We start from the raw sequence: 144,179 nt of genomic DNA, 5'->3' as shown, positions 1-144,179 counted from the left end.
TTTCACTTACCCTCTCCTGCCCTGTGTGGTTTTGTTACATACATTTTACTTTTACGTATGTCAAAAATCCAACAGTACTTTGTTAATTTTGTTCAAATAGTTACTTATCTTCTAGATAAATTTAAATAAATAATAAGGAAAAATTTTATACATTTACCTACCTAGTTACCATTGTTGGTGGCCTTCGTTCCTTTGTGTAGATTAATATTTTCATGCATTAATATTTTCTTTCTGCTGAAGTACTTCCTCTAACTTTTTTTTTTTTCCGGTAAAAAGATCTGTTGCTGATGAATTCATCAGCTTTTAAATTTCTGAAAGTCTTTTACTTTTAATTTTGAAAGATATTTTTACTGCATATAGAATTTTTGACAGTTTTCTTTTTTAAATTTCAGCATTTCAAATGTGCTTTTTCTCACCTTTATTGTCTTCAGTGGGAAATTTGTTGTCACCCTTATCACTGGTTTTCTGTATGTACATTACTTTGTTTTCAATACTTTCTCTTTACTACTAGTTTTGAGAAACTTGATTATGATGTTCCTGCTATACTTCTCATGTTTTGAGGGTTTTTTGGAACTTCTTGTATCCATGTGGGTTTATAGTTTTCATCAAGCTTGAAAATTTTTCATCCATTGTTCCCTTAAATTTTTTGTCTGCTCACTCCTTTCTGGGGACTCCAATTAAATGCATATTAGGGAGTGATGTCACCAAAATGACAGAGTAGGAGACCCCAGCCTCTGTTCCTCAACAAAAATCAACAATTAGGCAGCTGTCCATAACAAAAATAACCCTGGAATAGCTCAAGAGTCCACTTAAGAAACTGGGAACACAGTGAAACAAAAAAGTCTAAGAATAGCCACACAAAAAGGGAAGGAAGAGCGGCTTCATTTTGCTTGTGTTCCCCCATCCCCCAGGCCGAAACTGCTCAGTGCTAAGAGGGAACTCCCCAACTCAAAAGAGTTCCCCTTGCCAGGAAAGGAAGAAACGGGTGGCAGGTCAGCTTCCCAAGCCTTTTAGGGGCACTGAATGAAGAACCCACTTTGCATTCACCCTACCCAGAGACCAGCAGAGCTGAGATGAATAGAGACAGCTTGGCACAAGGAAAAGGGCAGTGGCAACAGTACTAGCACATGGTGGGAGGGGCCATGGCTCCCAGCGTCAGACTCTGCAGGGAATCCCAGCAGGTTTTGCGGCCGAAGAAACCAAACGCCAGCACAGCCACTGTGGACTGCCTGTAGACTCCAGCACTGAAGTTTTCTTGCTATAGTTTCATCTGTGCAGATGCCAGCAGCTTGAAAATCTCTCCACTTCCCCTCGCTACACTCCAGCCCCCATGGGAGCCCAGGATCCACACTGGCAGCCATCCGTGACCTCTGCAGCTGCACAGGTGCCAGACACCATCCAGACCATGGCAGCTAACCATCACTGTTGTGTGCATGCTGTGGGCTCACCCTCCACTTCACCTGCATGCCACTGGCCTGACTCCCATCACAGGCCTCCATGCCATCGTGTACCTGTTATGAGACCCTGCAGCCGCAGTAGCACACACTGACAGCCAGGGCCCCTCAGCTGCTTGTGGACCCAGATCCAGTCCTGTCCTTGACACTGGCACGCACTGCTTGGCTTACCTGCAGCTCACCCACCCATCTGTGCACTTGCATGGCCCTGCCCTGCTCCTGTTACTGGTTTACGCTTTGTGGGCTGGCGGTCCACCAGCCCAGCAGCCACGGGAGAACACACTGACAGTGAAGCCCCACAGCTGACCTGGTGCACCTGCCATTGACCATGGCCATTGCTACTGGCCCTGGCCTTCAACAGAATATGTGTCTGCAACCAGTCCTTGTCACTACACAGGCCCCTGCAGCCAACCTGCAGCTGAATATGTGTCTACCACCATTCAAGCTGCCCCTGCTGCCTGCCCTGGTCCCTGGCTGGTGCACCTGGAGATGCTCCTAAGAACCCAACAGCCTTTGAAGCCTCGGAAGTCTCCTGCAGTGCTCACTAAGGACCATGAAACTATTGACGTTATGGACTCCAGCAACCTGAGCAATTGAGACATCACGAACCCCAGGTCCAGAATCACCATGTGCCCTTGCACTTCTTGCCCTGCAGCATTAGACCCAGGGTCCCAGCATGCTGTAGTGAATCCCCCACCCACAGATGAAGGTCTTTCCTTACTGAAGTCAGTCTGTAAAGACTAGAAGAGATGACGGCTTCCTCAAGCGTGCAGACACCTACCCAGGGCTACAGGGATCACAGAGCATCGGGGGAAGTGTGACACTAACACAGAAACACACAAACCTTCGTAACCCAATCCTCCCCCCCAAATAGAGATACATGATTTGCCTGATAAAAAAGATCAAAACAATTGTTCTGAGGTTGCTCAGAGAGCAAAAAGCAAACACAGATAAATAATTTAAGAGGATCAAGAAAACAATACAAGAACAAAATGAGAAGTCCCTTAAGGAGATGGGGAGACAAAAAAGGAACCAAGTAGAAATTTGGGAGCTGAAGAATAAAATGACTGAACCAAAGTATTCAGTAGATGGCTTTGGCACCAGACTGGACCAAGCAGAAGAAAGAACTAGTGAAACCTGAAGACAGATCCTTTGAAATTATCCAGGTGGAAAAAAAGAAAAATAAAAAAGGAAGAAAACCTATGTGACTTACGGGATACCATTAAAAGAAATAATCTACACATTCTTGGATTGGCCCAAAAAGAAGAGTGAGAGAAAGAGGTGGAAAGCTTCTTAAAAGAAACAATGGCTGAGAACTTCCAAAAGTAGGGAGAAATTTGGAATACAAACTCATGAAGCTCATAGGTCCATAGACTAAACTCAAAGAGATCTTCTCTAAGACACATTATGCTAAAACTGTCAAAAATCAAAGACAAAGAATCTTGAAAGCAACAAGGGAAAAGAAGCTTGAATAAACATTCTTCTCAAAAGCATTTCTAGTTGTGCTGGGCTCCCCAAATTCTTGGTTCCATCTCCTCAACACAGGAAGCTTTCGAGGCTCCCCCTGAGATGCTCTTTCCTGACTCATCCGTTGGAGTCTCATTCAAGTAAGGGGCTGAGGCAATCGTAGGGCTTCCTCTGTCTTCAGTCTTTCAGGAATTTCTCTTCTTCGTTGCCTGATGTCCAACACCTTGAAGATCATTGCTTCATCTATTTTGTCTCTTTTTTTTTTTTTTTGTGACTATGAAGAAACCCAGAGCAGGGTAGGGGATAGAAATCACGGTAGAATAGAGTGTAGATTCGGACAGGTTTCTCAGGACCCTCTAGGAGTGATTAGTTTGAAGAAACATCAAAGGAACTGAAGGGTGAGCCATGAGGCTATCTTAAGGAAGAACACTTGAGGCAGAGAGATAAGAAAATTTAAGAACAATGATGGGAACGTGACTGGCTCATCAAAGAACATGTGGAAGTCAGTGTGGCTCCAGCCAGATGATAGGACTGAGAAGGTGAGACTGGAGAGAGAGCCAGGTGCTCAGGTAACAGGAGATTCGTATGAAGGAAGGATTTTGCATTTCATTCTAAGGATGATGAAAACTACTATAGGATTTTTAGTAAAGATGTGTTTAAAATAAGAGACTTGGTATTTTAAAGGATAATACTAGGTGCTCTGTGGAAAACTGATTGTAAAGTGTCAAGAGTGGAATCCAGTTTGGACAAGGGTAGTTACCACTGGAGGTGGAAACAAAGTTCCAGAATATTCTAAAGGAGATGCTAATAAGATTTGACAGATTGAATGTGGGGCATTTGAAAAAGAAGGGGTAAAGATGCATTCTCAACTTTTTGGCCAAAATAGTGGTCTAATTTTCTAACATGGTTAATGATGGAGAGAAAAGGGCTGTTGGGGAGAATCAAATCATGTTAAGTTTGTGATGCACGTGGAAATGTCAAGGGACTTCTCAGCCTCTGTAACTGTGTGAGCCAGTTCCCCCCACCCCCCGTTGGTTGTCTGTCTTTCTCTGGAGAATCCCAGCTACTCCACTAGTTAATCCTAGCTAATCCTAGCTAGCTCCGTTTTGTCCTTGAACATAATCAATCAAATAATGAGGCTAAAACATGGCTGCTCCAATTGAACATTCAAAAACATACTCTGTTATTGGACATCTTGAGTCAAGTAGGGCATTTTATTGAGCACTCCCAAGATGGTTGGTCCTGATCTGGGTATCTGAGTTCTTTAATTGGGAGTGGGGTGGGGTGGAGGGAGGGATAAATTAGGAATGTGAGATTAACAGATATACACCCTATACATAAAATAGACAAACAACAAGGACCTACTGTATAGCATAGGGAACGATATTCAATTTCTTGTATAACATATAATGGAAAAGAACCTGAGAAGAAAACGTACATATGTATGTGTGTGTATAACTGAATCACCTTGCTCTCCACCTGAAACTAACATGGTAAATCAACTACACTTCAAAAAAAAATAAGATAAAAAAATGGGTTTTTTTGTCTGGATAGAGTAGGTTATGCAGTGGGAGCCAACAGCCTCAACATCTCAGAAACTTAGCAGAACCAAGTTGTGTTTCTTGCTCATACTACACAGGTTGGCAGGATTTTTTCTCTCTCTGCCCACTGCAGTCACTCAGAGATCAGCCGTGGTTCTGCCTGGGAAAGGCAGAAACTAAGTGAATCATACATACCCTGGATTTTAACGTCGCCACCCAGAAGTTACACATTACCTGCACTCACACTTTATTGGGCCAAGCAAGTATGATGGTGGAACTTTTCAGGCTTGAGTAGAGAACAACAAAACCACATCGTTAAACCAAATGGTGGTTCTCAAGGTTCATGGCTGGGTTAGCGCACCGTAGTTAGAAACACAGCTGCCAATAACTGGGGCTATAAGAGCTACAGGTTAAATGATCCAAAGCCAGGAACACGGGTCAGGAAAGCATTCTAAAGAGGGAGAACCCAAAGGGAGATACTTGGCTGGGATAGGGCAAACTTCTGAGCTGTAACAACACAGATTAAGCTGGCAGATCGCAGGACCTCTTGGAGCACCTGGCCTGGACACCTAGAAGTTTTCCTCTTCCATCTGATATTGATTCACATGTTTATTCCCCTGGACACAGAATGTCTAGTTCTCTATAGCCCCCTTATTTTTGGGCTCAATTCCTGAACTCAAAGAACTTCAAACCAAGTAGATTCTTGTTTCAAATTATTTCACCATATAATAAAAATGAACACTTTACTGGACTCTATACTTTATTTCCACCAGATATTACATATGAAAACAGTTCTAGCTAAGCGTTTATTAATGGTCTCATCATAAATTAGCCATGGTTATTGCTCTAGAGGTGAAGTGTTGGATATTTATTAAGAATATGCTCTCTGCTAGACATTCGATATGCATTATATCATCTGATTCTCATAGGAAGCCTGTGGATTCATCATAAGGAATCTGATGCTCAGAGACTTTACCACTTGCTTACCACATCCCAAGCCTGTGCACTGTGTAGTGTACATGGACTATCTCATTCAGTGCTCACAACTTTAGGTAACCACAGAAAGGTCAGGCAGCTTTGCCAATAGTCACAAAGCTAAAACAGAGAGGAGTGGATTTGGGGATTAAGTTTGTCTGCTTGGCAAACCCAAATCCATGACACTAAGTTCCTTTGTTTACTGAAAAGAGATTCTAAGTGAAGAATAACTGAAAAAAAAATCTAGTTTATCCCATCACACACTATCAATTAAAGTTTCTGTTATGTTGGACCCATACAACACTATGCATGGCTTACCTGCTCTCCATTTATGTTTTTTTTTTTTTGTTTTTTTTTTACTGAAACTGTCACTTGGATGTACCACCTATCAGCAAGGATTAATTTATAACAGAACACCCTACTAACTGTCGTTTCAAGTATGAAGATATTTGTTGCTTTCTTAACAAGAAGTCTGGAGTTGATTTCTCAAATTTTGGGGTTGGTATTTTGTAACTCTGCAGGACTTGTTAATGCCACTACCCAGATATGACACCTCACATCCACTCGCATTCTGTCCATCCAAGCAAGGAGAACAGCAGAGCAACAGCTTGAGGAGAGACAGCTAAACACGTCGCTAGCCCAGACGGTTCCCAGCACCCACATCAGAGGGCTTGGGGAGAAAGCAAAGGGGCATTTAAGGAAGAGGGAGGGAAAGAAGAGGGAGGGAGCGCGAGCTCCTCTCACCCTCTGACTCTCTCCTATCAGGTAAGAAGCACCCTTTCTGGAAGCCCGTGTGGCAGAAGCATGTTTCCACTCGCCTCTTGTTGGAAATTACAAGTCCACCTTGCAACCCTGGTCTACAAGGAGGGGCTGAAAAAAGGAAGCATCTGATTGTTTCAAAATTGGTCGTGGGTGGTATTTTTCCAAAGTTGGTTGAGGGGGTGGGTGAAAAGGGAGAGGAGTTAGGGAACCACCATTAGAGAGGCCTCCTAGCCGCTGTGAAATGATTCAAAACCAGTTTATTTTTGTTCAGCCTTGGAATTCACCCTATTACCCAGTTGCAGTATCAAAACTCTCCTTTAATTCAAAAATTTATGTCACCCAATTTACCAACAAGTCCTTCTAGTTTGACGTTTTCTTTTGGTGCCTGTATTACAGTACCTAGAAATGGACTTCTGGGTTTAGTGCAAAGAGCCTTCCAATTTTGAGCCTGTCAGCTTTCACCTCTCACCCCACCTCATCCTCGCCACCATATTGGAAACGGAGACGTCATGTCCTGTCAATCCTCCATCAAAACTATATTTGCAGCCTGTCCATTTCCCTCAGCCTCAGTCTTCCTGTCCTCATTTCCAGCCATCATTTCCCATGTTACCATGGCAACAGCATCCAGCTCGATTCCCTCACTTCCATTCTGGATTCTCTGTGACACACTATCTGCAGAGCAGTTAAAGGAGATTAGAAAATTGTAAATCGGATGATGTCGCTCTTTGCTTAGAGCCGTGAGACAGAACAGCATCGACTGACAAGCCACGTTAGTACTGAGATAATGTATATGAAAACAATGTATCTAACTAATAGGCTATTTCCAATTATATGGTTTTACAGAATCTTCCTACTTGAAGCATCAGTATTTTGTCTGAAAGTATTAGTAGTTGGACCCACCATTTTACCATCTGAAAATGATGCTTCAAAACTACTCTTTGAGCATTCAACCACATAATGCTAAAAAAATAACTAGAGGCAGGGAGCCTCTGCTGTGGAATACACATCTAGCTTGTGAAGCAGTTTAATCCAAGCGTAAACACGTGTCTGCTCTCCACCTGTAGTCCAAAAATTTAACAACAACGTTTTTCTGTATCAGTTTCCATTTATTCTTACCTGATTATTAATGCAAATTGTAGTCAGAAGCAATTCATGCAGTTTTCTTGCTCCCAGCCCTTCGGGTGAGTTTCTTCTTTTGACACCTCTCTCCACATCCCTTGTGACGTACTCTGGTCCAGATCCCAAGCTAAGTCAAAAGCATTCACATGGATGGCACTCTGCCTCAGGACTGACACCCTAATTAGAGATGAGCCCTTGTCCCTCCACACTTACTCCAAAGACAGTCGGTTAAAGCACCGTGTGTTCATGAGCCTTGAACTCCGCTGTCAAGGGTCGGCTGTTTCTGTCCACGTTTGGCACCCCACAGGCAATAGAGTCCCTCCATTACAGGGGCCAGTTACACGATGCCTGGACGCAAGCTTGCTCTCCTCTCAGAATCTGCACAGTATGCGAGGTTTTCCAGAGACAAACATTTACTTCTGACGCTGCTCTGAAGAACCTTTCCAGTGCTACTCAGAAACCCCTGTCTGACTTTGCTTCGCCCACCACGTGTTAAAATTCATATTCTCTACCCACCCTGCTCCAGATAACAGTAACAATAATTTAAAACTATCTGCTTGTTGTTCACTGGGATCTTACTATTTCACTTAAAAAAGTAAAAATGCTCCATTGTGTATTAACTAAAGTGTCCTCTACACAGCATTGTAAACTGACTATATACTTCAATAAAAAAAAAGAATGCCAGGAAAAGGTGTCCTCTGAAGTGCAAAACTATCAATGTAAAAATATCATTTTATTTTCGAATTGAAGGATAGAGGATTTACAATGTTGTGTTAGTTTCTGCTGTACAGCGTAGTGATTCAGTTATACGTACATATGCTCCTTTTCCTATTCTTTTTCATTCTAGCTGACTACAAGGTATTGACTAAAGTCCCCTGTGCTCTACAGTAGGTCCTGGTTGCTCATCTATTTTATATACAGTGGTTAGTATCTGCAAATCCCAAATATCACTGCATTTTTAAGTATAACTGTTTCCTTTGATTTTTTTATTTGTCCATTTTTGTGATGATTCTACTTGTGACATATTAACCCCTCTGCTTTCTGCCGTGGTGCTTCTTATGGGTTACAGCAAATGGCCCTTATTTAAACTGTATGTGTCAAAGATAATGCTTATAAAGTGCAATAAGTAGGCTCTATTTTAGATCCTTACTTGAATTAAATCAGAAAGTATTCATTTGTACTGAATACAAATGAGTTTGTTTTGGTTTTTGTTTTGTTTTGATTTTTCTTTTTTTTGAATGGAGGTACTAAGGATTGAACCCAGGACCCCGTGCACGCTAAGCACACGCTCTACCACTGTCCCCCTACAGGTTTTATAAAATCAAAATGCACTTAGTTAAAAATCCTTTTTTTTTTTTTTTTTTTTTAAGATATCAAGTGCTTTAAGGGCAAGGTTTTCAAAGAATTAAAATCCCACTTGCTTCGCTTAGACATGGTGTCGCTTACCGACCGCTCTCCTTGAGCTCACTGCGGCGCGACGCCGTATGGAAAACACTGCTTCAAATGAACCCGAGGTACTAGTGGTATAAAGAACGCACTAACCGGTTGAATTCTGAGGAGTCCTACGTGGTCTAATTTGTCGGTTATTGGCGGTATTTCCTTACTAAAATCCTAAGGCACTTGGTTCCCTATTACTCAGTCACGAATGAACGACTGACAGCCTCATCTCACAGCCCGGCTTTCGCCTGGACACGCAGCGACGCAGAGGTTGCGGACCTGGTCGGGAAACACGCGAGGATCACGCGCGAGGGGCTGTAGCTGCCAGAGAGAACTGGCGTGCTCCTCGCGACTTTGAAAGACATCCACTTGTCGCTTAAACCACTCACGAAAAATTAAACACCACTGCTTCCTGCGGAGTGAGTTCCTCTCCATTTCTTCTCCATCAAGACATTTGGCCAAACTGAAAAATTAAGTCTCCAAGAGTTTCCCTTTCCTTGGGAAAATAAAATCAGTGACCCTGGCCTTTGAAATATGGATAATCAATGAAATCTAAATCTGAAAATTAAAAGGAGGGGGTTTCTTTTGGGGAAAAGAGAAGCCATCCGATTTTTGAGGCCACCGTTGTTTCCAGTGGTAAATGTACAGCAACCCTACAGCTGCAGCGCACAACGAAGTGACAGACACTTGCCCGTGCGACGCTAAGCCAGCGGTTCTAGCCAGAGGCAGTGTCACCCAGGGGACACGTGGCAGCGTCTGGGGACAGTCTCGGCTGTCACCCTGGGGCGGGGGTCGCCGCTGGGCCTGGAGGGTGCGGGCCGGGCGCTGCCCCGCACGCCCCCCGCCCAGGGAAGGCCCCACCGCAGCGAGGCAGCGGCCGGAACGGTGAACGGCGGGAGAACCCGGTCAGCGCGAGCGACGTTTGCCTGCAAGGCCTCAGCACCGTGAAGCTTCTGGGGGAAGGGCTAATTCCCGGAGTGCTTTTTCCTTTTTCAGGGGTAGCTAAATCTCCGCTGTCAAAACCCAGGAGGAAAGCGAGCGGCTCGGAGGGCCCGGCCCTGCGGCGCAGGAGGCCGCCTGCTGCGGGGCGGGGGGGGGGGGGGGCAGCTGCGGGGACCTGGGCTCCGCCCGCAAGCGCAGAGCAGCCCCCGGAGCGGCCCTTCGGAGGGAAGGCCTGTCTCTCAGGCACAGGCTGTGCCTCCCGCTCACTACTTCTCCGACAGGCCTGGGCTCTCGGCGGGAGACGCCTCCTCCGGGGCTGCGGGCGGGGGCCCAGGGAGCAGAGGCGCGGGAGGCGTGAGGGTGCGAGGAGCTCAGGTCTGCGAGGGACTAAATTACAAACATGCCATGAGGCTAATAAACTCACGGCCGCAGGCCAGCAGCCCCGCAGGAGCGCCCCTGCCCGGTGCCCGCGCTGGGGGGCGTCTTCCCGGGGGAGCCGCGCGGGGCGCAGCCGGCCCAAGCAGCCCCCGCGCCGGGCTCCCGCAGCCCGCAGAGCAGCAGGGACCCATGTAAATGCCCTGCCTCACTGAGAGTCACTTCAGAGGACACAAAGCCTATTCTTTCTCCCTTGAAAAGCTAGCAATTTCTGCTTTCATGTGCGTCAGAGATGGAGATTTTCCATGGACCCGAGAGCAGTCCAGGGACAATTCGTGTGCCTGTTTTCTGCACACGTGTGCAGCCCTCCATCCGCTCTGCCCTGGTGACGCAGCATCCTTCCCCACCTCCCTCAGGACTGTGCTTCAGAGCTGCAGAAGCAGAAGGGGAAGACTGCCATCAAGACCTACGTGATAGCTGGGTCATATGGTAAGTCTGCTTTTAGTTTTTTGAGGAATCTCCATGCTGTTTTCCATAATGGCTGCACCAAACTGCATTCCTACCAGCAGTGTAGGAGGGCTCCCTTTTCTCCACATGCTGGGGCATATATCCAGAGGGAACTCTAATTCAAAAAGATACGTGCACCCCAATGTTCATAGTGGCCAGTAGCCAAGACATGGAAGCAACCTAAGTGTCCATCGACAGATGTCTGGATAAAGAAGCTGCTGTGTATTTATACAATGGAATACTACTCAGCCACAACAAAGAATGAAATAATGCCATTTACAGTGACATGGATGAACCTAGAGATCATCATTCTAAGTGAAGTAAACCAGAAAGAGAAAGAAAAATACTATATGATATCACTCATATGTGGAATCTAAAAAAAAAAGAAAAAGAAAAATTGAGGACACTAATGAACTCATCTACAAAACAAATAGACTGGCTGTCATAGTAAACAATCTTATGGTTACTGGTGAAAGGGCATGGGAAGGGATAAATCTGGGAGTTTGAGATTCACAAATGTTAGTCACTATATATAAAAATAGATTAAAAAATTTCTTCTATATAGCACAGGAAACTATAGTCAATATCTTGTAATAACCTTTAATGAAAAAGAATATGAAAACAAATATGTGTATGTATATGCATGCCTGACACTTTGTAACTGAGTGTACTCCAATTAAAAAAAAAAAAAAAAGTCCTACATGAACTGAAAGCGGCTCGGAACCAGTGCTAGGTGGCAGTGAGTGCTCTGCACTACTGTGTCTTGTTTACTTTTTTAAATTCCTAATGCCCTATACAGGGCTATCAACTGGGGGCAAATTTACCCTCCCACCCCTACCCTCCCCCCAGGACATCTGACACTCCCTGGAGACACTCATGGTTGTTACAACAGGGAAGTCTTCGTGGCTTCTAGTGGGAAGAAGCCGGGAACGCTGTTGAACATGGACCCATGCTTAGGACTGGCCCTCACAACAGTTATCCAAGCGCGATGCTGATGGTGCAAACCTGAGAAATCCTGGCCCGATCCGGTGTCGAGGACATAAGTGCACCCAACGCTTGTCTTTTATTGAACTATGAATATGTCAAGTACATAGTCCATCTACTTAGGGAAACTCCACAATAATTCGGAGAGTCAAAAGCTTTTGCTTCAAACTTTCTGGACCTTTTGAAGATAATTGTTACAGATCTCGAGTATGAAATTAGTCAAACTCACACCTACTCACTCAGTCATACTGCCTGAAGAGTACCTCTTTGTCCAAAAGGGAAAGTTAGTTTAATTATAATAAAGTTAGGAGTAATAAACAAAAGAATATCAATCTCAAAATACAGAGCAATCACCGGAGCTCATCAATGAACGAGTTATCTTGTGTAAACCAGACACGGCCGCTTTAACTATAATGTCAGCAGCAGCGCTTTTTAAACCCCTTTATGTCATAAATGCTGTATTAGATGGAAAAGTGTTAAATGCTTCAAATGAACCAGGACTATTACAACTTCAGGACACCTAGTTCAAACCTCAGAACCTCATTTATTAACCCTCACTTACAAATAGAAGTGAGTATCTCATAAGTTTGTTTTTGCTGTTTTCTAGTTGTTGTTTTTTTTTAAACTACCTGCTTGCATTTTCATATTGCAAGTCTGAGTATAAAAAAGCCAAAGTCTTGAAATTGAGATTATTTAGGAAAATACATATTCCAAATCATTTTGTGTTAAGTTTTGTGAACCGTTTTTGTTTGTTCGTTTGTTTGTTTTGGCTAAACTGAGGGTCTGATCCCATGAAATTTAAACTCAACCTCCCAGGCTGGAGTCAACATGGGTCATTATGTAAGGGCCCTATTTTGCTCTCTCTTAGGTGGTCAGCATTGTGCACGACACAAGGTTCAAAATGTACTTTATGTACATCAGGCTTTGGACATTTTCTTAAAGTATTTATATTTTCTTTTATATTTGGAAGTGCTAAAATAAATGATCCCCCCCCCCCCCCAAATTTAGCAAGTTCCCAAATAACAGTTTCTTTTTTCACTGCAGAAAAATTGTCTTTGTGCCGGGGTGAGATGCACCTCACCGCTCTCAGGTTAGTGCAGGGGAAGCACAGTGCTGAACACAAGACCTCCCCGCTCCATGTCCTTCGCCTGCCTCTTGTCCTCAGAAAAACTTGAGTCCCCTAGGCTTCCAAAGAATACATCTAATCAGAAGGGAGACAATGCAGAGAGAAGGAAAACAGTGAAGCAAGACAAAACAATGATAGTTTAGCCATCAAACTAAGTCCAGGGCCTTTAGAGCCTCCTCAGGGCTGTAGGTAGGATTCTGAGCCACGTCCTTTGAGCTGTTTCGCAGATACGAGAACCCGCATGGGGTGGAAGGAGTTAACCTCATGCTGCCCACCAGCGCAGAGACCCCAGACCGGTTGGAACCAGAAGGTTGATGGTGTTGCCTCCTGGTGACCTCCCCACCCACCCGTCAGTAGAACGGCCAGGAGCTGGTCACAGGCCCCGCAGCCCCTCCCTCACCCTGTCTTTGAGATCCTTCCCCTGAAAGCCTCTGGGGAGTTTGGGTCTTGTGAGTACTGTCTCACTCCTCCCAGGACAATCCACATCCAGCCAGTGATCCTCTTAACTTGTTGGAAACAGATGTTGAAAGAGTCTAGGCTGGCAGGGAGGTTCTGTGTCTTGGAATACGCTCTCAAGTCTTAGATGGTTGAGTTTTAGATTCAACCCTGATATGCATCTGGCAAATATAAATCAAAACAAAACTATCTTCAGACCCAGAAACCCTCTCCACAAAGGTAGCAGAGAGAGGAAACACTTCTAATATTGAATAAGCATTATTGAATAAGAATGTGATGTGTGTCACAGATCATCTGCCAAGAAATTGCGAGACAAAGAAGCCTCATCTCCTGATACAGCCAGACAGACACAACCCACCACGGGCTTGTCTTCCAGATTCAAAGAAAGGCAGAGCTAGTCCTCAAGTCTGCGCACCTGGCAGTCACACAGAGTTCACTGTGAGTTTACCATGATAATGGAGTCACCATCTAGGTTGGCTGATTGACTTTCTCCAGAGGAAAACACATGTCTACTCTCTTTATGGCAGGAGGTAGCTTTAGTGTTTTTAATGGAGGTGCTGGGGATTGAACCCTGGACCTCATGCATGCTAAGCATGCGCTCTACCACCAAGCTACATCCACTCCCCAAAAAGAGGTAGTTTTGAATCTGGAGCAAGGTATTCACTGCAGTTGGGTTTCTACCCTCCCACGGAAACTGGGAGATAGGGGAGCTGTCTACCTTGATGTTACCTGTCAAAGATAAAGTGCCTGAGAGAGAGTCCTGCTCATGAAACCGACAGAAGATCTATCTTGTTTTCAAAAGAATATGTAGACATGTTCCAAAGAGAGGAGAATGCACTTAACATGAAAAATTTTCCAAGGTAAATGCTTTAAGAAGAAGGAGGGGAGGGAAGTCTTTTCCCTTACTTTCAACAGGGAGCAGTAAACTCTTATGTTTAATTTGTATTTGCCCCTAAAATGTCATAGATGAAAAGCCCAGGTCACTGAGGGGATTTTGTCACAACTGTCTTATGAATCATCTTTGTGTGACGACTTGTCCTATTGAAGTTTGTCTTGTCTGGATAAGATGTGGCTTATCTTAGACTTTTTTTATACAGATTCTTTCCAGGTACTCTTTTGATGTTGGAAACCAGATTAATGAGCTTAAGTTTTCACTGTTTGTTATGATCTTTCTTGATCGACCCTGTCCTACACCTGTGGCTCTCGAGCTGTGAAAAAGAGGACCCAGGAAACCCAGTGTGGCTCTCAGGCTGACGAGGCCTATGCTTCTGACCCCTGCTGTGACTTTTCTTAACTGGGCAATGCTGTGCAAGATGTGTTTCTGCACGGAGTTCTCCATCCACCTGATAAAGACATAAAACCCATTTAATTTAAAAATGGTTGTAATTTGGCTCCTGTGTTCAGCAATACAATGATTACTTGATTTTAAAAAGTGCATTGCCCATTTGTACACTGTATTTTTTTTAACTGTTCTGTAACATTTAATATTATTGATCATTGTTTCCTCTTTGAGACTCTGCTGTTAGAATGGAAAGGAGACTGAGGAATGGCGAGTCCTTGCTTCCTGTGTTACAGATGAGGACATAGTGGCCGCAGAGGCGGAAAGACTCCTCGGAGGTCACAGACTTAGGATGTGCCTACATGCAGCTCCTCTGGCTCCCCTCACCTCCTGTCTCCTCCAGAAGCTGCTTTGTGTTTCGCAGGAAGGATGCCTCGAACACTGTTCCTTTCTTTTATCTCTGCTTCCCTGTGATCTCTTTCTTCTATCTAATGGATTATAGAATCAACTCTATATGAGAAGGAAGACAATGGACTTGGGAGTAAGACAGGATGGATTTGAATCTTTGCTCTTTTACCTCCTATTAACTTATAAATGTGTCACACTGATCTTAGACAAATTAAGGGCCATTTAAAGGATTTGTAAAGCCAAGTGCTGTTAGAGATGAAGAAGGTAATATAAATGAGTAACGCTGGTGGTGTTAAACAATCTTGGATGCTGAAAACCGAAGATCTAAGCTTCCATCCCAAGAAACTAGAAACGAAATAGTGAATCAAGCCAAAGTACCATACTAGAAAGGAAGTAATATATGTAGAAGCAAAACAACAGATCAATTACATAGAAAATAAATATGGGTGAGAAAATTAACAAAACTCTCAAAATTGGATGCTGGAGGTCCACCCTAGTGCAGTAAGTCAAGACAAGAAATAAAAGACATAAGGCTATGTCTTATGAAAGAAAAATGGTCAAGTATATAGAAAATCTAAATGAATCTACAAATTGTAAAATTTACGAGTGACTTTATCAACACTGAAATTACGGTTGCTGAATATGAGGTCATTATACAAAAACCAACCTCATTTCTAAGTATCAGGAGCAAGCAAATAGAAAGTGAAAGTAAAAACACAATGCAACTTACAGTAGTATCAAATCACATTAAATATTTAGAAATGCATCTAATAAAATTGTGCAAGACAACGACAGTTAAAACAACAGACCATCCCTGAGAAAAACTGACTATCTAAATAAATGGAGTTACATACTATATTCATGATTTGGGAGACAAATAATTTAAAGATATAAATTATCTTAAAATTGATCTATCTAATGAAATCTCAATCAAAATCTCAGAAGATATTTTCAGAAAGTTGCCAAACTCTTCTTAAAACGTATGTGGAAATACAAAGGACCAGCATTAGTCAAGATAATCTTGTGGAGCAACACTGAATGTCTTACATTTTTGTGTATCATTGTTTTTTCCTAAAAGGACAGAAATTAAGCCAGTGTAGTATTGGTATAAGAATAAACTGCCCAAAGAGCTGAATAGAGTCCAGAAAAAGACCCAAACATTAACTGTGTAACAATTTATGACAAAGGTATCACTGTAGTTTTAGGAATTGTTTTTTCAATAAATGGGGCTGGGTCAGTTGTATACCCATGTAGAATACAATATTCTGACCCATACTTGAACACCATGGACAAAGAGCAATTTCACAGGGATTATAGATCTGAATATCAAGAGTTAAATAATAACTATTCGAGAACTTCATGAACTTCAGATAGGCAACACTTTTGTAAACAGGACCCAAAAATTCATAGAAGGAAAAGTACAAAATGAATAAAATAGATGAATGAATCAATAAATGAATGAAATAAAAAATGAGAAAAAATGGAAAATTGGATGACATTAAGAAGGAAACATTTTGCTCACTAAAAAAACACCGTTGAGGGATAAAAAGTCAAGCCACGTGGTGAGAGAAAATAATTGGCAGTACATACATCTGACAAAGTCTTACGTCTGCAACACTGAAAGGGTTTCTGCAAATCAACCAGGAAGGGAAGAACAACTCGAAAAAGTGGATAAAAGGCTGACATGCACTTTACAAAAGAGAATAGTAAATGGTCCACAGACTTACAAAAAGTGTTCAATTTCATCCATCATCAGGGAAACACAGATTAAAAAGCAAGATGTGATACTATTACACTCCCACTGGAATAACTGAAAAAGAAAGGAAATGAGGGGGGAGCAGAAGAGGGAAGGCGAGAACTGGGAGCGGTTAGAACACTCATATACTTCTGATAGGGGTGTAAATTGGTACAATCACTTTGGAAGTATTTTTGACAACAATTAAGCTGAACATAGGCATACCGTATGCCCCAGCAATTCTACTCCTAGGCTAATTCTTGTAAGAAAATGCATGTATGCTCACCAAAAGATACGCACCAGAGTATTACAGCAGCATTATTTGCAATAGCCAAAAACTCGAAAGAAGCTAGGTGTCTATCAACAGCTGAAGGAATAAACAAAATCAATATATCTGGGAGTGAGATTCTATACCACAAGCAGAATGAACAAGCTAAAAATAGCACAGTGCAACATGAATGAATCTCAAAAATACAGCGAGGAGTGATAGAAGCCCCACACAGAAAATAAGTTGTATATCATTTACGTAAAATTCAAAAACAGGAGAAAAATAACCTATGTGCTAGAGTCAAGGTAGCGAAGACCTTGGAGGGGAAATACCTGGAAGCGAGCACAGGCGGGGTTGGACGTGTTGCTGATGCTCTGTTTCATGACTTGGGTATGTCTTACCTTTGTGAAAATTAACTTCCTATTAACTTTGTGAAAATTCATCAAGATGAACTTGAATTGTTTGCCTTTGACTAAAATATATGTTAGCGGACAGTTGATGTCTTGTTTAGAGAAGGCATCCATTATGCACTTTTAGCATGTTATTGTTTTGTAAAAATATAGGCCCTAAGGGAGCACACAGTCTTCTAGTCTTTCGAGAGAAATTAAAATGAAAGAAGTTAGTTCAGAAGGATGAATGAAACCAACCAGAAGGAAAGGCACCAGGAACTGTGTCGTTTCGCTCTATGTTGCATGCGCTACCCTGAGTACATTGGCTTGAATGGCGCTGAGCAGGTTCTAATCCACAAAGGAAGAAGGTAAGGAAGTCATCACTGTCCTCTCCAGGCAACAGCTCTTACCATGTTCTGCTCATCGCAAATTACTCATTTTTAAAAAAATTTAAATGAACCACTTTGTAGGTGGGGTCCAAGTCTAGCCACAGCAAACATCTAATAAACATGGCTGTAGACGTTAACAATTAAGAATAAGTTTCATCACCGTAATGAGCCTGATGAGGGAAAGTGTACGCTTCACAATGATGTGATTTTGAGTTAACTCTATTGCGTAATTACGTCCATCAAATGAAAACGATGTTTGGGCAACTTACACACCGTGAAGTGGGAGTCAAAGTCAACGGGTAGGTCTGTGGAAATGCACGAACTTGCCTTGCTGGTCATACTTTAAATGAGTAGAAAGGGTTTTCATTGAAAATGTAACAGCCTGTTTGATTTCTCTTATGGTTTAGCTTGCCAACAGGAGATGAATAATTCTTTCCTTAGGTACAGAGGAACATACAGTGTTGGAGAACATTGTTTATTACAATTTCAAACTCTCTGAAATAAAAACCACACACTCAGGTACCATCCTAACTGGAAAAGGAAAAGAAATATGATTGTAAGTACAACCTAAAAATAGCTCGGTGCCTCTGCATTTTTCCTGCAGAACTCAGTACCATGCCTGTACACTCTGTGCACAGAATATGTTTCTAGTTAACAGGTCCATGTATTTCTTAAATAGGACATGATTAAAGTCCATGCGTTCTTTTGCTTTCTTAGTCTTTTGTGTTTTAAAATGATAAAACACTCATTACAAAAAACCAAGCGAGACAAACACATATAAGGAAGAGAATGACCTCGCCGACAGCCCAGCACTCAGAGGTGATCACTGCTTGCTTCTTGGCAAACGTACTTCTGGTCATTTCTATGAACACATTCTTGTTCACACACCCGCAGTCACACACACACACACACAGAGTTTTATACCAACAAACTCTTACAAAATGTGCTCTACAGAACCTTTCTTTACATCCATCAATAAACATAGTCATTTTATAGGATGATGGAGAAGTTTGCCTGTGAACGTGTATTTGGGAGTGACCTTTTTCACTGAGCTTCAGTGGCACATGTTTTTAACATAGTAGCAAAGTGGATGCTACTGAATAAGGTAACACTGAGTGGTAATATTTGAGATGGTGAATATCAAATAGCTCTAGTAAGATATTATTAATTGGAAGCAAGCCTGAGAGCTGAATTTGCATGTTGGTTACCTACATTCTTTTAAAAAAATTGTATTATGAAATTTTAAACACAAATAAAAAGAAAAGAATTGTATGCTGATCACCCATATCCCTCACCTGCATTCACCAATTTTTAGCATTTTGCTGTATTTTCTTTGTCTGTCTGCCTATCCAGCAATCTCTTGGTTTAATCTCTTCCACTTCTTTTCTGAGCATTATAAAAACATCATTTGACAGTTTGCTCCTGAAGACTTCAGCCAGCGTGTACAAAAATTATGAATGTTGTTCTACATCCACTTTCACATCATCATCATATTATTACCACATACCTAACAAAATTACAATGTAATCCCTAATATCATTTAATACAGAGAATTGCCTTTTTCTAAAAGTCAACTTTCTAAAGCTAGAAAAGAATTTCTCTTTAATTACAGTTGGACACACAACCGTGTGCAGTTTTGCACATAATCTTCTTTACACTTTGTTTGTGGTAAAAGTCTGCTGTCTCCAGTGTGCTAACGTTTGTACGCTTCAAGCCAAAGCAGCTGTTTCTACCACTGGCATGGAAGCTCCTCCTGTTTGTGGGACTCACTTCTTTGTTCAGAAACCCTAGAATCGTTTACATCCTTTAAAACCACCACCCCGGACCACTGGGCAGAGTATCACTGTCTTCAAACACAGTAAACCATGGACCTGGTTCTTGTATTTCAAAGAAACAAAGATTATAATAGACAAAAAAAAAAAAAAAAAAAAAGAAAAGAAAAGAAAAAGAAAGAAAAAAGCTAGCTTGCTGGGATTTTATTGGTTGGCTCTGCTGAGATCACAAGGATGACTCCAGCAGGAGGAACTGAGTTCCTTCGGTTGTCTTTAATCAGTGACTAGGATTAAAATACATACTTTTCTTCGCCATACACTTGAGACAAGTCAGTTTTGCCATTGATAGTGTCCTATTCAACGCCCCTCCCCGTTTTCCTTTGCAGTCATCACGTCACCATTAAACGGACCACGGCGTCATGGTAACCGGGGTGCCCTCTCTCCTCACTCGTCTGTTTCTGGGCTTAATAGATACTTCAACCCAGTCGAAGTGTCCTCAGATCGTACCTTCTTATTTAAATGGAGAAGGACCCCATCCAGAGGAAGGAGGTGCATGTTGGTTGAGGGCAGAGATGGGGGTGAGCCCTGTCTGTGTCGGGGGCGGGGATGCTGTCCACACTGCGCCTGGACACATAATGAGCCTTGATCTGTTGTCACTTCTGCTAACCTGCCTCCGCCAGGACCTGGGGGGTTCTGCCTGGCGTTGAACTCGGCTCCCCGGCTGGGAGCTTGGCGCTGGCATCATCTGGGGGGAAGCTGTGCTGGGAGCCCGGCCTCTGCTTCCTGATCCCAGCACCGCTCCACCAGCTGCTGGAGATCGGTCCACAGGAGGGCAGGGTCGAGACAGAGCCAGCTGCCCTGGCCCCTCCGAGAGGCTTCTCAGGCAGTCAGAGAGGCCAGGCTGCGTGAGCAGGTGTTGCGAAAACGGGAGCCAACGGCTGACTTCCTGTGAGTTGGCAACTCAGCCGGGCTCTCAGCAGAGTGGGGGCGGTCAGTGCATCACAGAGGAAGAGCTCTCAGCTCCCTGTAGGCGCTGCTCCCAGAGCAGGCGCTGTGGGCGGGGAGGGCATCCTACGGGGAGACAGGACCCCCTTCCTATGGTTCTCCGCTGGCTCCTGACTTAGCCCCACAAGTCACGGCTCTGTGGCTCCCAAGGGTCACAGCACACGCTTTGCAGCTGCACCGCCTGGCGCGGGGGTAGGGCTGGGGGAGCAGCAGAGCACTGTAGGCTGAGCTCATTTCCGCCCACATCAGAAGCAGCCGGGGCGCTTGTGGGGAGCGACACTTGAGCCCCCCGTTAGCTGTTTTACATCTTAGAGACCGAGGTGCCACTTCCTATACCGTGTGTTGGGTGGAGGGTGACACACGGACACAGTGCAGAGGGGCCTGGCCTTGAAAGGGCGGGGGTTTAAGGACCTTCTCCTCCAGGAGCCTTCCTGGCTTCCCCTGCGGCGCGGCCGCACACAGTAACTGCACTCCCGCAGTCCCGGACACTCTGAGCTCCGCGAGCGAGAAACAAAGAAGCAAAGACAAAGGAAGGAAGGAAGAGAGCGAGGGGGGGGGGGGCAGGAAGGGGGGCCGGGGACAGAGAGCAAGTGCAACCAAGGGTCTATTAGAAGGCCCATGACATAACGAAGATGAATTTTTTTAAAAAGGAAGTTATCAAATTGTACATTCTTGAGGGAAAATGGAAAGTGGGTGGCAGAGAGGAAGAAAAAAACTTCAAAATTATACAAAACAGGAGCTGTTAGAACTGAGTCAGAACGGGCAGCTTCTCCTTACATCCGCGCCTCCCAAACCACCTCACAGGCCTGACTCGCATGCGTTCATGGGGATGGGCCATCTGAGCGTCTTCACTCACCCCCTCCTACGGACGGTCCCAAATGTACTAAAGAGACACCTTCAGCTTTGGCTTCTGGTTTCTACCATCAGCCTCATGGCCTTTCCTTGGTCCTGGCCCCCATTGGGGTGACATCACCTAAGCTATTGACAGACTGAGTTACTGAAAGTAGATGTTAGCATCTCCTGCCCCTGCTTGGAAGGCGTTGGTGACCCTTCAGTGCCACCAGGCTGAGGTCCAAACTGCTGGTGTCACACCCAAGGCCTTTCCTGACCTGAAAAGGGCCCGTTTCTCCAAATTCCTCCCCCTGCACACTCTGATGCTTTGAAATGGAAACGTGTGCAGTTCTTCAAACAGGAGTTTTGCTGGGAAGCCCCGGGCGGCACGGGTCACCTGCTGCCCCTCCCCCGCCAGCTCGCGTCTCCACACCTTCTGCTGTCACTCAGGCATAGTGGATAACTTCCTCCTTCAGGCCGCAGTGTGTGGCACTTTTATCACAGTGCATTTGAATTATTTGTTTGTCCGTCTGTTTCCACCGCTGGGCAGGGAGCTCTGGTGGCTGTGGACTTTGCCCCTACGTATTTTTGTGCTTGTGTGTCCTGTCCCCAGTGCCTGGAATATGCTAGATGTAATTCTAAAAGTATCAGTGGAAGAGGAAATGCAGGAACAGTCCTCTGCAAGGAAGCCTTTTCCCCCGCGGTGACTCAGGATGCTTTCTGTCGCAGCTGTCACAAGACTTGACTCAAATCTGATTTCAGCAAAGAGGTAATTTTGGAGCGAACGTGAGGGCGAATAAACACTTAGGGGTGTCGCTGGGTTAGACGTCCGAAGACGGGGCAGACCAACGTATCGTGGTTTGCCACATCTCTGCGTTCCCATCCCCACGCTTGCATTTCAGCTGTTTTGACTTAGGTTTAGAATCGTAAATGGTAGCAGGAGAAAGGTGCAAACTCCAGCCTTTTTTATTTTTTCAAATTTCAGCCCAGAAAAAAAAAAAAGAGTGAGAGTTCTTTCTCAGAAACACCAAAGTTTTGCCTGAGCCAAATTGACTCTGACGGGGCTCTGCGGCCAGGAGGACGCGCCCTCTCCTCGATGGCCTCTGGCCGGAGTCATGTAGCTGGGCCGGGCTGTCAGCTTCCCCAGTGCCCCAGGGCTGAGGGCGGGGAGGGGGGCACACCCTGCGGGGTCCCAGAAGGAAGAGAACTGCAACTGGACGATACAAACTCCCAGGTCTGTTAGTGGAGGGTATGAAAGAAACGCTTTGTTCCTTTAAACCCAGATTTGGGAAGTGGAGAACTTCATTCATTGCTTAAGTGCTCATGGCAAAATCAGAACACTTACTTCAGTCTGATTCAAACGCAACTCAGACCTTCCAAGGTGACTTTTAAATGAAAACTTTGTTCATTTTGAAAATGGAGTTGTACCTATGGCACCAAGGAAACTACTTACTTTGATGAACACAATCAAACTTGTTGATTCGGGTGGTCCAAGGGAAGAGGGCATTTGTAAGTGTTAAGACTAGTGTGATAGGTGCTGAGTTTTCAAAAATATTAAAGGTAGATTTTTTTTATTGCCGTTTTGTTATAAGTGTTATTTCATCATCTATGGTTGCTTAACAAACTGTCCCCCAAATTAGGGCTTAAACAACTTATTACTATCATGTCTCATCCTTCTAGGGACCAGGAACTTGGATAGGGCCCAGCTCGGAAGACTCACCTGGCCTCATACCTGGGGCCTCAGCCAGGATAGCAGACGTGTGAGGACAGGAGCAAGTGAGGACGGGCTGGACGTCTCTCTCTCTCTGTGAAGGAGTGAAATATTGCCATTTGCAGCAATGGGAATGGGCCTAGAGATCGTCATATTAAGCGAAAGAAGTAGGTCAGGCAGAGAAAGACAAATATTATATGGTATCACTTATATGAGGAATCTCAAAGAATGGACACAAACTTATTTTAAAACAGAGACAAGAAGACAAACTTACAGTTACAAAGGGGAAAAGGGAGGGGGGATAAGTTAAGAATTTGCGATTTGCAGGTATGAACTACTATCTATAAAATAGATAAACAAGGCCCTACTGTAGAGCACAGGGAACTATGTTCAATAGCTTGTAATAACCTATAATGAAAAATACATGAAAAAAAATATAGCATAACTGAATCACTATGCTGTACTCCAGAAACTGATGCAATATTGTAAATCGACTACACGTCTGTTAAAAAATTGCAAATGCAGTCTGAAGCCTGTTGTTTTACAACCTTTGAGCTAAAGGAGGTTCTGCCATTTACTAACCGGACTACATGTGAGAACCAGGCTGGGGCTGGACCTTACACTGCTTTGTGGGCTCACATATGGGGTTTGGACTTTATTTGAATAGTAAACAGAACCTTTAAGCAGATTTGATGTGAGGATGTAACACAGGCTTATTTACATTTGAGAAGACTCTCTTGCTCTGTTGTGGAGACCGGTGAGAGGCTGTCCTGGCTCTCCAGGACAGAAGGGATGGCATACAGACGTGGTGGCAGGGGGTGTGCAGAGGAGACCCCACTGACACACATCTTAGACGCAGAGTGGAGGAAACTTGCTCCTGGACTGGGCTTGGCAGCTTGAGACCAATGGGAATGAGGATGACTTCCAGGTACCTGGCTGGAGTAACTGGGCGGGTGGTGTTGCTGGCGGCAGGAGGTCAGGCTTGGGGGACCCCCAAACATGGAGTTCAGGGTCCACCTGGTTGTCTGTGGCCCTCCCAGGGCCCAGCCATTGTAGGCCGTGGGGAACAGGGCCACAGAGGCAAGGTCTGGGCTGAGGATAAATATGGATGAATATTCGGATCTGTGGAGATCTATGGTGTTTTAATTCGTGGGAGTGAATGAGATAATGTTGGGAGAAAGTGTGGAGGAATTACGGAGCCTTGAGCTGCAAAATTCAGAAGTCAGATAGAAGAGACTGGCCCCCAAAGCCCTGACACATCGCTTTTTATGCTAAATGTGCTTGCGCTGCTGGTCACTTCTGAGAGGCAGGAAAGTCCGTTCGACGGAAAACGGTTCTTGATCTTGTGTCATCTCTGTTTCCATTTGAGTTACGTAGAATTCCACTTATTTGCAGGTGGAAACTCCTCAGTGTAGAATGTAGGGGGCTGGGTGGGGCTCAGGGTCTAAAAGTCAGGACTTGGGTCCACATGGAAGTTCTGTCTCTTATAGAAGAAATGAAATACCAACCCAGTCCTGTTTGCTCACCGGAAAGCGTGATGGCATCATGCTGCCTGACTCCTACTGGCGCCGTGAGAAAATTCACGTTCACGGGAGCACAGTGCGGGGCCCGTCGTGAGTGACGGGTACACGATGGCTACTAACGGTGCTGCGGCCACCACTGGCGCCGCCTCCACCGCCCCCGCTGCTACCACTGTTACTGCTGCCGCCGCCACCACCACCACCACCACCACCATAACTCCCACCGCCACCATCGCTACTGCCACTGTTACTGCTGCTGCCACCACCACCACCACCACCACCATGACTCCCACCGCCACCACTACTACTGCTACTCCCACCACCAGCACTACCACCGTTATCACTGCTGTGTATCACCCCCACCACTACCACTACCACCACCATTACTAGCATGACGACTACTACTTTACTAGTGTTTGAGACGACATAACTGATTAAAACCGAAGCTTCCCTGCTGGTACTTTCAATGCAATCTTGAACCGTGCAGGTGCGTGATTTTTTTCCATTTTCACTCCACTCCACTTGCGACTCTGGTGCCTTTGTTGTATTGTTTAGTTTACCGTGATCTTTGTTTACCATGAAAATTTACCCCCTTACATATTAAACGTGTCAGCAATCCATAAAAAACTAAAATGTCAATCTTATTGGACAGGTGCTAAGGTGTCACAAATGCTGTGCCCTACTCTTCTCATGTAAAGATTAAAACCCAAGGCTTGACAATGGTCTGAAAGAAAATGAAGATAATCCTTAAGATCTAGGCATATCTTGAAGGCTTGAAAAAAATCTCATAGTCATCAAAAAACTGATGAACACACACACATCCATTATGTCTTTATGACGCACCATCTTACCCTGTAGTCAGCGGGGCGTCTGTCCTTGCCCTCCCTGGCCTGCACTCCAGGTGGCGTGGGTAATGCCCTCCTAATTTTCACATGCACTGTACCTACACATAGCAAAATGTCCCTCCCCTCTCATATTTCTACTTCCAAGTTCTCCTGGACATTTTGTTTCCTTACCCAAACCCACATTTCGGCAAAAGTGTCTAGCTGTCCTCCCAAACGCCTATGCATTTTCCTTTTCCATAGTATAGAGTTGTCCTGGCAAGTAAACGTCCGACCAGAGAGGACATTTTCCTGTCACCCCCCCCAACCATGTCTAGATCTGACGACGTGACGCGTCACTGTCGACAGAATGGGTGGCAAACGGATGCGTGTCACTTCCAGGCCAAGGCTTGAAAGAACTGTGTGCGCCTCAGCCATGCTTCCTTTTTCTTCTGCTGCTAAATTGAGACAGCAGCAAGGCCAGGGAGTTTGAAGTCTCCAGATGGAAACCTGGTCCCTGAATCACCACATGGAGAAGAGTAACTTAAGTCAAAAGTGCATTTAATACATCTGGCCTACAGAACATCATAGCTTAGCCTTGCCTACCTTTACTGCGCCCAGACACCTGCATTAGCCCACAGCTCGGCAGGGTCAGGCAACACAAAGCCTATTTTATAGTAAAGTGTGAAGCGTCTCATGGAGCTGATTGAGTGCCTTGTGAGAGTGAAAGACAGAATGGTGGTCTGGGTGCAGAATGATTGTGAATGTGGCAGCCGTCGCTCTCGTGGCCTCGTGGCTGCCTTGGTGCCGCAGCTCGCTGCAGCTGCCTGCCATCGGGAGACAGCATTGCAGAGTGTGCAGCTAGCCTGGGAAGAGATCAAACCTCCAGATTTGAAGGGTGGTGTCTACTGAGTGTGTATCATTCCCACACCATCGTAAAGTCAGAAAGTCCTAAGTTGAACCATCGTTAAGTTGTAGAGAAGATATGATCTTTGTGACCCTAACTGAAGTGTCCCCAAAATTGTCACATTGTTGATTTTCTGTATTTCAAATGAAATCTAGCTTTCTGCCCATTTGATATGAGGAAGGGAGGGAAGCTTAACCCACCTCTCAGGGCTAGCGTTTTGAACAGCCCAGAAACACCAGGAAGGATGCTGTGGTTGTTCATTCATCTAACAACTAACTAGAGGTCACCTCTGCCTAGGGGCTGGCCTAACAGCCTTCATGGAGCATGCGGTTTGGTGGGAGAAGGAAAGTAATCAAATGATCACCCAAACAATGTGGCTGTGGGGATAAAATACCCTGGGAGAGCGATGGGAGGTCATTTGGTCTAATCAGAAAAATAAAGGAGGACTTTCTAGAGACAGGGACGATTGGTCCTACCTGTAGGACTGAAAGAATATTGCCAGATGTGGGAGAGTTTTTAAAGTAGAGAGGACATTATATGGACAATCTACAGGATGGGGATTGGGTGCCCAAGATACAGTTTCACTGAGAAAAGATGTCTCTGAATAAAGGGTGGAAAGTGAGCTGGTGAGTGAGAAGTAATGTTGGAGCAGATACAGGCAGAGCTGCTAGGAGGTCATTCTGATTGTTTGTTCAAGAGATGTTAGTGACTTGGACTGCGATGGTGGTGGTGTAGATGGAGAGAAACTGACAATTTTAAGATAGGCTGAGGGAGTAACATGGGGAGAAGTTAATAATGGATGGAAGGAAGTGAGTTTCGAGAATGACACTGAGGTTTCTATTTTCACAACAGGATGGCTGGTGATGCCACAAACTGAGGTAGGAAACTCTAGAACGAAATCTATTTGATTTTCACCTTCTGTTTCCCATGGGTCATCCCCAGTGTGTCCACTGGGTCCCTTTCCAAGACCGTGAGGTCCCTTGAATCTAGCTATGCTGCCAGAGTTCTAATTCTTTTGCTGGATGCCCTCAATGACAGCTTGAAATACAGCCTATTGTAATGACATCGGAGAGGGGAAAACGCACAGAAGTCAGAGTAAGAGATGAACCAGAGACCCACCCGGGGGGAAAGCTGAGTGTGGGCCCCTTGCACACATGGCTCACCAAGTCACAGACCCACGTGCTCCCCGCAGAAAGCTGGCTTCTCAGAAATCACACGTGCACTGAGAGGTTCTTTGTGCAACTCCGCAGTCCAAATGGCAGGTTTTCTCACACCTTCTTCTTCTCGGAAGTGGTAGCTCTGATGTTTTGAGTTGGGCGGAGTCTTGCAGCTCTTAAAGCTCTCTGTTCACCGGTTTGTAAGAAACAGGTGGAACGTAGACATCCAGCGTTGCCCCAGGTCCTCCCGGACAATCTACCCCAGGGGACTTCGGCATGAATCACCCTCTGGGCACAGGCGTTCCATGACCGCCCTCCTGCCAGAAGAGGGGCCGCGCAGGGGGGTTGGGCGGCAAAGATCCCTTGGGCGAGGCGGCCTCAGGTCTCCCCGTGCGTGGGCCTTATTCACACAAATAAAATGCTTTATGAGAAATAATGTTTTCCATTTTTTAAAAAGTAATACAGGATTCTAACCCCTTCCAAATAGTTTGGTATATCTCTATTGTCAACCAAAAGATGTCCTTAAGATCTTGCCTAACTGAAACCAGCAACCTGGAGCTCACATGCTAAAAACTGTAAACATACCAGACTAGAGAATGAGTCTCTTTATTTTTTAAAAAATTTTTATTGAGTTACAGTCAGTTTACAATGTTGTGTCAAGAGAATGAGTCTTTTTAAATTAATTTTTTAACTGAACTATAGTTGATTTACAGTATTGTGTTAGTTTCCGGTGTACAGAAAAATGATTTCAGTTACATATATAGAGTTATGTACAAATATAGACTCTTTTCCAGATTCTTTTCCATTATAACTTATTACTTAAAAGACATTGAATATCGTTGCCTGTGCTCCACAGTAGGTCCTTACTGTTCATCTATTTTATAAATAGTTGATAGTGTCTGCAAACCTCCAACTCCCAATTTAAATTGCTTTTTATTTCAGGTAAACTTCCTTGGCTTCATGACTTAATTGAATACCTTATTAGATACTTCAGTCATAACATCAAGTGTTTCCTGTGTGCTGAACTTGCCACGGTGATTAGCTAGTTAATCACTGTGTCTTCCACTAACATATATTCCACAGGGCAGGGAGCATGTCTTTATTTCACTCACCACTGTTTTCCTAATACCAGTAAAACTGACTGCCTTGTCTTAGGAGATGGCCGTGTTTGTTGAATGAATGGATGGATGACACCTTCTTCTGCAGTTAATCCCATGTAATCTGTTTCTATCCTTGTGTAACCTTTATGATACGTAACTAAAAATCTGGGAAAGAGGATGAGTTGAAATAAATGTTATTTACAATTTAAAAATATCACAGCTTAAAAGAAAATCTATTATAAGTCAGTCAGCTGTGGTTACTTTGAAAATTACTGATGAAACTTGGAGATGGTTTTGGATCCATACCATTTCCTCCACTCAAGAAGGACCATGCTCCTTACTCCATGGAGACTCTGACATCACATCCTGGTCCTTTCCCAGTCTCTGCTGTCCTTACAAAATGCCCGTCCCTGTCTCAGAGTCAACGAGGGGGGGGCACACCAGTGTCACAAATGCTCCTTCTGTTTCTAGTAGGGTTTTCTGCAGCTGCTTGGGGTCAAGTAGAGGAGATTGCCTTGGCCACCTCTCGTCGGACCCTTGCCTCCATGTCCAGTTTAATGCCATCCACTGCCAAAGGGGGGGCTGCGCTCTGTCCCCCAACGGGCTGCTTCTTTCCTTCCTCCCTCCTGACACTTTGCTCTCAGGGGTCTTGAACCTCTGGCTCCCCACTGCCTCTCTGCTGAGAGCCCCGAATCCTGTCTGAGTTCATCCAGCGCCGTCTCTCTACACCAGGCTGCAGAGCATCCATCAGACACTTTGTTACCCCCGGCTCTACTCTTCCTTGTAGACACGATGCTCAGTTTTAACACATGAAGTAAAACATATAATCTGATTCATTTGTTCCTAAAGAATCTCAGGATTCCTTGGGCAGAATTTCTTCCCACCTGTGTGAAATGGAATTGAATCTCTCAATTTCTTACTCTTCCTTCAAAGCTGTGATCTGCAAAGCCCTTTTGAAAATGTCTCTTTAAGGCTCCCAACCCCTCTCCTTAGCTTGTTTAAGAGTACATTTGATTGACTTCACTTCCTTCTGAAAGACTATACGTCACGCACTTCCCTCCTGGCCTCTAGTTTTACCAAATATCCCACCATGATCACAAACTAACAGAGCACAAGTATTTGCTTAAAGATACCCAAAGCTCACCCCCAAATAGATTTCCATGGCAAATGCCTTTTAAGAAGAAAGCTGAGTTCTTAAATTCATGACCTCTGACACCTGCTTTTCCTTGGGCCTCCCTGCCCAAGAGCAGTGCTGGCATTCACACTACTTTACTTGCAAATACATTTGCAAATAGAGAACAAGATCATTTTTATGCTATCAGTGTTCTTTTTTGCTTGTTTGCTTGTTTTTCTTTCTTTTTTTTTTTTGAGGGAGAGGTCATTTGGTGTGTTTATTTATTTATTTATTTTTAATGGAGGGACTGGGGATTGAACCCAGGACTTCAAGCATACGAAGCACGTGCTCTACCACTGAGCTCTACCCTCCCTCACAACATCCTATCTTTTAAAGATTAAAAATTACACAAGTACATGGTAAAAAGACTGGGGAAAGAGATGAGAAAAATAAAAGAAAATAGGAGGGTAAATGAGGAAGGCAAGATGAAACTTGGGGGCGGGGTTCAAACTGTAGTTTTTCTGCTTCCTAGAGGGGAGACTGTGGGCAAATCTCCGGACCCCCCTGGACGTCACAGGTAAAATGAGGAATTCTCTCTCTCTCTAGCGCAAGGGCTGTTGGACAGATTGGATTATGCAATTCAAGTGCTAAGCATATCTCTGGACGTGGTAAGAGTTCAGTTACCTACTGCAGTAATGACCCTGTAAGACGGCAACCATAACAGAAATCTTAGTGTCACCGTACTGTTCAGACTTTAAGATGTGCGGTTATCTTCATTGTACCAAGCGGTGGGGGGAGGGGCGCAGATAGAACTCTAGTTCCTCGCAGTCAAAGTAAGAGCAAAGCAAATACGTTTGTAAACAGATTTATATTCTTAAATACAAGAACCCTGCACGATTTCTCCCTGATTTGTTTGGTTGTTTTTTGTTTTTATTGTTTTTTTTTTTTTTTAATGGAGGTACTGGGGATTGAACCCAGGACCTCGTGCCTGCCAAGCATGCGCCGTACCACTGAGCTATTCCTACCCCCACCTAGATATTTTTAGGGGCTGCAAGGACTCTGTCCATCTCCAAGGCCCACAAGCATTATCTATAGTTCAAATAATGAAGCCTTCTGCACGCGCCCACTCTGGTTTTCAAATGCATAGAGATATTGTGACAATGACACCAGCTCACTTCCCTGGGCTGCTGACTTCACAGAGGCTTTCTGCCAGCAGGCTTTTTCATAATTAATGGACTAAGAACACCATCAGAATCCTGAAGAACGTTGTGTGTTTATCTGTTGTCTTTTAATCAGAAAGATTGGGAGACCATTGCTGAGGGAAAAACAAAAGTTAACTTTGGTCAAAGAGAGCTCTTGGTTTAATGACCCTCACGCCCTCATCAGCACCAAGAATGCCCCCAGCCACAGAGCGGTCTTTGCTTTGAAGCAGGATTTGCTGTAGTGGAGGTGACTTTCCGATTCTGCTCCTGGCCCCAAAAGGAGAGCTGGGAAAGATGTGGGGCAAAGCCGTTAAGTTCTCTGAGGACGCTTTGGCCCGGGAAATGGTTTAACTGCTAAACCCGCCATCTGGCTGGTGAAAGCACCCTGGTCACCAAAAATAACCCGGCAGGTAGCTGTTGACTCACTCTTTTGGCCACTTTAAAACAAAGACAGGCATCTTCTACCACTTCAGTGAGCATTTCATCTCACTAGCCTCCATTTTGTCAGGGCCATGCTGACTCTGTTTTATCATCTTTAAGTAAGAATATTGTGGATTTTTTGGGGAAGAGTAGGTGTTACTTTTAAAAAGTTACGATGACCACCTCATGGGAGTGTTAGCTGTATACTTAAGGCACATCTTCCTTGAAGGGAAAACGTTTTAAAAGGCCTACTAACTCAGTCTAGTTGCTTGAATTGAGGAAGTAAGATGCCTTTGCAGTGACTTTGAACAACCTTCTCCACTTCCTGCCAAGAGGCCCCGTTGCAGCGCTTTTGGAGAACTTGGTGAAACCGAATCTGCCGCAGTCCCTCGCAGCCCATGCCGCTGGCGGGCGGTGAGCTCTGAGGGCGACAGCGGACGGAATCGCTCCCCGTCTGATAAGACACCAGAGCAGCGTACGCGTTTCTTTCTTTCATTTTTTGATTCGGTTCCACAGAGAAAACCTTCTACGGAGATAACCATTATTTTGCCTTTCAGACGGACGCATGCTGGTTCCCGGGAACACGGCTGATCTCCAGATATGACCATGTATTTGTGGCTTCAACTCTTGGCATTTGGCGTTGCCTTGCTGGACTCCGCAGCACTGGTTACAGGTGAGTACGAGGCAGCTCACGCTTGCTTACTGATTAACATTATTATCTTTTTTTTTTTTTTTTTTTGGCGGAAGGACATTGGTTTGAAATAGAAAAATCAGTTGCGTGTTGGTGACTGGAGGTGAGGGAGCCGCTGGATATAGGTCAACGTTATTTTAGCTCAGAGAGAGGTGGCTTGTTAATGTGAAGAACACATTGTTTCTGTTTAAAAAGGCCGAGAACTCGCAATTTAAAAGGCAAACATTGTTTGTCTGTATCTTGGTTTACAAACTCTTCAAGGATATCCCCAAAGCAACACTGTTACCTTATCCTGAAATGACACAAACGTAAGTTTGAGCAAGAAGTAGATGCTAATGACAAAGGAAGTATATTTTTGTTTTTTTTTCTTTTTTAACAAACAATGCATTTTCCAAAAAGCCGTAATACGGCTTTGCTTGCACGTAAGCCCTCCTCCTTTCTGACCAGGAGTTTGCTTCCTCAAATTTTGATTGTGACTGAAAAACTTTATTGAGTACTTCACTATATGGTAATTTAAAATAATACACTTAGGTATTTTAATTAAATATTCACTTTTTGTGAATTCTTATCACTGAATGTATCTGAAATCAAGGTTTTTGGTTCCTTATGATTGTTGCAATGATTATTTGCTTTGAAAATTCTTATGGGGCCACCGCCCTTCCTGGGTGATGGGTAAATATTACAGCCTTGACGAGATAAAAATACTTAAACTCTTAAGAATCATGCAAATGCTGTATTCTATAGGAAAATGTACTAAGTGGACTTCCGCTACCTGTTAAATTTGAGATCTTTGTACAGTTATGGTCTATTTAATGGACATTTCTTGAATGGTTTCAGTTTGGGTCGATGAGTGTATTTTGGTTGATATTTAATATTATTCCTTATGGTGTAGTATCTAAAAGTTATTTTTTATTATTGAAAGGATATTTAAAATGGTAGTTTTGTAGATTTCTAAGTAAGTTTAAAAAACAGGAAAAATTATTTTAAAAAATATCTTGCTTCTTGTAATTCACTTTGAAATCTCTTTTTGACTTTCCATCGCTCCCTGTCCACTCAAAGGTCCAGGACAGTAGCTGTCTTCTGAGTGTGCTACATTGTTGATTTACATTTTATGTAACCAAGGACAGTAGAAAGCAGTGTGGATCGTGTTTTTTTGTTTTTTCCTTTTCTGTAACTGAAGAGACAGATTAAAAATTTTTACATAGGTACAGCATTTTGTCTCAGGACAGAAAATGTTTATCAAGTTGTCATTCTGATAAAGTTGGTTATCATAACAAAAAATGATAAAGAGTAATCATTTTAATAGGGTGATAATCTGTGTATTATCACAAATCAGAATAAATTTCCACTAAAAATTCCCACTCAGGAACTGTTGCAAAACATTTCTAAATGAACATAAAGAAAAACTAAAATATTTTGTTGGCCACAGAGCAAACCATCATAGAAATTTCAACTCAGTCTACCAAGAATGTTTACCATAAGAAATATTTTTGAATTTATAATGAAAATAAGAGAGTAAAATGACCTAGAAGCCATTAAACCAATTTTGCTGAATAATTTATACTATAAATAAGTGGGTAAATATACATAGATTCATTATGAAAGACAGAGTTTAACTGCAGTTGCTCATATAAATACTGAGAGCAAACATTTTTCTAAAAGGCATCGATAGTCTTCCTGATACACACTTATTTTTGAAAAAATATATATAGACATAATTATCTGAGTGTGCAAATCTTGTTTATCATGCTTTTAAGTTCTGAGAGCTATTTTGTGATTCAATATGTAATTTTGAAAGTTATTAATTCTTTAAATTATATATTTTTATTAGCAATGTATGAGTTGGAATATGTTTACTCTAATGTGTCAAAATTGAGTTCATTGTGTATAGGAAATCCTGGACATCAAATTTATATTGTGTGTTCTAAAGGCATAAAGAAATAGGGGCAAAGGTAGAGAGACATCAAGGGATAAATTGATGCGTGACTCAGATGTGTTATTTAATCTCTAAAATCCAAATCCGGTCAAGACCCAAGTTCAGCTTTGCCAGGGCAGGAACAACGGTGGGTTGATTTTTACATAAAAGTTGGTCGTCTCTTTGCTTTGTGCTTCTTTGCGGTGATAACTGGAAACCAACACTTTGTTTAATGTTTCCCAATAATTCTAGGGGACAGTGATGGTTTTGAGAGTGCAGGCAGGGACAAGTGATCTCTGCCTCCAGCAAAGGTGCCAGGCCAGGCAAATCTGCCACTTCATAACATGACAGCCATGAGTACACGAGTGCTGTGAATTATGAGTCATAACGGTTAAGAGCCGTTTCCTGGACCTGGGTTTGCATTTTTTCATCTACACAGAAAAGAAACAGCTCGTGTTACAAACATGTACCTTGCCTTGCGTACCACAGGCGTCCAGTTCTAACTGTGAATTGAATTTGGTGAGCAATGCTGTTAAAGTTCTGGATTCTCTACAATGTAGAGACTCGGGGGTGTGAATATGGTTACTTACTGATTTTTTTAAAAGTGTATTCCTGATACAAAGCTGCCTGGGATCCTCATCGTCGCTAGAGTTTCAAGTGCGCTTTGTTTCAGGAAGGATAAGGGGACCCCAGGGTTCTGCCGCCCTTTCCTCCCTGGTTCCCTGTGACTGAGCCCAGGGTCAGAGCGCTCGGCTGCAGCCGCATCTTCCCTCTGTGCTGGGCCGCTTGGTGTCCTCTCGCCGGGGACAGCTAACTAGTGTGACAGGGTAGACGTTTCCACCCTGTTCGTACACACACACACACACACACACGTGTATAGACATACTAGTTACATGTGTGTGAGTTACAGATCCTGTGTACTACGTGTGTGTTACATCACACACACACAGGTACATGTATGTGTATGTATTGGTCTGTCTGTCCTCGATCTGCTGGTTCTCCCTATTGTCTACTTTTTTTTAATTGAAGCACAGTCAGTTACAATGTGTCAGTTTCTGGTGTGCAGCACGGTGTCCCAGTCATGCGTGTACATACACATATTCATTTTCATACTCTTTTTCATTAAAGGCTGTTACAAGATATTGAATAGATTTCCCTGTGCTATACAGAAGAAATTTGTCTTTTATCTGTTTTTATATGTATAATGGCTAACATTTGCAGATCTCAAACTCCCAAACTTATCCCTTCCCACCCCATACTGTCTACTTTTAAATATTGGGATTCTGTGGGCGTCAGTCCTTGGCCAGTTTTAGCTTGTTTCTTGCATTCAGAGTTCCTCATCATCACCTAGTGCATATTAATGGTCCTGGTCCTCTGTCTCCAGAGTGTCACCCCTCAGGGGGTGGAGCCTACTCTCTTTCCTAAACTGAATCTTGTTTTGTTGTGTTGTGTTTTTGCAAAAAGAAAAAAAGAAAAAGAAAGAGAGAGAGAATCTGAGATATATATTTAAATGCTCCCTGAGGACTATCACTTTATTTTTTAGTAACCTCTAAAATCTTTCTCCCTTTTTCATCCCCACTGCTGTCGCTTTAATTCATGCCTTCATCACTTTTCACTGGCAGAATTGTAATAGTTTCCTAATCTGTCCAAAGTCACATGTATTTCTTTTCACACCCACAGCTTTAAAATTAAGTAAAAGAGGAAAAGGCCCCTCTAATATCTTCTTATTTTCTGGTGTACACGCTAAACTCATTGCCGCTGAGTCCAGCAATGCGCAGGGCCAGGAGCTGGGCGGGATCTTTTTTTTTAATTTTTTTTTCTTCTTTCTTTCTTTCTTTCTTTCTTTCTTTCTTTCTTTCTTTCTTTCTTTCTTTCTTTCTTTCTTTCTTTCTTTCTTTCCTTCTTTCTTTCTTTCCTTCTTTCTTTCTTTCCTTCTTTCTTTCCTTCTTTCTTTCCTTCTTTCTTTCTTTCTTTCTTTCTTTCTTTCCTTCTTTCTTTCTTTCTTTCCTTCTTTCTTTCTTTCCTTCTTTCTTTCTTTCCTTCTTTCCTTCTTTCCTTTCTTTCTTTCTTTCTTTCTTTCTTTCTTTCTTTCTTTCTTTCTTTCTTTCTTTCTTTCTTTCTTTCTTTCTTTCTTTCTTTCTTTCTTTCTTTCTTTCTTTCTTTCTTTCTTTCTTTCTTTCTTTCTTTCTTTCTTTCTTTCTTTCTTTCTTTCTTTCTTTCTTTTTTATGATTGACCAAAATAGAACAAGTAGGAGGTAGTTTCAACCCCCGGCTGCTTCTCAGCACTTCCTCAAGACTTCTGAGGCTCTGTGCAAATCCTATTTCCCCTTGAAAATTCTCTTTCATCACTTTTGCCATGAAACATCTCCACTGAAATTGTATACTCTTTATCGCCTTTCCTGGTCACTTTTCACATACTGTTTCAACTTGTTGTTGTTGGCATCATTTACCAATCAGGGCATTACTGCCATTGGGACCTTCGTGGAGGCAGAAACTGTCTTGTGCTTTTGTGTATCGTCTGTACTTGATTTCTTACCAGGCCCTGAAGAAGTAATGGGCATTTTGGGACAGAACTGCAGATTCTAGTCATGGGGGAGAAGGAGGAGGACGAGAACATTTTCAGGAAGAAAAGGACAGAAAAGGGATAAACATGAGATAAAAAAAAAAATCAGCCAGAGACAAAGTGGGAAGATGGAGCAGTTAGACAATTTCATCAAGATTAAATACAATAATTTTGGGTCTAGATCTTTATAGGTTTTGCCTTTTTTTGGTTCCTATTTCCTTCTTGTATCTCCTGACTTTATCTCTTATCCGGAAAAAGCCTCTTGATTTCTTAAAAAGCCATCATTCAAGAATGTGGTTCCTAAATTGTCTGTGACCTACTCCGTGGACATACCTGCAGGTGGCATTTCATTTGGTGGGTCAGCTTTGTTCTTCAGATCCAGACTCCACAGGAAGAAGGGGAGGGGATGCTCATGAAGCCAGGGGACAAGAACCCAGGGTCAGGGCCAGTCTTACAAGTGCTGGCGTGGGCAATGCTCGCTGTGGTGCCCTGGGATGGTTTCCAAGGGCAGAGAAAGAGTGGTGCCCCTGCAAGGTGCACTGTATGCTCACAGAAAGTCTCCAGGAATCTGGGCATCATTTCTTACTAGATAATGTGGTAACACATTTCAGTCTGAGTAGGGAGAGAGCAGAGATTTGCTGTCAGGAAGATTAGCTTTGTTGATGAAAGCATACCTTTAATATAGACAAGGTTTTGTTTTCAGACCATGTGGCTGTAAGTTACTGGTACAGAGATAGGACTTATTCATTACCACAGAACTTTGATCTTCCTCAATCTTGCAAGTTTATGGGAATATTTAGACAGGAGAAAAGACCATGGAAATGTAATTTAATCTCAGTTTAAACTTCCTTTCAATCTTATTTAAATCGTTCTGCCAGTATAGACACCCAAGCACATACTAGTTACCTGTCACCAAAAGATGAGTGTTATGACTTTGGCATGCATGATGATCATAGTCTTATGGAAGGATAAAGAAAAAGTAAAATATTGCAATATACATAAAACACTAAAAAAGTCTAAAAAGAAAAAAATATTGCAGGCTATTCATTTAGCAATACCATATGATATCTATTTCTATGTGATTCTGAAATATACAGAAATAAAAATTATCATGATCATGAGATTTTGTGTACATGGCCCTAGCCAATATTTAGACTAGAAAACATCTAATTATCATCTAAAATCTTTAATATGTATTTCTTTTATATATCAAAATGTTACTTTAATTTCAGTCTGTCAAGAGTCTGGGGAATGGCTATTGTAAACAGAGTATTATGTGCTCAGGACTAACAACAAAAACAAGAAAGAAAAAAAAAACAAAAACAGAGAAATGAAAACCTTTTTCCTCTTTTTAGCCAGGACAAGTGTAAGGACACAACCAGTCAGTGCTGGTGAAAGACTTGAGACTCTTTCATTCCATGTATAGTGTCTTCAGTTAATTCACTTCTGAAAAGATAATCAGCAAGATTATCAATGCTTTTGTTAGATTATTTACTGAAGACTCAAACTCAAACAGACTTTAACAGCTTTTACGGTGCATAGGTATACAGTGTTTAAAGATCAAACACTTGGTGGAAGGTTCTAGCTCAGTGGTATAGCACCTGCTTAGCATGCATGAGTTCAATCCCCAGAACCTCCATTTGAAAAAAAAAAAAAGAGATTAAAAAAACCCCACTCATTTCCTGTTAAAAATGAGACCCAAGTATCTGCAATAAAAAAAAGTTACTTTACTAAAACTTCAATTTCTCCTGTAAATAATTGCAAGTCTGATAAAGTCATAACTACATGCAACAATATTCAAGCGATGATTGCCATTCGTGTATTACAAATTTACTGCCACTAGAGACACCTACGTAAATAAATGTGGTCGTCATATTTTAAATACCTCCTCTTAAAACAACAATGATTTATTTACTGATAAAAGAAATATTAAACATCACAGCAAATGAGGCAGGAGCCATTCCAAGTTGGAGAAGACCATGGTAGCTGCAGTGGAGAAGTATTTCGGAAATCAAATTCTATGAATTTTTTATCTTGATCCAAATCATTTTTCCATCTCTAATGTACAGTTTCCTCATCTATAAAGTGTTGTAAGCATTAAAAGGTATACTGTTTGCAAAAGTACTTTAAAAACTGCGAAATGCTTGGCAAAGTTGTAAATCTTACTTGTGTAATCCCGTGAAATCACAACACACAGGTCCTTACCATTGAAACATGATTCCACATCTCATCTCTTCCTTTGAGAGAGTCTGAGAAGACAGTTTAAGGCTGTGTGAGAGAGGAATAAACCCTTCTAGATCTTTGAAATCTTTTAACTTTGTTTCTCCTACTTAGGGATTTTCCAATTAATCTGGATCCTACTTCTTAAATAGTTTATAGATCCACCCACATCACAGCTCCTGGCTAGAGTCGTACTGTTTCTTACTGTAACGAGAGCCTGTAATCTCGTCTCCCTTCAGTCCCTACTAGGATAATCTTCATAAAATGCACACTCACCTTTGCACACGCCTCCTTCCTCGGCTCCCTGTGGGATAGAGAGCATCCTGTCCTGGGATTTTGATCTCAAGAGTGTTTTGACTCAACATTTATGAAAATAAACATTTAACTAGAATATCTCAACATTCATGAATTTTCCTTGAAAATAGATTTCACACAAAAACCTCCATTATACCAGTTTAATTCCATGAGTATTTTAATGTATCCTGATTAAATTATTACCAATTTTTCTATCTTTATTTTACTGAATTAAAAGTTCAACAGCATCAATTTTCATTTAATTTTTACAATTGCTATTAAATTTATGAATCAATTGACAGCTCAGTGGTACAGCTGTGTGCTTAGCGTGCACGAGGTCCTGGGTTCAATCCTCAGTGCCTCCACTAAAAAAAAAAAAAATATATATATATATATATATATATATATATATATATATTCATAAATATAAATTTATGAATCAGTTTTTACCCACATCACATTTTATTGATTATAGTTTATGCCTGTGAGACTTTTCCTTTATGGTTATTATCTTTTAAAATGTGATTTTCCCTGCGAAACAATACACATCTAAATTCCCCAAGAAGGTTTAAATGTTTCTGTTTAGCCAGAAACAACATTTCCTGTGTGCAGTTTTAGCCACTGTTGCCTTCTTTCTTTCTTTCTTTTTTGCATTTCAATGTTACATAAAATGTAATTTATGCAATACAATTTTTCACTTCGGTCAAATTTCAGATGGGGCAGCGCTGACCGTTCTTACTTCTGTTTTGTGTTGGCACTTCTGTTGGTAACATCCACTTTGTGGTTGCGAGTTCTTTCAGCAAGATTTCCTTTGAGATTTTGAGAGTCCGGGTTACTTCTCAGGGAGCCGAGGGACACCTGAGAAATGATTATAGGACTGTGTATAGTCTAGCATTGTTAGGTTTTAATTCTCATTCATTTGCATGACATTCTTCTAATTAACTTACATACCTTGTGCCAACTTCTTACTAACTGGTGGAACAAAAAGTGAATAGAAAGATGAACACAGATTTGAATGTTCTCAGTGTACAAGGGCAGGTGAGGTCACAATTAGTTGTCAGACCATCCTCCTTCGGTCTCTGCATTTAGGGAAAATGAAAGCAGTTACACGGCACACAGGGTTCTAACTGAATCCCTCGAGATCTCTCCGGCTGTGTTCCGGGGTCACTTTGTGGCAAGTACTCCATACTCCTCTTGTAAATTTCATTTTCCCAAAAATATGTTTTTCTGCTTCTAAACTGTTGACCACACTGTGCTTTCTTCCCTCCAGAATTTTTTAACTGGGCAAATTATGATTGCTTCAGTTCCACATATGAATATGCATATGTATATATATTCCACATTGAGTTCAGAGGTCACCTCCTCTGGGCAGCCCTCCTGCACGCCTTCTGGTCCTCCACCCCTTTCGCACCTGGACGGCTGCTCTTGTGAGTTGATGGTCCTGTGGCTGGCCCGCTGGTGACCCCCTCACCGGGCTGTCTCTCGCAGTGGCTGGTGAGCTGCTGTCGGTTTTCACTGGGCCTCTGCTGACACCGCAGTGAGCTGATCGAATGCGCGGCCTGTCAGTGCGGCCCGATCCTGCATGCAGAAACCGCTTGATAACTCGCCGAGAACGACTTTAGTGGTCCTCCTGCTGTTGCTGTGCTTTAGGTGAATTTTTTATGGTAAAATTTCTACATGATAGAAAACTCCAGGGAATAGAAGAAAGAAAAAAATGCGTGCCATCTTTGCTAACATTTTATTTTATTTTTTGTCCCCTCTCTTTCTTTCTTTGGATCACGCATTGTGTATCAAATTGCATGTCCCATTATTTTTTCCTAAGTAAACCGGGATTATTTCAGGCAACTTGAGAAATACAGGAATAAGTACGTAGGAGAATAAAAATCTCACAGATTACCAGTACCCGTCACCTAGAAACTTCCTGAGTACTTTATTTTACCGGGTTAGCTTAATCTGTTTTATTCACTTACTCATTCCATGAGCAGATGTTTTACGGGCGCTCTCCTGGCCCCATGAGTTGGGAACACCGTACCCCATGTCCTCCCTCGTGAAGCGTATAATCTCAGCATGGCAGGGGCTGCTGAGGGAGGGAGCGCGGTGAAGTCTTTCAAATTCTCCATAAGCTTCATCCTCAGAATAATAATATACCTTGCAACAGATAACTATTTGTGCTCACAATCCTGTACAAATTATAAATTATTCCTCTAAAATCTACATATAACCCACTACTCTATTCTGGCCAGACTCCACCCAGGGCCCCGCGCCAGCCAGACCACTCTGGCAGGCTTCCGGTCATAGGAATTCTGGAGTTGCCACCACTGAGCTCTGTACATGATTCTTGGACACTGAGTAAATGAAAGTGGTAGATGGGCTGAGGAACTAGCCAACAGTCCCGCTTGTGTTGGTTGCTTGTGTTGGTTAGCTTTTTCTTTTATTATTTCAACTGCAAAGAAAAGATTTACTTGGAGAGAATTTTACACAGACACAAGTACACACCGCACAAACAAATTCCTGTTTTTAGTGATCTTTCACAGTAATTTTCCAAGGTCCCCAGTTCATGAGGAGTGAGAGTTGGGGGGTGAGGGCTGAGAGTCCGTGCTGAGTCTCTCTGATTCTGGCTCTATTGTTTCCCAGCCTTCCTAGTGGGCAGCTTAATAACCAGGTAACTGAGGCCAGGACGCCATGATGGTGGGCAGATCGCACCAAGACTGATGGGCAGCTGGTGGTTTCGTAGAGGTCACTTGTGTGAAACATGCATTAATCCTCAACCACTTGATTTAGCTGCATGAGTGAACCATTGTTCCCTGAGCCATTTCCGTATCTTTAGCAAGGCCTGAGACCATGTGTCTCTTTTAAAGAGCAAAAAGACATCTCTGATTAAGTTGTCTTCACTGTGAACGCTGATGCCATGTTAACAATGCAAAAGTGATGTGTTGCCATAACCTTGGGGAAGAGGTTGACAAAGCCCAGGGCCGAGTCTGCCTCGAGGTGAGTGATAAGATGAAAATCATGGATTTTCCCTGACCTAATTTGTTTTTGATATTACATAAAGTGAAAACCATTGAATAATTTACCAAAGTATCTCAATTTTTTTTTGTTTTGTTTTTGAAACACAAGGGAAGTAACTTGACCTTTGTTAAAGGCTTTGATCATGGAAAATATATGAGGTTCTCATCTTATTCCAGGAAGTGTAGACACCAGATCATCTTTTCATAGTCATCCAGAAGGCATAGTAAATGAATCAGGTAGACCGTTTTCTACTCCAGGAATAAGATGGATATAACTTAAGGGAAAGTAAAGGAACAATGTTGATTGTTCGCTTACTATAAAAAACACGGGTTGCCAGTCAGATAATTCAGGCCACGTGTTCCACACAGACTTCTTAGACTTGGGTTTCCAAGCCTGCTTTTGTTTCTAAACTAAGATTTTAGCTTATGCCTAATACACACTGTCTTCCTACTTTTTAGCGATTCATTTAAAACATGTTTTGAGCTGCCTTATTGATACTTCAGGCATGGGCAAGGTGTCCAGTGGCTAAGAAAAAATCAATAAAGCAGAGACCCCAGGGCAGAGTTCTGACTCTGAGAGGAAGTGATGATACGAGGGAGGGAGGTGAGGAGAAGAAAAGGGTCAGGGGATGGATGAAAGTGATGTCAAGAGACGACGCCAGGAACGCTGGACACAGACGAGCTCTGCTTTGAAAGCGCTTGAGAAATTAGTCTTTGGAATCTTGCCCAGACTCCCTTCCGAGCTTTCCAATTAGGGAACATTCGGAAAATGACCTTTTGAATCCCTGGCGTCGTCATCTGTGCAATGGGAGTAACAGTGGTCGTGTTAAATGAGCAGATTTACTCATTGCTCCCCCTGTTCCTCGAGCCCCTGCTCTTCTAAGTGCTGACACAGTGGCACAGACACCAGGAGAGATACCGGCCTCCATGCAGCTTCCCTCCTAGCGGGAGAGAGAGAAGAAACCCAGATCAGTAACTGAGGGAGTTCCAGACGTCGGCAAGTGCTGTGAAATGAAACAGTGTGGTTGGACAGAGACCAGCCAGGCTGGGCGAGGGCTGCTTAGACACAGTGGTCAGGGAAGACCTCTCTGGAGAAGGGTCATTAAGCGACCGGTTGGCTGACAGGAGTGTGAAGTTTCATGTGAGCTTCTTCGCTGGCAGGTGCAGAGGTCCTTAGGAAAAAGCAAAAAAATTGGCGGGTTCAAGGCACAGAGAGGAGGAACGGTGCTTGCAACATGGCGGGTGGAGGCTGAGTGGCGAGCGGGGAAGCGGGGACACAGCCAGAAAAGGCAGGTCCCGCAGGGCCTGCTGGGGGTGGGGAGAGCTTGGAGTCCCCCTGAGTGGGAGAGGACGAAGCCGCTTGGCATTTTTAAGCACAGGAGGACCTACTCTCTTCTCTGCATGAAGAGACTGCTCTGGCTGGTGTGAGGAGGGCAGACGGGGAGAGAGACAAAGCTTGGGGACCAGTTAGAAGCCAGCTGAGTTGGTGGAAGGGAGAAGGCGGTGGTAATCTGGACCAAGTGTTGACAGTAAAAGAAAGGGCAGACTCACAGGAGCTGGAGAAGTGGCTGTGGGGAGGAGAAGCAGGAAGTTGTACAGAGCGACTTAGACAGTCAAGGGTCTGTTTTGTGCATGTTAATGCTTGAATTCTCATTAGACCTCCACCTAGAAGTGTCTAGAACTCAGCTGGAGTTGAGTTTGGGGCTCACTAGGTCTTGACTGGAGCCATGACTTTGGAAGCCACTATGTACAGAGGGGTTTAAAGCCAAGGGATAAATGTGACCGAATTGGAAGAATGTTCAGATGAAGACGTACCGAGAGCCCACTCCTGAGCCCTGGGACATTTCCTATTTGAAGGGGCTGGAAGGAGGGCGTAGGAAAAGACAGAGAGAGGGCATAGCCAGTGAGGAAAAGGAGAATGTGTCTGTGTTGTGGTGTTTTGCTTAAGCTGAAAAAGGGGCACATCGAATGTTTTGGCAGTTTGCTGTAATCTCAATAATGAAATTGTGCCGAAAAGGCTCAGCAGGGGGGAAGGTTGTGCAGCTCGCTTTCTCTCCTGGCCCTGCTGCATTTTCACACAGAGATAAAGCCGAGTGTAAGCACACCTGGTACATCCCACGTGTGTGCAAGGTGGTGGGGCGGGTAGAGCGGCGGAGGGAGGGGGAGCAGGAGGACCAGCTTATTACAAGCAGTATCTTAGCCTGTGGGAGACGGATAATCGTGTGTGTGGCTCTGTCCTCAGTGAATCAGAAAGCAGAGCTGCTGTCATGCAGAAAAGCTATCTGGTTGTAAGTTGGAGGGAGAGAAAAAAAATCCATTTTCAGATGCGTCAGCTCAATTACAAAGCAAATATCCCTTTATTTGCCATTGTTCCAAGGATAAATGTTAGCATGAAGGAGATGACTTTCCATCAAAGTAAGAGGACCCGCATCCTCTCCACGTGATGAGCTGCGATGCCCGCTTGCTCCCTGGTAACTTGAGAACCGATGGGACCCACAAGTCCATCTGCAGGGTCAAGAGAGAGAGGTTCACTCAGAGGAAGATCATTCTCAGGGTGACCCACAGCTTAAAATCGCCAAAGCCTTTGAAATACAAGACTACCCCTGTTCTAGGATTAGAAGGTGGTGCTGTGCCGAGGGCGGCTGGCAGGCAGGGCCGGGGGGCTGCGGGGTGTGGCTGGTGAGAGACCAGAGGCCAGGACCTCAGTCTGCTGGGGAGCAAATCAGATACAACCAAGGAGAACTTCAAAGATGGGCAAATACCAATAAAAATGCCTCTAGCTGTCAAACGTGGAAACGGTGCCAGTTTTCTCACGTTCTGTTTTTCAGGAGCATTGTAAAGCTAAAGATATTTTCTGTTATCATCAATTTAACTATACACATTTCCCCCATCTATCTTAATTAGGCAATTTTCAAAGCAACAACAGTAAAAATACATTATGCTTGAGGAGTCCAGGATGACCTTTCCGTTATCCTTAATAGAACGCCTTCTCTTAAACTAAATTTTAATATTTACGTTTCCAAGGACGGGGCGATTACAGAAAATGAGTAGGAAAGCACTTCACAAAGTGTAATGGAATGCAGCCAGATCAGGGATCCTTCACGCAAGCATTTGGAAAACCACAAAGGAGTCCCAGCTCTGCTGTCGCTGTTACCGCTAGCTTCTCCTTGAAGAACTGGAATAAAAGTTGAAATCTTGATTTAAAAAGCAAGACAGGGTGTGCATATTAATCTTTAAATCAAAATATACAAATAAGGACTGTTCAGCCACTGCCAACGTGGACTCCTATTTTGTAATTAAACTATTCTAGAAACATCTGTATTTGCTAAAAAGCAATGGGCTAAAGAAAAGAAAAAAAAATCAGTGCAGCCCACTAAGCTGTGGTTTTGTGGAGTCTTTGCTCTGGTATCTGTTTTATCAGTTTATGAAAAGAAAATGCTTGTCATAGACCTATTTTTTTGCTAAAAGAGTAGAGATTTACATTTTAAATCCAAGGATTTGCATAATGTTGTCTCTGAAAAAAATTCATGTGCCTTTTATTTTAATTCACCCTTTATTCCATTCCTTATTTAATGTAGAAAATAGTGCTACGAGTCTTCTAAATCAAATGTAAGATGGAATTCATTTAAAAATCTATGCTGGCTTTCCTCGCCCAGGAACTTTCTCAGAAGTAGCACTTCTGAAGGATATCAGACACCGTAACTCGCCTTTCACTCCAGGCTTCCATTTCACGGGCTGAACATCTGGATCTGATGGGCAAGAAAACACTTCCTTCCGCTGACTTTCCTAATCGTCCTTTCTTGCAGATACACATGCTTCACGTTTGCTGATAAAGTTGACATGGTTTTCGTATCTACTGTTTTAACACACAGTGCATTATAGAATTTTCAATGGCTCTCTTTTTTTATTAAATACATTTTAAGTTCCTTATGAAAACAATAGTAAGAGCCACTCTGAAAGGGATTAGGGCCACAGATGTTTCCCTGGGGAGTGTTAATGGATTTAAGATCCATCAAAATGTTAAAAAGTCCAGAGGTTAACGATAATGATGGCACATGGGCGAGATTAAAATTCTTTTTCTGCCAAAAAAAAAAAAAAAAAAAGCTAGCTTAGTTTCTTCTGATTAAAAAAATTAGCTTGTGGAATGAAACAACCATCTGACCTCTAAAATTTCTCATGCTGGTTTTATAATGAAAGAGGATTTAAGATTAGAACTTAGGGGTTACATGGTACCCCCTCCCCCAAATTTATATACATTTTCTCTTTTCACCTATTGCTCTGTTTTACAATGGTAGCCTTTAATCTACTGAACTTTTTATTCTTCAAGATACAGCACATAACCAGTAACTTCGGTCCCTCTCTCGTGCTAAATGTATGAGTGTGGAGATGAAAATCAGTCAAACACTGGTTAACTTTTCTTATCTATAATATTAAAATTACCAAGAACAAATTATAGACCCACGAATGCTTTGGAGAACTTTTCATCTCAGGAAATACATCAATGGGCTGCATCTGTCAAACAAATTCAATTAATTCAGTAACAACACCTTGCTGCTTATGTCATTCATTTTCTTTTGTGTTTATTTTCCTTATGTTGCATGTATGTAGTCAAAATAAGTTACTATGTCAGGATATAAAAGGACCAGGAGAACTTGTCTTCCTATTAAAATCATGGACAAGGAGGATGCCTTCTATTCCTGTCACTTTGTTTTGAGATGGTGCCTTTGAATTTTATTATGCTCTTTGCTATTTCCTGAGAGTCAAATATTGGTCAAGACACTGTTCTGTGTTGAACTGGCAGCAATATTTCCTGCTCCTTTTCGGGCTGGGATTCCTAGAGGAGCTTAAGCAGAAAGAGAAAGGGAGTTTGGGAATTTGGAGGCTATTGTAAGTGTAAGGCATTGTTATTTACACACTGATAAAATTTTAAAGGAATGATAAGACTTTCCAAATCATCTGTGTTAACTCCTCTATTTCACATGGGAAAAAACTGAAACTCAAGAACGTTTAGTGATTTGTCCTATGTTTTACCAAAAATGAGGGGTCTTGGTCCAGAGTTCCTCCTGGACCACATCACGAGGTCCTTAGCCATTTGCCTGACAGAACGGAATGAGTATCAGATTAGATGTTCCAGGACAAGTTTTGAATCTTGACTTGATCACCAGTTCCTTTGCCCTAGACTGAGACTCTGAGGTGTGGTGTTGGATAAGTCACTTGATTTCTTCAAGCGTCAGTTCCCTCTTCAGTGAAATGAACTGCCCATTTACTTCCTCAGCCTGGGCATGATTGAGGTTTGGCGCGGGAGAACTGGGTGGTCTTGTGCCCTGCACAATGTTTAGCAGCACCCTTGGCGTTCACAAACCAGACGCAGTCATGCCCCTTCCCCACCCCTCCTCCCTGGCCAGTTCATGACAACTTAAAATGCCTTTCGGCATTGCCAAATGTCCCTTGAGGGCAAAATTGCCAGTTCTCACCACCTTCCTTGAGAAGTTGCGGTTTAGTTGAAATCATTTCTTTGGGACTCACCCAGCACTGATGTTGTGCAATTCTGGACACGTGCCTAATTCTTGGATGCTGCTTCACCAGGAAAGACTCACAGAGTGTTATTCACCAGGAAGTTTGTTGGGTACAGTTTACAGTGACCAAAAGGGACATATATTTTTTAGCAACTTAAAATATTCAGAAATACTCACAGGTGAGAATCTTATCATAGCAATGAGATCTTAAATATTGGAAAGGTTTAAGAAGGCTTAATGAACAATGCAAAAGTTTCTTCAGCAGAAGTGGCATAATGTTCTTTTCAAGTAAAAATTATCTGTGCTTTTACCAGGTGTCCAAAGGGCACAACAAGTCAGTCATTATTTCATAGATTAATAGGGACCCACGTTCAGTCATAGATGTCCACCAGCCAGGTTCCTTTCTAAGATCACTTAGACCACGAAGGGCAGTTGTTTCTGGTAAGATCTGTGAGAACAAACATTAAGTGTCTCACAGGGAAAAGGGTCACAGACGGAGTTTCATCTTTTGTGCAGGGAAGAAAGAGACACCTCTTATCCTCAGGTTTTTAATGGAAGGATATGGTTGCTTCCCTTTCTTTGCCTCCTCCATCCTCATCCCACCCCCCGCCCCCAAATCCAGATACCTGCCAGTACAACATGAGCATCTGATTCAGAGCAGCGCGTGTGCAGTCGCTACTAAGGGGCATCGGACCCTTGTTCAGCACCGGATGCTCTTCTGAGGGGCCCCCCACCCCACCGCTGCACTCCCCGGGGTCACTTTGTTGGCCATTCATTGCTGCCAGGCCCCGAGGAAGTTTCCTGACTTATACCTGACTTATGACCGACTGTTTTGCAAGAAATGCGCATCGTGGCGGTGGGGAGGGGGGCAGGGGCACAGGGAAAGTTTAGGTGCTGTGAAGTAGGAGCTGAGAGCTCGGATGGATTGGTGATGCTGTGCCAGATGGAGATAAAAATTGAGGCAGCCACATCCTGTGACTAAAAATTGTTTAAGTAGGCAGACTTCTGTCGAGAAGGAACAGCAAAATGCACAAGACAAGGAGATGCAATTAGAGGGGGAAAACCAATTTTGTTTAAATTGTGTCTTCTGTTTATAGAGCATTTTAAATGCAGCCTATGTTGGCATTGAGATCATTTTGCACCTACTGTATACAGCTATATGAATATCCAGAATCAAGATTTTGATCTCTCTTTTTCCAGGGAAGCAAAGTTTGGGCTGATAACCAAAATATTTGGTTATTAGAACAGAGAAAAATTACGTGGATTGTATTCCTCATCATAGTGTTGACAATCAGTTTTCCAGAAAATTAAGTTTTTCCAAGTCTACTAATGGAGGAAAAAACTTTTCCTGATACTGAATATTCTCACCAGCCTGCCAGTTCCTCAGTTGTCTCTCTTTTTTTTTTTCATTAAAGAAATTCAACTTTGATAAGTTGTACTATTTTCTGTTTAGATTGGAGTCAAACAAGTGAGATTTTATTTCTCCCCAGGTTAAAATTTAAAAAATTAAAATAAAAAAAATAAAAATAGATTCATTATAGATATTTACCCCCAATCCCAAACATATCTGAATGACGTATACCCAGTTTTGTGGGTTAATAAAATCAATTGTCATTTAAGAAAAATAAGCAATGTTTTCATTTTCAACTGTCTTGCTACTTCCGGGTTCTGACTGAATCCAGAAGCAGAAGTTGCAAAACATTGTGAGAAAACTTTTGCTCTGTGTTTTTTTTTTTTTTTCCAATCTCCAGTCAAATGGAAATACCAGAAGTCTGAGAGGAAAGTCCGTTCTTGCTACATGCCCGTTTCAGCTCTGCCTGTCCGCGGCAGGGCCTTGGTTACCCTCCACCCCTTCAGCATTGTACGCTGTCACCTCCCTGCCCTCATCCGGAACGCCTTCTTGTCGGTCTCTTGTTGCCTGGCTCCCTCTGTGCTCCATAAAAATAAGCACTGGTAGCGTCTCTTCCACAATTATCCAGAAATAGTCTTATTATGTTTAGATACTTGATGAATGCGTTACACTAAACTGTATCCAGGTAACCAGCCTGTGGGGTAGCCCAGTTTTCTCACTTTTAGGGAAGAGGTTGATAAGCATGTAGATTTCAGCCACCCCACGTGCCGGGGGCCGTCCTTCTGACCCCTGTCTCACTTCAGTGCCTCTCCTCACCTACTTTTTACCTTCTCCCTTCAATACTGTAGGTCCCCTAAGGAGGGACTTCTCCTTGCCTGTATCCTCAGTGCCCAGCATTAGAGAACCGCTTTCAAACATACATTTGTCAAAATCGCAGCAAATGAATGAACTCATGAACCCTTACAACTCTTCGAGGTAACTTGTTATCATGGGAATATTTTATTTTCTTTCTATTTTTTTCTTTTCTGGCAAGATAGTTAGGTTTATCTATTTATTACTTAATGGAGGTGCTGGGGATTGAACCCAGGACCTTGTGCATGCTGAGCACATGCTCTGCCACTGACCTGGACCCTCCCCTGTGAATATTTCACACTGTTTTGTGTAGAGACACTGACACCGAGGACTGATGTCCTGATAGGAACACGGTGACTACTGAGCTTGTGTATTATCTTATTCTGTTATTTTCTTATATCAGGAGGGGATGAAATAAGGCAGTGTGCACTTTGAATAACTGTACCCATGAAAAAAACCACAATACGTGGACGCCTTACATCCCCGAGACAGAATGACGTGCAGACCCCGGAATGTTTACCGTGACTGACCAATCCCCAGTATATGAGAAAAATATTCCTTCCACATGAAGTGGTCCATGTCCTTTTGCTTTATCTCTTACAGATTAAAGTAGCAAGTTTTCTGTGCTTCTTCCACCCTTTCCTGTCCCTCTCACCACCCTCCACCGGCCCCCCCCCCCAAAAAAAAACAATGCTTTAACACTTTGGTATCTGTTACCTGGGGATGCTAAATAAAACATATCCATCTGAAACACACACAAGCACACACACACACACACACACACACACACACACACACATACACGGCCAGACTGTGGGATTGCCCTTCTGCCCTGATGCAAGCTTCTAGAAAGTTGTGATAATTCAGGCCCCCTACAGAGATGTTAGAGACCATGGCATAGTTGTCTGGAAGTTTTTCATACTAATCAGAAAAGAAACCCAGCTCTCTCTTCCCTTTGGAGTAAAAGTCTCTCAAAGGAAAAGCTTTTTTTTCACTCTAACCATTTGAGAAGTTCGAGTCAAAGAACCAATGTGGTCCTACCTTACAGGGAAATTTCTGCCCTGGTAGAGAGTGTTCTGCCTTCACAGTGATAAGTGAGAACAATGATATTCTTCCCAGACAAGAGCTGACAACAGAACATTTTTTTACAAGTCTTAATGGTGAACTGAAAATAAAGGACCAAGTTATTTCAAGTAAAATATACACATTTGGAGAGGTGAGATTGTATTTTCTTAAGGTTAGAAACTCAGAGGCAGATTAATATGGACCAGTGCACAACTGACTTCACTTAGTGTGATCATCTCTAAGTCCATCCATGCTGCTGCAAATGGCATTATTTCATTTTTTATGGCTGAGTAGTTTTCCATTGCATAGATATACCACATCTTCTTTATCCAGTCATCTGTCGATGGACATTCAGGTTACTTTCATTTCTTGGCCATTGTAAATAGTGCTGCTATGAACATAACCTGTAATACAGAAGAATATGAAAAATATATATATATACTTATGTGTAGCTGAATCACTATTCTGTACACCAGAAATTAGCACAACATTGTAAACCAAATGCACTTCAATTGGAAAAAAAAGATGGACCAGTACAGACCCCTGGGCCTACGGCTGGTCCACACAAGTCCTCCATCTCTAAGAAGGAAGTACCAGTGTCCTCATACTTTGACATCTGCTTTCTTGTCTTGTCTGTCGTCACGAGATATGTACTATATCAGAGCCATCATTTGCTTACATTTCCTACAAATCCTCAACAAATGTACGTGTCACTCCATGTCAGGGGACAGAAGACACAGCAGTGACGGGAGATGGGTGGCCTCTCCCCACAGAGGCTTCCTGTGTGCTCCACGGCGGAGGCACAGAGGCACCCCACGCTTATTCTGAGACCAGACAGGTGCTGTCTGAGGATGCACACGGGCAGCGGATACCTGATGACCAAGCCCATCTGGTCCTGAAGGGTTTTCTCATTTAATTTTTCCTGTGGAACTAGGTTATTAATTTGCTGTCAAAGGAGAACATTTGGGCAGCTTTTCTTCAGCATGCGCATACTTGTTCAGAAGCCCTTGTCCGTAAGTGCGCGAGCAGTTCTTCGAGACAGAGCTCGCGGCCTGGAGTCCCTGTGCCAAGAGCCAGGGAGGTGCTCGGTCTCTTCAGGCGTGTTAGCGGCTGGCTTTTCAGGCAGTCTCTTCCCCAGGCTCCTCCTGGCAACGTGTGCATGTTCCCTTTCACAGACGTTTGCCAGAGTTTATTTGTGTCATTTTCAAACGTGTTAATTTTATAGGTGCAACTGGTGTTCCTTAAAATGTCTATTTTGCATTGGGTTTGATTTTTATTGTGTTTTTTTTTTATTTGCTTATCATCATTTGCATTTCCTTCCTGGGAACTGCATTCATGTGGTTTGCACATGTGTCTTTGGTGCAGCTGTGTTTAAATTTTGATATAAAGTTGCATGGAAGAGGACAGAAATATACATATATGTATTTTCGCAGCTGATTCAAATGTTAGAACCAGGACCCAGGTCATCAGCTGCGACTTAGTCTAGAGGAGAAACCATATGTGTTTGGATCAATTTTCCTCTTTGAAAAATTCTTAACAAGTAGTTGCTGGAATGTTCAGGGCAGACTTGTGCAGCCATCAGGGAAACCAGCCTCCATCCACGCAGGAACAGGTCCCTTAGGGAACACAGGTGACTTTGGCAGTGAGCCCAGAGGCTCACGAGACCCTTCTCAGGGAACCTACCGCACAGCGATCCAAAGTGCATCGGCCAAAATCAAACAAACAAGCAAAAAAACACCGTCCCTGGCGCTGGGGCGGTTCATTTGGCTTCACCTTCACACTCCCACCCATAGCCGCGTGCTATCTGCTGGCTCGTCCAGCAGCTTCATGACAGCCGTGTTCCCCATAGCCTCCCTTTTCATTTTCTCTCGCCAGGGCACTGCAGCATCTGAGCTGAGGGACATCTCAGAGGCCACTAAGGGCAGCGCCCTTGCCCCTCTGGCCAGCACCCTCCCTGACTGAATATTTTCTAAGACTACTGTTTTAAAAGGAAAGCCTTGTCGAGTGGTGAACAGCCCCAATTATTTAAAGCTGTGGTTTCCAAGTCTTGTCACACCTTTTAGTCTCAGTCCTCCCTCTTAAACATTCCTTAAAATTAACTCCCTTCTTCCTCATCATGGACCCTAAAGAGCTGTTCTTTCTGTGGGTTAAGATCTCAATTTACCATAATGAAAATAAAGAGTGAGACTTTGCGGTTTTTATTTATTATTAATTTAATAATAAGAATAAACCCAATCTATATCAATATAAATGGCATTTTTCATGAAAAATGACCACATATGATAAAAGAAAGGTTTAGTAAGAATGGTGGCACTGTTTGCCGTTTTTACAAGTGTCTGTGATGTCCATCTTAGTGAAGACAGCTCTATCCTTATATGTGCTTTTCCATTTCTACTGTTGTGGTAGTGGATACAGTATAGCATCTGGGATACCCGTCTTCTACTAACGAAAGAGAAGAGAGTCAAAAAATACCTCGGTATTGTGAAAATAGTTTTGACCTCAAAGACACTGTTTTAAATTATGAAGTGCAGTTGGTTTACTGTGCCATGCTAATTTCTGGCGTACATATGTGTGTGTGTGTGTATATATATATTTCTTTTCATATTCTTTTTCATTATAGGCTATTACAAAGTATTAAACTTAGCTCCCTGTGCTATTGAAGACATTTCGGAAGGCTCTTGGGACTCCCTTGGGCCTCCAGGACACACTTTAAGGACCACTGGCTTAAGTCAACTGGGTACAATTCTTTCCTTCACATCAGCATAAAATACCTTCTTCCACAGAATGGTATTTCAACTATTTGAATGCATTTCTTGTATCCCCACCTACACTATTTAATCTTAGGGAACAATGTCCTGCATTTTCTTAAGTTCCTATGCTTGGCGTACTGTCTTACACCCTCCCCACCCCTCTGCCCTCGAGTTCGTCTTTTCTGGACACTCCTGGATTTCAGTTCTGTTCTTAACGTGTGTTATTTATCCTGGGCTGGACCCAGCTCCTCAGGGACCTCGTACTTTGACTCAGCAAACATACATCTTCCAAAGGACGGCTACCGAGAAACCACCACATCCAACCTCGCAGGCCAGCTGCTCATGCGCAGCCCCGGGGACCTCAGAGCCCACCCAGCCACGCGCAGGTGGCCTTTCTTCCCTGCAGCACTGGTTATTTTAATAGTAACATCCATCAGAATAATCACAAAAACTGCTGACGCTATTCAGCACTTGAAATGTGCCGGATGCTGTATTTCATGTGTATTTGCATCCACTCACTAATTCTTACAATAATCCTATGAGGTACCCACATTTATTAACCCCATTTTATAGATAAGAGTGGGAGGCATAGAGAAGTTAGGGAAGTTGTTTGAGGTTACAGAGCCAACAGGAGGCAGAGCCAAGATCCGATCCCACACCAGAGTCATTCTGACTTGGGGTTTTCTGGGAGCTGTGTGTTTAGATAAACATATAAAAATGCAAATGTAAGCCTGTATTTGAATCAACACACATATCAATGTATGTTTTAGACTGGAATGTCGTGGTAGGAATGGTTGACTTGGAAGCGACGGGAGGCACAGAAGAGGGTGGGAAGAGAGGGAGAAGAAAGGGAAGAGTAATTATGAAGACTGAAAATTCTGAAATTCATCCTCTCCTTATTCGGGAGACCCCTGCTTTTTGTCAGCTGTAAATCCGCCCAGTGACTTCCCACACCCCGACCATGTCACTCTCTCCTTTTTCTAGGACAGCCTTGCAGACACTGCAGGTGTTCTAAGCTGCCTGGCAGTTATGTGTCTGTTGTTTTAGCACGCCTGCCTCTGTTTTCGTAGCAATTAGGAAAGTTATGGGTCCTCCTTTAGCTCCTAGGACTTCATTTCAAGCCCTTGCTCCAGACTCGCCATTCCCTTTGTGCAGTTGCTGTGCAGATGTGGGGGGAGGGGCTGAACTGCCACGGTCCCCAGCCAGGGCACGGGCCATGGGGGAAATGGAGCATCCGTGTCCTGCCCCCCTGGTCCCTGTGCCTAGGAGATGCCCCGCACTCCTGAGTCTGTGATCACGCTGCCACAGAACGGACACACCCGCCCGGCACAATGGCTCAGCAGGCAGGGCTGGACTGGTCACCACTTCCTCTGTGTACTTCTGAATTCCTTAGACCTGAGCCCTGCTGGGTACCCCTGCTCCCCTCAAGCCCTTGCTGCATTTCATTCTTCTCAGTCCTTTAATGGAACCAAACCAAGCTGGTAGTGGTAACAATTTGAATAATAGTGGTCTTCAACTTTTTCTTGAAAAAATAGCATTCTGAGGAGCACCTTAAGCTGTAAGGTTCCTTTATCAAATGAAATAAGCTGAAACTTCTTGTGAAGTGTAAAGGGGCAGAGGCAGGTTTGTGGAAGTAGAAGGAAAAAGTCCTGGGTCTGAGGAAGTGGGGACACTGCAAGCTTCCGGCAACAGTTGAAAGAGACTTCAGTCAGAAGTTGGTCCAGATACACACTACTATATGCAGAAGAGATGGACAACAGGGTCCTGCTGTACAGCGGGGGGAACTGTATTCAATATCTTATAATAACCCATAGTGAAAAAGAATATGGAAATGAATATATGTATGTATAGTTGAGCCTCTGTGCTGTCCACCAGAAGTTAACACAACATTGTAAATCCACTATACTTCAATTTGAAAAATGACAGAAGTTGATCCGATGACTGACGCCCTGACCAGGCTACTGGAGGTACGTAGCCTCCCTCCGAATCCAGGGCTGACCTGGGGGCCTTGCGGGGTCGCATCGGCCACAGAGTAGTTTTGTGGTTGGCTAGATGTGGACTTTAATACCTAGACTTCCTCAATTTAAATCGCAGCTCCGCCCGGTCCTGTATCTTTTAGGAGAGTTGCTTCACCTCTGTGTGCCTCAGTTTCCTCATCTGTGAACGGCCTCCTTCACAGGTACTCAGGAAGAGATGGCTGGCACAGAGAGAGTATTGAATACACGTTAGTAATTATTATCATCGTTGCTAGGCTTGTACCCTTTTAATAAGCATTCCTTTATGCCTGACATCAGGTTACCTGTCTGTCGACAGAGCAGAACACAAACAGAAGAGTTCATCACAGCAATAAATGCTTCTGAAGCTTCAGGCTATGCGCCTCCCCCCCGCCCCCACGCCTTTGGTCTTCTAAGGAGCAGAACATCAAATAGCAAGAACACGTGGGGCTGAGCAGGAAGGGTCGTGATGCAATTTAAGGCAGTACGACTCTAGGTTTTACATGTATATCCATGGAAGTTTAGCTGCTCTAAGAAGATGGGACTGTGGATAATTGAGGCGGGAGCGTGGGTTTTCGTTCTGTTTTCCCCAGTGTCTGCAGCTGGCTATGAGAAATGCGGAACAACTCATCTTCCCACATTTGAAAGGGAACTGCACACCAACGGGGAACGATTGGTTCAAAATGGCTGTGTATTCTGCTGCAGTTGTGAAGCGTTTTAACAGCAAAGTAGATTATTTGGTTGGCAAGAAAACAATGCAAAGATGCCATGTGTACAGAAAAGCCCAGGCCCCACCTGTCCGAGAACAGGGGTCCGAGGACACGCTATTTTCCTGTGCCCTTAGAACTATCTCATCGGGGCCCAGTGTAGAAACTGTTTCCCTGTAGAGAACCATGGTGGTCTTTTCTTTCTTTCTTTTTTTTAAATCAACTAATAATTTTTAATAGTCATGTTACTTGGAAACAAAGTCAAGTAGAGTGACCCTTAGTGAGACTGAGTGAACGAATGCAGTTTGGAAACCTGGAAAATGCCAGCTTAGATACATGCCAAGAGCGGCTTCCATCTCGGCCTCCGAGGGCGACTCCCGCCCCTGTGTGAAGCCCTGGTGCTGCCGGGAAAGGAGGCTGCATCTCCCATCGGGGGCTGCTTACGGCCCCAGGGGTCGCCAGGTGGCCAGTTGAGGACTTGTCTTCCCACTGCCCTGGGCCCCTCCCTCTGGCCCCTGCGAATTCCAACACCAGGAGAAGGGCTGGCAGGGAGCTTTCCTTTTGGCTTCGTGATAGACTCGTATCCACGCAGCTGAGAAGAGGAAGAAAAACGCTCTCTTGTCCTGTTAAGGCCTGAAAAAAATCCAGGTCTTCCAATTTGGAGAGTTAGCTTGAATCTGAATGGGTTTGGAGCCAGTACGGGGGTAGGGGGGCAGCTTTGGATCATTCCTGCTGCCTTTTATAACAGTTTAATAACCATTTGAATATCATATTCTGTAGGGGACTATGTTTTGCTGTTTATTATAATTTTGATGGACATGTGTTGACATCAAAATATGCCAAAGAAGTCGAGTTCGGTGCAAGGGTGGGGGAGCCAGGAGGAAGCCGAGTCAGCGAAGCTGCGGGAGGGCCGGCCCTGCAGGGCCCGCGCACAGGAGCGCGCGCTGATTTTACAAGATGGTGTAAGAACAGCCTTTGACTGTGCGGAGGCTGTGACAGAGAGGATGCGGACAGAGTTTAGCTAGACCAGACACAAGGGTCAAGGGCATAAAATATTCCAAGAGCAAAGTCATCGTAACATAACAGTATTTTCAAGGTAGATTATGAATACGCCCACCATCAATATACATTATAAAAGAGGAGATTCGTTTTCCTTTGTCTTGAGAAGTTAACTATGATCTCGCTTGAATACAGATATCTGCAAAGAGCTCAATAATGGTCCTGCAGGTTATTGTATCAGTCAGCTTTGTATCGAGCTAGCAAACAAAAGATACCAGTGGTTCAAATATATACAACTAGAGATCTGGAGGATTTAATCCACAGACAGCACAGAGGCATAGGGATGGCTTAAGCAACTAACCTCTTTCCTTGGGTCTCCTCTACCATTCTGTGTGATAGGCTTTTGTCCTTATGCTTGCCATCTCATGTCTCTTGGTGGCTGCTATGCATCCATACTTTTCATCTGCATTCCAGGCAAGAAGAAAAGGAAGGGCAAAGTGGGAGGAGATTTTTCCTAGTGAGCTTTTGCTTTTTGTTTCAGAGATGGAAAACTTCCCCAGAGACTTTGTTTACATGAATTGGCCAGAAATAAATCCTGGGGTACCCACTGCCAAAAGAAGTGGGAAGGAGGCTTGAAGAAATAAACTATTTTAGCTTTCCAGCCTCTCTTGTGGACTAGACCAGGGAGAACGGGGTTGGGCATAGCTTTTGAGTACTGATCGCGTCTGCTCGCCGCCATAGCTGGGAGTCACTTCACGTGATTGAATCTATTAGGACATTTTATCTGACAAGCTTCCTGATGCGCAAAGATCAAAGGAAAATGGTGAGCTTGCCTCACATGGGAATAATTCTGTTAGTGGTAGAAGAGGCCAACTTCTTTGGCCAGATGAGTCTGGGAAGCCAAGATTTTGGCTTGGCTGCTTTACTGACAGGCATTCATCCAGTCTCTGGGTCATGGTAGCGGTGGTGTTGAATCCTTACTAGCTGCAAAGCACTGGGCTCCACACCAGGGAGAGCATGACTGAAAAAAAAAGAGTCATGGTCTCTGCTTTAAAAACACATCACCTCTATCTGTGGGCCACAGCACGCACACATACATGCAAACTGGTAATTCACAACGAGCCACAGAAATATGGAAAACATACCGGTGAAAGCTAGAAGGTTCAGAGATATTCAAGTGGTTGATAGATTTTAAATCCTAAGGCTTGGATACGTAGTTGCTGCATCCCAGGCATTGTAGGCAGTGCCTAGCATAAGCAAATATGTTCATAAAAATAAACACAGGGGACTGGCACCATGTTTGTCTGCAGAGAGAGCGAGGGAATGTTACAGTTACTCAAGGGTTTAGCTCATAGCCAACCCCAAAAGCAGAAGTCGGAGTTAAAATGTGCTCTCATAAATGTGGAATATTGACTGTTAGAGGGATCAGGGCAGCCTCACAGACAGAGACCTTGGACAGAGAGCAGAAATGGTGAGAGTTGACCAGATGTCTCTCTGGGGGAATGCATCCCCAGTACTCAGATCAAGGATGAAAACACAGTGTGATAAGTTTCATGTGAACATACACACAGAGCGACACAGTAGCAAAAAGTAAAGCCAGCTGACTTGGGGTTTTAAAGCCCCTGTAGGAGTCAGCTGGACGCAGAAGAGGGGAAGGTGCAGCACCCAGGAGAAACAGAGGCATTGAGACATCTGAGGTGTGGGCTGCAAGCACACCAAGTGCTTTAATTTTGCCAGACGCCTGCCATACAGCTACTCAGAATAGACAGTATTTAAAAGAAGGAAGGAAGGGGGCTGAGGCATTTGGCAAGTAAATACCAAATAAGTGGCATCATTCCAACTGCATGGTTTGGAGGGAAGACAAATGATCGAGGCTGAGGTGCGAGTGGATGGTAAGGTATTAGGTGGGTGCTGTGTCGGCAAAGGTGATTTAAAAGGGAAGCGAGGAATATGGCGGCAGCTAAAACGTATTCCAGGAGGAAAATGAAAGATTTTGTTACATGAGGTGAGAAAGGTCTGTGGGAACCAAAGGGAAGGATCCGAGAAGGCTAAGACTGAGGGTCCTAGAGGTGCAGGCAAACACTTAGGGGTTGCAGAGCTTTCAGACTCCAAAAGGCCAAGGTCGGTGTTTTCACCTTTCAGAACTGGGGAGGCCATCTCTCCCGATGAAAGCATTAGAGCCCTTTGGTGAACAGCGATATATTTAAGGGTGATGAAGTGAGGTTAGCAAAAGCCACCCATCCATGTAGCAAGCAGCAACAAGACCACCAAGGGTATCTTCGTATGTCCAGTAGGTGACACGTGGTCTGTAGTCTGAGCCATAGAGTTGACGATCGTGGGTCCTGGTTGGTCTACAGAAGACACCATTTTATATGATTCAGCCTAATGGCAGTGGTTTCAAAGGAGTGACTTCTGTGCAAATAACATGGTTGAACTGGTACCCACAGCTAGCACTTTGGGTCAGAATTACAAAGAAGGAGCTAAATGGCTGCATAGTAAACCACAAAAAATGAACACTTATTTTCAGAACTCAAATCATGGTAGATCTGAGAATAGGTGTGGAAATGAGTAACTCTTAGTGTTGTCGCCTCGGTCGCCAAAATCCTGTGCAAGGTTCTGCCTCTCTGAGGGGTGGTACTCACACTGGACGTCCGCCAGCTTTTCCCACGTTCACAACCACCCACCTGCACCCAGGGTCCCTTCAAGCCTCTGGCCCTCCTGCTCCCACTGTGGGGGCCTCCCTCCTTCACCTGCTGTGTGCTCACAAAATGAGATTTGTTTTTAAACCTTGACAATCCTCATTCTTCACCTTCCCCAGTCTTCAAGATGACATTTAGACAATCATTAATGAATCACTGTGTTTAGCAGATGACGACTGTGTTTGCTTGTGGGTGTGTGGGTGTGTTTCTGGAGAAGAGGCTAGCGCATTTTTTCTGACACTAACTAGAAGCTATTAGGCAATTAGGGAAAAAATGTTAACTCCTTTGATTTGCGAGGAAGTCATTTGATGACTTAGAAAGTCTATTGATAGGTTTCCTTTGGGTAGGAGGTTGGAAGAAAATTGAATTGTCTGATCAAGATTTTTTTCAAAGTATGAAGTCTGAGATAAGAGTTGACTTACTTCTTTGGAAAGAGATGATAGAATTAGATTTAAAAGTTAAGTACTTCTTTTAAAATATGCTCCTTCATTTTCAAGTTTTTATTCTGGAGCCATTTATTTATTTGGTTATTTAGGGGGATAATTAGGCTTATTTCCTTCTTTATTTAATGGAGGGACTGGGGACTGAACCCAGGGCCGCCTGCGTGTAAGCACACACTCTACCACTGAGCTCTACCCTCCCCGATTCATTTTTCAAATTTTTACATTGTTTTCACACCATGTTTTACCTTTGCTAAGCCTCCCCTTGCTGAATCCTACAGATACGGACCCTTGACTTGTCTGTTCTTTCAGAAGCAGAGCCAGGGTCAAATCCAGGACTTCCTATAGTCACTCCAAGACCCCTTTTCTCCCCCATCAGCAGATGAAAAATCTGTTTCTTGTACAAAGATACTACTGGGAAATTTTTTGAAAACAAGTTTTATTTTAACTGAATTCATAAGCAAGTCTCTGAGCTGTAACGTCCAGTAAACAATGGAGTCATTTTTCCCCAAACTACACCCTCTTCTTCTCCACATCTGCTCACACTCCCATCGTCCTGAAAAGTGCACTTGGAAAAGGATGGATTTGATCAGATACTTCTCTGGCAACACTCCAAGGACCTTATGAAAGAAAAGCTAATATATGTTCCCCTTTTATTTTTTTTTTTTCTGTTGTGAACATCTTATTTCACAACTATGAGAACAAATGCTGGGTTTTTTTGTTTTTTTTTGTTTGTTTGTTTGTTTGTTTGACATTAAGTGAAATCTAAAAGTATTTCCTAGCTTCTGCTTTGAATTCATTTTTATACTTATCTCAGGAGTTTTGGTAGTGATCTAGACATTTTGCAAGTGCGGTCACACAAGTGCACCTCTGGCACAGCTTGGGGGGGGCCCACATGACAGACCCAGCTTAAATACTGAATATGAATGTTCCTATTTTTGCCTTTCATCAGCATTTTTAAGGAAAGACATTGAAACCCAAATTCATGATAACATATTTATAATATCTGATTAATAATGTTCTACAATCCCATTAGGTATAAAAATTATATTCACCTTCCTAATGTGAAACCTGATCAGTCTGGGGTTTAAAGGTTGGTAATAAAAGAAAATTCTATTGAAGAAATACATTGAAAAGTGAAACATAAGACAGCTTTGGACACAATGACTACTTAAAATTAAAAACAAAGGCTGAAAAATAAAGGCTGAAATAATTTCCTAATGAATTTACTACATAATATGTTTCAGAAATGTTTACATTACAATTTTTAAATCTAGGGATCTTTTTCCCCCGTAAGCTCCAAAACAATTTATAAGTAATATCATCAAAACACAATTTAGGAGAAGTCACTGTAAGGGCAGTATAACTAACAAATTAAAACCCTCTTCCCGCTCTGTGTCTCTCAGTTACTCTTGAGCTCTGCCTTTCCCTTCTCAGGCCTTTTCCAGCCTCGTCGGCTGCACCCCTCGCTTCCCGTCCACCCACCTGCTTACTACTTTCTGGCCGCTTCTCCTCATCCGCCCCCGAAACTACTGGCTTTCACACCCAAGCATCGCCCCCCGGCCTCCTGGCTTCTGAAACGTTAGATCCCCGGACCAGGCGTGAGCCTCGCTTTCCTCCGCCGCTCCTGGAGCGCGGACGTCATCGCCTGCTTTCTTCCTGTTGAGACGCGCTCTCCTCTCCTAGTTTTCACAGAGCACGAGCCCAGCCCCTCTGGGCGTCCTTGCTCGCCTCAGCCCTCGGGCGGGCTCCCCCTTCCTGCTGGCTCCGTCGGCGCCGCCGGGGCGGCGTCTCCCCGGGGGCCGTCGCTCGGCCCCGCCGCTGCTCTGCCTTCTGGAAGGGGCTGGCTGCCACGTCTGTATCCCCAGCTTTGCTTGCTCTTCTGCCTTAAAGACCCACTTGCGCAGCTGCGCAGCGGACACTGCGACTGGAACGCCACCGGCATCTCGGACGCCGCACGCCCCGAGCCGGACGCAGCGTCTTCCTCCACTGGCCCACTGGCCCTCGCACTCCCCGGCCCAGTGAATGCTGTCGGCCTTCGCACAGCTAGGCTCCAAAGCAGAAACTTAGGATGTGCGCTGAATCGCTCCGTTTCCCGCAGCTCAGCATTTAGTCATAAAATATCCCCAAGTCCGTAGCCTTTAAAGCTCCTGAAATCCCCCCCCCCCCCCGCGCCCGCGGCCGCCGCCGCTCACCGCTTGGCTTCCTCCAGCGGGACGGCCTGAGCTCGCCGCCCCCCGCACCTCTGTGTTTTTCTGGCTCATGAAAACTTCCTTTTTAAAAAAAGAAATTCACTTTGTGTTTATTTAATTATTTAGCTATTCATGCCTTTCCGAGTGATTTAAAGTTTAGTTAGATCTTGCTGTTTCCATGTGACCTACACTTAGGCCCTGGTTGGTCAAAGTGAATCACGGTGACCATTTTCCCCTTGACAGTGATACGATTTAGACCAATGAGACATTAAGAGGTTTAGGGGAAGCTGCGTCCTGGGTCTTAAAAAGAAACAAAAGGACGGCGAGGCCCCTTTCCTGTCTCTGGTTGCTGTTTTGTGAGAATGCGACACCTCGTCACTTTGAGACCTTGAGGGCACTGAGGTTGATGCCTGTGAATGTCAGAGAAAATACAGGAGGACCCTGGGCTCTGACGCTGTTGCTGAGCCACTGAATTGGCCCTTTTTTGGTGAAATAATCAGTCCCTTAGTGTTTTTTCTGTTTGAGTTGGGTTTGTTTTGTTGTTGTTAGTTGCAACTGAAAGTATTCGAGCAGCCAGCCTTCTGGAAGCTTCTTGCAGCCTCCTCTCCCCTCCCTGAGCTCCACTCGGCACAGCCAGGGGGGCCCACTCGCCGGCTCAGGGCTCTGCCGTGGCTCCTGCTGCCTGAGGATAACGCTCAGACTCCTGAGGCTGTAACAGGAGGCCCTTCGCCAGCGGCTGTGCGCTTCGCTTCCAGAAACGTTGCTAGCCTTCCGGCCGACCGTGCTGCTGGCTTTCCAGCCACGAAGAACAGCTTTCACTTTCTGAGCTGTGCTGGGTTCTCCACTCTGGGCCACGCTCCTCTCTTGCTCTGAAAGACTTGTCTTCCCTTCCTGCCCGACACCCACGGGTCCCCCTCTACTTAGACATTGCTTTTTTGGGGGGTATCACCCACGATCACCCGAGGCCGGGTTAGGCACTCTTTCTCCTTCCCCAGCACGCTGCACCTGGCTCACTGCAGCACTTGGCAGGTCGCCGGGTGGTGGCAGCCCAGTGATGGGGAGAACGGACTCGGCGCCGTCCTGTCTGGTCTCAGCCCTGCCTGTGCCGCGCACCAGGTGAAGCGCCCTGGACAAGCCGTGTGATGCTGTGTTCTCCTCGGCTCTGAAATCGGGATAACGGTCACACATACCCATGTGACTGCGGTGATGGAGGACGCTCACACACGTGGTCCACACACACAGGGGGTGCGGGCCGTCTTGTGTGGCGCCTGGCACGTACGTGCTGGGTGCGTTAGTGCTGTTATGACTGCATCGCTGTGACTGTGTGTCTCATAGCCTGTAGGTTGCTTGAGGCCAAGGACCGTGTGTCCTTAGCATCAAACATGGACTCATGTACATCAAAGGAACTTGAAAATACTTAGGGTGAGTCAATAAAGAGGGAACTATTTGTTTTCAGTAAACAAACAGACGCTGTTTTGCCTGTTTCCATGACAGAGGCTAAGTCCACGCTCTCACCCTCAGTTTGTTATTCTGAAGAATGGAAGAGTTTGTTCTTCTCACCCCCCAGTGGTATTAAGGAATGCAGTCTTTTATGGAAAAATCAACAAAGTAGTAGGAAAGAATGCAGAAGAATATATTCTCAAAATGAAACAGAATTTCCCCAGAAATAAGCTTCTGTGAGACATAGATTTTTTGAGACGGAAAGGTTTGTGAGACATAGATTTTTTTTTTTTTTTTTTTTTTACTTTGCTGGTATCTTTTAAAAAGCAAACCCAAATTTAAGAATTTTGGAGTCACTAAATATTCACAGATACTTCTCTCCAAAGATTTAATTCACTGATTTTTCACACTGTGGATGAATTACGTGCGCACCTGGGGGCTAAACCCTCAAAGGAAAGGCTCTTTGGCCAGCAGACTTCTGGGTGTTCTCTGGATATACCGTGAAAGAGCAATTACAACTTTTTTGAAAAAAATTGTGTCTACACACTTTCCACTGAATCCAAATTTATCTTCTTAAACCAAAGACCTTTATTTCCCTCATTTCCTTACTCCTCACATGCAGTAAAAAAGGCACTGCCTCTCTGGCCTCAAGACTGTGTCTTCTTTTTATGGGCGTCTGGACCAGTATCTCAAGTTCACCATCACTGCCTTAGGTGAAGGATGCTGTCCACATCTATGAAAAGCTGTGAGCACGTTTAGCTTTTATTCTTTTAAAAAGTCTATGCCATTGTCAACATCTCGTTAACAGTAAGAACCCACTTGATCTGGGCCTCATCGCCCCCCTGATTAGGGTCAACTGGAGTAGATGAGCATAATCAGACAAAGTGATGCAAAAAATGAAAATAAATCTTTTTCCTTTTCATAGATCAGGCATAGAATTATTTTTCTATCTTTGTGAATTTGGTGTAAGTTATAAAAATATGTTAATGAACTGATCATTCAAACCCAAGTGGTCCATTTTCTCTGGAAGGGTTTATCACTACAAAAGGATGACAGCGCCCCTATTCTTTTTCTTAAAAGGTTAATCTTCAACTCGGTCTTTAAACAATATTTTTTTTTATTCTACCTTTTTTTTAATGGAGGCACGGGGATTGAACCCAGGGCCTCATGCATGCTAAGCTTGAGCTCCACCATTGAACTCTCCCCTCCCCCAGGCAATCTTATTCTTAAAGTCCAGCTTTATCTGACCAGCAGCTGCGTGCCTGGATCTGAAATGGGTGGGCTCACTTCTGCTCTCCCTGCTGATGTCCCGTAAGCCTGCCGATGATCAGAATACCATTCCTGCCTCAGAACTGAGGGCTGTGCCTCAAACTCAAGGCTGTGGGTGCTCTGTGAGATTAAAACTGCGCCTTAACGTGAAAAAGGCAGTAAAAGACACGGCTATCGTGGGAAACAGACCCACAAAGAGCAGTTTTACTTGGGCCCCTCCATGTCCTCTCTCCACTATTACTGAGGGGCTTGGGGTTGTTGTTTTGTGCTTTTTAAATAACTTGATTCAGTCAAACCAGCCTCAGTGCAGCACATGGAGCCTGACGGGCTGTGTGGACACCCAGGCTGGCCCTGGCCACCGAGTTCTCAGGCAGAGAGAAGCCATGTTCTGAGGTTCTGAAAGGGCGATGATCTTAGCACCGCTTTAAAAGCCTGCGGTGTTCTTTTGCCTTTGGGGAGTGTCTCCGCCAGTCAGTGAGGAGGGACGGTGAACTGAGTGTGAGGCTGACAAGAGGCTGTGTCTTCCTCCATCCAGCTGTGACAATCGTTTTTTGGTGCGTTTGTCAAACTACACATCCGTGCAGTCAGTGAGGGGTTCTGGGGTAGTTTTCTAGGTGATGGCCTGATGTCTGGGACCCAGACGACATGGCCCTGGTGTCTGAGCACCTTTGGGAGGGGCGGCCTGGGACTCAGAGCCCGTGGGGCCCAGCCGTGTCCACTGCTGCTGCAGAGATAGAATCACGGGTGAGAGGTGATTGGGAAGTCATGTGTGTTTGAGGGCTGGTATCTTTGCTGTCACTCATAAGCCTTGATCTCAATAAGATGTTTTTAAAGCCCTCCACGTGGTGGGGGGAGTGCACAAGGAATGCATAAAACACAGCACTGCCTGTGCTAAGAGCATCCAAGCCAAGGGCACACGGAATACCGCATTCTGCCTGTGAACTCTGGACTCTAAATTTCTTGCCCAGCGCAAGTGGCATTAACCATAGGAAAAATCATGCGGAAATTCAGAATTCAAGACAGTAAGCAGGTACAGATTTTTACCTACCTCATAATTAAAAACAAAATGAGATCTGGCGGGCCAAGTAAATGAATACATGGCTCAGCCCCAAGAGCCTCTTAAAAGAGCTCTAACTACCACTGGGTTCCTGGTGCCCATTGCAAAAGGGTCACCATCGATGGCCACCAAGCGGAAAAGGCAGAGGGATGGATGGTGTTGACTGGAATGAACATTTACTTGACACCACCTGTGTGCCTGCTGTCTGTTTCGAGAAGCCCTGTACCACCACTACATCTCATCGTCCCATTTACTCACACACACACTGGGTGTGTGATTCTGTCTCTGCACAAGGAGAACGAAGCCCGCAGGCATTCTTTAACCTGCACCAGGTCCTGACGGGCTGAGCTAGGATTCAAAGCCAGGCCAGCTGAGCCCAATGCAAAGCCCAGGTCATTCTGGGCATTGTTTTGCATTCTGTTCTCCATCGCAGGCCATAAATATCGATGTATATGAAAATTCAAAAGCACATGAAAATGGCAAGAGGAACCACAATACCGTCTTGTGAAATGAGGAATTACACATCCCATATCTTACAGGGAGTTTCAAAATCACATTGCTCAAAGTTGTGTCACTGAGGGAACGCGTGCGGGGAGCTCGACTAAGACCAAAACCCAAGGTATTTATTATTTACCTTCCGTAAACGAGCCTTTGCTGTGGAAATGCGAGGGGTGCCGGTTTCACCGGCACCTGTAGGAGACACACAGAGAGTTAAGAAGTCCAGTGCCCAGAGGTGGTCGCTGCGATGGTGGTGACAAAAACAGTGATTAGGACCATTTTTGATTTCCTAAGTGAGGAAGTGCTCAGCGCTTACTCAAGGGCTGGGTGCTTAACTAAGAGCTTCACAGCCAGTATCTTATCGAACAGGCATAGAGCCTGACGAGTAGATATTACAGATTAACTGAAGGACTGCTGTTCAGAGAGGGTATGTCACCTTTCCAAGGTCACACTCCCTTGCGCTGTTTTCACAGTCTATGAGCTTAACTGGACCAGTCTACGTAAAAAGATAACTAATTAAAGTCAATTTATGATCAACATCCCCATGAGTGCGACATGATTATTATTCTAGAAGTCAGAAGACCTTAGTGGCCTGGGGAGACCAGGAAATTGCCATGAGGTTGAATTTGAACCAAGTCTGGAGGATGGCTCCAGGGTCGTTAAAAGAAGGAAAGATACTGCAGGCTAGGGTCAGATTAAACTGACAGGGAGGAAGGCGCCAAGTGCTTAAGTCCTGCTGGGTTGCCATAAATTGCATTTGAGCTGAGTTTGAAACGAGTGATTTCAGTTAAGCACATTGATACTGTTATTGGAAAGGCAAGTCAGAGCTGGACTGGGAAAGGTTTTCAGTAATAATAGTAAAGATTTTAGAATCTGCTACTAAAATAATTTAATGAGAACAGCGCATGTCAGCACCTTCTAAGAGTGGACTCGTGGGGCGGCAGAGCGTGGGCTGAGCATGCGTGAGGTCTTGAGTTCAACCCCCAGGACCTCCATTAAAAAAAAAGAAGGTGGACGCGGTGGCTGTATCCGGCATGCGTGTGGGGGGCGGGGCAGTCACAATTCAGAACTGAGTATAAAGGCTGGTGAATGAGGACAGGATGGGTGCTTGGACCAGGGAGAAGGCAGGGGAAGGGAAAGGAGCCCAGAGCCCAGAGAGGAGGTGTTCTCAGACCGTGGACTCAAAGTGCAAGGATCACGTGAAATGAATGTGGAGTCCTCCACTCCCAGAAGGTGGCCTTGTTCAGTTGGTAAAAAACGCAGGTGCTTTGGGGTCTGGCAAACTTGCGACTGAGTTTTGGCAGTTACTCACTCACTCTGTATTGGAGCAATTTATTTCAACGTCAAGTCTCTTTCTTTCCTTATTTATAAAACAAGAGTAACACCGCTGATCATGCAGAGGTAGGCCGAGGGGAGCAGGCATTCAAAAACCTGTTCCTTTTTCACTCAAGACAGAGGAAAACCTTCCTGACAGAAAAAGGCATGAAAAACTCACCCAATATGAACTTTTCTGTAAAAGTCAAATAAAAATGGTCTCCTGACCTTTTCCAGGACAGGTGATTTCTGGATGTTCATACACTAGGTTAGTATTTTCTATGCCCTGAAACTATTATTTTTAGCAATGACCTGGACAGTCAGTAGAAATACTCAGCATGGAAAACTGTTGATTGAAGAGTGTCAGGTGACATGGAAAGGCAGCGAGCCCCTCTGTACGCTTCTGCTTCTCCGGCGTGACCTTTCACGAGACTCCAAGTGTGACACTAAGGAAGTCACCTCACTCCTCCAGCTTGGGACAGTAGGGTTGATGTGGTATGTCGTGGGGGGAGGAACAGCCTTAAGAGATGGTGAAGGGTTCTGCACTTTTCAAAATAGCCTCGCCTCCTCTCTGGCCATTTCATCGTCTTGAGGTGAGAGGAGTGTGCATTCTATTTACAAACCAGGGCAGCTGCCTCACTGGCCTCTAGGCCATCTCTCTTCCACTGCCAATCTCTTTTCTCCAAGTTGCACTAGGTAATTAATGAATCAGATTTCATCACGGGCCCAGGAGGGGGTGACTTTTTATGTTACTGGAGAGAAGATTGGATTGAACTTTTTTTTTTTCACATTAAAATGTCATTGGCAAACGCTTTTCCAAACGAAGTGCTTCCAAGGGAAACGAGTCCTCTTCCTCGTCCTCCAGCGTTTTGGAACCACCTCTTCATTGAAACAAAAGCACAGCAACCTGCATCCAGCTTCGCTGCAGCTCCTGGCCTTATCAGCCGACCCCACCGTCGGCTGGAGACCTGTGGTTTCTCCCCGACGTGGGGCGGAGGATGCCGGCGCCATGGTAACGCGCTGCAGCATTTGCAGAGGCCCGCGCGCCTAACCGCACCAGCTACACCTCTTCCTTTCCTATAAAGGCTCAGAATCAGAAAAACAGAAGTGCAGCAAGGGGGAGAAACCGCAGGCGCAGAAGCGCCGCTGCCGCTGCTCTGGCCGTGCGAGCAGCCGTCCGGGGGCAAGAGCCGCTGAAAACCTCGCCTATCTGAGCGGGGAGCTGCTCCCGTTAGGCCCCGCTCCTTTAATGATTCTGAAAGTCAATCAAGTGTTTCTGTTGGGAGCTTTCAGCACCAGGAAATGAGAAGTTAGTAGTGCGTTTATCAGCCTTTGCTTTTTTTTTTTTTCTTTCTTTTTAATTGGAGTCTAGTCGGTTGGCAATGTTGTGTTAGTTTCTGGTGCACAGCCTGGTGATTCAGGCGTCCATACATATTCCTTTTCGTATTCTTTTTCATTATAAGCTGTTTGATTGCAAGATACTGACTGCAGTTCCCTGTGCTGTGCAGGAGGACCTTGCTGTTTATATGTTTGGTACACAGCAGTAGTGCCTGCAAATCCCCAACTCCCCATTTATCCCTCCGTCACCCCCGTCGTCCCCCACCCCCCGCCCCAGCGTTTGCTTTTACTTCCCTGCACTCCTGGGGCCTCGGCAGACCCTCGGACCCTTCTGTGAGACGGGAAACCAGTTGTTGGGCAGACTCCTCACTGCAGCCTAGTGTTGATCTGCGTTTTCCTTGTTATCTTGTATTTAGGTCACCAAAAAAATGGCGTAATTTTAATTTCACTCCCGGTTCGTTTAAAAAATGTGGACGGTGCCGTAAGTCATTGAACGCATCGCTGGATCCATGCACGCCCCCCCCCCCCCACTTTCTGCACCCCCCCCAGCCCCCTCTTTCCCTCGCCCACTCCTTCTAGGGGCGTAGGTTTGGTCCTGGGCAAGCTCTTGGTTCCGTTGTTTCGTTTTGAAGCATGGGCACAATCAGAGCAAGCCCTTTTCCGGCATGTTCTCTTTTTCCTTCCTTGAAGATTTGGGTGAAAATACTGAAGGCTAAGTTCATAGCTTGATTTTGGGTTTTTTACAGGCCTGTTCACAGCCCCCTCACCCCACCCCCACCCCCGCCTTTCTAAACAGTAAGAACCTACCTCTTTTATAGCCATTGTTCAGCTATTTGCACTTTGTAAAACTTAATTTCAGTGCGTGACTTACTCCGAATCCCACTTTGATGGTTCACACTCGACACATTACTCATCTTGGGTCTCTTTAGTGCAGCTACTGGATTTAGAATTAATCATGTTCCCCTTGTGGGAGTGTCTAGTTGAATAAGCTTGGACCTTTTTGGAGTCAGACGGATCTGCATTCAAAACCAAACTCTCTTCTGAGCTCTCTAGCCTTCATATATTTATTAGTAAATAGATGAATATCTTTATTAGATAGAGCCTTCATCTGTAAAAAGAGGACCATGCTATCTGCTTTGTGGGGTTTCTGATTAGATAAATGCGTGCCCTTGTTTACCATAGCACCGCCTACCCAGTAGTTGGTTAACAAACAGCAAAAACTATTAACAGCACCAAAGACACTGATAAAACAATGTCACCACCTGGGCAAGCGTCCTTTGGTGACTCTTCGTTTCTTTGATTATGCTCGTTCCCCACCCTGGAGGAAGTGAAGAGGTATGAAAACATATGCTTCCTAAAGATTAATATAATATAATACAGCTTTTGCTATCCTGAGTATATTTTATAAATTTGGTATTTATCCCTGGATTTTTATAAAGGAAAATGGACATTTTCTTAAGAAATAAAGACACACTTAATACAAAAATAAACCTATTCTGAGAAATGTTTTTAACGAGGCCACGCATGAGGAAGTGTTTTCACCAATCACCCTTAGCCCTTGCTTCTCACCGCCAGAACCATCAGAGCTGTAAGACGATTCCACTGCCCCAGCCACCTCTCACCTCAGATCCACTCAGTAGAATTTGCAGGGGTGAAGCCCAGGATTTTTAATCTGATTTCATCTCTATGTTTAATATATACATACAGTTGCACATCACAGACGCAAACCAGCATCACAGGCTGGGATCTCAGGACACTGAGGTCCCCTGGTCCTCTTGTCCACGACAGTGTCTACAAAATATCCACGGAAGAAACGGGTTTGTGGCAAATGCTTTGGGGGAGATTCTGGGTTGAGCAGAGCTGCATACATTTCTCTTTGCCTCTACTGCATTAACACACTGTATAAATCTTTCCAAGGGTCACATAGCATGATGCACTTCTGAAAAAGAGTTTGGCTGTGGGCCATTTTAAGACACGCGAATCTGAATCAAGGATCTCAGGTTGGCTGTCATCACACAGGAAGTAACAATCTTGTTTTCCCCCCTGTGATTTATAGATAAGTATTTTAAGATAGAAAGTAAGGCAAAGTGACTAATCTTTTATAGATGGTCATCTTGTGTGTATTAATTTTTTCTTGTTATTTGTTTAGTTAATTGAAATGGCAGAAATTGATAACATGATGCTTTAAGCCAAATATAAAAGACATACAAATGCACGCCTGCTTTCGGGGATGAGTGCACACTTGCATGCACCTACAGACGAGCAGGAATGCTTGTGTTGTTGCACGTGACGGCTGCTGGGAGACAGATGGGTGTGATTGCTGCATTTAAAAAATTATGAATTTAAAATTTTATCTCTCCTCCCAGGGGCCTGTGTATTTGCCCTGTTTATTGTCAGCTCAGCTTTGCAGACTGATACATTTCCTTTTTACTTGTGTTTTTATTCATGTGTGTGTGTGTGAGCTGAATGTTTAAACAGTTCTGTAAGGTCTACAGTAAGTAGGATTGGTCCTTGCCCCCATCCTCCTCCCTCCATCCTCCCCCATCCTCCACCCATCCTCCTCCCCATCCCCCTCCCATCCTCCTCCCCATCCCCCTCCCCATCCTCCTCCCCATCCTCCATCCTCCTCCCCATCCTCCTCTCCATCCTCCCCCATCCTCCCCCCATCGTCTTCCCCATCCCCCTCTCCATCCTCCCCCATCCTCCCCCCATCGTCTTCCCCATCCTCCTCCCCATCCTCCTCCCCACCCTTCTCCCATCCTCCTCCCCACCCTTCTCCCATCCTCCTCCCCATCCTCCTCCCCCATCCTCCCCCATCCCCCTCCCATCCTCCTCCCCATCCCCCTCTCCATCCTCCCCCATCCTCCCCCCATCGTCTTCCCCATCCTCCTCCCCATCCTCCTCCCCACCCTTCTCCCATCCCCCTCCCCATCCTCCCCCATCCCCCTCCCCATCCTCCTCCCCATCCTCCATCCTCCTCCCCATCCCCCTCCCCATCCTCCTCCCCCATCCTCCCCATCCCCCTCCCATCCTCCTCCCCATCCCCCTCCCCATCCTCCTCCCCATCCTCCATCCTCCTCCCCATCCTCCTCCCCCATCCTCCCCCCATCGTCTTCCCCATCCTCCTCCCCATCCTCCATTTTCCCAGAAGCCAAAACAAACACTAGGTGATTTCAGCACCTTTAAATGGTATTTTCTGCTGTCCTGCTGTTTCTTTTTTCTTTTATTCTCAAAAATTGTAGCCAGCATCTATTGACTTCCTTGCTTGATCTTGGAGTATTGTTTTTATCTCCCCTTGTTTTGCCCACAGATGCAATGTTGTCTCATTTCTGAGAAGATGAATTGCAGTTGGTTTCAGGGTCTTGTACTGTCTTGTTTCTCCCGGGTCTCCCTTTTGTTTCTCTTGGTCTCTGTCCTTAAAGGCTTCTGTCTGTGTTTCTTGGATGACTATTGCATTTAAGAGTGAGGCCGCCAAAAAGGTCTGTTGAAATTCTGTGTAATTGGTGGAATGTGTACATTATGGCTGTAACTAAATTGCATGAAGTCAGAAAGGCATTTAAACTCACTGGGCCTTAGTTTCCTTACCTATCAAAGGAGCTACATGTCAATAGATATTAAAATCTTAGGTTTCTATACCCACTGAGATGTCTAAAATTATTTTCTGGTTGGTTTGTGGGATTTTGGGCGCTGATAACAATAGACCCAATGCTTTAGCACAAAGTCTGCATAAATAATAAGAAAACGAGCCGTGGACAGTCTTCTGTCCATCTGCTCCTTCCTGAGTGTGTCTGCGAATGATTTACTAAACTCTTGTAAGTCTCAGTTTCATTTCCTGTGAAATAGGAAAAATAATTGCCAACTCATTAACTTTCTGGGATATTTAAGGGCAAAAATATGCAAAGAGGTCTGCATACTGTCTGATACACACTGTTTCAGTAAACTGTTCCTGCGATTATTGTATTTACTGATGGAAAGAAGGAAGACTGTCCTGTGGTCTCTGAAATCCAGATAATGCCTCGCTTGTCACTTGCACGGAGAGCTTTCTCCAGAGATGCTTATTAATTTGTTGTGACTCCTTGGGTTTGCTGTCTGTGAACTCTATATCAGATTTGCAGAATAAGTAAAAGTGCAATCCTTTCATTTTTATCTTCCTGCTTTACTATTATTATATACTTAGTGAGCAAGGAAAACCGTACATATCTGTTTTCGTGGACCCTTATTTTTGTCCTGATTTGCTTTTTTTCCATTTTTGGGTGGCCTTTGTGTCTATGGAGGTCAGGTTTGCATTCTCAACTTTTAAGACATGCCACCATTAATTTTAGGCTGGACGCTGAAAATAAGCATTTATGTTGTCTCTTCTGTTTCCCCCTTCTGTCCTTGTATTTTTCTCAGATTTACTGAACTAGACAGGTTTAAATCCCTTTGGAAATGGCATTCCATTCTTTTTGCAGAGGTAAGGGAAGGGTGGGGGGAGGGGAGATAGGAATGGCTGGGGTGGGGGGGAGAGGGGTGGTGGTAATGGTTGGTATGTAAAGCCCGAGTACGTCTTTTGAAATGTCATTTTCACTCCATTAATTCCTTAGTTTTTTGCTGAAATCTCTGATGGGGGACTTAGGGGTGTGACTTCAAGGTAACTGATTTGCCATCACTTAAACATTTTGAGTTGTAAAAGAAACATATTGGGAAAGGTAAATTCGGTAGCAATACATGTATTAGAATAACACAGCTTTGAAGATCAAGTGGTCTGTTATCTACATTTTCCTCTGTTTCTTGTACCTCGTCAATTCCATGGGTGATTCACAGGCACAGGTTTAAAGCACAAATGATCTACAGATTTCTGGTGCTATGGTGCCACCTACTGGGATATTTCTAAATATTCCTTTGTCTAAATGATGAAAACAGGCACTTACAAAGGAAAAAGAAGGTGTAGAAAATGTTGCCCCCAGAAGTAAAAGTCAAAGGGTAACACACGGAAGCCGCAGGTGCACGGCGGCACTCTGCTTTATTGTGCTCACCTGGCGAGACGTGGGCGCAGAGCTTAAGGGCACACTCGGCGCAGCTTAGACTTAGAGAAACGCGGTGTTTGATGCTGCTTTTCTTTCATTGTCACACCCTAAGTACGTGCCCTCTTATTTGTTACTGTTTCACATTTTTCTTTCCCCGCGTTCCACACCCTCCCAGCATTATTCACAGATAATGTTTACATACGTTGTAACGTTATTTATATGGACACAGCCTCCTAATGTTAAGCGGGCATTTATTATGCACTGGTTATTGAGTGCTTTAGGCAGATGTTTTATTTGCTTTGGGTTCATGTGACTCCACTAACTGTAAATGGTTGCTTTCAAGTGATGCACGAACTAGGGCTGTCACCCACTCCAGACAGCGGAGGTGACCTGGTTGGCCAGGCAGATCACTCCGTGGCTAAACCCAGCAGCCAAATGGGTAGATCGTGACACAACTAAATGACTCCTACAAGCACTCTTACCAGGTCTTGTTCAGCGCTGGTCCCTCCTGCTGTGATTTTGCTAATGTTCTGATGATGTCCGGTTCACGAAATGCAACAGACACTTGAAATCACTGCTCAGAGAACTGAGGAAGAGTTACAAAATGGGGTGAGATGTTGACACCTTGTGCAGACGGCTGCTGGTGCGGTCCCCTCTGAGGACGCACATCACTTCACCTACCCGCTGCCTTTCCTCATGCGGGGAGCCAGGCTCTGCGGGAGTGCTTGTTGGTGTCCCGCTGATGTTTCTGTAAAAGTCGTTGGATCATTTTTGGGGGGAGGGGGGAAATATGTCCTTTAGATATTACCTGAGTGCTACAGAGACGGTATATCTGCCTATAGGGTTTTGTGACTGTGAAACAAGTCATTTTAGTCGCATCCCAAGTCTCAACTGTGATGCCGAGGGCTCGGAGTTGTCTTTCAAAATGACAGGAGGCTGGTGTCTCTGCGTGTGTCTGCGTGTGTCTGTGTCTGTGTGTGTCTGTGCGTGTCTGCGTGTCTCTGTGTGTCTGCGTGCGTCTGTGTGTGTCTGTGTGTGTAGTCCTCTACAAAGAAGGTGAAATAAAGCATGAGGAATGCTATTGTGTTTTACTATCACTTGGTGGGAGAATTTAGGATCAGATTTTGAGATAGATTGGTAGAAAAAATGCATATTCAACTCGGGGATCCTTTGTGGGAAGCCAGCACGAAGGCAGAAGAAAAAGGAGAGTGATCGGTTTTTAGATATTACGCTGTTTTCCATGGATGCTGGATTTTCTGGTATTGAGGATTAAAAGGTTCGGGGGAAATGTTGGCTGTGGGGGCATGATCAGATCAGGAATACGTAGATGGCGGCACAGATAGGTATGTAGTTACACAGACGAGGTATTTCTCTGTTCCAAGCTCCGGAAGCCACTTCACAGCTAAACAAGAGGTGTGTGGGGAGCTGCAATACTTTGTTGGATGTTACTGTTGTTTGGTTGACTTTCCTGGTGAAATAACATCCTGCAGTAGATGGACACACTGCTGCATTTTCTCTGTCTGTGACATACGCAGAGCATTCACTCAGCACACTGCATTTAATCTGAAAGTCTGTGTTCAGTGTTAAGTTCACTTTAGCAGGTGTAGCACGACTGATCACTTGCTCTGCGGAGCAATCCTGATTAAGATGCTTTTTTGTTTTTACTTAGCTTATGAGCTGTTAACAAACACCAGTCTCTATGGAACCTGTAGCACTGGCTAGAATAATGTCCTTGCTGAAAGGTCGGATGTGAGGAAAAGCTTGCAGGACGAGATGATGGGGAAAGCGGGATGCCTGAAGGTGGAGAGCCGGTCCTGTGGAGTCAGATGGGCTCAGGCCAAGTCCGGGCTCGCACGGACCAGCCCCGAGAACTCAGCCACGGCCCCTGCCGTCTCTAAGCTTCTGGGAGCCACTGTGATGCTTAGGAAAGAAAATGCAAGCAGAGGGCTTAGCGTAGTGCCTGGCACTCAGGAAACAATGAATATTAGCGGTTAGTAACAATAAAATACTGTTAGGATAATATATTCTAGAATAATAATAAAATATTATTAAAATAAAGTATTGTTTCTTGAAACATTCTTAAAAAAGATAAATCTCTACAAACTTTCATCTTCATTTTGGTAACAGTTTGCTCTCCTTTTCAAGACGTAGATTAAAACGCTACACATCATCGCTTTCCTTTAAAAAAATGCATTGCTTTCGAACTGATTGGAATTAAATGAATATCTCCGGAGCTGTTAACATGTATGTGGCCTGATAAATGGGTCAGAAACATTTCTGTCATATTGACTCTAGGATTCATAGCGCTTAAGTGAGAAAAGAAGAAACAGCTTCCTTATCAGCCCCTCATCGTGTTTCTCATGTCCCCAATAAATAGGTGACAAGTTATAACTCCTTTTTATAAAATGCTCCGTGTCCTTTGCACTACGTATTTCAGTGGCCACAGATGGGCGGGTGGGAGCCGTAGACAGTCCGACCTGTGGAGTCAGCGATGGAGCTAGCACAGGCACCGCTAAGGTTCCTCTCTTCTCTGTCATCAGATCTATGTTTCGATTTCTCCTCCATATGAATTGATTCCGTCATGCAGGAAAGAAAGTCCGGCCTCGGGATCAGGTTTCTAACACTCGCTCTTGGCGTTTCTCCCCAGGCCGTTGTCTCCAGGCCTGCCGGGTTTCTCCCTTGCGTTTGCTCATGCTCCGAATCATCCAACAGTGACTTATCCACCACTTATTATGTGCAAGGCTCTTTGTTACGTAACCAAGGCTACTTGGTTCCTCCTCCCCGCCTCCTCGTCTTATTATATGATTCTTGCTGATCTCAGATGGAAGGAATTTTAGCTTTTAGTCATAGTCAGGTGCATGGATAACCTAAGTGTCTCTGCAGACCGCTGGAGGCTACGGCCGTCTCCACCTCTCTCTGTTTATCTATATGTCTTACGGATTATGAGCTTTTCAGGGCAAAGGAAACCTTCACCATGCTTGAAACGAGCCACTAATAGCGTGCCAGCAAAACCATAAATCTGCCTTGGACCTAACTGAATCAAATTAACTCATCTGAAGCTCCAAGGATTTAAGTGTTTCTATTGAGAAGGAGCACATCAAACAGGTTTAGACATTTAAAAGCTTCTCTGTTTCCCAGATAGAGAGGAGACAGGTATTACATGAAGTGTGTTCACACATGCAGACCAACTTGAACATTTTGAATGCGGCGATACGGGAAATTCCTTCCAAGCCGTTACCATGATGGCTCTTCTTCCTTTTGCTTAAAACATGAGCGATGTTAGCTACTGCTACACCGATATCTTATTTCCCTTATTCCTTCTTTTGCAAATCACAACTCTAAGAACCTAATTTAGAAGGAAATAAGAATAAATGAGAGGAGGGGCAGAGAACAGCTCAAGTGGTAGAGCGTGTGCTCAGCACACACGAGGTACTGGGTTCAGCCCCCAGCACCTCCTCTAAAATTAAACAGATCAACCTAATTACCACCCCCCCAAATCAACTGAAAAAGAAAGACTACATAAAATTTTAAAAAATGAGAGGAGAAGGAAGATTATTAATGGGAAGATAAAAATGAAAAGAAAGTTATTTTATATCGGGTAGAAGGGTAAACGCTGAGTAAACAGGGCAAGGATGCAGATGCAAATAATGTAAACTTAAAACAATACTTAAGTATGAATGATTCAGGAAAAGTAGACAATATAGTGAGAGAATAAGAACATGGTCTATGTATTTTAAACTATATCTTGTAATAATTATGCACATTTATATATTGTATATTTCGTATATGTGCGTAAAATAAAAAGAAACATTTTATTTCGTAGAACAAACCAGGGGGGTGTAATTGAAGAATACAGGATCATGCACCTCTGATGGCGCTTCTGGGGGAGAATGTTTTTTCCCATCAGTGTGTCCTCAGAGCATGGAATCCCAAGGCAGGCAGGTGTCTTAAACACGAGAGGGTCCGACCTATCCAGTCAATCAGTAATCGTTATCTCAATAAATGAATGCACTTGGGAAAACCTTTTGAGAAGTCTTTTCAAAGTCTTTTGCAGACAAGAAATTAATTCCAGTAGCTCTCCTTTATTCTATTATGTTTTTAAATTTTACCTGAGATTTCAAAACCTAATAGCATAGTTTTGACACACCTGGGCTTTGTAAACGTGATAGCAATAGGAGGAATATGGTTTCATTGGGGTAAAAGGTACTGAAAGTTGCCACTTTGTAAATGTGAACTAACAGAGGTGTATATACATACACACACACACGCATGTATATGCATGTATATACATAAATCTAACTTACATTTACACATGTGTGTATGAAGTTTGAATCTTTCTAAGAGATGCTTTTTTTTTTTTGCAGGACAAGGTGTGGATACTACAACTAACGGTAGGAATTAATATTTGGATTTTACTTACTTTATTTTTTGTTGCCAATTTTATATACTTAATATTGATAGAATTTTCCATTATCATCTAGTGAAATCGTTTTTAAGGACAAGCTTTATAATCATGAATGGTCCTTGACCTTCTCTTGATCATAATATGCCTGCTTATAAGTTTTGGTAACTACCTGAACATATATATTATTACTTGTAAATGTATTTTGTGTATAAAGTATAGCCTTTCTTATATGGACAGCAAATCACATGGTAGATTTCCAACCTCTTTTTTAATTTTAACATTGTAAATAAATTTATTTATTTTAGTTTGATCACAAAACTTCATAGTGAAGGAGCTATGTGAGAAATTAGAGAGAATTCTAAACATAATTACATACATATAAATTCCTGCAAGAGAAAAGCTTTGACATTATTTAAGATAGTTTGTCATAATCATTTCCAAATTCTATTGTCACAACTGAATTCAGTTTTAACAAGTTGTCCTAATCCTGAGATAAATTTAAGCAATGCAGATGCTGACAATAAATTCATACATATCACGTGCAAAAGAAGAGAGAGAAATTAGATTGCATCTGGTTAAAAGTTAATTACATCGCTAAAGTGTTACTGTTATGAAATTATATTATTTGATTTCCTGATCAGTTATATGGTTGACATTATGCAATGGTAGGTAAAGCCGTTAAGATAACCTGATGTAACCATTATAAGGCACAGTTCTAGTGAGGCACATTCACAGTGTTCTGAGAACTGGATTATTAAAGGAACTATTTCTGTAATTAAAGAAAAATTCATGCCGAACTTCAGAAACAAAGAACTGTAACAAAATGTTCCTGAATATGCGTAAGAAGCGTGCGGTCTTAATTTTAAAAGGCGTAATATTGGGACTTTGTAGTTTTATAGTGCCTCGAGAGGTTCCATCCGTACACGAAAGTCGCTGCCGCTTAGCGGATTGTGATTGGCTTATGCCACCTACTGGGGCGCAGCTGGGCATTCCTCCTTTGCGGGAGGATAAGTTCATCTCAACCACAGAGACCGGTTGCTTCTGCAGGTGGGGTGGGAACGGGGTGGAAAGGGGAGTGAATGTTTGAAACGATAGGTGACCCTCACCTTGCGGAGAGCTTCCACAATCTCTGCATGGACTCTGTTACCGCAAGCCTCCCGGGGATGGAGCCAGGTGAGTTAGAACCGTGATTCCCAGGTGCCAATCCAGGACGGCCCCTGCCAAACACCGCCAGCAGGACGGAGACCAGTGGGAACCAGCGCATCTGCAAAGCGTGCGCGCGGGGACCGCGTGGGATTGGCAACTGGAGCGCGCGTCTCCTAACCCTAAATTAAACTCTTATTTATGAACCCAGGGAGTGTGCACGGAGCTTTAGAATGAGTGCAAGGGTGACGGGACTTCTGGGTGGGAGGGTGGCTCTCAGAACACCGTTTCTTCACACACCAGGGACTAAATGTGCTCCAGACCAGAGTGCCTTAGGGGTGCGGCTCTTCAGAACGGTAGAGCACTGTCCTGTGGGGTGTTTGGGGTGACTCTCCTTCTCTGTAATTCAAATCTGACAAAAGGATGGAGTGGGTGATACAGGGAGAAGGTTGCAACATTTTCCTCAAAGCAAAAGGGATCATCGGAACCCTGCCACTCCCAAGTGAGTTCAACCTAAACATAGCAAACAAATAATGGGTCTAGTCTCTAATGATGAACGTGAATTAATGTTATTGGACAGAACTTCAAGCCCTTCCTTCCCTCTCTTCCATCTTCTCTCCCCCCTCCACCTCCCTGACATGTTTTTTTTAATAAATTTTTTCTTGCGATGAGAACGTTTATTTTTTTTAATTTTTAAATTTTTATTCTTTTTGGAGAGGGCAGTCATTCCCACCTTTTAGTCAACATATATCAATGAGAGAACGAACACAGGTTAGATTTATGATTTTGCACCAAAGACAGGAAGACATTCCTTGCCTGTTACTTAGTTGGATGTGATGGCATGTAATTAAGGGTGAAAATGTATTAGTAAAAATATGTATTTGTGAGTTATTAGGATGTGAAATTTTAGAGGTTGGACATTTTCTTTGGAAAATAACACACAGAACAACCGTGCGACCCTTTGGGGCTCTGTAATCACAGACCGCTCTGCGGTCTTTCCTGGGCGCTGGCGTGGAGGGGAGGAGGGGGGTCTACAGGGCTCAGAGAGGGTTTATGTGTATTTAGCAAACATGGATTTCACGTCACCTGTGACATTCACGAGTGAAGCTGGGTCCTCCCTGTGTCATCTTCCTGTTCCTAGTCAGTGACCCTCCGTTCCTGTTCTCAGTTCTGTCCTGTCTTAGCATTTCTGCCCCTTTTCTAGCCCCCCCAGTTGTCCCCCCTTCCCCTATCTGTGCTGTGCTGTCTCATCCAGCCTTGTTGAGCTGAATGAACAAAACTACTAGTGGCATATAGCTCCATTTTTCACTAATTAGACATTGAAAAACATAAAATGTGCTATTCGTAGAAGTAAATACATGTCAAACAGAGAACATTAGGGAAACACCTCTATAATCCTAATCTTCAGCGATCACAGTGCTGTTTTGCCTTTTTAAAACAACTGGCGAACTCCCCCATTCTCTGAGATAAAGGAGCACTGTTTCCGGGCAAGAGAGCGCGACGCAGAGGCTTCAGCACGCGGTGCCATTGGCCCGCTCTGCTCTCAGGCCAGCTGTGTGAGCACCACCACACCCCGCCTCCTCTCAGCTTTCTTCTTCTGAGGTGCACTGGGGCTGTGGGAGATGGTATATCAGTATCTCAAATTGTGTTTCTTTCGTTGTCATGAAAAAAACCCATTTTTATAGACTTGGGTCATTCGTCTATTTGTTTATGAAATTTGGCTTCCAGTCTTTTACCTGGCCTTCGCTTTGTTTGAATTTGATCAATTAAAAAAAAAAATCAGTGTGTGCCTTTTAGAAGTTTGGTCTTTTATTTTTTTCTCCTGGAACCCTAGCCCTCTGCATAATCACGTCCCAATTTTATCTTTATTCTTTTCTTCATTGATACATCTTTTACAATTTCTCTTTCTTTCCTTCCTCTCTTTCTTCCTTCCTCTCTTTCTTTCTTTCTTTCTTTCTTTCTTTCTTTCCTTCCTTCCTTCCTTCCTTCCTTCCTTCTTTCTTTCTTTACAATTTCTTGGAGTCATCTTTATGCCTTGGATTTTATCCTTCTGAACCTAGTTGCTTTGCACATTGAGAATCTAGCAATTAAGTGGGAAGAGGTCAGAGACTAGTTGCTTTTAGCTCCATTTCCCCATTTTTACCTTTAGCAACTGTTCCATGGCTTTTACTATTTTTATTTATTTATTTTAGACTTTTTTAAAATAGAGGTACTGGGGCTTGAACTCAGGACCTCATGCATGCTAAGCATGTGCTCTGCCACTGAGCTATACCCTTCCCCTAGACATTTTTTCAAAGTATTTTTCTTCCAGTTTTTAAAAATTGAGATATAACTGACATATAGTGCTATATACTTTTGGGGGGTGCAGGGGAGGTAATTAAGTTGTATTTATTTATTTATTTATTTATCTTAGTGGAGGGACTGGGGACTGAACCCGGAATCTCCTGCTTGAGAGGCACACACTCTACTGCTGAGTTTGTTTTCAATCTTAATCTATTATATCTACACCTCTGATGGCATCTACAGCTGTATCTATGCAGGTGCACATACGTGTGTGCACTTTCAAATGCACACGCCTATACACATATACACCGTGACTCACAGCTGTGTGGTGTGTGCATGGGCACACACGTACATGTATGCACATTTAAGTACACATCGTCATGGATGGGAGTCAGTAGGCTCAGATGGGCTGACGTTTCAGGATATGATTCACCTCACCTGTTGATTTTCTCCTCCCTGCATCTCTCATGACTGTGGCAGGACTGAACACAACAGAGGCGTCCACAAGTCTGCCTCCAAGTGACCCCTTTCCTGCTCGCACCACTGCATTCTCACCCGCAAGCATCTCTGAACCAGGCAAGGCCGCCTCAGAGACCGTGCCTCCTCTAAACCCAGGCAGCCCCACCGCGGAAGTCTCCTGGGACCATACGGCTCACAATGGGACTCCTGCTGTCACAGGTTGGCGGACATCCTAACTCAGATGGGGTTAGGGAGACTTGGCTCTCTTTCTGTTTTTTCTTTATTTCTTCTTCTTTTTTTAAATTTTAAAGTCATCAGAACAGTTTTTCTTTAAGTGTTTAGGTTCTTTGTGTGTGATCTTACAAAGTGTGTAAAACACAGAACATCCAGGTGTGAATGAAACGTTGGCTGACTGAAGTGATGCCCTGGGGCTGTCAGGGAGCAGGGGGCGAGGGAAGTCCGCCTGGGCAAAATCCGGGTTGGGGGTGTTTTCGGTGTTCCCTGATCTGTCTCTGCCAACCACATCATTCTCCTGGTCCCGCTCACCTAGGCTTCCTGTCGGCCCGACAGGTCAGAACTCCCTGCTGCGGGTCTGGGTCGGCCCCGCCCTCCCTGGCTCTTACCCTGGAGTAGAATCTTTCTTGGTTCAGTTTCAGATTCTCAATATCAGAAAATTATCAGAGACAGACAGTTCATTTTTTTTTTTAACCACACTGAGGATTAACAATCCAGTTTAGTTATTTGGATTTCTTCTAGCAATAGCTGCATTATTTTTCAAAAATTAATAAATTAGGGTTGTGCATCCTAATGGTAGAATTTAAGGTACTGTGGCCAAGTTCATAGCAAAATATCAGGCTACCGTAGGAGGTGTTTCTGCCCGGCGTAGCCCCGGATGCCCCTGGAATCCGGGGGCACCCCGATCTGCTTGTTGGTCCTTTGTGAAGCAGACAGTTTCTAGACATGCTCTGATCAGAGACTGAGCTCTGTGTTCAGTAAGGTCATCAGTCTTGGCTTGGAGCACAAGCGTGGGGAGCTCCGGCCCGGACTTGCGGCCCAGGGTATGTGCAGAGTTTTGAGCACCATCTTGATGGAGGTTTCTGGCTGCCCTCCCGCCAGGTGAACTGAAATACGGGCAGACTGGCTCTTGAAGAGACGGAGCCATTTCCCACTTTGGTAAACTGTAATACCAGTTTGCTGCTTATAACCTCTCGGTATTTGAAATTTTCACCTGCGCTGGGGAGGTGTTGATGCAATGACCTCACCTTCCGGCCATCGGCGTCCGTCAGCGCGGACGCTGCACCTGTCGGCGCCCGCGGGCCCGCTGGCGCCCTCTGCCGGCCGTGGCGCCCGGACGCCTGCCCCGCAGCGTCAGCCCCGCTCCCGGGCCGCGCCAAGTCCGGGCTGCCGGCCGCCTAGACTCGTGCAGCTACGAAGAGCGCACGGACACCATTTAACGACGCGGGGAGGGAATCCAAGCGCTGGTCCACGGGTCGCATTTGCTGGTTGATGAATTTGGAAATTCATCCTTTCATAGTTACCCTCCCGCCAGGAGACCACGTAACAAAGGTCCTTGTAATGGAGATGAAATACTAAAGAATGAGAATTACGAGTGCACTGGGAAAGCCTGTTCACGGGGTTCTTCAGGGCTTCCTCTGTTTCTGTTTGGGACAAGTGTTACTGCGCAGTGAAAACTTCCTTTCGTTAGAGATGAAGAATGTGTACGCAGATTCTTTACTTCAGGACCTCCTGCCAGTAACAGACGGATGAAAAGCAGGCCGTGCCTCTTATCGATGAAGCGCACTGAGAAATTGTAACCACAAGTACACTGTTTATTAAAAGACTGAAAAAAAATTAGATGCTTACATTCTCCGTTCGAACACCAAGATTCTTTCAGTTAAGCACCTCTGTCTATAAAAGCTGCAGACTATCCCCTCCCTGGTCTTTCCAAAATCACTGTCTAATCAGTTCACGGTGCCCTTTTTTATCCTGGAAAACAAGCATGTTTCTCGGGTTAAAAATGCACACAGACACGTGTAGCCATTAGTGACCTGAGGGCCTGGAAGTGACAGGTGTGAGTGGGGAGCCTGACAGCACAGTGACTTTCCCTTCAGTATGAATCCCACGCGGAAGCAATATATATCAAGTAGAGTAATTATTATTTTGAAGCGTTAAGACACTTCCCTTGGCCTGAAAAATCATGACAGGCAATCCACAGACTTTAAACATCTGGGAAAAGAGCTGCCCTCACCTCCCTGCCTGGTTTCCTGGCTCCCACTACCGTGGGAACCGCAGTAAAAAAAATGTGGCGCTGTTAGCAAATCCATGGATTCCCGGGGTGTGGCCGGGAAGGAGGCATGACCTGGGGGCTGATTGTCACACAGACTACTCTGCTTTGCCCCATCAAGGAATTCTTCCTCTCACAGGGGCGCATTCCACTGGTTAAAAATCGATTAAGATTGATTAACCTAATTAAAATAGTAATTACCACTCCTAAGCCATCCTTGAGATTACCTGCTCAAGGGAAGTGGTTTTCATATGAAAGGGGAGGTGGGCGATTTAGCGAGTGGGGGAGGGCCCCTCAGAACCTCCTGACGACCAAGGACACCTGGGAGGGGCAGAGAGAACACGGGTAAGCGAAAAGAGAAGAAAAGAGTGTGGAGGAAGGCAAGCCTGGCTGATCCCAAAATTTGCAGAAGGCCAGTTCTGTGCCTCCTATTTTTTTTAAAGGATAAAAAAAAAAATGCATTTTCTACTCTTTTCCTTGCTCTGTTGGAACCTTCCTCTGAGAAGCCAGAGCTGAAAAATTGATGTTTCTGTTGTTCATTCTATTCCACGATTGAGTTAAATTTGGAAAGTTTAGTGGTTTTTGAAGATTGAGCTGAGAACCCAAACTCAGAATTTTGGAAGATGCCCGTTCAAGCCTCGTGACGTGTACATGTGTGATTGGAGGCCGCCTGCGTGCTGGCATCGGAGCACGTGCGCCCGTGCGCTGGGCTTGAATACTGAGGATCCGACTGCAAATCCAAGACTAACCTCACACTGTTGAACCAGTGACCCCAGGGATCGTGACGGTGAAATAACCACATGAACTCAAATAGGAGCTGGTCCGAATTTCCTTTGCCTTTGTCGGGACCACTAGCAAGGTGCTGAGCAGGCGGTGGGCACCCAGTGAGCGCCCGTGGCCCGCCTGTGCTGGGAGGAAGGTGCGACCTGCTGTAGGTGCTCTGACCTTGATGATGGAACGTCCTGACCAGACACAGGGTGGGGTCTCGTGGGCGGCCACCCTTGATGGTCTACACTTGCTAGCATGTATGAGGTTGGAGAGGAGGGGATGTTGTCTGTGTAACGTGGAGGCTCGTGGGCTCCAATCCCGTCTGAGTTTTCCTGGTCTCCGTAGAGAAGGTAGAATTAGGACCTTCAGCTGGAAGGAAAAAACCCGAGCTCAGCAGCTGCACGGGCAGCATCCCCTCCAGCTCTGCTTCAGGAAAATTAGGCGAAGCACCTGCACCCAGGGGTCCCTCCCTAGAGAGGCGCGTCCCACCTGAGGTGCTGGGCAGGGCGGGCCGCAGGCCCCCGTGCAGACCTGGCCGCAGCCTCTGGCCCTCAGAGCTCACTTCCAGCCCTGCTGTCTCGGCAGCAGCCAGCGGCTCCCACTCTGCGTGTTCTCAGGGCTCTCTAAAGCAGCCCTCCCACGGGCAGTCCTCCAGGCGGAGATCCCAGACCCTTTCCAAATGTGTGCTGTGCTTGCAAAACTGCGCGGGATCTGAGCCGTCTGTCCGTGAGCTCGTCCCTCCCACAAGCCGTGCTGCTTTGCAGCCCGTTTTGCAGGCACATACGTTGTGGCGTAGCACGAGGGCTGCAGCAGCAGCGGGCATGCGGACGTTGGCTGCGTGGCCCCTGCCCTGGCGCGGGCGGCAGGGGTGCGTGGCGCTGCTGACGACCTGTCTGATTGCAGGTGCTCCCGGAGAGAGGATGACAGCCCGCACCTTGCCCGCAGACACTGCTCCCTCACCAGCAACCACCCTCAGCCCCGCACACAGCAGCCTCGCTGCCTTGCCTCCACGCATCTCCAACTCGACCACCAAAAATACCACCTCAGGTTTGACCGTGATGCTCTAGGTGTTTTAGGTGCTGGATGATGAGATAAAAACTTGAAACTTTCATGCAGCTCTTTCATTTCACACCAAATATTACTTGCAGCTTTCCCATTTTACCAATTTTCACATATTGTTACTAAATTAGGCAAAACACTCCTCCCCAACTTACCAGAAAGCTTTTTCTGGGCCTATTTTATTTTATTATTTATGTTATAAAAGTTTATGGCAAAGAAGAAAGATAACAGATTTTAGTGTCATCTAGCTGAGAGCAAATCCAGCCTCTTAATTTCCTAGCTGACTTTGGGACAAGTGACTCTTAGCTTTCTGTGTGTTGGTTTTCCCTTCTGGAGAAATGGATGTAATGATATTCATTTCACACAATGGATGTGAGCACTGAATCTGTAAAAAGCCTGGTATGAAATGAATAGAACAAAAGTGTAACTGGTGTCCTTGTTAGTAATTAAAATAAGGAGAGTGGTAACTGATCGGGTAAGGACTAGCCTGGGCAGGACTGCACATCAAGGCAGAATTGTACCAAGCAACGAACGGCTTCCTCTCAGCTTACCTGATGCTTAGTTCCAATCCTTTGAACTGTTAGTTATCTTAAAGAGCCTTGTGTAGATTAACCTTTGATTCACTTTCTTGTTTTAAAAAACAAGCGAGTGTCAATTCAAACTAGGAAGAGATTCGGTTAAGTTGGTCTTTGCTGAAGCGTTTCCGCCTCGCCCTGCAACGTGACAGACGCATTAACCGGTGTTCCTCTGTTCATTTCCTTGCAGATTCGCTCTCCACACCCCCTGCACCATCCTCTCTGACCACTGCAGCAAGCACGTACTCTGCAACAGCTCCCACAACCATAGGTGACAGCCTGACCCCCAGTCATGCAGTCACACCACCGCCACGCGCTTGGGACACGCTCACAGAAGGGTCTTCCATTTGCTCCGCCCTGGGCTCTTTCCCGGAGAAGTTCACTTGAGGGTTCTAGTCCCGAGGGCTAGTCAGAACCACTGCTCTGTGTCGGCAGTGCGGCAGCTAAAGCTCAGGGCGTGGTGTTGCGGTGACAACCTACGACGTCACGGTCGCAGCATCCCTCAAGAGTTGTGTGCTTCATGAGACGCACAGAGAAATGACCAGCTAGGCTAGGGCTTCTAAGAGCGGGTTTTGGTATTAGGATGAAAAAGGACAGTTCTATCAGTGGGGATCTCTGTTTCACGAGGTCAGTAGCAGGGGAGTGATCACAGGGCCCCAGCCGTGCGCGCGGGGCGCGGAGACAAAGGCAGGGCGTGAATGGCCATCACTTGGTGGGTGTCCATCAGAGGTCAGCCACGCAGAGCCTGCAAGCGTACCATTCTCCCCCCAATTTCTCCAACTCAACGATCAGATTAGCGGAGAGCTCTCAGCCTCCACAAAGCACATTTCCACTCAGTTCTTCAGTCAAAGACACGCACTCACACAAGATATGTCTCAGGGGCTGGGGAGCACAGTTTGGCGCCCTGGACCCAGTATCTGTGTGAAGCTTACAGAAGTTAAACCAGGGAGTGAAGCAGCCCTTGCTTACTCTCTGACTTTTTTTTAAACAAAGGTGTGAACTGAACTCTCCAGGGGTAGCGATTCTATAAAGGTATTTGAGATTCGTTAAGGGGATGAAGACTTTTTAAATGAACAGTCGGCCGCGTTATTGCCATTCTGTGATCAATGTGTGTCCACCAGGTCTTAATGCGACACAGTCACAGTTGTGCTCATTGAGTCAATTCATGAAAATGTCTTATAGAACTAGCTCCTTGGTTTACAACCTTTGAAGTTTTGAGATCAAGACGTGGGACCAGGCACCGCCACCTCTGCGTTAATCTGCTCCGCCTAGCTCAGTCGCCTCTCCAGTTTATGGAGATGAACCTTTGTGAAGTGCCCTGCCCCAAAATGACAGAGCGGAGATATTCTAAAATGCAGCTTTCATAATTTGAATTCTTTTTTTTTTTTTTTTTTTTTTTTTTGTCTATTACAGCTACTACAACTCGTAAGCCAGCATGTGGTAAGTTTGTTTAATTAAAGGCAACGTCTGTCACTTTAGAAAAGCTCTTAAATTACTTCCTTCTCTATTCCAAGCTTCCAACACTCCCTAGCGAGCTAAACTCCCTGACTCTAGCTCCTTGCCGGTGGTTGTCTCCCGTTCTTAAAAGCCAAGATCCTTCAGGGCAAGAAGCTTCGACGTCATACTTGGACCTGGCTCTGAGGACCCGGGTTGATAGTTACTAGCGAAACAGTTAACTTTAGTTTGGGATTTTATACAGTGATAAGATAACGAGTTTGTCTTGGGCTGGGGGGAGGATTCAGGGTGATGAGAAACATGAAATCTGAATAATACCTCACGGCTAATCAAGAAGAGAACAGTCCTCCTGTCTGTCTGTCTCTGTCTCTCTGTCTTGCCAGGGTTCAGCTCAGAGCAGGTGCTTGAGAACAGCTTGTGCCCGTCCTTTTCCCATTATTCTTCCTGTGTTCTCAGTGGAACCAGGGTCCTTCTTCATGGCCAGGGCTCCTGCCTCCAAGTGTTCCTAGATCTCACCGCTGGGGTCGCTGCCTTCGGTGGCTCTCCGCACATTCAGAGTGAACATCCACCTTCGTGTGTTTGCTTGATTAATATGACCCCGCGTGACCAGGTTTCTCATGTGTTACTGCTTCCTCGCACTGTTCACTAGGTAACATGCCAGCATACGTAGCTTTTCAAGCACACGTTTCTTGCGGGCCCCGTCTTCCCTCCTGCTCTCCTTCCTCTCCCCTTGGAATCCCACGCCATCCTCACCCGGCGCCTCCTCCTCCATCAGTCTGTCCATGCCCTGCTCCCAAGTTAAAATGCAAATGGAGTCACCTCCTCCGGACACCTCTCCTGTGCCTACAGTCCGAACCGACTTCTCTGTCCTTTTACTCCGTATTATTTTGTGCATGATCTTATTTTAGGTGTTTTTCCTGTTTTCTGTGGTTCCTGCTTATGCCTGTGTCCATGTTGGATCCTAGGGTCCCCAAAGCTTAGCGCTTGTATCCCTAGTGCTCGGGACAGCATCTTAAGCTAAATAAGGGCTTCGTAATTTTTGTTGCACTAAAAAAAAATGAGTGAATATATCAATGGGTGTTGAAGAGACATATTCACCAGTCAGTGGCATCTATTTGAATAAAGGGGAGTGTGAGACTACACGCTCATTTTCACACTAAGGAGGCATCGTTATCCATAATCTTACAAAAGCGGAGGAATGATGGCACCTGCGGTCTCCAAGTACGATGTTCCGCATGTCGAGAGAAAGAGGTCATCCCGAACTCCGTTTCAGAAAGCAAGGGGGTGATAAAGCAGGAGAAGGAACGTGCCAGGTGCACTGTGCGTTGCTGCGTAATTCAACAGTCACCGAGGCCCTGCTCATGACAAGTGTGACACAGGGATCTGGATCTGCGGTGATGATCAAAACAGACAGGACTTTGCTCTCATGGGATTTACGGTCCAGTTAGGAAGACAGACAGACATGAATCCAACAATCATATAAATACAAGCTCACAAGCCGGGGTCCTTGCTAGGGTGGTGACAGACGGAATTACGAAAGAGCGACATGGAGGCCCCCGGTGTGTCCTTTTCCTTTTTTATGTTCCTGGGGATATTTTGTTGGTGATTTGCTATTTTTTTAAAGTACGTGTTGAGTTTGTATTACGCAATGTAGGTTTATTCGTTCTGAAAACTAAAGGACAATCTTCGTGGTTTAATTTTCTTTCAGAAAATAAATATGAAGGCATCAGTGTGAATTACTCTTACAACGGTAACGGAACATACAGCGCAAAACTTGCTGCTGGTGATGAAGTGACATGTGAGCCCCTTGAGTGTAGGCAGAACCAGCTGCATGGTCTGGAGACGTGCACAAATCACACTGTTGAGATAAAACATGACTCGTGTGGCGATCCACCTAAATCTCTACAACTCGAAGTTCCACCAGGTACATGTCCACTGATTTCTGTCTGTGTGTTTACAACAGGGCAGGTTTGCGTGTGGCGCCTCCCAGTGGTCACAGGAATCAGCAGGTGGGAGAACAGGCCAGCGGGGTGGACTTCCCACTCTCCTGACCCAGTGACAACAGGACCGCCCACAAGCCTCTGCGTTTGTCCCATTAATCCAACAACCGTGTGAACACCCGCCTCCCTGCACTTCATGAGGGCGGCTCACGTCGATGAGATGTGGCTCCTCCTGAGCGACTGCTCAGCTTTTTCCTCCTCTACCTAATTCAAGTCGTTCGACACGGATGTGCCCACAGCAGCCCTTCTAAATCCAAGCGTGGCTGCAGTATCTTGGAGGGGAAACGGAAAGTCAAAGGTTTGATGTTTGTGGAAGGAGCAAAAGTGCGTTCACCCCACAAAGCTGAGTCACGGGCGCGTCAGAGCGCTCAGGGCGGCTTCCGGGGACGAAGGGGCGACCCCAGGAGTCTGCTCCACAGAGGCCGCCTCAACAACACGCACTTTCCAGAAGGGATCTGCGGACTGCGTGAACTTGCTGAATCTCTCTCCTCTGTGAACAATCCAAGAGCGCTGATGGGCTTGCTAATGTTTGAACAGGTCAAAGTCTGGTGTTTTTGAAAAAATGCCACTTAACTTATTCACTTTTTCTAAAGGTTTCTGAAATACATTACCAATTAAAAATAGAAAATGACTGCTTAAAAAAATAACATTTCCCAAGAGGGAAGACTTCAAGCTCTGTGTAATGATCATTCAATAAAACAATCAAAGTGTAAGTGAAAATTTGAAGATATAAATAAGAAAACAAAATGGAATGAGTGTTTTAAAATGCACACAAAAAAATGCAATTTCATCTGGACGTTTGCTTGAGTACCATTTCTTCAATGTAGCATAAATCCTAAATGAAAAGCTACTAATATGTGTGACGTTCAAAAAGAATAAACTAAACGTTCAAGAAATGCAAAACCCTGAGAGGCCTTAGACTTTTACCAAAGTAACCTAGATTCTTGCCAAATTCTGTGTGGTGAATATAGTTTCAAAGACGATCACGGAGCCTACGGCACAGCACTAAGTACTCATCACCTATTTTTACATCCTCTTCTTGACAGATCCTGGACATTTTAAGCTTGAAGTTTGTGTGGAGCCTGAAAATGCAGCTACGTCTCTTTGTTTAATTTGGAGAAAAAATGGAAGCAGCGCTTGTGATGCAAATAAAATTACGTACAAATTTCAGTGCGGTAAGAGTCTGGCGTTGACCAGAAGAGGTTTTCCTCTACCGTGGGAAGTTTCTCTAGGCGTTACCTAATCCGGCCTCCCTCTCTCCCTCCCTCCCCCTCCCCTCTCTTCCTTCTTACCTTTCTTTCTTCTATTTTTCTTCCTTTTTCCATTCTGTCTGTCTGTCTCTGTCTCTCTCTCTTTCCTTCATAGCCCATGATGTGTTTGGAATCAAATCACTGTATTCTCTATACCCCTCACATTCACAAAATAGACAAATACTCCCCCTGAAAAATGATTTTTGAAATAGTAATATCAATTAATTTATAAGAATTTTCTTGGCAACTGTTATACATGGGCATTGTTGAAAATCAGAGAAAAGAGTTATAAAAAATCGTGACACGCATACTGCTAGAGCGAAAGCCCTGAGACCCATGGGCCAGAGGGCTCGCCCTGCCGGCCCTCCCTCAGCACCACCATGAGCAGCTGCCGGCAGACTTGGATCAGAGAAGAGTAGAAAAAGGGTGCTAAGTGCTTCTAGGAATGGGAATTTGGGTTCATGGGAGGGGGGACAATTGAGATAACATTTCGTTTTAATGATGACTGATTTAATAACTTTTAATTTCCTTTCATTTGTATTTATGGAGATGAAATCTCCCTCCCCTGGCAGAAAGCCATCTGCTACGCCATGGTTGGCAAGATGGACAGACAGACACAAACACACACACTCTCACACAAAGGCTGGAGTATGATGCTGGTTGTAATCGTCATGTTATGGGAAATATGCTCCACTTAGATGCAAGCAATACAAGGCAAACAAGAACAAACTTATGACAGACTGATGAGAAAACACTGATCTAAGACGTAGAAAACAAACTTATGGCTACCAAAAGGGAAGGTGGGGGAGAGATAAATTAGGAGTTTGGGATTAATAGACACACACTACTATACATAAAATAGATAAACAACAAGGAACTATTGTAGAGCACACGAACTATGTTCAATCTCTTGTAATAGCCTATAATGGAAGGGAATCTGAAAAAGAATATATCACTTTGCTGTACACCTGAAACATTGTAAATCAACTGTACTTCAGTTAAAACATGTAAAAAAACCCAACGACCTAGGATATCTACAAGGTAAAGAGGAACTCAAGTGCAATCTCAGTTTCTGAACAGAGAGTAGTGAGCTAAGGCCTCATTCCCTCAGGTAAATGAGAGACACTGTCAAATTTAGTCTTACTGCCTAACATTTTCTTTACAATTGAGTATGGCAAACGCATACACTGTTATAGCAGTTTTCAGAATTTTTACTTGTTGTTTTGGCCTTTTGCATAGGTTTCTAATCCAACAGATAGTAAGTATAGATATAAGTACAAAATAAAATTCAAATGTGATGTGTTACAGTCATGTACTCACATGCAATCCTTACTTCTTTTAGGTGACTACCCTCGACAAAATAGCAGTGAACAAATTAGTAGTAACAAATTGGAATTCAAAGACCTTGAACCTGAAAGTAATTACATTTGTAGTTCACAAGTATACTATAATAACCTGATTATTACTAACCAAACTGAAACTATTAAAACAGATTTTGGAGGTGAGTATATTACTTACTTTTATATGTTAAATTTCTTTTCCTTTTATGTTCTTATGATTCTTTGAGAATCACAGAAAATGCTGTTATGGATTTGGAGAAAGGGTATTAGAATATGGATTTGAATCAATCTTTAAAGTAGAATTTAGAAATAAATGACAGAGGATCCAAACCTCCATCAAGTTTTGTGTGTGTGTGTGCGCGCGTGCGCAAATTAAAGGCTGTGGTGAGGTTGTGGTGGAAACAAAACTGTGAGATGAGTGAAATGCTTGTTCACTCATTTCTCGTTTCATTTCCTCTCTTCCTGTAGCATCCTTCTCTCGTTGGTGTGTCCCACACCCTCTGCCCCTCTAGCAAATCCTGCCTCTGATAGAAGCATAGTGAGCACATAAGCTAATAGAACACCGTGGTAAAGCTAAGGATCGATGGCAAATAATAATTGTTACTAAAATGCCAGCAATATAAACTACTGATAACAACTGGAAAATAAAATTCTGGAAAACAGCAGCAGTTAGAAGGTGAGGGGAGAGAAAAGTGAAAAGTGCTAAGGCTTCAGTCTTACTTAGTAGAATTAGAGAATCTGGTTAAATTTAGAATCTGCTAGGAAAATATGTCATTTGTACATAAGACAATTTATGCATAACTACTATAAAACGTGAGAGAAAGAGGCAAGTAGACAGCATTGCTTATAAACAGTAGAAGAAAGCTACGGCATAAAAAATTCTACATGTTAAAAGAGGAAAAGGAGAAAGAAGAAGAGGAAAGAAAGAGGAGGGAGAGAGAGAGTGTGCTGGAGAGAGAGGGAGAGAGAGAGAAAGGAGACGAAGGGGACAGGAGAGGAAGAAGAAAAAGGTGGCAGGGAGGGAGGAGAGAGAGAACACTAAGTAGGAAACAGAATGTAAGATAGCAGAAACAGGTCACAGTGTATCAAGGTCACTATAAATATAAATGGCTTAAATTCACCTTTTGAAACAAAGATATTCAGGCTTGAGTAAAGACCTATTTGGAGGGAATTTGTAGCTTTAAGGAAGATCAAGTGACATTTTAGGGGAACTTTTTATCGCTTTGCTATTTATTGAATGAAAATCAATGGAGAGTGCTTGGAAAAGAACCAAAAACAAATGCAAAGATAGTAGAAAGGAGAGAATAACAAAGTTTAGAGGATAAATTATTGAAAGAAGGAACAAACAAAAATATCAAGAATTTATTAACACATTTAAAGACTTGTTTATTAAAAGAATAATAAAATAGATCTCTAGCAAAATGACCCCTCCTCCAAGGATGAAAAAAAAAAGAAAATTAAAAATACAGAAAAAATTTTACAGACTATGAAGAAACTTTGCATCCAATCTGAAAAGTTAGATAAAATGGATAACTTTCTAGAACATATGAATTATGGACATTTACCCAGAAAGCATTAGAAAATTGGGGTTAAAATTATAGTTCAGTACCTCTCCACTCCCTTCACACTCCCTGTCTGCTTATATCGCCTGCCCTTTAAAAAAGAAAAACCATAAAAGCAAGTTTGCCAACATTCAAAGAGCAGTTATTTCCTATCTTATCCAAACTACCCCACAGTACAGAAAACATGGAAATCTATCAACTCATTTCGATTACTGTTAGATTTGGGATAGGCCTAAGGTTAGTGCTATGTGGATGCAAAACTTGGGCAACTATAGAGCAGTCTTTTCTCTGAACACAGATACTAAATCTGTGTTTAATGAAGTGGACCCTTCAGTACATTATCAAGTATATAGTTGCCAAAGAAGATACACAGATGTCAAATAAGCATATGAGAAGATGCTCCACGTCATGTGTAATCAGGAAAATTAAAACTAAAATAACGATAAGGGATCACTGCACACCTTTAGTGTGGCCAGAATCCAGAGCACTGACGTCAGCAAATGTTGGAGAGGGTGGGGAACAGCAAGCACTCGCATGCATTGCTGGTGGGAGTGCAAAAGAGTGCGTCGCTTTGGAAGGCATTTTGACAGTTCCTGTTAAACTCAACGTAATCTCACCATGCAATCCAGTCGCCACACTCCTTGGTATTTACCCAAAGGGGCTGAAATCTCACGTCCACATAAAAACCCTCACATGGATGTTTACAGCAGCTTTGTTTGTCATAGGATCTTTTGACAGAACGTACTAAAGTGATTCTGATTTCATGCGGAAGGATGGAGAGCTGGCGATGAAAGGGCTTCCTAAATCCACGTCTCCCAGTCACCCCCAAAAACTCAAAACCACAAGAAAAAAAAATAAAACTACAGAAACATTATGTCCTCAGCATAACTAGAAAAATTGAATGGTTTTTGGACATTAAGTACTAAAATTAGTATAGTCTTTATAAATCACTGTGACAAAGTAGAAATCCCAGAAAAAAAAATCTTTCATTTTTTTAAAAGTACAAACGCAATTCAGTGGAAGAAGGAATTTCTTTTTTAAACAAATGATCCAGTTATCCCTTTAGGGAAAAAAAAAACCAGCCTTTAAATCTCAACAAACACAAAAATAAACTCAAAATGGATTGCAGGCCTAAACACTAAAGCTAAAACTATAAAATGTCTAGACAAAGACATTAGAGAAAATCTTTGCTGTTTTAGTGTAGGCAATGGTTTCTTAGATGGACACAAAAAACAACAATCATAAAAGAAAAAAATTTAGAAATCAGACTTCATCAAAATTAAACATTCTTGCTCTTTGAGTAAACCCATTAAGGACATTAAAAAAAGCAATCCACACATTATTAAAAAATATCCACAATTTTTTCAGCAAAGATAGTTTTGCCAGAATGTATACAGAACTCTCCCCCAAACAAAATAAGACATCAAGTAATACAATTAAAAATGGGCAAGCATTTTGAACTTGTGCTTCACAGAATATACTCAAATGGCCAATAAGCTCATAAAAATAGGCCCCATATCATTAGTCACCCAGGAAATGCAAATTAAAGCAACAGTAAGATGACGACACTGCACACCAACTCAAATGGCTAAAATTAAAAAGAACACAAACAAAACCTGACAATACTGCTGGTGAGAATGCAAAGTAATAAGCCAGCAATTTCACTCCAGATATTTACCAACGAGGAAAGGACATGTCCCTAGAAAGACTTCTACACAGATTCCCATAGTAGACTGACTCACAGTGGCCAAAAACCTGGAAACCACTCAAGTGTCCACCGACAACTGGATGAATACATAACATGTGGTCTGCCCTTACAGCGGAATGCTACTCACAAGTAAAAAGGACTGACCACCAACACGCAACAACATGGATGGCTCTTTGGGCCATCACGTTGAGTGCAACCTGCTAGACGTAGAAAAGCACTCATTGTTTGGTTTCATGTCTATGAAATGGAAGAAACAACTAACTTCATCAGTAGTAACAGAGGGCAGTTCGGAGAGTGTTTGGGTTTGGACAAGGGGCCTGGGTTGACTGGGAAACGGCAGAGAACTTCCTTCCTATGATAGGAATGTTTCATGTCTGATCACGATGGTGGTTATAGAGATGCATGTATTTGTCAAAACTCATCAAACTATACCCCAACAACTATGTTTCAGTGCAAATTACACCTCATAATTTTGACATGAGCATTGATTACATGCTTCATTTCAAGTTCTGATGACTGGCTACTGGGAGTGATGACCAGTGCTACTCCAAATGAGGACTGTTCCATTCATCAACACTACCAGGGACAGATTTTCAGCACGGTGAAATCTGGAAATGACCAGACAGCTGGACAGCAGCAATAATATAACAATGCAGTAGTGATGGGAGGGAGAAGGCGTTTTCAGGTCTCTTCAAGTCGGGGGAACATGTGGGTTCCGCGGTGCCACCCGGAGCGGCATTCACTCTGTTAAATGACCTCTGGTGCAACCCTAATAAGACCAGTTCTCTTTCTTTTAATTTCATTATTAATTCATAATTAAAATCAAAATCTGGCAATTTAATAATGCATGCTAATAATATGAAGGATGTTTTCTCCATGCCTTAGTTTTCATATTTTATATTCTTATTCTTTTAACAGATCCAGGAGTCCCTAAGTCTCTCAATTGTTCTAATGTAAGTGCAACTGATGCACAGCTCTTCTGGGAACCACCTGAGAGGACTTCTCACGGGTTCACTCTTTGTTACTGGAATGCTTCAGGTAACTTGTATGGAATTTAATTCCATCTAGGAAAAGACGAATCAAATGCGGGAAAGTGCAAGACACATGGGTTCAGCCGCAGAGGGCGCCACGGGCCTCCCTGCACAGCAGCTGGGGTGGGCGTCCTCCATGCCTAGATTGCAGAACTGCTTCCCCCGCTGTGGGCTCCCCAGCCTCTGAAATGACTAAAGCTCAGAACTGCCCCAGTACTTGCTTGTCTCTCTTGATTTCCTTAGTTCTCATCCTTACACCCCGCAGCCTAGAGAAAGAAAACCTCTGGAAAGACGACACACATACCTGTCTTCCAAATATTCCTCAAGTGAGCGACACTGGTTTGAACTCACTATTCAGGACCACAAACAGACCACTTCCAACACTCACTTCAACTGATACACATAGGAAATTGAGTGACTAAAATCGAACATGTACCCATTTAGCCACGGAGGCCAGTTTGATGACAGGTAGAATCTTGGGGGCATAGTTCTAGTTAGCGTTAAACTTCTCCAGAAATAAAGGTGGTCCAAAAAATGTGCTATGACTGGTTCAACCAGCAGACTGGTTCCTCCAAATCAGAGGCCAGTTAAGAGACTAAACATCTCCTGGATAATTTATCCAAAATGCTTGTAGAGAACACTGAGCACCAGTGGGCCGTCTCAGAGCAGACTCAGCACCTGGGAGAGCCCCTTGCTAATCGTTTCCCTGCAGCTTAAGGCAGGGCTCATGTTAACATCTCCCTGAAGTCCATCTCTTTGGTGGGTGGGTAGATACCAGACCTAAATTTCAAATTTTGAAAAGTAGAAAACCTTTTATCTTCAGCGTGTTATTTCGTATTTTGATAAAATTTTGTTTTTGCTGGTTTCTTGAATCTTAATAATCGAACAACTAAAGCAAAATTCAACACATGTGTGGTTTTCATATTACCCTAAGAGGACTCAGATGCTGTGGAGGAGAAATCTGTGCAGTGTGTTTACAAAGTTACGTCTATGAGGAAGGACGAATGCAAACTACAGGACGTTAAAACAGCGGGACGATTGGATGTCGTCTGCCTCACTAGGAACCTCTTGTACAAACTCTGATTTCTGTATGAGCACATCCTTTGAATTTCTTTTCTCTTCTCTGAATCTTCTACTCGCGGTCCCATTTGTATCTGGCATACAAAATACTCACATATTATTCTGGCAGTTTTTGTTACTTTTAATTAGGTCTTAAATTCCATTTCATGATTTTATCATTAATCATTTCAGTCACTGAAAGCTGCAAATTAAAAGAGGAGAGAAATGTAGTTGACATTTCTTTCATTTCCTCTATGTTTTTATGACTATTTTAAGGTTTTGTTAAACATTTCAGTAATGACTCTGGGAGGAGAGGTCCGTGTATATGTTCAGAGCTCAGACCACGTGGCTGAGGGTCGCAGGACTTCAGATCAGTGCTTAAGTTCGACAGCTTGAACCGTGCTTTATTTGCTACTGTATGTTCATGTTTTGAGCGCAAGACCCCTTGGGCAACTTCGGTGTCGTGTATGAACTTAACGACGCCAAGGGACAATGAAGGCTTCTCAGTACCGGGGGCGAGACCTCAAGTCATGGTTGCACTCAAAGGACTGTTCTTCAGAAGTCATTGAAACCAACGTGCACCCCTCAGGGTCACAGCGATGTTACTGGAAACGATTTTGTGTAATGCCTTTTTTTAAAGAGTGAAACTACCTCTTTTATTTTTTTTAAGAGCAGCTCAGATTGGGAAGTTGTTCATGGATTTCCTGAGGTGTTTTCTAAAAAGCAAAGAGGTGACAAATGTCCTCAGTCAGTGTCTTTCTAGCCATTTCCAGAGCCGCAGGCATGACTTGAAATGAGGCATGTTCCTATTTCCCTAAAGAAAACAAAATTTCAAGCCCTGAGTCAAGTAAGTCCTTCGCTTGTCCCGCTCAGCCTGTGCTTCTGACTTCAGAGCCCTGAGGACAAGTGTTCCCGCACGTGGAGGAGGCGGAGAGGCTCATATGAAGTATACTGGCCTTTCTACCAAAGCTTGGAACCCTTGGCAATTAGAAATGAACACTGGGAACCAGCTTTCTAAGCACTGTACACTTACATTCCCCAAATGCCAATATCTTTTGAAAAATGTATTGTTCAAAATTCAATCAACAATTTGACTTTTGTCAAGCTGGCTAAAAGCGTCACAGAGCAACATAAATGAACCTTATTTTGATGCTGAATTGTGAGGTTATGAGGTTACACCCACAAACAGACAAAATCGAGTCACTGAATGGAAGCCAGATGGACCTTGAGAATGACTTGTGGGTTGCAGCTGAGCTAGCAGTTCGTCCTTGTCCTTGCAGCCAGACCCCATATCAGGAGCTGGCAGAAGCTAGGAGTCGGCGGACCACCTGTCCCTCTGTAGAACTGCCCCTCTTCCTGTCCCCAGAGAGAACTCTCACTAGGGTCAGGGCAGAACTGAGTGGCAGGTGTAAGTTGATTAAGTCCAGCTTTGAGGATTTCTGAGAAAACAGACACTTACCTGGGCTGAAGCAGGCACTCTGTCCCATCCACCGTTCAGCCTCCCACGGTGAGGTGGAGAGACGCCTGTAGCCTCCATTTTGTGGGTAAGTAACTGAGATGAGACATCAGCACGTGATAGATCTTTTCTCACACTGTTTCTGCAAGTGCCTGGGCACATCCAGCTGGACCAGAGAAGTCAAGTGTCCAAGAGTAAGAAAGAGCTGGCCCCTGTGCAGTCGTTGGTGCCCTTTTCTGTCCCGGGATGCACAGTGAAGCTTTGAGCAGAGCCTCAGTGTCCGGACCTCATCCTGGCTCTGTTCCTCCTTCCCCGTGAGATCATGGGCAGACTGCGAATGTCTCTGAGGCTCAGTTTTCTCATCTGTAAAATCTGATGACATCAAGAGTGCCAGCCTGTAGGGCTGTGGCGATGGCTCACTGATTCACGTAGACCACCTAGAGCCGAGCTCGGCACAGAGCACCGTCTCCGCATTGCTCTTACCGTGGTTGGCGCTGTTAGCGGTGTCATCACTGTAGCTGCTACTCAGTGACACGCTGCCTCTCTCATCTTTCTTTAGACTATCTTTCTTGGTGGCAGTTGGCTACTCGAAAACAGTCAGTGCCTAGTGACTTTTCAACTTAACAAATGCTCAGTCATCTGCCTGAATGTTTAAACGTATTTCAGCAAGGTGTCCTCTCTCCTATCCCCACCCAGGCAGACTCTGCTGTCCTGGTCGGGTTTGTGCCTGAAGTCAAAATGCTCCTTCCTTCCTTAAAGTTTTCTTCTCTCCTTACACCTGCTCAGTCGCACTCATCTTCTAACGAACAGCTCAGATTCTCCTGCCAGCGTGAAGCTTTGCTGCATTGTCTCAGCCCCCATTTGTTACTATTGAGCTTAGGCCGTAGGACAGGGTGGACCAGTCTATTGCCGATCAAGAGAATTCGGCGTCTCAAGTCCACAACAGTAGCTAAAACCAATGCTCAAAGTTTTGAGGTTAAGTATGGAAAAAAAAGATTTCACCAAAGTACCAGAAAAAAAGGCCTTTCACAATATGCACTGTGGGCTGTGTTTTCTCAGAAAGCAAGGAGACCATCTTCTCAGATATGCCTAAAATTATTAAATACGTGGTGCAGCGAATTAACTAAAGGAAACCATAATCGTTGTATATTTGAGTCTATTGCTAGTAATCGCATGTGTTTGATCCATTTGCTAATAATTGTGTGCACTTCCGAGCACCAAGGATGTTTTTATTTCTCCATCATGCAGTTTTGGAGTTGGCTTGGAGTGATTTAACGTAGCGACGAAATTAAGTGTGTGGTCTTCTTGACTTTTGATGACTTAATAAATGTTTTCTTTTTCTTCCCTTGAGATCGAGTATGCCTCAATGAGACTGAACGCACATACACTCTGAGAAATCTGAAACCTTTTACAAGATATGATGTAACAGTACATGCCTTTGTCAATGGAAGGGTGTTTCGTCCCGGAGCTGATGCGGAATGTAAATTTAAAACAGAGACGGCACGTAAGTTATAGGCGTCGGTGCTTTTTCCTGTGAGCGGCAAGGAGGAGCGCGCAGCACGTCCACCTCCGTGCTTCGTTTGGGAAACACACTGATCTGGCACATAGGTTGACATCCAGGGTTTATGATCATTTAAAATACAACCATTTAAAACCCCGCATCCTGGGTTCTCTGTATTCTTCAGAAGTAATCACTGTAAGCATGCAGTACAAAAGTTTATGGAGTGGCACAATTTATAAGATTTCGGGCAGTTAAGTACCTAATCATGTTAGATAAAAATACATTACCTATTTTTATTTCTTTATTGTCTGGAAATATTGACTGCTGTCAGTCAACTTAATAACGTCTCACTCACAAAGCGTCCCCTTGCTAACGTCTGCTCACCTGGCAAAACACCTCATAAATCATAATATGTTGTTGGCACTTTCTGCTCTGTTACAGTGAACTACCTACTGTTTTATTTTATGTCATCTTTTACATTCATTTGGCTCTTGCCACCTGTATGATGGCTCCGTGGATTTTTGGTCCAAAAGTGGATCTGTCTCTGAGGTTGACGTTAATTGCATTGGGTCAGGGAAGAAGAAACGCCCTTGAGTAAGGCAGCAGCTTTCAGCTCCAGGGACCCTAACTGGCACCAGCTCACAAAGAAAAATTGTCCTGTGCAGGGCTGGGCACTGAATGCTCTTAATATCATTTAGGTTCTGGTTTCAAAAGTCTAGGTCCTCTGTCAGTTCATCCACATTGCTGCAAATGGCATTATTTCATTCTTTTTTATGGCTGAGTAGTATTCCATTATATATATTTATATATATATATATATATATATATATATATATATATATATATATATATATATATATACCTACCACATCTTCTTTATCCAGTCATCTGTTGATGGACATTTAGGTTGCTCCTGTGTCTTGGCTATTGTATATAGTGCTAACTATGAGCATTGGGGTCCATGTATCTTTTCAAATTAGAGTTTTCATCTAGAGATTATCATACTAAGTGAGATCGGTCACACAGAGAAAGACAAATATCATTAATCACTTATATGTAAAATCTATAAAAATGATACAAATGCACTTATTTACTAGACAGAAACAGACTCACAGGCATGGAAAACAAACTTATGGTTACCAAAGGAGAAAGGTGGGGAGGGGAAAATTAGGAGTTTCGGATTAACAGATACACACTACTAGATATCAAATCGATAAACAAGGACCTACTGTGTAGCACAGAGAACTATATTCAGTATCTTGTAATAAACCATAATGGAAAATAATCTGAAAAAGACTATCTGTATACATATCTACATGACTGAATCACTTTGCTGTGTACCTGAAACTAACACAACATTGTAAATCAAGTCTACTCCAATAAAAAGATAAATAAAAAGTCCAGGTCTTCAAGCTCTATGCTTTTGTTATGTTCCCGAATTTCTGTGCTATCACAGAAGCAAAGACAATTCATTGCTTCTGCTAAAGAATCCAGCCAGGTAGCTGTTCACCAGGGTCATGTAAGCACTTCCAGAAAGGAGGACCTGGGTGGTCTGCAGGCCTTTGGGGTTTCCCAACCACCCTCTGTCCCCTCCCCACACTCCCCTGTTTTCTCTCTATTCTCTGTTTCCACACACGCCCCTTAAGGGAACTGCAAACACTCTCATGATTTCAAGTACCACTTAGGTGCTAATATTTACTGAATGAATGCGTGATTTAATTTGGACGTTTTGTTACAGCTTTTCCACGTATGCTCTGTCCTAGCTTTCCAACCCATAACCCCCATAGTTTATATTGTACCCAAAGATAGTCAAGTAATTTAAATATGAATTTACCAAATGATGAAAGCAACACATCTTTCTTCCTTTTGGTAGCTCCAAGCCCGGTCAGGGGCTTAGAAGTCCTACGGAAGACAGATAACAGTGCAACTGTGACTTGCAAGGCTCCTGCTTATTTTAATGGTCCTGATACAGAGGACTACCATTTGGAAGTCAAAATTGAAGATAAACCAGTTAGATATTACTCAAGGAAAATGTGCAGCTTTGTGGTAGAAGGTCTTCAGTACTCAACACAATATACATTTGAGGTAAGATTACAATGTCTATAATCAGCGCAGAACTGATACGCATCACAGCCACTCGTGCGCAGCATTTAAATAGTGCTGAGACCAATGCTCATGTAAACTTGAGAAGCTCAAATATCTGAAGGGATCATACTTCTAAAGTTTGAAAAGTTTGCCTGCAAACTTTTCATCTCTAGTACTAAAAGCAGTGGTTTTTAGCAAATATTTTGTTGGGATATTTTTGACCTTCAACGTGATTTACTTATACCTGAATTGTTGCTCCGGTGTCAAGTAACACAGCGTTTTATGCGCTGGATGTCACTTTATCACTTCTTTCTTTCCTCTTGGCTTTTTATCTTTACTAGTACAACTTTTTTAATCACAAAAAAAATCTTTACAGGTACATTGAGATTAGAAAATAGTAGAAATAAATATTAGGAAAGACTGATGAATGTAGAGAAGCATAAAGCACACCTGTAAGCGTGCTGTCTGCCAGCCGTATTTTGCACGTACGCCTAAGATGGAGACACTCAGGCTTCCCTCCTGCTGCAGGGAAGGCCTGCGGTCCTTCTACCCCTTGTGTGTTTCTTCCCCGTAAGTCTCCTTTACTGTTTACCTGGAACACTTCATTTCCAGTCATCAAATGTGTGAGGATTTTTTTCCCCACGTCAAGTATCTGTGACACCGGCTGGGTGTCCCATCATTTAATTCAGTTCTGACACCATCTACCCAGAGGTAGCGTCAGGTCCCACGGGTTAAGGGCTCGGTCTCACAGGACTGGTCCCACCCACTTCAGGTGCCGATCGCGAGAAGCAGGGCCCTTCCAGTTCTGCTCGATTTGGCTACCCAGGGGGGGCTCCCTAGACCCCTTCCTTGGGTTTGTCTGCTCTGGTGAGGCCTGCGGGGGGCGGGCCCGGGAGCAGGGGCCTCTGTCCCTGGGGACTCGAAGTGTGGCGACTTCCTGGTGCGGCTGAGCTCTCCAACCCGGAAGCACGCTGAGCCCTGTCCTTTTGGGATTTTATGGGAGCGTCATCACGTAGGCCTGATCAGCCATTAAATCCATTTTCAGCCCTTCTCCTTTCTCAAGAGGATGAGGAGGAGGAGGGCGCTGAAACTTCCAAGACTCTACCCATGGCCTGGTCTTTCTGGTGACCGGCCCCCATCCAGGAGCCACCCAGGAGCCTGGCAGTCACCTCGGTAGAATAAGACACTCCTGTCACCCAGGAAATTACAAGTTTTTCTGGAGCTCTGTGTCGGGAATCAGGGTCAAAGACCAAATATTAGGACACAAGATGCTTCTAGATCCCTTAGCACTTAGAGAACACAAGAGTTCAGGAGTCCTGCGCCAGGAACCAGAGGTGGGGACCAACATCTATTTTCCATTTTCTCACGACTTCCATAATATGAACTCACAGTTTGAGAAGCTGTGTGTTTCATAAATCACCATGTCATGAACATTTTTCCATGTTAACTATTCTGCTACTGTGCAGTTTTTAAGGGTTGCATAAACTTCTACCTTACAGCTTTATCACATTCTACTAACTATATCTGTTTTGGTCTCTGTTAAAAACAATCATCAGTAAGCATCCTTATTGGGCAAATAACAAAATCTTTGACTATGGCTTTTGTCATTTCTGCTTCAATAAATTCCTGGAAATGAATGTATCAGGTCAAAAGGAATTTCCATTTAATTTAAGAATTTTCATGTTACTTTATTTTTCCTTTCCGCGTTACCAAATTACCCGTCCTGTAGTCATGTGTGAAATGATTGCTTCGGAGTCTCCCTGACTCTGAACACGCCCTTTTTCTTTGGTGTTTAGTGGGTAAATATGATATTGGCATCTCTCTTTGTTTTCATGGGTTTTCTTTATTTACTGTTGAGGAGAAACTTTTTTTTTATTATCATTGTTCTTGTGATAACATGCTCCTTACCTCCTTTGTCCAGTATTCTTTGGGGATGCTTCTTGAATCTTAATAGGATTAAACTCTTTGTCTCATGTGAGTCACAAATTTTGTTTTCAGTGTATAGTTTGCCTTTTTATTTTCTTAATAGCACTTTAAATCATACACAAATGTCCCTTTTATTTTTATTCAGTCAGATTATCTCTTTCATTTCTTGTTTAATGGGAATTTCCATAGTTGACTACTGTTTAATGTGATATTGACAACTAGTCTTCATAGTCTCATTGCTTAAAAAAGTGTGTATGTATATATATTTCTTATTTTTAGCCAGAAAATTAGGTTGGACTTTAATCAATTTTTCAATGGTACCAAATTAGATGACACCATGGTTGTGATGCTGTGTTGTGTCTTGTTTATATGGTAAATTATAGTGATTGATGTTCTAATATTGAACTATTGTCACATTCTAAGAAAAAACTCTGCTCTGTCATTGTGTATTATTTTTCAGAAGTATTTTTGATCTCAATAACTTAATTTCCTAAGTCTTTATGAAGACATTCATAAATGAGGTCTTTCAGTAAGTGTGTAGAGGTGATGTTGGCATGGGGGGGGCACATGTCATCCTTGTTATATTTTTGGTATAAAAGTTCTGTTAACCTGATGAGACCCCTTGGAGACATTTTCCTGTTTTTCTGTGTTTTATAACTTCAAATAATACAGGAATGATTTATTCACTGAAAAAATGTGTTTTAGCCTTTTGCCGCAGAGGGGTTCTTTGAGACCCATTTATGTTTTCTTTCAGTGTCACCGTCCTTTTTGGGTGTTTTAGCCCTTTTGAGTGAGTGTGCCACCTCTGTTTTCCCACAGAACGGTCCGAGTGAAAGAACCCCTGTGCTCTCAGCCACCACCCTGCACCCGCTTCAGCCCCCGCGGCTTCCTCGCGCCCAGGGAGCCCCCCGCTCGCTGGCTTCCTCTCCGTTTCTCAAAACACCCAGGCTTCACTCTCTTTAGGCATTTTACTCAATGCTCTTCCTTCTTTCTAGACTTTTCTTCTCCGATTTGTTAATTATGATAAAGTATTCTGGAAAAATATAGATAAACATCATACTGGAATACAATCTTAGAATTCGAATTCGGAGCCAGTTACTCAGTCACCGGCTGACTTCCCCTCTTCAAGCGCTTCTCTTGTGCTCTTCACCGCAGTTCCCATAACTTGTTTATGTCTTTATTTAAGAAGCCACCGCTGCATTTACACCTTCATGAGGGAGCAGTCGTTTTAGTTTCATTTATCGTTGTGCTCTCTGGTTAATAAATTCATTAAGTTGTTTTGATTAATCTTGATTTGTTACTTTCCTTGATTGTAGGTTTATTTTTCTTTAAAAAATTATTTATTTATTTATTTTGGGGGGAGGTAATTAGGTTTATATTTTTTTAATGAAGGTACTGGGGATTGAATCTAGGACCTCATGCCTGTTAAGCACACGCTGTACCACTGAGCTACACACACTACCCACCCACCATAGGTTTATTTTGATGTTCTGCTAGTTTGGGGATTTAAAGTGATTTTTGATTATTTACTTCTTTCTCTTTTTTTATTAACTAGAAAAATTAAAGCTATGGATTGTCCTTTGGTAAAATTTTGACTCTGTCCCATGTCTGTATTATCTATCACTAATTTCTCAATGACTGACATAAAATTTAATGAGTAGATTTTTAAAGTAGAATATTCTTATTATTGATAATTTCTAAAGAGTATAGAATTGTAATTTGGAAGAGTTTTTAATTTATTTGTTTTTTAAGAGACTTTCTATATTTCTGGTTCTTAAATTTTTTATTGCTGTTAATTATTAGTTTATAAAAGATAATTGGCTTTTACAATTTCTGCCTTCTGGAATTTATAATATTTTCTACAGCTTATGATACATACATTATGATAAATGCTTTGAATATTCTGTGAGTACTGGGTAAATTATATATTCTCCATAGTTTTAAAGCTTAGATGTGTATTTTCCAGATTTATTACATTTGTCATTAATCTCTTTTAATGATATTATTCATATCTATTTTTGCTTACATATATGTGTGTGTATATATATATATTTTTTTTTTCTGAAGATTCTTAATGCTTTCTGGATCCATGCAGTTTCCTCGGTATATCTAAATTGTTTTGCTTTATTTGAATTCAATATTTTGAGATGGAAGTATTTATGCTACTTATGTCTATCCTGTAAATTTTACCCTGTATTACTTTAGAGCATCAGTCTTTATCATTTTAACCCTTGTGAACTAAATATCACTTTAATATAAATATTGCAATTCTTACATTATTTTGTTTCCACTCAGCCTTAAAAATTTTTTTGTACGTTTTATGTGTAACTCTTGTAAAAAAATTACGGCAAAATTTCCTTTTTTAAAAAATGTGGTGATGTTAGCCTATTCATAGGTAATTATTGGTAAATTATTTTTAATAGATATTATTGGTAAATGGGCTATGATGTCTTTATATCTTTTCCATTGTTAAATACCTTCTTTAAAAGAATCTTGCTAGTAAAATATTGACATAATCTTGAAGCTTCAACTTTAAATGAAAGCTAACCAGTATATTTTTTATGAAATTAAACAGCAATGTATGCAAAATATGTATGTGTTATATTGACTTATAAATTCATGTTAAGAAAACAATTTTCTCTTTTATTACTGAAATTCAGGTCTATTATCACAACGGGGAACATCGTGGTAATTCAGAAAGTGTTTCGCATACGACATCTTGTAAGTCATTGCTTGGCTATTATATTATATTTATATTAAATACATATTAGCATTTTTCAAAGCTTTATTATTTTATATTCATATGCATGTTTAATTATTAAATGTTTAAACTATGCATTTTCCATAGAAACTATATTTTCAGTTGTCTGAACAAACACATGTGCAGGAGAACATATTAAAATATAATTCCTTAAATTCAAGTTAGAAGATTCAATTATTAAAAGATTGCTGATTTCATAAAATAATGCATAAAGGAGTTGTCTGCGTAGACTATGATGCATACGGCGCCTCTTCACGTCAGTAACGAGCACGTTCGTCCTGCGCACCATTTTAGAGACGGTTCCCTTATCTTCCCCTGTCCTTCCACGTATGCACGGCAGAAGCAGGCGTTGCCTGCAAACCTGTGGCTCACCCAACTGCAGCCAGGTTAAGCGTTCCCTAATGACAGTGTGGCTATTTACTTTTTTGTCATTAATATTTAAACATACTTTAATCAAAATAAAGATGCATAGAGAAAAAAACTCACTTACATTAAAATGTCACTATAATAGTGACAATAACAGCTGTGTGTTACCACTCCCCCTCCAGGATGACCACTTTTCACCATTTCTTCTTACAGTTTCCTCCTTCTGAATAAATAATAATATCTGCAGCTCTATCCAGAATTATTAATGTTTGATCTGGGCCGTGGAGGAAGGAGACTTAGCCCGCTGCTTGTTAGCTTTATAAAAAAATTAAATGTAAAGCTCCAAGTGCAATATTGCCTGTTTCTAATGTTCTTGCCACTTCTCTGTCTTTGCCTTTTACCCTCATGTGCACAATCACTGATGCTTTATTTCCCCAAGTCTTTTGAAAGAGGAGAGATATAAAAATAGCTTATTTTCCGAGTCCTATACGAAGTTTTAGTTCTTTCTGCTCAGATTTATAAAATAAAAGCTCCTGGTGTGAAATGCCAGCCAAATTCAGTCAGCTCTCTTTGATTTTTATTTCTATGTACTTTCTTTTTCCCCCACCACCCCCAATGCAGGTACTGGGGATTAAATCCAGGACCTTGTGCACGCCAAGCATGCGCTCTACCACTGAGCTGTACCCTCTACCTCCTATGTACTGTCTGTTATAAGCCCTTACAATAAACACAGCTGCATTGGGTTTTTCTGATTATGTCAATAATTTATAGCAGCAGCGTCTATGCTGGGGTCATACACTCAGCTGGAGTTTTCACGCTGACATCTTAATAGACCAGGCCTGGCATCACTTCACTCAGAGAGACGCAGAGCGGGAAACAGCCCAGGAGGTGGTCTGGCTGTGGGAATCCTGGTAGCAGGGCGTGTGGCAGTCCAGGGACTTCTTACTCTCTGACCTTCTCCCAGGAGATGCAAGAGTGAGACCACATGTGTGGGTGCGGGAGCTTCCCCAGCTTGGAAGCCCCTCACGTGCTTTCCACACGGCCTCCTCCCTCTTCACGCCCGAGCAGCTGCCCCTTGGACATGCACTGTTGCTCCTGGCTTCAGGCTCTTTCTAACTACACTTCTGCCTGTTATATGCAGCCCCCAGACGCCTGCCTCGCTAACTCCCTCACCTCTCAGTCTATCACCTTCTAACCTACGGTACTATCTGCTTATTCATTGTGTATACTGTTAACTGTCTATCCTCCCAGAAGGAAAGCCCTGTGAGGACCAGAATCTCTGTCTTTACTTCATTCTCTGAGTATCTTAAACACCGAAATCAGTGTTTGACACCCACTAAGACTCAAAACATTTTGTGTGCACACTGAATAATTAGTACTGACCACGTCCCAGGGACGATGCTGAATGTTTACCATGAATCAAACTTGTTTAGCATCATTTTAGGAATTAGGGATGGACACACAAAGATAATAAGGATTCTGGCCGAGGTCCTAACTAGGAAGTGATGGAGACAGATTTCAAATCCAAGCTGTCTGGCTCCAGAATGGAGGCCTTAATGTGTTCGTGTTATTTGACTGCACTCTCACTGTAGATGAACAGAATGACACACTAATTCAGGGCAAGGGAGATCTCCAGTACACTCTCTTCTCTCTGCCCTTCCTCTCAGAGAGGGCGTGACTTCACATTACACCTTAGTGAAAATTCACGCCGGGCTGAGTCTAATCTCAACTACAGGATGAAAAATTTTTGTCCTTTGGTTAATTGATTTTATCCCTCAACGAGCAGATTTGTCTCCGTGGGGCAGAGAACTTTCTGATCCCTTTAAGAGGCTGCCTACTTCTGCATCTAAAATTAAACTGTGGGAGTTTCTCTCTGAGAATTACAACTAGATTTCCTTTTGGATTCCTTCCAAATGGAGTGACTGAAAGAAAGAGAATTAGATCTAAATGATGGTATCTCATAAAAGGACATTATTCAGCAGAAGGGAAGAGATTTGCTTTCCTCTACTCTAATTACACTCTTAAAATATGAAGTGTTTTTATTGGTTCTGAACAATATAGACAAAGTTTACAAAATCAGGAATGTATTGTGTTTGGTTTCATTCTAAAAACTGTATTTTTTGAAAACCTCAAAAGAAATGAAAATGTTAAAATGTAAGTGCTTTAAAGGTGATTTTTCAAAAAATCCAGCAAAATATTCGATGTAATAAGTTCCCTTCATGTGTTTTCATTTCTAGATAATTCTAAGGCTCTGATTATATTTCTGGTGTTTCTGATTATTGTGACATCCATAGCCCTGCTCATTGTTCTCTATAAAATCTATGCTCTGCATAAGAAAAGATCCAGGTAAGAGCTGAATTCAAAATAAAAAAAATAATAATCATAGTAATAATGATGAAAGCCCCATTTATGAGGCAGGTTTGGAACCAATTAAGTGAAAAATCTGAATTCAGAGATGACAGCATGAAGTCTAGATCATTACTGACCTTTTGATCAAAGACTTTTATATGGTCTTATTGGTTTATATGAAATATTAATATTTTCTATGTTCACTAATAATGGTATGGATTTCCTTTAATAATAACTGATGAAAAGAAATTGAGTCAGAAGTAAAAAAAAAAAGAAGGATCTAGAAATGACAAAGGCAAAAGACAGGAGAGAGAGATAGGGACGTATATGCATTCATTTGGCCAGGAACAACTACATTTTATGAAAACCAAGAGGTTTCAAATAAAACAACATAGCCACCTATCCAAGTATGGCTGACCACCCTGGTTTCTTCCTCCCTCACTTTTTCTTCCCCCTTGAGGCCCCAGTGTTCCTCCCCCCTCCCCCTCCTGCTCTCCCCTCTTTCCTTCTTACCCTCCCTCCTTCCTTGAAGATATTCATTTAATATAAATTGATTGCCAACAGAATTCTATGCTTCTTATGAATAAGGAAACTTATATTTCTTATTTTCACAGCAATTTAGATGAACAGCAGGAACTTGTTGAAAGGGGTAAGTATGCATGTACTTTTTGCTGGTGAATCTCCCTTCTCATTTGAATCCACTCATTTTAAATAATTCAACATTAAAAAATATCTAATCTGGACTTTCTCTGTGGATATGGTGTCAAAAGTTAAATTCATTTATGTATTTATTCAGCCAGCAAGAATCTAGGACTTGCCCAGTGAACACCAAATGTGGTGCCTGTCCTCAAAGTACAGCAGTGACAGGTCGCAGCCTCTGCTCTTAAAGGTTTAGAGTCGAGCTGAAGAGACAGAATTTGATAGACGCCATGTGGATAATATGACATTTGGTAGATGCCACAGTTGTCCAGTGTATACAGTTCCAGAGAAAGACCGACAATAGAAAACTGCGTGTGGGAAGGCAGGGATCTGGGTCTTCTGAGACATCAGACAAGCGCGGGCGTGGTGCAGGGAGGGGCAGGCGCAGTCTCGCAGGCCGTGTGCTCGCGTGTTCCCACTCAGGGCGCCTTTATGGACCGAAAAACTGCAATTTGACTTAGGAAATGAAAACACATTCCATTTTTCCTATTTTCTCCTAAACTTTTACTGTTCTTCATTCATTTCTTTTTTAAAATGTGATTTTTAATCCAGTAAAATGGGTTGGAGTTAAAGAAATTGAAACTATGTGTACGGTAAAGAGAATGAGTTGCTTTCTCATACTCAAGACAGGACAGTTTTCAGAACTCCTGCTCCTGGGTTTAACTTGCCTTCGAAGGGTTTCCCTCCTAGTCTGTGAGGAGAAGCTCGGGGGTGGGTTCCTCGAAGTGCCCCGAGGGGCTTCGTTTTCCATTGCAGGACCCACTGCTTCCTGACACCGGGTGGCATATTGCATTTGTGCATTAACCCTCCGGCCCTAATGGGGATGTGAAGCTCTGTAAGGGCAGGGAGGGTTTCCTTTCCCAGTCACGGCTTTACCCCCAGCGCGCAGGGGAGCGTATGGGATTTCACGCACATCCATGAATAAGTAAACGAAGGGGCTGAAGCACCCTGAGGGTTAGTCTCCACAGGCCGAGGGAAGGATGAAGAGCTCGAGCGAGAAGCACCTGAGACTGGGAGGTGGAGGGCCCCTGCCAGGGCTCAAGGCTGCCCCGAGAGCTTCAAAGGAGCCTGGACCTCCAAGTTGGCAGAGATCGCCCCTTGGAATGGCTAGAACTTACTTGGACCCCATAAAACCCCAGCTGTGGCCCAGAGTTCAGAAGGAATGCAGGTCCGAGACCCCCGGCCGCCCCAAGAAGAAACGTGCACGGCCGGTTTGATAGTTGGGGTTGGATAGAACATTTCTGTGGACAGTAAGACAAACCTGCAAACTGCATGGACGTCTTATTTCTGTATCAAACCAAAGAGGGGAATTTGATGTGAATCTTGAAAGAAATACTGCCAGACGCACCTGGGATAGTGGGAGAAACACTTGTTACGCGTGTAGCGGCTTATATTCTCTTTTTCTTCTGAAACTGTTTGTCAGGGCCCAAGCACGGTGATAGCTGTCGACGTTAGCATTATTTTTATTCTGTAGTAACTTACTTCACAAGCGTAGCACGTACTGAGCTTCACGCTCTAGGGGCACAACAATTAACACGGTCTGTGCACAATCTAGTATGAAGAGATGACCACGCTAAGAGGAGTCCTGGGTGTCAGAATATTAATCATCTTCTCTTATTTATTTGTTCACGATATTTCACAATAAGTTAAAAACAGATAGAATAAAAAGAAAAAATAATCATAACCATATAGATAAATAAGGATGGTAATTGCCGTAAACGCATGCAATCAAACAAAAAATGTAGACATCCTTCCAGTGGTGATATTTGGTCTGGAATCTGCTCCTAGAGAGAAAGCGAGAAAGGACATTCTGGGTGGGGAGAACGGCATGTGCAGAGACACGGGGACCTGACACTGCGATGCCCTTGGAAACTGTTCCTGCCTAAGATGTAAAGCACGAGTGTGGGAAACGGTGCGGCTGGGATGCGCCGGGGAGGCCATGAAAGGGCTCACGCAGGAAACACTTACACTTTAGCCTTCAGGCAACAGAGAACAAACAATAGTGGTAGTTTTTTTTTTTTCCCCAACAAGTAGAGTTGCATGCTCATATTTGCATTTCAGAAGATGAATTTGTGGCAGTTGAAAAGGGAAATCAGGGCGGGGAAGGCCTGAAGGGAGGCAGAGGAGTCAGGAAGATGTTGTCACAAGGGAGTCCGGAGTGTGACCACAGGCAGCAGGGGCGGAAAGTGCTGGGTGACCTGTTGGATGCAGAACAGAGGGAGAAGTCGTGGACCACGTGGAAGTTTTTGTCTTAAGTTACTTGGTTAATGGTGGTCCTGTTAGCTGAGACTTAAAATGCTAGAAAAAAGGGGAAATAAATGACTGAGCATCTTGGCTTTGAGGTACCCATGGAATAACTGTGTGAAAAATCTGAGCGTAAGTTGGAAAGATTAATATAAAGCCCAGAAGAGGGCTGGAGCCTGAGATTTAGGAGTCCTGGGTTTATGCGTGCATCTTTATTTGTGAGATCTTCCTGGTGGAATGTGTGTGAGAAGGAGAGATGCTAAAGACTGACTCCAAGATGTCAATTTAGTGAAATTTGTGTGGGCGCTGGAGAGAGAGACGTAACGATAGTCATGAATGTCTGATGTGTTTAAAGATGATGAGAAACAGCTGATGAGTGTGGAGCCCATCCACGCAGACGTCTTGCTGGAAACGTACAAGAGAAAGATCGCGGATGAAGGCAGGCTCTTCCTGGCTGAATTTCAGGTGCGTGCCCTTCCCGAGGTACGACGAGAAAGCTGACTCGGTGATCAGCATGGCTCCTCCTTGCATGCACTGCACACCCCTCTGCCTTGGTAACTTAGCCCACATAATCCTGCCACTGATGGATGCAGAGATGACATATTTAGGGCCAGAAGAAAGACTCCTGGTCATCAAACTAGTCAATATTTTCCAAATAATGCTTTGTTGTGTTATTACTAGTTACGAAGTTGTCTCACGGAACCAATTTGGCTGATTTTTGTACTTGTACTCTCAGTACAACATTATGATTCAACAAATTTTAAAGCAGCAGAGCAGTTAATGCTAAATTTGCTCTCACTCATGGGATTTATTCGCAGAGTAGTCCGTCATTCATTTTTTTGAAGAGTGGTGTTTTTTTTTTCATAATTCCTAATAGCATAGTGTCAGTTACCATATGCAATTTGTTCATGGGTATAAAGGGAAACAGGTTCAAGGATGTCTCATTTGCTCCAAACGAGAAGTGGCAGGGGGAACTGGTTTTTTTGAATCGGTTGTGACCCGAAGGATCTTCGTGTCTTTCAGAGCATTCCACGGGTATTCAGCAAGTTTTCTATCAAGGATGCTCGGAAACCCTTTAACCAGAATAAAAACCGCTATGTTGACATCCTTCCTTGTAAGTGCTCGTTGAGAACTGAATTTCCACATGTTGAGTCTACTTGATTCGTCATGATTCCACTCATTTGTATTTCTTTTCTTGGAACAGATGATTATAACCGTGTTGAACTCTCTGATGTAAACGGAGATGCAGGGTCAAACTACATAAATGCCAGCTACATCGATGTGAGTGGAAGTGCACACCCGCCAGGTCCCACCCCATCTCGGTCACTCTGTCGTCCATCACCTTCGTTTTTCTCGTATCCATGCACTCCGTCTGGTCCCTTCTCTGTCATGGCGGAGTATTAGAAGTACTGTTAGAAATAATGTGAAGCAAGCCCACAGGTGTCATTGGTACAAACAACACGGTCACTCATATTTGCAAAAATAGTTCCTATTTGCTACTGGCACTAGGTAGTGTAGGGTTTTTCTCTGCAGACAAAGTGACACTAAGAGTTAAAACACTCTGGTGCCTGTTATGTGCTGGGTATTAGACCAAATGATCTACTTGAGTATTTTTCATAAGAGCCCCACCTCTGACCCTTGCCGTGGAGTCGGGGACTGGGCGGCTCTGGTTAATTCATTACTTTGCCTTGTTCAGTTAGTAAAGATCTGATGACATTGTGCCGCATGGCTAACTTATCCAAAATACATAAATGTGTAATTTGTTATACAATTGTTAAGTGATGCATCACACAAATTTTAAAAAATGTAAACAGTATAAAAACACAGACAGCTTGAAAAAAATCTTCATCCCACGCAATCCACCATTTACCCGGGGCCTCCACCCACCTGGAAGGGTGGCCTCTGTGTAGTTTCTCATTCATCCTGGGGGAGTTTCTACATAAACAAGAGAACTCCAACATTTGTTCTTCCTTTCTTTATCCAAAGGTGTTAACATAATACCCACACTGCTCTGTACAATGCTGCATTTGCCTAAAATATGTGCTGGATAAATGAAATATCACTAAAAAGAAGGGAAAGGCGAGCTTTTCCTGTAAGGGGCCAGTTGGCAAATATTTTGGGTTTTGCAGGACATGCCATTTCTGTCACAACTACTCAGCTCTCAAGCCGAGCAACTACTTCCACAGACAAGGCAGAATGTGGCTGTGTTCCAAAAAGACCTGTGTTTACAAAATCAGGCCATGAATTCGGCCCACAGGCTGGCCTTTGCTGACTTTGGACATAGAGCATTTCTACATCTTTCTTTTATATTTTTGGAGTAATTCTGGGCATGGCTGCACTGTGGCGTATTCCATCAGTTCTGATAGTAATGGGCATTAAATTTGTTTTCTCATCTACTGTTGCCAACAGTTAGTGGTTTATTATAACTAATCTTGACTCATGTTATCCCACAGTGAGTTTCAGTGTATCTGTAGGGTGACCTCCCAAAGGAAGAATTCCCAAGCTAAGAAGAATATGCATCTGTAATTTTAAAAACGTTTCCAAGCGGTCCTCCAGTGGGGTTGTACCGATTTACATTCCACCCGCAAATAATGAGTGTTTATTTCCACTCAGACCCACCAGAAAAATGACTGTCAAATTTTTTTTTGACAGTCAGAGAGTTGACAGTGCATTGGTCATGCTACCATATATGCTGGTTTATGAGGTCATTCTTAAATTTTTCGTAAAGTAAAATAACAGAAAAGCAAAAAAACAATTGAAGTTGGGGTTTTGTTTGCTTGTTTGGATCTATTTGAATATATAAACTTTCAGTAGAGAAGATGAAATGGTAAAATTCTATTTATTTATTTATTTATTTATTTATTTACATGGTGTATTAATTTCCTAGAATGGCCATAACAAAGCACCACACACTGAATGGCTTAACACAACAAAAATGTGTTATCTCACAGTTCTGGAAGATAGAAGTCAGACATCGGGTGTTAGCAGGGCCATGCTCTCTCTGGAAGGTCTGGAGAAAAAAATCCTTTGCATCTTCCTGGCTTCTAGTGGTCCCTGGCAATCCCTGGCGTTCCCTGGAGTGTAGCTGCGTCACCCTGTCTGTGCCTCCATCAACACGTCAACACATGGCCGTCTTCCCTGCGTGTCTCTATGTCACTGTGTCTCCTTTCTCTTACAAAGACACCAGTCATTAAATATAAGGCCCAACCTCAGCCAGTATGACCTCATCTTCCACAGAGACCCTAATTCCAACTAAGGTGACATTTTGAGATTCCGAGTGGCCATGAGTTTGGGGCAACATTATTCACTCTACTACACACAGTTTATGTAAAGTAATTAGAAGGATTTAAAGGATCTAGGATGCCTGCGTTACGCTTCTAACTTGCTGCACCAGCCCAGATGAGGAGAACGCCCATCTAGTTTTAAAGATTGTTCAAGGCATATAACAAAGACACATGAAGGTTATGAATACTGTTTGTAAATGCTAACTAACATGTTTGGCACAGTTAAATACCTGATCGTGAGTTTAAAAAAATCCCCCTTACAATTGGAAACTGCGGAGGGAAATACACAACCAAGAAATGGTGGATCTAAAGCAGCTGCTTCTGTTTCACAGTTTGACATGTGAATGAATAATTGAGGGCTCAGTAAATGACATGTCTTTGTGTGTGTTTTGAATAGGGCTTCAAAGAACCCAGGAAATACATCGCTGCACAAGGTAATTTATCTGCAGGTCCAATATTCTTTTTGAAAAATTGTTCTATGGCACTTTCAAGAGGACACGTCTTACCAGGGTTTACTTGCTCACCTCCCAGGTCCCAGGGATGAAACCGTTGATGACTTCTGGAGGATGATCTGGGAACAGAAAGCCACAGTTATTGTCATGGTCACTCGCTGTGAAGAAGGGAACAAGGTGAGGACTTTGAAGATTCATTGAGGGAAGGCCTAGGGCCTCGAGGTGGAGGCTGGGGTTAGGAGAAGACAGTGCTGAGTTGCGTTTTGAAAAGTCCTGTGTGTATGTGCTTGATGACAAAACAAAGTTCTCTATTTTAATCAGTATGACATTTTATTTAAATTTTTCAAACATGTAGAAAAATAAAATACATATGTATATATATACATATATACAAGTAAAATGTAGATGTTTCTGCTTAGCTGGATTTACGAGTGATTCCTTTTTTGTTGCAGTGTTACTATAATTATAAAATGTTATCATTACAGTATTAAGTTCAGTACATTTTTTTTTTTTACTTTATTACTTAAAAAAAAAACTTTTTTGTAGGGGGGTGGTAAGGTTTATTTATTTAATGGAGGTACTGGGGATTGAACCCAGGACCTTGTGCGTGTTAAGCACACACTTCACCCCTGAGCTATACCCTCCTTTCCTAGTTCAGTGCATTTCTGTGTGCTGATTTCACAAGCACTTGTGAATCGTGACCTTGGGCAGATAGATGGTAGTTCGTGTAATGTGACTTAAGGAGGCACGAGAGCCTCCCATCCCTCAGCCTGAAATGACCCACGTGCCACCACATCATTTCTGCAGACCACTGAGCAAGTCCTTGTTTAGTCTGCAGCTAAGCTGGGAAGATCACCCTTCTGCTGGGTAATGTGAAGGAAACCCTTCAGGGCAGTTAGTGGGAAATGGAATACATTTTCAGCATCACAATTTAGAGGAGAATATACAAATGTTTGGAGAATTTCAAATGATACATGTTTGCTTTGTTTTGTTTTACAAAGAATGCTTAATAGAGAAAATCGCTTAACTGAATGATGATTATTTTTTTAAATATAGAACAAGTGTGCAGAGTACTGGCCGTCGATGGAAGAGGGCACCCGGGCTTTTGGAGATGTGGTGGTGGAGGTCAATGAGCACAAAAGATGCCCAGATTACATCATTCAGAAGTTGACTGTTACACATGTGAGTTTGCTCTGTGACATAACTTCAATTTTCACACGTTGGTCTAAAAATGTAATTACAGAATATTAGATGTGAGACATTAGCATACGTCTGGGAAATTCTTTGTAGTGAAATACAGGAGGAAGAGCTGGGTTAGAGCAACAGCACAAGCCAACGGGGTCAAGGTAGGTCACTAGTGAAAGCAGTGTTCACATGGCGCCACATCAGGAGCTGATGACGCCGTGAGCCTTGGAGAGTAAAGAAAAGAGGCCATTAAATGTGTTGAATAAATGAATAAATTACTGAATGACTGACAAAAAGGGTGTCTAGCCTCAGTGGGTTTATGGAAAGACTATTTATACAAATGGCAGACAGACTACTGTAAAAGTAAACAGTTCTATCTCTGTAGGGCAGAAAAAGTGTTGAATGTTCAGTTCAGGGCCCTGTCAGTGAGGCCTTCGGTGGTAGTGAGAACGGAGGCCTTCACGTGGATTGTGTGGTGCTGTTCCTGTGGGAAGTTCAGGCCTACGGAGAAGGGAAGTTGAGCAGTGGCCGCTCGGGCCTGGGGGTGGGGCGGGGCAAGTGCGGCGGCCCGTGGCGTAGGTTTCTTCTCAGGGTCACGAAGATGCCCTGTGATCAGCTGGCGGTGATGACCTCACAACTCTGTGAATATAGTAACATATATAATAAAACATAAAAAAAAACTTCTGTACTTTCAGGGAATGAATTTAAGGCATGTGAAAAATATCTTAATAAAGGTGTTGAAATGGAGGTCATTATAGATAAGGCTGAAATTTTCTCTGAATTCCATTTATAGAAGGTTATTTTCAGTAATCTAAGTTGCATTTCCATATGGTCCAGATACATCTTCTGCAAGGAGAAACACCACGTGCGTGTTTCTCCCCAGGCCTCCTAAGACTCCGGTGGCATCACCAGTGACTGTGCCCTCCGAGGGCTGTGACTGTCCCAGCAGGGCCCGTGACTGAATGCACGACGCCCCGCGCCATGAAGGCCTCCCATGCCAGGCCTGAGCGGAGGCCCGTGCCAGTCTGGTTGCACTGGTTCGCCTGACGTTACTGCTCTGATTAACTCAGTCGTTTCCTATCTGGACAATTGCAACCACCCACGTTCTGTTGCTCCTCCTGATATTTCAGTGTAGGTGGTTCTTCTTGATTCCTGGTCAGAGAACTATGAGTGATGCCCCTGCTAGTGGTTACCTTGAAACTGGGGCAAATTTGAGCTGTTATTTGGGGCTGCCTGTCCTCAGTTCTCTCTCTACAGCCTAAGTGGACCTTCCTAATAGGAGAATATAACATTCATCAAATAATTAATCAGACTTTCTTCCATGACAGTAGTCCTGTTTGCCTACCAAGCAGAAGTATTTCAAACAACTGTGAGAATGGCTTTTAGTTTATATCTTTTAATACCCCCTCCTCCCACCAACCCCCAGTTTGTGCGTGTGTGTGTGTGTGTGTGTGTGTGTGTGTGTGTGTGTGTGTGTGTGTGTGTGTTTTAAATTTCTTTGCTTGTTTTGGTTTGGTGGCATGAAAGCTCCTGGCAGTTTCGGCTACCCTTGCCACACCTCACTTACCTCCCTGGTAAGTAACTGCTTACTGGTCGGTGCCTGCCAGTCCTGCACGATGGCTCAGTTCCTAGTTATTTGTTGGAAACGAAAATGTGATCATGGATGAAAAGAACTTGCATGAGGAGTGTTCTGTACTGGCCTTCCCTTCCGCCTATTTTTGTCCCATAGTTTGCCTTGAGAAAAGCAAATCGTCTAAAAGAAATATTATCTCCTGACTAGAAAAAAGAAAAAGCAACCGGAAGAGCAGTGACCCACATTCAGTTCACCAGCTGGCCGGACCACGGGGTCCCGGAAGACCCTCACCTGCTCCTGAAGCTGCGCAGGAGAGTGAACGCCTTCAGCAACTTCTTCAGCGGCCCCATCGTGGTGCACTGCAGGTAAAGGGAGGCCTGCTCCCGCGGCGCCGGGCTGCTCGGATCCGCGCCCCGTGGGCTGGGAGGGCCGTTGCCCCACTTCTGCAACTGCGATCCTGAGAAGCAGTCTCGGAGGAGGAACCTACATTGTTTTCTCTGCGTCACCCCGGTTGGCTTTTCCATTCCTTTTCCTGCCACACTCACGCCTTCAACCGTTTCCTTTGCTTTGTCAGTGCTGGTGTGGGACGCACGGGCACCTACATCGGGATTGACGCCATGCTGGAAGGCCTGGAGGCAGAGAACAAGGTGGATGTCTACGGCTACGTGGTGAAGCTAAGGCGCCAGAGGTGCCTGATGGTTCAGGTGGAGGTATGTGCTCGCCCGCGGCCACTGGCCTCACCTTTGCCTTCTGATGTAAATCTTTTCGTGGCGGGAGAAGTGATCTTAAAGGAAATCCAGATTCTTCTCAACCTGTCATTGAAAATAGTTTCAATTTCCTGAAAACTAATAAATCATTTGGTAAGCACCAATCCCATTAGAAGCATTTTGCACTAGTGGCCACAAGAATTGTGGAAGAAAGATGACTGTAAAGTATACTTTAAAAAATAATGAAATACTATTTACACATATCAGACTGGGAAAAGGCAATGCCAAAACCCGATTTGGCAGCATCTCATAAAATTGAAGCTAGCGGGACAGGAGACTAGAGTGCAGTGGCTAAGAGCCTGGATTGGGGAGCTAGAGCTAGAAGTTTCAAATTGTGCTTTTTATTCTTAATACTCAGCACCCATTTACCAGTTTTTAATGTTCCTGTGCCTCAGTTAAGTCATCTGTAAAATGGAGATAATGACAGTATTTACCTAACAGAGTTATGACGCAAAAGGTAATCGAAGTAAAGCACTTAGAGAGGCCCCTGGAACGTGCACGTGGTCAGTAAGGGATGGTTTTTATCGAAAATGCCTGCACTTGACCCGGCAATCCCACACGTGGGCTCGTACCCAAGAGAAGCGTCAGCAAACACGCACAACCAGCAACACGCAGGCGTGTTCGTGGCAATCAGCACTGTTAGGACAACAGCAAATGGAAAGCCTTAAATATGTGTCAGTATAGGAACGGACAAACAGAAGGTGGACATGTGGGCTCTGCACAACGTGCGCTGTGCTGCAGGGGACGCGAGATCGTGTGGGTGGGTGCTCAGATGGAAACAGTAAGTGAACGTGGCCACAGAGCGAAATGTATGCAACACAATGTGTGTGACTATTAAGGACACAGACACGTACAATGCTTACAGATGCAAAGATACTGGTGTAGAAGCATGAGAGCAGGCTGCCCACCAGAAATGATTTCCCATGGAAAAATAAAATAGAGGGGAAGCATGCGGCCAAACCCGGGGGACCAGCGGTGGTAGTTAAAGGGTCTGGGGACTCATCAGAAATACGTCATTTATTTGAAAATAGTGGATTCAAATATGATAAGAGGTTAGGAGTTGTTAAATCTGGGCTTGGCGTATTGTGCTTTTTTAGAATAACTTTCTCTGTTCGAAAGGTTCCAGAAAACTCTTTGAAAAAATGTTCTGTGGAGCAACAACTTGCTTTTCTTCCTCTCAGATATAGCACGCAGTTTATTATAGTTTTACATGTTAGTGATTTAACTTCCTGACCCAATGCTAGTTACAGAGGGAAGTGACACGGCGTCTAACTGTTCGCGATAAGACGTAAGCTGCGTGCTGCACGGCAGATGCCTGGCCATCTACCAAGCAATTTTTTTTCCTGGAAAAATCGTCTGAGATGGAACTTGCACATATCCCAGAAACCTGTGACAGCCAACTTCCACAGTATTTAAATGTCACAGACACCAGTTTTCTTTTCCACCCATTGTCATAATACGAGCAAAATTATGGGAATGTATAGTTTATTTAAATATGAGTCATAGGATGGTAAGTTATCAATTAATCATCTGTATTCTTCCCTGAAACTGCAGGCACAGTACATCTTGATCCATCAGGCGCTGGTGGAATACAATCAGTTTGGGGAAACGGAAGTGAACTTGTCTGAGCTGCATTCGTATTTGTGTAACATGAAGAAAAGAGATCCGCCCAGCGAGCCGTCTCCGCTGGAGGCTGAATTCCAGGTAGTAACCGTGATAAAACACCATTAATGACAGCTTGTACCTCTGTTTTCCAGTGCTGGTGACATAGGTCCCAGATGGGAACCTCCCGTAATGCAGAGCACAGATGAGGAAACTGAGACACAGAAAGTTTAAGAGAAAATGCCTGAAAGCACACAGCTATTACGATTTGTTTCAACCTCGAAATCCGACTTTACAGCCAGCATTTTAATCATCCCTCATTAAGCTGGTGTAAAACAAAGTGTCAGAATAATAGTATGTGGCCACAGAGCTGGCCTGCCGAAGGCAATGCAGCATCTCACCTTTAAGAACTACATCTGGTTCTGGTTTGTAAAGGAAATAATTAGAGGGGTTTATGACTGCTTGGGAGGGCGAGCTGGCTGGAGCCGGTAGACAGAAACTAAAGGATAAATACACGTGTCCTAACCTGTTTGTTTGGCAATTACTCTGAGAACTAACCTATGATTTCAGAGAGTTGGCATGGCTCTCTCCAAACTGTTCTGTTGTCAAAAAAATGTTTTGTAGCTTTCCTCTTTCCCCTACGATTTTCAGTTTATTGAACCTTTCTCTAAACTACAAAGCTGGTCAATTCGGAGAGTTTCACAAGAGCAGGAATGTGCTTTTAATCAGACGCAGAATCGCTTAATGTTCGGAATCAGAGTGGGGCGGGTGGGGGGTGTGGAGGTGGGCACGAGATAACCACCAGGTGACACCACCCACCAGAAGACTGAGCTGGGGGGCAAGAGCTGGCCGGCCACCAGCGTGGCCTTCCCTAGGGGGCTGTCTGATTGTCCTCACTCTTTTAGCTGGTAATTCAACCCCGTTTAATACATTAACCCTATACGCATACACTGTTTGAAACATTTATACGTTTAATTTAAACATTCATATGTAAAATCACTAAAGGAAAGGGTAAATTCTTTCACTGAGCAAATATGATTGAGTCTGTGCTCTGGGCTGTGTATAATCCTATATACAAGAGCCCAAGTGATTTGGAGGTGGGCGTGGGGAGTAAGTGTCCTGCAGAACACAGGGAGTGACCACAACTCTGAAAGAAACAGGGAAATGAGTCCATCTGAGCAGAAAGGGAGGCAGGAAGTGAGCTGGAGATGCAGTCTGATCGGCAGATTAGTGACGGAAGTTGAGGCGGCTCGTGTCTGGTGGCCTGGCCTGGCCTTGCTGTGGCGCCTGGTCACAGGTAGAGAGCTCAGTGGTGCGGAAGCGAGTAGGGAAAACAGGAGCTTGTGCTTGAGAGAGAGACGCATGCGAAGTCGTCACAGCAAAGTGGGAAAGCCATCTCCCAGCAACGGCGGTAGGGCTGCCACACATGACGGTGGGATCATTTGAAATTTATGGTCATGAATTTACGGAGAGTCATTCGGTTGTTTTGTTTCGTTTTGTGTTTCTGATCCCTGCAATGACACTGGAGTTAGGGGTGGTGTATAGTTGGGTCAAAGCCATCTAGGATTTTTTTTAAAGTGACCAATTGAAAGTTGGGAAGCAAAGGAACTGAGGGTGTTTGCAAGTGAGTGACGTAGTGTGGACACAGAAGGACACGGGGCATGTGGAGGAAGCAGCAAAGACAATGTACCAAGGGCTGCGACAGGACTGCAGGGGGCTGGATTGGAGGCACTAGGATAGGAAGGGTAGGGATGGCAGAAATCATAGGTTTTAAGGTGATGCAATGTTTGGAATGAAACTTACGAAGGTAGAGTGGAGAATGTGGATGACTGGGGAGCTAAGAAATGAAGACACTGGAGCGTTGATTCAAAACAAGGTGTCATATTTTAAAACTATGTACACAATACATACACACACACATATATGCACACAAATATGCATGTGTAATCTTACCAAACTGTGCAGGACGACTCCCTCTACTTGGGTTATTCATCCACTTGACAAATATTTATTGAAGCTATTTATTGGGAAGAGAAGGCTGCAGGCAGGAGATCTTCCAGAAGAAACTGACATTTAAACTGATATCTAAAGGGTGAGGAAGTCAGCAGAGTGACAAGAGGGGTCATGGTGGTCCAGTCAGGAAACACCCGTATGAGTTTGCCGAGAATCAAAGGACAGCTTGGCTCCTTCCAAGGATTGAGGAAGTTGATTCGGCTGCAGTGCAGAGGGGCCCAGCAGGAGGTGAGGCTGGAGAGGCAGTCAAGGGCATGACCTGAAAGGCTTTCTGTGTTGCACAGATGTTGGAATCTTCCCAAGGAAGCTGCCAGAAGCCTGAGAAGGGCAGTCTCTGTTTTGTGCGTTAGAAGGATCAGAGCAAGTGAGACTGAAGATCAAGAGGCCACTTAATGATGTTTTCAAGGGAGGAATCAGAGTGGACTAGACTACGTAGGGAGAGAGGAGGGTAGGAAGACTGGAGAGCTTTACCGAGAAACATGGCAGGTCTGGCCGACTGATTAGCTCCTGGAAGAGCAGCCAGGAAGGCTTCACGAGATGACGTGCTGATTATTCCAAGCATGAGCCTAGACTTCTGCAAATGCTTTACCTGGAGAACTTACTTGGGGCTATTTAAAATAATTCACCATTGCTCTTGCAATGCGGATAATAATCACCATCTGTCCAGTGCTTTCCACTTACACAAGAACAAACCATACTATTTGGCTATCTGGCACCTATTAGCCAGGGAGCTTATTCTGTTATATAATTGTATATTTTTAGTTCAAACCAACCGCATCAAAGTACTAAATACCTGAGCAATTAAAAGGAAAAATTTCGAGGCAAACGTAAAAATTGTGATTTTGGAGAAGGTATGCAAATTTCACAAAACTTGATGAAGTTATTTTTTGAGTGTCTTATGCTACAATAATAAACTAAGCCAATACTTCTGTTTTTAAAGGAGTTTTCCATGCTTTTCCTTTCCCTCAGAGACTTCCTTCGTACAGGAGCTGGAGGACACAGCACATTGGCAAACAAGAAGAAAATAAGAGTAAAAACAGGAATTCTCACATCATTCCATGTATGCTGTTTATTTGATTTTATTTTTTGTACCAGATAAAGTTAAGCTCACTTTTGGATTTGTTTAATGTGAGACACACACACAGATGATCTTGAAGCAAGTTTTTGACATTTGTTTGACAGTAGAGGATAGTTGTAGGCTGTTTAAATTTCAGTTGTAGCAAATACTTTGGACTCCAAACATTTACAACAGACTTTGGAAAAGTGGTTCTGTTCAGTGTTTTTCTTCTACCAATTCGTTCAGAACTGGGTTGTCAGAAAGACGTCACTTCTGAAGCTGGGAGGAAAAAAAGGCCAAGTCCTCTTACCAGTTCTCTCTCATCTTCAGTTTATTTCAGTTATTTACTCCAGAGTCACTGCCAAATAGCAAAACTGCACTTTTTTGTTCCCTTGCTCTTCCCTCTTTATCCCTTTCTGATATCAGGGAGGCTAAAAGTAGGTGGAAAGTGTACTGTAAACTGTCAGTCATCAAATTTAACAAATCAAACTATGCATCATTCTCAAGACTTGAATTCTGCTTTATGAGTATATTGCTAGGACCACATCTGGTGCAAGTAGAATTTTATTCAGCTGCATTTACTAAAATTAGCATGGAGGAAACATAACCCAAGCCAATAAACCAGACAACCAAATAAATCGGATCATGCATGGTTGACCTACTTAATTTCTGAAGATGTCCTTATGAATATAGCCTAGAATATAGAAATGGTGGTGCTATAGCTAATCAGGTCATTCGGCTAGGCCATTATAAATGAAAGAAACTGAGAAATACTGAGAAATAATGGATGGAATCATTTTCTTGATTAAGTAATAATTTATCTGAGATACCCATTTAATTAAGATTGTTAATTTAATGTTAATAGGATATCATTGGAAAATTAGGTTTTTACCTAAGGTATGTATTTTCTTAACTTATATATCTATTTTTAAACTTATATCTGGCAGAATGATGAAATTCCATGGAAAATAAAGTTTATGCATTGAAGATTGAATAGTTACACGAAACTTTATGACTCCTATTTGCTTAACATAGAGTTATGTTCTATGTTTTTTTTTCCTGGAACTCTCTTGGGACCTCCTTTTTATTAGACTTTTAAAAAGTAATTTGTTAATCAATAAAAATTGAAGAGGATCTCATTCCATGTAGATCAATATATTTACAGAATGCAATCTATTGCTTCTAAATTACTTTCTGATTTCCATTTGACAATCAAGCAGAGATCTGGTCTTTTAAAGAAAGACTGACTCCTAGTTTGCTTTGCGTAGATGACTTTAACAGGGTGCCACTTCGACACGAGCTGGAAGTGAGCAAAGAGAGTGAGCACGATTCAGATGCGTCTTCGGACGATGACAGTGACTTGGAGGAAACAAGCAAATACATCAATGCGTCTTTTGTCATGGTAGGTCCGCACATTTCCAAAATCCGAGATCTAATGCTTTAAACAATATTCCTGTGTTATCATGGCCCTGCATGAAATGATTTTTATCAAAGAATGGTGAGCTTGACCACAGCTAGGTATTGATGGACACAAAAGTCTCAATTTTCATATTGTATTTTAACTTACTGAAATACTTAGATGTTAAAGCTTAATGAGTTGATATGAAATAAAACAATGCTATTGCTTACAATTTATGACAAATATGACTATAATTTAGAAAATACTAAATTTGAGCAGAAACTAATGTTTGAAAATGCTTGTATTTACCCAGATAACCCAAACTGTAAGTAAATCCAAATTTGTATATTTGTAGAGTTAAGCATTTTTCATTCAGGTTATTTGAATTATGAGGTGGGTCTGTTATATACCTTTTCTTAAAATGCACTGAGAATTCAAACAAGGAATTTCAGTTATTCGGTAAATACTTTTGCACATAGGCTCAGCTGGATTTCTTTCTTTCCCCAATTTTCCTAAAACACACATTCATAGAATACGAGTTTAATGATGTGCTCTCATGAGAATATATAGACACAAATTAGAGACACAAAGATAATTTGAAATGCTCTTGCTATTTTTTTTACAATCACATTAACCTTTTTTAGAGAAAAAATGGTACTTGGGAAGGAAAACTTGGTTCATCTTCTAAACTAATATCTTCCAACGCTGATTCCACATTCTTAGCCCAGTATTGTAATTAGCTAACAAAGCACCTCACATATAGATGTCACATTATCGCGTGGACCTAAGAATCTTAATATTTTTATGTAACAGCATTGATATCAAATTAAGTGACTACATTTCCAGATGGTTATTTTAATGCTGCACTGTTCTCTCGTCAGCAGGAGTAACCAAGTCTCACCTATTTTATTTCACTTTTCTAAGAGTTACTGGAAACCGGAAGTGATGATTGCTACTCAGGGACCACTGAAGGAGACCATTGGTGACTTCTGGCAGATGGTAGTCCAAAGAAAAGTCAAGGTGATTGTTATGCTGACAGAGCTAAGGAGTGGAGACCAGGTTGGTACTTTTAAGAATCTCTTTTTAAAAATTTTTCCATCCTAAAATGTGATTTCTTCATTCTTGGATTACTTGCTTGATGGCTACACCTGTCTCCTTTTGAACTCTTTGTCGCACAATTCCATTGGAAATTCCCATTTTCCATCCAAGCATCCGAGCACTGGCCTCTGAAGTTTTGCATCCGGATCCAACCTTCTCTCCTGTTTGTCCCTCCTCAGCTGCACCCACTGCTCACAGATGACCGGCAGCACCCGAGGACCACCTCTGCTAAACACAACAGACACAGCCGCGTTCTCCTTCTTTTTCTTCCAAGATGAAAACCAAACTCCTCAGTCTGATATTCAAGACCCTGAACAATCAGGCCCTCAAATGTCTTTCCATTTTCCTTACGTTTCTATGTTTTGCAGACTTTCCACTCTGGTTAAGGAGGTTTACTGGCTGAATCTTTAACACACCGTTTCTGTTTTTATCACTGAGTCTCAATTTTCTGACATTCCACATATCTCAAGTTCTCTTCCCATGTTGATCCCATTCTCCTAGAAGGATAAAACTCCTGAAATATGCATCTAAATCTTGTCTTCTTTAAACCCGTGGAACATTTATGGTCCTAAAATTCTGCAGTTGGTGGTGAGCTTAAGGCTTACTTCGACCTCCCCCCAGTGCCTGTTACCTGTGCTGGGTGCTCCCCTTAGCACTGACTTAGCAGCATCTTCCTGGCGGCACATCTTAGTTTTAGCACCTAACACGTTATCTGACACATGTTAAAGCTATTTAATAAATATCCTCAGAAGCGTGTAAATATATTGCATGCTTTTTCTCTCCCTCTTTTCCCTGGTTTCCTACCCCTGTCCACAGAAAGTAGCTTTTTTATTTTTATGTATTTTTTTTGAAAAAGAAATGTTCATTCAGATTTCCAACATGGAATTCCAGCAGTCTTTTCTTTCATCTAAGTTGCAAGGGCCAGAAAATGGAATGGGCGTGTTGTCAGCAACGGTGGGGCTGTAGTCGGTGGAGAACCATTTGCAGAGGGAAGAAACCCTTTTGTATTCCATCTGTTCTTCAACCTGACCCCTTCCTAGGATGGCAGAGCCCTTCTGTGGTCCTTCTGGGGTGTCCTGGCCAGCTCGGTGACTCCTCCGTTCCCTTGATTTACACCAGGAGACACCACGTATGTGGTGAACGGATGTCTAACAGACCTCAAATAGATTTTAGGTTTTTGTGAGTAGGTTTCAATTTTAGAGCACAACTAGTCATTTTGATTTAATAGAACAGAGGGAAGAAAAGAGAGAGAGGGAGAGACAAAGGCAAAGGCAGAAAGGGGCACTCTGAACACTGAGGAGGCAAACAGAACGCTTGTGTAGATGTTGAAAGCGGTCTCCCCTCTCCAGGAAGCCTGTGCTCAGTACTGGGAAGAAGGGACCCAAACATGCGGAGACGTGGAGGTTCAGATGAAAGACACCAACAGATCTGCGGCCTACACCATCCGCGCGTTCGAACTGAGACATTCCAAGGTACAGAAACGGGTTCAGGAGGATGTGTACCGGGTGGACGTGACCTGGTAGGAAAAGCTCGTTCGTTGGGAAAACAAAGCAACCATCAACTGAATGTTGTCAGGGTAGATTTTTTTAAATGACTTAAATGAAAGTAACTATGAGGAACATGTGACCATCAAATGATCACATGGGCTGAGCTTGCTCTGAGCGTGTCCCCTTGACCTCCGCTTGCAGAGGAAAGAGCCGCGCACCGTGTACCAGTACCAGTTCAGCAGCTGGACGGCGGAGGGGCTTCCCGCGGAGCCCCAGGAGCTCATCTCTATGATTCAGAATCTCAAACAGAAACTCCCCAAGAAGAATTCCACCGACGGGAATAAGTACCACAAGACGGTGCCCCTCCTCGTTCACTGCAGGTGGGTGGGGTTGCGTGAGCCGCGCCCTGAGCTCCGGGAAGCAGCGGTTCACACCTCCCGTTGGATTCGACTCCGCCTGGTGGCCGCAGCGCGTGGCCGCAGGGGAGCCTGCACGGGAGTCTAGCTCTGCCCCCTGCTCCCGCAGCGTGCCTACTGCAGAAACGCGGTAGAAACCAGGACAGCTCGGTGCCACACTGTTAGACTGCGAGTCCTTAGTACCAGTGTCGTGCCATCCCTGACGCCCCCGTGCCTAACGTTGAACCTGGGATGTCATGTCCTCAGTAAACTAATGAACGAACAGAAGGATTCATGGGCAGGTAGATGGAGGGACGTGACGTTTTACTTCTGCTTCAGTGCATTGAGTCACTCCTTTAGGTGTCAGCAGACTCCAGAGGACTGAGTGCTTTGCCTCCAGTGAACAGCTCTCAAGTCATGTCTTAACTGAAACCTCAGTGTTTAGCAACTTTGATTTGAAACCCATCACCTGACTTTCTAAGCTGACCCCAAAGGCAAAGATTTGCATAATAATACTTGAGTTTATGAATTTCTGTTATGCAGACCCATAATGTTTGTCTGTGGCAGATACCTACGTAACCATCTCAAATAAGAAATACTGAAAGAAGGATGTGTGTTTACATAAAAATGTTAAGATAATGGAGACATGAAAAACAGCAAAAATGGGAAACGTAAATCTAGTGACATGCTTTTAGAATGTTTGAGAAAGCTTGATAATAATTATTAGAATTGCATATACTACAATCAAGCCCTTAGATATATACTACTTTTGGACATCTATTTTCAAAGGTAAAATTTACATGGAAAGAACGTGGAAGAAGGGAGATTTAGGCTTTAAAACTATATGTGCTTCTTAAGGTATGGTTGAATACCTACTATCTGTTCCTTGGTTATGAGTGAGGTTAAATGAAGTTCTACTGATAACATATTCTTTAAAATGAATTTTTAAAATAATGTAACACACCTTTCACAATTTGGAAAATGATTTGGTTGCCCTCTTTTTAATGAATAATTCCACTAGGCATCATTTTTCTATTGGTATGGAAGTCTAAACGTTTGTAAAAAAGCATTTGAGAGGCAGGAGTGAGGAGAAAAAGCATGTGGTCTAGAAATTTACGAAAGATCAGGTCCAGCATTTCTGGTTCCATCAGTTTCTGGGTATGGCTTTCTCTCCCCTAAATCTCAGTGTCTCATCCATCAAAGTGGCATTATGTTATTTGTTGTAACAACTTCGGATGTAAATAAAAATGCATTCTCATTCATAGACTACTAAATAGAAGAAAGTATATTTTTAAAGCCTGAGATAAACATGTTTTAAACTATAGGTCTGTTATATTCGCAAGTTGGAAAAGTTTGTACAAAAAATGCACTTAGCAGAAGTATTTTACTCCTAAGAGACTAGAATAAAATAATTACAATAAGCCTGCAGTGAAGAACATATTTATGTTTCTCTCTTCCAATTTTATTCCAATATCACCTTTTCCATAAAATGTAGAATTATTATTATTATTATTATTATTATTATTATTATTATTATTATTATTATTATTATTATTATTACCTTTTCTTCCTTTTATAGAGATGGAGCTCAGCACACAGGAGTATTTTGTGCTTTGTTTAACCTCTTGGAAAGTGCAGAAACAGAAGATGTGATAGATGTTTTTCAAGTCGTAAAATCTCTACGCAAAGCTAGACCAGGAATGGTTCCCACATTTGTAAGTATACGCCACCACTGGTGTTTAACATGCTTTGCGATTTTTCATGGGAGGGGAAGGTAATTAGGCTTATTTATTTATTTTAATGGAGGTACAGGGGATTGAACCCCGGACCTCGTGCCTGGTAGGCATGCGCTCTACCACTGAGCTACACCCAATTTCCTCTCCTCTCCTTCCCTTTCTCCCTCCCCTCTGGTCCTCTCCCTTCATTCTCTTCTATTCACTTTTCTAGTCTTATTTTTTGAATTCCATTTTTACATCATAACTCACTTTGAATTGTTATCAGCATAAATAAGAAAACTAATTGGATTTTGCCAGCAATTTGTGGTGGCATTTCTGGAAGAATATTTCTTTAAATGCTCATTAATTTCCTAATTTCCCCAACCTTTAATCTTGTATCAAATTGTGTTGCCATGTAGCAGAACATCCCAAGAGGCCAATCTGGTGAAGCTGCAAAGGAGATTCTGAAGAGTATTCTATAGTCAAACCTTTAGATGCCTAAGGAGATTTTAAAGGTCCTTTGTGGGGAAGGTGTAGCTTGGTGGTAGAGCACATGCTTAGCATGCAGAAGGTCCTAGGTTCAATCCCCAGTACCTCCATTTAAAGATAAATAAGTAAACCTAATTATCTCCTCCACCCCTCCACCCCCAAAAAACCCCAAAATGTTCTTTTTATGAAAACACACATTTATTCCACAAATAAATGATTAAGTCTTGGTAACTTTCATTTGATGTAAAAATAATTCCACAAACCTCTTTTATGTGATTTCTCCCTTCTTTCCTGTATTAGGAGCAGTACCAATTCCTGTATGATGTCATTGCGAGCACCTACCCGGCCCAGAATGGACAAGTAAGGAAAAGCCACCATCAGGAAGATACAATTGAGTTTGATAATGAGGTGGACAAAGCAAACCAGGATGCTAATTGTGTGAGTCCACCGGGCCCCCTGGACGAAGCCCCTGAAGGCAACAAAGAGGATGGAGGCTCCAAACCAGCGAGTGGCTCTGAGGGGCCAGAACATTCTGCCAATGGTCCTGCGAGTCCAGTTTTAACTCAAAGTGCATAGGAAGAGGCATGCGGGGGCAACTCGCAACCCCATATGAAGTATGATTTCTATTTTTCTAGAAGTAGTGAGGCAAAACTGGTACACAGTGGATTCATGACATTCAAGGACCAACATTGGTGGGAAGTTTCTATTTTACAGCTGTAGAAAAATATTTAAGACAGTTTGGCTGAAGTATTTTGTACAATCTTGTGCTTATTTTAAAGTTTTTTCCATCATTCAGCCAAAAAAATCACCTCTTTGTAGTCTTTGTATGTGTGTGTGTGTGTGTGTGTGTGTGTGTGTGTGTGTGTGTGTGTGTGAAAGAGAGAGAGAGAAAGATTTCAGGTAAATCTATATGCTGTTGAGAAACTTTGCCTTTTTGGTTTCTTTTCTTTTCTTTTCTTTTCTTTTTTTTTTTTGAAGGAAAAAGACAAGACTTTATTCTGGAAATGTTAGCTTAAATGTCTATTTTTTTAAAAATCATGTCACGTGTGGCCTCTTTGTAAGAATAGCATGTACATTTCTAGAATGACCTCAAGATGGCCTCCTTGTTCTACCTAAATATCTCAGAGCTTCCTGTGTTACTTCTAGAAATAGATGTAAACGTAGTGTGTGTGTATAGTTACTACAAGAAAGTTAACTAAATTAAAATTTGGAAACCTTAGGTTCCATATGTTAGCATTTGGTTCAATATCTTTTCAAGTTTATTTAATCTAATTTAAAATTTTCAGGCAGGCCTATCTTGTTGTCCTCATGTGGTGGTTACACCTTTGCAACACAGATTAGTCTTTGTATAATATGTAAAAGTCACTGCTGCATAATTTTGACCCAAAATTATAGGTTTGTTGCAATTGAACTTAAATATCTTTAAACAAATGCATTTTCTATTAAATCCAGAGGTTAAAAACAGAGTCATGAAAATGTATTTGTGCTAAATATTTACATGCGAGGCCTAATATAGTTATTTTTTTATGGACTAAGACGTCGATATGAGACATAGAACATTGTATATGCTTATTTTTCATCGTACAGTTTGTCTTTGACTTTCATTAAAGTGCGTTTATCTTGAATTTCTCAAATGCTTAGACTGTTTTTACCAGGAATTGATGTCAATAATTACAATAAAATTCAATTATTATCTCTTTTTGTACATAATATTTTAGGCATGATAAACATTCACACATGGATTTTGGAAGCATGTATTGAAATATAGGCTCATGCAGTTAACATCTGTGGAGCAGCTCTGCAGGTCTCATTCTTTTTTTTTTAAAGATCTATGGTTTAATTTTGAATCTAGAAAAAACTTCAAGAAAAATGGTCATTTTCAAAGGGTAATAAACAAAACTTCCTTTACTGAATTCTGCATCAGCCTGTTCCCTTAGCCACATGTTACCTTTAAGGGGGTTTCGCTTTCTGTGTCTTCACTATCCTGCCTGATTCTATATCTCTCAACTATTGTCGTCAGTTGCTGCCTGATCAGCTCCCATTTGCCTTGTGATCATCCTTCTAATTCTTTTGTTCCTATACACACAGAATTAGCCATCAGTCCTCACAGCGTTGTACAGCACCTTGCCGTTAACAAAGACAAGAAGGGAGTTTTAGGATGAAGCAATCGTTTCTAATTTACCTTGTTTACTTTTATCTCTTCACTTACTAGTGAAGAAAGGGGATTGTGAACCATCCACTATCAGCTCTGGCAAGAAAGGAGACTTGCTTTACCCCTCTCACTGGCCGTGCAAACCCCAGTGCCTGAAGGCTGATGAGTTCCCATCGGAGGATGTGGTTGAAATTTACAGTCCTCATGTTCAGTAGACTAATGTCGTGTGTGTCTGTTTCTTCCACGAGCCGCTTTCAAAGCACAAACAGCAAACAGTCTCAGTTCTAAATTATCCACGAGTAAAGTTTTAGTATAGAGGCCTTAGCTGCCAGTGACACTTTCCAAAGATAGATGTGGGTTTTAGATGTGTGTTTTCCCATTTGACTCTGTCCTTTCAAGAAGACACAAAATGAATACTTAGATAACAGAGCAATGGGAATTTCTATTAGTTTACCAGAAGCAAGCTAGGCACATTTTTTCCCCTTGTGTGTGTGAGAAGTTGTGGTAACAGGAGGGGCAGCGCGGTGGGCAGTCAGAGGCTCCATTACCCCGTGAGAACACGTATCGCTCGGAAGTTGGGGCCCGTCCCACTGGAGCAGGGACTCATGTCTATGATTTTTATCTTAAAAAGGAAAAGAATACGTGAAGCACAGACCCATGTCTATGACCGGGGTGGCATTCCTGGGGAATCTGTGATGAGACATTAAAAATTCCTCCTCTAAAGTTTGGCACCGCCATTAGTAATTCCAGGACCTAGTCAGAAAAATTAAGCAAAAAGTTCCAACTTAATAAAGCCTGGTCCATTTTAGGGGCAAGGCTTGGATCCTATTGTATATTATTAGACAGAAAGAGACTGTGTCGCGTTCCATTTAAAGTTTGCTTATTTCTGGTGCTAAAATTCACTGGGAATAAAAGATACACTTAGCACTCTAAAAATTCAGCTCCCAAGCCATTCATTGTTTTTACATATGACAAATGCATATTTGCAGAAGAGAAATATACATTTTAATCTCTCTGTAATGCTAAGCCTGTATGAAGTGATTAGCTGAATGTCTTCGCAATGATTGTTTTTAAAGTGTAAGTGTCTCCTCAGAATGCAATGCTTGCACAGCGAAATTTTCATCTCTTTTGCTGTTTTCCTGCTAAAACACTGAATGTGAAGTTTATTATTTCTTATAACTAAGACTGGTCTTAATTTTTAATTTACACTGGAGATTAGTTAGCAAATGTTCTCATAGCACTATATTAGGCCTAAGGAAGTAGATGCAAACTGTTCTGGCTAATCGCAGAGAGTTTCTTGATGTGAAGACTTCCAGATGCTCAACTTCCAAGGAAAGGAATATCTCTTAGAATAAGTAGGAGGGGCTATGACTCACTTTCTTATGCAGGTTTCACAGCTGGAATGACCTGAAGGTTCTTCAAAGGGACACATCCAAAATTAGGATTTTTTTCATTCCCTGTTTTGGGTGAAAAGATTTATTCTGCAAAAGGTCCATTTTCTGTAATTTTTCTTTTGTAAGCCCCTTTATACTTCTCTTTCCACTTTCCCAGTTCAATACTAACCCAGTCAAAGGGTGTGCATCTTATATCACTTCTTAATAAATAAAAAAAATTATTATTATTATTACTAACATTTATCGAGGCACAATTCTTGCCAGGCATTTGATTCATTGTTTTACCTGTATTTGTTTCTCAAGACAAATTCTCCAAAGCACATCCTCTTAATATTTCTATTTTACTGATGAGAATGTGAAGCTTAGAAAAGTTTGGTACCTGGACTGTTCCAACACATCTGAACCAGCTCTTACTGGCACTAAAGTCTGTGTTTATAAGCTCCTGATCTTCTGCCGTCCCCAGTATCAACTTTGTTCACATATTTTGAAAAATTAGTGGGAAAAAAAGCAGTCTGAATTTCTTTTATGTCTTTTCTCAATCCTGTGATTAGAACAAAAACAAAAATAAAACCACGTGTAACATATGCTCTCAACAACCCTGTATGCTCTAGTTAGCTGAGCTGAACTCACTCACAAGATTGAAGTGATTACACAAAAATAAACACACTCTTAAACACCTACAGGAAAGGGCTGTTCTCAGAATGCATGTAAACAAAGATCACTTCGTTCCCAAAGTGAGAGCCAGGAAGTAAAACCCAGCAATAAGTCACACATGTCATTGTTCCATTGTCTCTCAATTTGGTAATCAGAACAAATTCTTACTGTTAAGATCACATTTCAGTGCATTTGCAAAGGACCCATCAATCAGCATTTGAAACAAGTTAACAGGGTGCATAAAATGGAAACCACGTCTCAGAGAGTATGACTCACTCCTTCTCTGGTAAGTGAGCCCAAGGGCACTTGGTTTCTCTGACCTAGCTGTCCCCAAACATAGGATGCCAGGGACCTGGACACGGATTTCCTATGGAAAATGACACGTGCGTTTCCCTCTAGAAAACCAGGGCTTTCTTGATTCATGTGCATAATAGTAAAAGTGGGACCTCTGCTGCACTGTATTTAATTTTCCAGGAAAGGAGAACTTGTGGGGCTCAGTCTCTTTCAGGTATGATGGGCGAATCCTGCCATTAGGGGCTGGTGACCTTTCAAAGACTGAAAATATTGTCTTGAATTTTTACGGCTTGTGTAGTCTTGGCTGTGAGATGGAGAGAGGATGTGGCACCAGGGAGGGAAACACTCTGCCCACTGTCATCACACTGGATGAAAGACGGTAAGCAGTTGAATTGCCCATTAGCACCTGTCCCTCAGCTGCTAACCCAGGATCCACATAGGGTTTCCTCACCACGTTCCAAGGTAGCTTCATACCAAGAATTTTTACTGGTAACCCACAATCCAGGTTTGTCATTAATTCAGACTAAGTTGTCCCTCATGAATTACAATTCATGACTTTTGTCATGCAAGTTAGAAAACAGAAAGGGATGAAACAGATGATTGCCTTTCTAGGAAACTGACATGGAGTCAATCCCTCTATAACGGAGGTTCCATTTACCTTTAATTATCTGCCTTCACTGCACTGACAGCTTAACCTAAACAGGGATGGAAAACACAGGATATGCAGAAGATTTAAAATTGCAACTTTGGATATTTTCATCGTAATTAACAGAAATTAAAAAAAAAAAAAGAAACTTGCTCACTGGCCAGCTGGTTCTGCTAAAATGAAACTTCCTCATTGGTATCTGGTGCCTGCTTTGAGTTACTCTGAATTGACTGTGGATAAACCTCCCATCGTTTCTCAACATGGTGGTGGGTCTTCGTGGACATGAGCAAAGAACAGTGAGCTAGCTGTCTAAGGTAACACTCTGTGGGACATGTCAGCAATGGTTATTTGCACATCATCTTCTAAAAACGTGTGTTTTCTCCCCCTACCCTGTTCTTTCCCAGGGCAGCTTCTCTGATTAGGTTATAGGTCTTTAAGGAGCCATCAGATCTTTGCCTTAGAAGCTGCATCTGGACATGGCTCCCGTACTGTCTCGGAATGTCTGGTAACCCTAAAAAACGCTGCATCCTTCTTGGATGACGGAGGAGTACCACAAAGGATCACACTTAGTTCAACATACAAGAAGGGTTTCTTTCCGATAGCTAGAGTCATGTGAATTCCACGAGAAATGCTTATCAGTGACTCAAATGCAGTGAACTTTGGTCTGGATTTTTCAGCGTCTGTGCCAGGGTGTGGGTTTCCCCTAACATAGTCTAATGCTTCTCATCTGTGCTCACAGTCAGTTTTCGTTTTATAAAGTGACTTCTTAAATGAAACAAGTTATTTTTGTAAACAGAACATGCTTTGGCAGTTTTCTCTTTGTTTAAAGTAGCATTAAATCATGGAGGTCAAATTTCTCTTTGATGAGAGCCAGTGGTAAATAAACTCTATTTGTTCTTGCAGGAGGTAGCAAAATATTTATTCACAATTTAAATGCAGGAAGTTAAAAAAGGTCAAAATCAGTCAAGTCAATGAATGACAAATTTAGTCAAATTACTAAAATCTACTGTTTCTCTCTGCAGATTTTTACTAGTAGGTTTTAATTCAATGCCCTGTAGTCATCAGAGAACATATGAATTTCAGAAATAAAACCAACTTTATATTTATACAGTGTTCAAGGAAGAGATTGACTTTATTTAGGATTGCAAGATGACGCATTTTGTAGGCAATTCATAAGTCTATGGAGATTTACATATAAGTTATTTTTCTGGGGATATTATCTGAGGTTTGTGTTTTATGATTTTATGTAGCAGGTGAAGTTGTTACAAATGCAAGATATGCTTTGATGTGAATTTTCACAAAAGAAAACAAAAAAGAGAAGATAAGAACGGGGTGTGGTTGGGAGTTCTAGTTACCCCGTGGGGAGCTCTGGTCCTCATCCGTCCTGACCCTCTCCTTCTTTCTGTGCCCCCAGTTCAGACACAGGGACAACAGCATCAGCAGTTCTTGTCACCAGCCCGGCCCGGAAGTACCCTGCCCTACGGACAGTTCATCTGAATTAGTCAGATTCCTCCTCTCCCTGCTCCCACTTCCCCTCTTGGAGCTTCTCTGCTTGGAGCCACTATTATTTAAAAAAAAACAAAAAACAAAAAACTTACCTATTAGTACCATTAGATGAGCCTAAACTCGGTTCAGGACCACAGAATGGTGGATGGACTATTTCCTTTACTATCTTCCTCGCTGCTCTTCCCAGCTCAGGCCATCTCCTTGGGCTGATCATTTCATCAAATGTCACTGACCCATTTACTTCAAACGAACAAAAATAGAAGCCACTCACCTAAATTTTTCTTACCCGTTTAAGCATGTATTTCTACCCTTACCATCTTCACTTTCAGAAGAGGTTTCCCGTCCTCTTCACTAAACTCTTCATCTGTGGTCTTTGTGTTTTGTAGAATAAGTCTTGTTTCATAAAACTGATACGTTCATTATAGAAAAGCAAGCAATACAGAAAACATCAATGAAAAGTTAAAAAGCCATCCCGAATCCAGTGGAAAATTGGCTGAAGAAGAAAAGAGAGCTCACAGCACAAGAGCTACGATAGGCCTAAACACAGGGTAGCTCAGTCTCACACAAATGAGGGAGGTGCAAATAAACAGGACATTGACACGATCTTTCTTAGTGGGAGACACGCAGAGCGGTGGGGAGCGAGCCCATCCTGATCCCCCCAGCACTAAAGAAACAGCCCCAGAGCGGGTAGCGTCCCAGCAGCCATCAAACTCACAGACGGATTTCCCCTTCTACCCAGAGACCCCACATCTCCAGATTTGTCTCCAAGAAATAGCTCTGTAGCTACAAAATGTCATGTGTGCAAATTATAATATCTTTCTCTGAATCAGGACTAATCACTAGAAACAGCCCAGTGGCCATCTGTAAGTTTCTGGAATAAGCTAAGTTTCTCCCTTTCAATGGAATGGAGCTTCCGTTGGAATTCAACTGTGAATTTACCAGCTGGGGTTGAAGCGGGATGGAGACATGGGTTGGACTTGTACATCTTAGCATACTGTCTGAATTTTAAACTGTGAATCTATTACTATCTGAAAAACAATGAAAATTTTTAAAGTTCCCGAACGTACTTTCAGATATAAACATCACTGTGCTTTGGTGGCTATCTGTAGAAGTTCCCAAGAGAGGAAAGGAGGGAAGGAGGGACAGAGGGAGGAAAAGAGGCCAGAATAAATAAGAATTTTTTTATTAGAAAAAACACAGAAAAAATTAGAATAACATAAAAATTTGAAAATCATAATTGGATTGAAAAATTTTAATGGATTATATTTAATCCAGTTGAATTTACTATAACAAAAGGAATTTCAATGAGTTGAAAAACATTTTAACCTATATTTAAATTATCTCTTTTTTAATACCTGCATTAAATTTAAATGACTTCACGTTGAACTTGAGGCAAACAGGGATCATAAAAACTTCAAAATGTTTTAACTTCACTTACTGTTCTTTGTCGTCCTGCAATTAAAGACAATGAATTGTCATATCCACACCTCCTTCAACCTTATCTTTCTCTACCCCTTGATGTGTTTATTTCTTTTGCTAATTTCACAATGTCAAGCTGACAAGCACTGCATTAAACCTGCACTCAAATTGCATCGGGGTCTAGAGTCCTTTCCAGGGCTTCGCCACGCCTGAATTTCTTATTTTGATTAATCTCTGACTGATTTAATCTCATTGTGAAGTGGGCCTTACCAGGTATTCTTTACAATGCTGTTTCCCTCTGATCTGATACTGCAGAATGTCCAAAATTGACTTTCTACTAGAAAGAGAGCATGCAGGACATATAAAATTTGGGAGTCACATTTTTTGGTCCCAGAAACTTTTATAGACTTTGTTTCACTGAATTCTGTCATTGATTGTTGCTGTGGAATGTTGGAGCCAAGCCAAATCTTTTTTTTCTTTTAATCATCCACTTGTGTTTTCTTCTTGGATAATTTCATGATTCTTTCTTGAGCTTTGAAATTCAAAAACTCATCCCACTTTATCTTGGTATTGACTTTCCCTATAAAGTCTTCCTGGGACTCAGTGCGTACCATTTTTAAAATTGAGATATAATTGACCTATGCACTACATTAGTCTCAGGAAAAAGCATACACTTTTTTCTTGTGATGAGAACTTTTCAGAACTATTCTCTAAGCAACTTCAAATACAGTATAGAATTGTTAATTATAGTCACCACAATGTACATTACATCCCAGGATTTATTTATCCTGTGGCTGGAAGTTCGTACCTCTGGCCCATCTTCATTCACCTCACCCCCACCCCATCTACGCCCCCACCACCTCTGGCCACCACCAATCTGTTCTCTGTATCTATGAGTTAGATTTTTGTTTTGTCTTTGTTATTTTTTTTTTAATTCCACATACGAGATCATAGGGAATTTGTCTTTCTCTCTCTGATTTATTTCGTTTAGTATAATACCCTATAGATCCATCAATGTTGTCACAAGTGGCAGAATTCCATTTTTTTTAATGGAATTTAAATTTAATGGAATAATATCCCATGGTGTCCATATAGCATGTTTTTTATCCATTCATCCATAAGAGGACATTTAGTTTGTTTCCATATCTTAGCTACTGTAAATATTTCAGCAACAAACATGGGAGTGCATGTATCTTTTTGAGCAAATGTTTTTGTTCCTTTTGATAAATATCCAGAAGTGCAATTGCTAGATCATACGGTAGTTTTATTTTTAATTTTAGGAGGAGTCTCCATACTGTTTTTCATAGTGGTTGCACCAGTTTACATTCCCACCAACAGTGCACAAGTTTCTCCACATCTCCACCAACACTTGCTGTTTCTGGCCTTTTTCATAACAGCTGCTGTAGCAGGTGTGAGGTGACAGGTCATTGTGCGTTTGCTGAGCATCTCTCTGATGATGAGTGGCGTTGGGCACCTCCCCTGTGCTTCTTGGCCTTTTGTGTGTCTTCTTTAGAAAGTGCCTATTCAGGTTCTCTGCCCACTTTTTAAAAATCTGATTGATCTTTCAATTGTACGAGTTCTTTATATATTTGGGATATTAACTTCTTATCAGATATAGGATTTACAAATATTTCCTCCCATTCAGTAGGCTGTCTTTTGGTCTTGTTAATGGTTTCCTTCGCTGTGCAGAAGCTTTTAGTTCCATGAAGTCCCACTTGCTCATTTTTTGCCTTTATTGCCTTTGCCATTGGTGTCAAATAAAAAAAAAAAATCATCGCTAAGACTGATCTGATGTCAAGGAACTTACCCCTATGGCTTTTTGTTGGAGTTCTATCATTTCAGGTCTTTTGTTCAAATCTCTAATCAGCAGTTGATCAATTTCATTCTTTCACATGTGGCTTTCCAGTTTTCCCAGCAACATTTCTTGAAGAGAATGTTCTTTCCTTATTGCATAGTCTTTGTTCCTTTGTCATAAATTAATTGACTGTATCTGTGTCGACTTATTTCTGGACTCTCTGTACTTTCAGTTTTTATATTTGGATTTTATGTTTTTCATGTTTTTTTTATTTACTGTCTCTTTGAATTTCTCTTCCATGCATGTGGTTTCCTTTAGGGACCCTTGTTCACATTTCTGCACCCAGCAGACCCCTTCAGCTCTTGAAAGGCATCTCTCTCTCTTGCTTCCCACCGCTGGCTGCTGTTCTGAGTAGTCTGATGCCACCTGGTTCCTGGTACTTGGTATCTGACGTTTCTCGTTTTCCTTCCTGAGATATTTTAGGATCTTTTATTCACAGTGAGGCGCCATGATGTGGGCAGGTTTTGTTTTGTTTGCTTTTTGATTTCACTGTTTTAGTCACTTGACAGGCTCATTCATATGGAAACTAATGTTTTCCAGTTTGGGGAAATTTCCCTAAACTACGTCTTTAAGGATCGCCTCTCTTCCCATTTTTTCATTCTCTCTCTCTCTCTCTTCCCCTCTCCCGTCTGTGTGTGTGTGTGTGTGTGGTCGTAGGTGAGAATTACTTTTCTTTTTATATTGAATTTCCAAATTCTCTAATTTTCTTATACTTAACTTTGCTATTTTTTGAAGAACCTCATTGCCTTTTTAGTTCCTTCTCTGAGAAACTTCACCTTTATTTTCTATCTTATATTGACGTATTTCCTCTAAAATATAATTTCATTAATAAGAGTTCTTATTAATTAATTGATTTATTTATTATCAGGATCTTCACTTTTCAACCACCTTAAGTTGATCCTTTATGACGGGAAACGCTCTCTGGGTGTATTAATTACCATCTCGTTCTATTTCAGGTATTGTCTCTATTTTTGTCTATGTTTCCTTTGCCCAACTCTGGACTTTCATCTTTTCTTGGTGAAATAATAAGTTCTTTTCACTGACTGGTAAATGTCTACGCCTTTAAGACACAATCCAGTTAGTACTAAATGTGTATCTTCTTACCTCAGCTCGAGTTCATTACCCCTTCACCTTACTCTCAGTGCCCAGGGGTTACAGCTCTACCACGGGGCTTATATATGTCCTGTTCCCTCATAACTTTCATACAAGTGTCTCTCTCAGGAAGCCTACATCCCCAGCATCAAGAACTACATCTGACAGTAAACAAATTTATGGTTACCGGGTAAAGGGGGTGGGAAGGGATAAATTGGGAGTCTGAGATTTGCAAATATTAACTACTATATATGAAACAGATAAAAAAACAAATTTCTTCTGTACAGCACAGAAGAAATATTCAATATCTTGTAGTAACTTAAAGTGAAAAAGAACATGAAAACAAACATATGTCTGTATATGCATGACTGGGGCGTGACACGGTACGCCAGAAATTGACACATTGTAACTGATTATGCTGTTATTAAAAAAAAATCACATCTGAATCTGTTTTCTTTCTGTAGAACTTCCAGTAGTGGGAACATTGACATGGTCACTAAGCGTGTTTTCAATGCTGTAAGTCACCTTTCAC

General features: G+C 43.0%; 1 protein-coding gene and 1 long non-coding RNA gene across 5 annotated transcripts; both read left to right on the top strand.

Moving 5' to 3' along the window:
* The first annotated feature begins 21,019 nt into the window (after window positions 1-21,019).
* On the top strand, window positions 21,020-24,924 carry LOC141574838 (uncharacterized). Its single transcript, XR_012501979.1, has 2 exons — window positions 21,020-21,990; window positions 22,902-24,924. It is a non-coding gene; the product is annotated as an uncharacterized LOC141574838 (long non-coding RNA).
* Window positions 24,925-31,488: 6,564 nt separating this feature from the next.
* PTPRC (protein tyrosine phosphatase receptor type C) lies at window positions 31,489-134,548 on the top strand. Of its 4 annotated transcripts, XM_010956271.3 has the most exons (32): window positions 31,489-31,648; window positions 31,731-31,846; window positions 78,716-78,742; window positions 82,663-82,860; window positions 86,597-86,740; window positions 87,518-87,598; window positions 88,741-88,767; window positions 90,491-90,706; window positions 91,829-91,957; window positions 93,375-93,533; window positions 97,561-97,680; window positions 101,540-101,692; window positions 103,563-103,774; window positions 108,361-108,421; window positions 111,065-111,173; window positions 111,791-111,825; window positions 114,475-114,584; window positions 115,143-115,233; window positions 115,324-115,400; window positions 117,801-117,837; window positions 117,935-118,032; window positions 118,912-119,037; window positions 120,821-120,978; window positions 121,188-121,323; window positions 122,935-123,084; window positions 125,965-126,055; window positions 127,321-127,454; window positions 128,376-128,510; window positions 129,899-130,021; window positions 130,238-130,416; window positions 132,011-132,146; window positions 132,936-134,548. In XM_010956271.3, the coding sequence occupies exons 2-32, from the start codon at window positions 31,774-31,776 to the stop codon at window positions 133,209-133,211; spliced, it is 3,801 nt and encodes a 1,266-aa protein (XP_010954573.1). In that variant the 5' UTR covers window positions 31,489-31,648; window positions 31,731-31,773; the 3' UTR covers window positions 133,212-134,548. The 4 variants fall into 4 exon arrangements, with proteins under 4 accessions (XP_010954573.1, XP_010954575.1, XP_010954576.1 ...); XM_010956273.3 differs by lacking the exon at window positions 82,663-82,860; XM_010956274.3 differs by lacking the exons at window positions 82,663-82,860; window positions 86,597-86,740.
* The last annotated feature ends 9,631 nt before the right edge of the window (window positions 134,549-144,179 follow it).

This window comes from Camelus bactrianus, chromosome 23 (genome assembly GCF_048773025.1).
Source record: "Camelus bactrianus isolate YW-2024 breed Bactrian camel chromosome 23, ASM4877302v1, whole genome shotgun sequence".
NCBI classification, from domain to species: Eukaryota; Metazoa; Chordata; class Mammalia; order Artiodactyla; family Camelidae; genus Camelus; species Camelus bactrianus.
Note: the sequence above shows the minus strand (reverse complement) of the source record. Positions and strands in the feature narration are given on the sequence as shown.

What these genes read in the sequence shown, in the direction of transcription:
- PTPRC (XM_010956271.3), top strand. Translation starts at nt 31,774, where the DNA reads ATGACCATGTATTTGTGGCTTCAACTCTTGGCATTTGGCGTTGCCTTG. An exon ending in GCAGGAACTTGTTGAAAGGG is followed by an intron (nt 111,826 to 114,474) that starts GTAAGTATGCAT and finishes ATGTGTTTAAAG; the next exon opens with ATGATGAGAAACAGCTGATG. An exon ending in GAAATACATCGCTGCACAAG is followed by an intron (nt 117,838 to 117,934) that starts GTAATTTATCTG and finishes CTCACCTCCCAG; the next exon opens with GTCCCAGGGATGAAACCGTT.